Here is a 107,881-nt window from a genome sequence, read left to right as displayed (position 1 = left end):
AAGAAGATAATGAAAGGTGGGGTATGGTGGAAAGGAAATGAGGCCATCTTAATGCCTTTATTCTGGGTTAAAATGTTCTGGCCTCACTGCACCAAGTAGTACGAGCCAATGGGTAAAGTACATAATCTCATACAAACTATCACACTGACATTTTGTGCCTTGCAAAGCTGTTTCCATTTTTTTCCACTTTAGTACATACAGACCAAAATAGAAATACAGGAATTATCAATAATATAGGAAAAAAGTATACTGATTATCCAATGTGGTTTGCAGTTATGAATGTATTGGCCTCTACAACTGCCCTGTAAAACATAATTGTGGACATTAGAAGTTGAGATTAAAGATTCAATGTGGCAATGTGGCAGCAAGGGAACTCAAAACCAGAATTAGCAAATCTATATTTACATTGGTTACCTATGCTGGACGGGATGGCCCATGAGGTCTCTTCCAACTCTGATTCTTTACTCCTAGACTTAGACTAAACACAAGAGGTGTGCTGTAGGCTAAACACTAACACTCTTCCATATTGACTGCAAGAGCAGCATATAGATATATAGGCGTGAGGCTAGGAGGCAGAAATGTTCCACATTCTAACCACAAAATTCTGGCAAAGGCTGCTAGCTGCATTTGTTGGCTGCAGTCAATATAGCAGAGAGAGAGAGTCTTAGTGTTTAGCCTACAGTTTGTGTTCTATCCAAGTCTAGGAGTAAAGAGCATAGGTAACCAAGTGGCTAATTCAGAAATTGTACCTATGCAAAGATGGCATCGTTTGTTGGTAGGAAGAATACAATAATAAAATGACAATACACCTGAAATAATAAATGGATTTCACAATTCATATTTTGCAAGTTTCAAGATATGTTCAACACAAACTTTTGGTAAAATGGAAACAAATAAAGCAATTCTTGCATTAAGAAATTGCTGTGCAAATAACTCCACAAAAAGTGCCCAGAAACACAAGTCAAAAGAGGCAGATTACTAGGACCTAACATACCGTGAGTATTCAAACTATCAAAACCAACGTTTATTCTTTAGCTTTGTTAATTTGGTGATACAAATATTGGCTAAAACATAACATCTTTTAGACAGAATTGTATTAGTTTGTCTTACTATGTAAGGTTTCCACAAGACTGAGAACTCAGTGCCAATTTTATGCCCTTATTTTAATTTTTGTAAAGGTGGTCCTTACTTAGGCATCCACCAAGAAATCTAAGATGTAGGAAAACGCAGTCTGTCTACTCAATACCTAGTTTAATCATTAACCTCCACGAACAGTCAGGTATAACCTTTACACCTTGTACATCTGGTTATGTAAAATAAATAGCAACCATCACCCTGAGTAAGGATTTCTGAATATTGTCTACAGAGGGTCTGAAGTGTTTGGTGTTTTTATAGGGTTAATTGCACAATCCTGTGTGTGGGAAGTAAGGAAACCTCTTACTGATTGCTGGTTAAATTGCATTAAAAAACAATATTGTCAAGTAAGAAAATAATTTTAACAACTTGTTAAATTGTTATTTATGATGATTACTCTGGGTTCTTTTGAGCCATACATTTTTCAGGCGTACAGGAACCATTTGTTGTATTTTTGGCTATAATTCCATGGGAGTATTCAGATGACACCAGCAGGACAATGGTGTAAAGAAACACAGGAAGATTTAACCATCATGTGAATCTCCACAGCATGATTACCAAGAAAAATTGAACTATAAGGCAGTATGCTGCAACGGACTAGAATTGTATCACCCAAATATTTCTTTGTTCTTCCTCTAGTTCAAAACATGCAGTTCATATACCACAGTGCTTCATCAGAACATGAAAATCAGCTTCTGTGGTTATTATTCAAACAGGAAATGAGACTTGTTTTTCAAAGCTCAACTTAGTTTTTAAAGGGTTGGGTGGGGGGAGCTAATTTCCAACAGTAGATGAAGCATTTTCTCTTATGCTGGACTGTATACAGAAAACTTACTTGAAGCATGTGTCAGCCATACCTGCCGGTACTCATGTGTGATCCTGATGCCTCTCTGAATTTCTGCCCTTGACTATATTCCTACTAATCAACCAACCTCTTTTGCCTGAGGACCAGAAGGTTTGGTAGCCCATGTAGAGTACTGACAAATTTCCTTAATTGTCATACAAAGTTTATATAAGACACTTTATTTTGTGGGTTTTATTAAAGATGTTACCCATCTAAAACAGAAATGTAATGACTTTTAAAGGGATTTTTCAATATAATTTCAAATCACTCTGACCAAGAGGTCATGAGTTCGAGGCCAGCTCAGAGCTTGCGTTTGTCTTCTGTCTTTGTTCTATGTTAAGGCATTGAATGTTTGCCTTATATGTGTAATGTGATCCACCCTGAGTCCCCTTCGGGGTGAGAAGGGCGGAATATAAATACTGTAAATAATAATAATAATAATAATAATAATAATAATAATAATAATAATAATAATAATAGTGCGGTTTTCTGGCATTGTGTATTTCTGCCGCTTCTGTGACTGTTCATTTGGGTTTTGATGATTCCGTAGCCCACTTGTCGATGGATGTCCAGAATCAGCAGCATCCACCGCGGTCCTTTTTATCCTGGGCGACGACCGAGCCAGTATAGACTTCGTTTGGGTTTGATTCTCCATAATGCTAATGGGTTAGGTGCTCTTAGTTCCTCAAAGGCGTGGCTACCAAAAAAGGATGCATCAACTGTGGAAACAAGAGTACCCTGACTCACAGATAACAGAACCCCGACTGGCTGACCAACGAAGATTCATAATCAGAAACAAAGTGTTCAGTGAAGTTGAACTTGAAGAAATCCAGAAAATTTGCAAAGTAAATCACCATCAGACCACAGCACAGACAGCAGCAGAGACTCCAGCAACACTTGGAATGGTGGAACAGATTGAACCAGAAGAAAGAGTGGAGCTTTTGCAAGAATTTGAAGAACCAGCACTTGAAACACCCGTTGAACCACCAGGAACCTTGACAGCAAGACAACAAGAGCTCAAGGATAAGATCGTGGCTCATGCTGCAGCAAATGCAATAAGAAAGCGGCTCCCAACTCTAAAAACAGTGCCCAAGAGACAACTGGCACCTCTCATGAAAGATGTGAATACAGTACTCTCCACTGTCCAAATAACATCAATTGAACAAACAAACCAGTATGCCTACAGTGCAGCAGTGATAGTAACAGAAGAGCTTGGGCTCCTACAACCAAGGCAGCCCCAAAGAAAATTGACTGGAAAACCAAAGTGGAAGGTCAGGCTGGAGTTGAAAATCAAAAAGCTTAGATTAGATGCAAGTAACCCGAAAAATATGAAAGAGAAGAAACTGAAGAATCAAGCAATACCTGATCCGAAAGTACTGGCTGAACACCAGAAAAATTGAAGAAGCTTTGGAGATCGTGAAAGAACAAATTACAGCAACAGCCAGAAAAATTGAAAGGTATGAAGCCAGAATCATCCAGTACAGACAAAATCAACTGTTTCAATCAGACCAAAGACGGTTCTACCAGAGTCTGAACCAAACAACAGACACAGTAACCATAAAACCAGAGAAAACTGCAACAACAAAGTTCTGGAAAGAACTTTGGGAAAACAATAAAAACTACAACAAAAACGCTGGGTGGATAAAGGAGTTTGAAGGAAAATTCTCACAGAACAAAATGGAACTGATGGAAATAACAACTGAAATGATCAGCAAACGAGTGCAAAAAGTCAAGAGCTGGACATCGCCTGGTAGTGATCAACTTCATGGATTTTGGCTCAAACATCTGATTAGTTTACATGGAAAAATGGCCCAACAATTCAATGAGATGCTGCAGAAAGGAAGTATCAGTGAATGGCTAACAACTGGAAGAACATACCTGATACAAAAGGATCCAACAAAAGGAGCAGCACCAGGAAACTACAGGCCAATAACGTGTCTGCCCACTATGTTTAAACTACTGACTGGCATCATAGCTGACAGAATTCAAGACTATCTTGAAGAAAAAAACATCTTGCCAGATGAACAGAAAGGCAACAAACGGAAAAGCAGGGGCACAAAAGACCAGTTATTGATTGACAAAATGATCCTGGAGAACTGTAAGAGCCGAAAAGCTAATCTTCACATGACGTGGATTGACTACAAAAAGGCCTTTGACTCACTCCCACACAGCTCGATCATCAAGTGCCTGGACGCCATCGGGATTTGTAAAAACGTTGGCACCTTCATTGAAAACATGATGGAGCACTGGAAAACTGAACTGTTTGTTGGAAATGAAAGCTATGGACTTGTCAACATCAGAAGAGGAATTTTCCAGGGAGATTCATTGTCCCCTCTGCTTTTCATTATTGCCATGATCCCTCTGTCAACAATCTTACAAAAAACAAATCTCGGCTACCAAACATCTAAGAATTCTCACAAAATTTCACATTTGATGTACATGGATGACCTGAAGCTATATGGGAAAACAGAAACTGAAATTCAGTCTCTGACCAACACTGTCCGAATTTTTAGCACTGATATCAACATGGAGTTTGGTTTGGACAAATGTTCGACAGTGGCATTGAAGAAGGGAAAAATCATTGAAAGTGAGGGCATAAATATGCCTAATGGCCAAACAATAAAGTGTCACCAGCCAGAGGCCTATAAATATCTGGGCATATTACAGCTGGACAACATCAAGCATGAACATGTGAAAACTGTGGTCAGCAACGAATACACACAAAGGGTCAGAAAAATTCTCAAAAGCAAGCTCAATGGAGGCAACACCATCAAGGCCATAAACACCTGGGCCATACCTGTCATAAGATATACTGCTGGCATCATAAACTGGACACAGATGGAACTGGACAATTTGGACAGAAAAACAAGAAAACTCATGACCATCCATCATTCCCTGCACCCCCGCAGCGATGTTGACCGGCTCTATCTGCCTAGAAGATCAGGGGGCAGAGGACTCTTACAAGTCAAACAAGCAGTCAAAGAAGAAGAACATGCCCTGGCAGAATATGTAAAGCAAAGTGAAGAACCTGCTTTGATTGAAGTCAAAAATCAGAAACTCCTCAAAGCACAGCAGACAAAAAACCAGTACAAGAAAACCACACTACAAACTAGAGCTGACAACTGGCACAACAAAACATTGCATGGAAAATTCCTTGACAAAATTGAAGGAAAAGCTGATAAGGAGAAGACCTGGCTCTGGCTCACAAATGGGACCCTGAAGAAGGAGACAGAAGGCCTGATCCTTGCAGCCCAGGAGCAAGCCATCAGGACAAATGCAATTAAGGCCAAGATCGAAAAATCAGCTGATGACCCAAAATGCAGACTGTGCAAGGAAACCGATGAAACCATTGATCATATCCTCAGCTGCTGTAAGAAAATTGCACAGACAGACTACAAACAGAGGCACAACTATGTGGCCCAAATGATTCATTGGAACTTATGCCTCAAGTACCACCTGCCAGCAGCAAAGAACTGGTGGGATCACAAACCTGCAAAAGTATTGGAAAATGAGCACGCAAAGATGTGGGACTTCCGAATCCAGACTGACAAAGTTCTGGAACACAACACACCAGACATCACAGTTGTGGAAAAGAACAAGGTTTGGATCATTGATGTTGCCATCCCAGGTGACAGTCGCATTGACGAAAAACAACAGGAAAAACTCAGGACCTCAAGATTGAACTGCAAAGACTCTGGCAGAAACCAGTGCAGGTGGTCCCGGTGGTGATGGGCACACTGGGTGCCGTGCCGAAAGATCTCAGCCGGCATTTGGAAACAATAGGCATTGACAAAATTACGATCTGCCAACTGCAAAAAGCCACCCTGCTGGGATCTGCACGCATCATCCGAAAATACATCACACAGTCCTAGACACTTGGGAAGTGTTCGACTTGTGATTTTGTGAAACGAAACCCAGCATATCTATCTTGTTTGCTGTGTCATACAACGTCGTTGTGTCAATAATAATAATAATAATAATAATAATAATATAATTTAACATATTGTTGGCCCTCCAGATTTGTAAGCTTCATGTTTGTGGATATAATTCTGCCAGAAATTGCCCATAGAGTCATGCTGGAGGACCTAGAGATTCCTAGAGATATTATTTTTCAATGCATTTGTAGATCCTCCAACACAATTCTCTGGACAACTTCTGGCAAAAGTTTATTTATTTCCATCGTTTCTATCCCGCCCTTCTCACCCGAAGGGACTCAGGGCGGCTTACAAAACTGGCAGAATTCGATGCCAATACACAACAATACAAAAGAATAAAAACATAAGCAGTTAAATACAGATTTAACAGTTGACTGCAGAGTCACACTGGAGGACCTTTAAATTGCTAGAGAGGTTTTCAGGTACCCTAACCTCAGCAAATGTGGAAGGCTGATTGTACTTTAAGGGTCAGTTAGCACCACGAAGGTGGAAGAATAGCCAATCAGCTATGAAATCTAACTGAATATATTGCTTAGAGGCCATATACCAGATTGAGGACAAACAAGATGGTGTCTTCATGCCCAGTTTACGATCGTGGATGCATCTCGCTGGCAAGTACTTGAAGGAGGAAATTAGCTTTTAGCTATTATAAAACATGTTCTACACAATTGCAGGTTATTATTAATTTTTATAGGCCCAATCCTTAGAATTGTAGACTAAAATCTAAAATGAAGTTAATAAAATGGCACTCAATTGTAAATCTTTCTGATGGAAAGAAATGCAAATAATGAAGTAAATGTTAACACTGAAATGGCCTGCATGGACACAGAAGAGCCAGTGATCCACCTTTTTGGAAGGGGGAGAATAAGAATAGTAGGGCCTTTGTTAAATCAAAGCCTGGAGGCATTGTTATATTACTCAGTAATCTGCTAATACTGAGATCCATTGCACTGTTTCCCCCTCTATATATACACAGCAATTGTTGTTATTAATAGGACAGAATTACTGTCATATAGCATTTTCCTGACCTAAACACTTCCTAAACTAATGGACTCCACAAATAATCACACAAAATAGTACACAATATATGGCAGTACAATCCTATAAAAGACAATGAAAAAAATTCCCATTTTGATGGTCTAGAATTCACAAAACTGCTTAGTTTCGTCAGTATTTTTATTCTGCCAGGCTATATTTACTTTGGAAATAACAAATGAAAAATGACTGTTAAGCAATAAAATCTTTTATGTTACACAAGATGTTTGCATTCTGCTGTTCTATGGTCCTCCTTTCTAGCCGGCCAAGAATAAATCATTAGCTATGCTATAGTCAGTTCCCACCAGATCAACATGACCCTTACTGAGCTGTGTATTCAGGCAGGAAAAATTCCTTACAAAACAAACAAACAAAGAGTTTGGTTCCCATCAATCTATAGAGAGCAGCTCACAGATGCCCCATTATACACTTTCCCACTGATTTTTTGACATCCAGAAGAGTTTGATGGGGTGGGGAAAGCTCAAACAAAAGACTAGGTCATTATATTTATGGTCCCGTTGTCAAATTTGCAAACATACTGCTAGACACAATTTTAATGCTGATATGTTTGGCTCTTTGTCTCCCGCCACAACACAAATAAGCTTTGTTCTCACTAAGAATGTGAATTTGTTTTCCCTAGAGTAGACTATACAATGTAAGGATGATGTCTGAACAAGTGAATATAAGAAAAGCAGGGGGAAAGACAATACTGTCAAATCTTCATTTTATTTAAGCTTTATAAATAGTAACAAGAGACTGGGGAGTTTCAAGGGTCAATTTTCAGCCACCCCAAGCATTTACTTAGAATTAAGTCCCACTAAGTTTAATGGAACCTACTTCCTTGTAAACTGGGGTCAGGATTACAGTGTATAGGCACAGATCCTGAAGCAGGTTATGAGTCACATCAGCGAACTCCCGTTTTCGGGAGCATAACTGGCAAAGGCAAGGCTATGTCCCTTCACATTCAGGCGGGGTGTTTTTCAGATAGACTGTGAGCTCCCCTCTTTCTGAGCCAAGACATAGGCAAACTGGACTCACAGCCATGATAGATGCTGCAATATTCTAGGAAACTGTTGATCTTCTGTAAGCTTTCTAATCTTCTGTACTAAAAAGGAAAATACCAATTAGGTTTTCGTTACTAATTCACAATAAAATACAACATATTTAAGACTACTTGGCAGGGTAGCTGGTGAGCCTGGCAAAGTGGAAGCTCAGATTTCAGTATGACTCAACAGTGAGTTTTAAAGAAGTTAGCCAAGTGAACAAATCTGAGTGAGCCACAGCTTCCGGTGTATATGTTCTTTCATCAATCTTTCTTTGTTAAACCAGGGAGAGCTAAAGGTTGCTTGATACTGCAGTGTTCATATCAAACTAAGAGAAACAGTATCATGGTACAAAAGAACCAGAAAAAAATGCTTATGTGACAGGAACATGGAATATCGGTGCAGCTGAACTCAAGGGTTTGATAGAGTTGGAAATTAGTAAACAGATAACTGTATAGATACTACTGGAATTAGCTAAAAGGGAAATTTATTTATTTATTTATTTATTACATGCATTTATACCCCGCCCTTCTCCCCGAGGGGACTCAGAGCGGCTTACATTCTGCCACGAGGGCCAGCAACAAATATACTATAAAAACAAAACAATTAAAAGCATGATAAAAACATGATAAAAACATGATAAAAAGTATACAAAAATTAAAACGCTGCAAAGCAGTGATATTGCACCATCCTCAGGAAATGTTGCAGCTTCCTTCGTTACAAGCTAAAAATGCAACTGTAAAAAGATAAAGGTTTCCCCTGACGTTAAGTCCAGTCATGTCTGACTCTGAGGTTGGTGCTCATCTCCATTTCTAAGCCAAAAAGCCAGCGTTGTCCGTAGACACCTCCAAGGTCATGTGGCCAGCATGACTGCATGGAGTGCTGTTACCTTCCTGCCGGAGCAGTACCTATTGATCTACTCACATTGGCATGTTTTCGAACTGCTAGGTTGGCAGAAGCTGGAGCTAACAGCGGGCGCTCACTCCGCTCCCGGGGTTTGAACTTGGGTCTGCAAGTTCAGCAGCTCAGTGCTTTAACACACTTTGCCACCGGGGCTCCTGTACATCTGGCTAATGTAGGACACTCTTTCTTAAATCTAGGAAGATTTCTTGACTCCCAAACATGATCCTAAACAGATGGAAACTTGAAGGATGATTCCCAAGCTATCATCTTTTCAGGGCAATAATCTCCATCATATACCTCCACATCATGAGGCCATCCTTTGAGCAGCAGTTAAAAACTAGGACAAGAGCAGTGGCAAAGGAATTTTACACAGAGACGGAAATGTTTAAGCCTGGTTTATGCAGCTAGGTAGAATTTTTGAACTGGTGCTCTAGAAATATACCACCAGAAGGGTGTATATTTTGTATTCCTGTTCTAAAAGATAAGCATTTGCTGAGTCCTAAGCCTTTTAAATCATTTTATGGCTGTAGTTAAAATATTATACACATCACCATACCTTTGGAATGGTCAGGAGAGATAACAAGTGTAATAAAACACAGCCAATGATTTTTAAAGTGGCAGTACAAAATGTGTTTTGTTTTATTTGAGTAACCGTATATCCAAAACCCTCAGAATTTTAAAAATAAATAAATAAAAGAGGAACAAGGAGGAGAACAACTTTGGTTTTATTGAATAATATCCATGCAATTAAGTGAACATAATTATTTTTGCATTATTCTACAAAGAAGAATATAAGAAATTGCATTATAGCCAGGTTAAACATTAGGCTGTTTCAGGACCAGAAAAGCATTTCCTCTTGATGTGGAGCAGTAAACAGTGCCCCTAACTTTCAAAAGTCTGATTCGTACTACATAAAACCCCACTATGTTATTTTGGCAATGAGGCAGGACACCTTCTGCTATTGTGTCAAATAAACATAGAACGCCTATAAGAAAACTATGGTTAAGTGCAATGATACATCGTGGAACCAAGCCAACATTTTTTTAAAAATCTGACTAGTTTCCACTAAGCATTGTTAAGCTCTCAATAATCTTAATTTAAATTCTGGACAAGGATAGGGAACATATGACCTTCTTGCTAGACTACAATTCTCATTCATCTCACGCTAACTAGGAATAATGGCAATTGCTCATCAATAACATCTGGAAGGTCACTTATTCCCCTCTCCTGCTTTAAGGTTTGTACAAATAATGAAATTTGTGCAATTAGTAAATATGATCTGAATGACAGGTCTTCCAGGTCAGACAAAGATATTTCACATTATGCCTGCTTATCCTGTTTGACTGTAGATTATGTGTGCAAGGGAAACACTCCTCCACTGAGCTATAGCACTCTTCATTGGGAATGTTAGTTGTGTTTTTATTCACATATTAAACTACTTTAACTATTTCACTAGATGTGGTCAAAATTCAGCAGTTCTTACTGTAATGTGAATGTCATATTCTGAGAACGAGTCAGGCACTGTTTCAGAACTCTCAATGAATAGACTTTCTTTGTTCACTACCTCCTGGTTTTGTCACAAGCACTTTATTGACTTAAATAAGAATAATAATTTTCAGGATAAAAGCCTTAGGAAAGCTTACCTTTTAAATAAAAAATTGATTATTTTATTTCATTGCTTTTTCTTCTTGTACTTTCACCATTTTGTTACTCTCTGCATCAACCTTAAAGATAACACAGACTGGCATTATTTGGATGCAAAAGTCAGATAACAACCTGCACAGAAATTATACCATGATTTTGGCATATACAAAATACTGTAACATAATTTTGAATGTTCTGAAAGTAATAAATAAATAAATAAATAAATCTAATAATGAGTCTCCCCAAAGGGACTCAGGACGGATTCCAACATACAACAGCAAACATTCAATGCCTTCGTAAACCAAACAGAGGAAACACTGGAAAGAAACAGACTCTAATTTCTTAGCTTAGTCTTTGAATGAAAGAGATCTCTTGAGTTAGTGATATATTTTTTGAGTGAACAAGATACCTAGAGATCATATGACAGGATTACTCAGGCCAAGTTACACAGCAGTAAAAGAGGTTCCACCTAAATGTTAGGGAGAAATTCCTGACGGTAAGAGTTGTTCAACAGTGAAAAATGAAAATGTGGTGGAGTTTCCTTCTCTGAAGGATTTTAAACAGAGGTTGGATGGACATCTATTGGGAGTGCTTTGCTATTGTATTCCTGTGTGGCATGGGGTTGGACTGAATAGCCCTTGTAGTCTCTTCCAACTCTTATGATTCTAGTTAAGAAAATTAGTTTATTTTTGCTGTTATTTATTGAAACATGGGAGCCCCTGGTGGCGCAGTGCATTAAAATGCTGAGCCGCTGAACTTGCTGACCAAAAGGTCAGCGGTTCGAACCCGGGTGAGCTCCCGCTGTTAGCCTCAGCTTCTGTGAACCTAGCAGTTTGAAAACATGCAAATGTGAGTAGATCAATAGGAACTGCTCCGGTGGGAAGGTAACAGCACTCCATGCAGTCATGCCAACCACATGACCTTGGAGGTGTCTACAGACAATGCCAGCTCTTCAGCTTAAAAATGGAGATGAGCACCACCTTCCAGAGTTGGACACAACTAGACTTAATGTCAAGTACTGAAACATTTATGTCCCCTCTATATTGACAGGATACAAGTAAAACAATAAACAGACAGGCATAAATACATCATGCCTAGGCCCAGAAACAGATGAAAGGTCTTCCTCCATCCCAAATGCCACTGCCCTGGCCTCAGAGAGAGAGAGAGAAACGAGTAGGATTCATTAAACTCAACACTCTTCCCCCTAAATACCATGCCCTTTTTTAAAATGTTTATTGATTGGCAAACTAGTGATTAACAAACACAGAAATTAAAACTGAAACTACAGGGTAGGTTGTGACTGGGTGTGTTGTGTCTTTGTAGATTGTACCGAGGGCAAGAGCTGTCAAATTGACAATTGTAAATACAGTAGAGTTTCACTTATCCAACATAAACGGGCTGGCAGAATGTTGGATAAGCAAATATGTTGGATAATAAGGAGACATTAAGGAAAAGCCTATTAAACATCAAATTAGGTTATGATTTTACCAATTAAGCACCAAAACATCAGGTTATACAACAAATTTGGTAGAAAAAGTAGTTCAATATGCAGTAATGCTATGTAGTAATTACTGTATTTACGAATTTAGCACCAAAATATCATGATGTATTGCAAACATTGACTACAAAAATGCGTTGGATAATCCAGAACGTTGGATAAGCGAGTACTGGATAAGTGAGACTCTACTGTATTGGAGTTCTAAGCAATTTATATGCGTCTTAGGATTCTATACACATTTAGGATGGATTCTCATTGTTCCTTTGGTGCTTTTTATTTAAGGTCTATGTGTTCACTATTTCAAAGACTGCTTAACCAATCAGATTGCCTATCACATTGTGAGCAACATCTGAACAATGACTCAAAATAACCTCAGACTTCAACATTGTTTCTCTCTTTTTTCTCTCTGCATGACAGAATCAGTCATGCTTAATTCCTGGGCATACTAAATGGGGGTGCTGGGATTGTAGTCCATGTAAGTCGATGGAGAACTGTACCTTAACTCTTATCAAAAATAGGAATCATGCCCCTGTCTGAGTAGTCCATCCTGGGAAAACTTAAAAGAAGCATTAACCCATTTTACACCCTCTCTTTGCCATGGTACAATTTTCAGACTTTTTGAAAGCCTGGGTGGGAAAATGGCCAGTGATGGCTGACACCCTAAGATAGCACTAGCTGTTAACCCCTAAGCTCCCTTGCCCACAAAATCTGCATTCTTTGCCAAAGTCTTAAGTTCCCTTGTTTATTACGGCCGCAGTGGCCCCTTGGGCTCTTTTCTCAGGCCCTCCTCTCTCTCACCATCCTATCCTTCCTTCTCTCTTTCCTTTCTCCTTCCCTCCCACCCTTCCTTCCTTACCTCCCTCTTTCTCCCTCCCTCGCTCCCTCCTTCCCTTCCACCCTTTCGTCCTTCTTCCCTCTCTTTCTCCTTTCTTCCTTTCCTTTTGTCTGTCCTTCCTTCTTTCTCTTTCCTCCTGGGGGATGTTTGGCTGGGAGAAGAGGAGATAGGGAACATGAGAACCATGCTTCAAGATTAAAAGGGGTTTCCCATTGAGGTCTCTAGAGCAGGGGAAAACTTACTTTCTGCTTCTCTAGAGACCAGGGCAGAAGGGAGCAATGGGTTCAAACAATAGGGAAAGAGATTCAACTGAAAAGATTAGGAAGTGACATAGGCTGCCTGGGAGTGTGGTGGAGTCTCCTTCTCTGGAGGCTTTTCTGCAGAGGCTATCAGGAGTGCTTTCATTGTGCCTTCCTGCATGGCAGGGGGTTGGACTGGATGGCCTTTTGGGGTCTCTTCCAGCTCTAGGATTCTATATCAAGAGTAGAGAATACGGGGGTCTTATGGATACACTTTTTCTCTCCCATCCACCATCTCATCCAACTAAGGCTAACCCTTTTGGGATCCAAACATTTCTCATTTTTTCTTCACTTTCTGCCTCCGAAAGAGAAGAGGAAGGAGAGGAAAGGGCGGGGGGGGGGGGGGACGACTTGGGGAGAACCCCCTCCCTCTTGGCCCACCCACCCTGCTCTGGCCCTCCATACGGCCCCCAAGTTAGAAAGTTTGCCCATGCCTGTTGTATAGGGACACTGATGTTTGACATATAGTAGTCCTAAAGTGGAAAAGCTCAAAGAAACATGAGGGTGGCACACAAGGGTGGTGAAAATCGATCCATCAGCAGTCTAGTGGTGAAAAGTCAACACAGGACACAACCCATTAAGATTAAACATTAACAATTATGATCAACATACTGTACACAGAGAGTTCAATTGGCATATCATACTGCAACTCGTTTCAGTAATTTTAGTTAAGAGAAACAATGAGGGATATTCCAAATCAAAACAACAAATGCAAAGACATATATATAGGATAAAGTTTAGATGCCATACCTTGTCACTTGCTTTTGCAGATTTCTTCTTTTTTGGAGTATCTTTCCAAAGAGATTCTATATTTATGTATGCCTGCAAACTCCAGTCATACAGCCGAGAACTAGTTACCTTGTAAAGGACAGAGATGCAATACAATCAGCCAATTATACAGTCAGGTTTCTGGGTTTTTAACTTTATTTCAGGCTTTAAGAACTTTCAACTGAGAAGTTTTATCAGGATTGCTAGCTGAGTCACTTGCAGCATTTAACATCAAGGCACTCCAACAAAACTGATCCTTCTAAACAATTGAAAAGGAAAACTCTTTATTAGACAATTAAGCATTATACTAATAAGCTATGTGTATAGCTGCACTGCTGTCAAAATATTTCCCTTAAAGATCGGTTGCCACAGCACAAATAACAACCTATATATGGAATTTTTATTTCCCTCTGACAGAAAAAGGTGCTAAGAATAACAGTTCGATATGTAATTATATATGCAAGGACAGAAACGGGTCAAAAATGTCTCTCTCGGTTTAATTTTTAAAAGGAACTACAACAGAAATAATAAACAACGTCTTCAACTTAGCCAGTACCACTATCAAAGTGACTTTATCAAATATTTACATCTGTCAATAGCGGTGACAGCAACAGAACATGAAGAAATAAGACCCAATAGAACAAAAACAAAACCTTGTCCAAAGCAAACAAAGCATACTCTAAAACATGCTGTTCAATGATAATTCATATAGCACTTTTAACTATTCAAAATGCCACAAATACAATAAGAGCTGGATAAGATAAATGCTGTGGAAAAGTCAAGTCTTGCCACACAAGTCCTCCTATCACTGTTAGGTACTTTTATCTCAGTTTATTATCAAGCATAATTCCAGCATCACCAACTCCAGACAGTGTTTTTAAATATTTCTAAGGCTCTGCCACTATACATTCTTTCCTCTTTCCCCTTCACCATTTATTTGGTTACACATCCTACTTCAATTCTACTGATTTTGACCCTAATCCCAAGAAAGCGACAGGAAATTAATGGAGGAGAGTCACTCATATCCCCCACCAATCCCCATCTTCATCTCACAAGGTTCAGGAAGGACTCTAGGCCCACCAGAGAAGGTTTCTTGGGGTCTCCGGTGGTTGCTGAGGATGGGTGTAGTGGAGGAAACTTTGGACTTCTATGAGTTATCTTTGGTACCAAGACAATAAAAAATATACCATAGCCTTATACCAATGTATAAATAAAAGTGTATCACCAAAAGGTAGTCAAATAGAGCATAAAATGGCTTTAGCAATAAAAAAATAGTTTTCCATAAGGAGAGTGGAAAAATACAGTTAAATCTAAAAGAACAGCTCAAAGCCTCAGCAAAAACCAATATGCAACAACTCCAATAAATCATTAACAACACTATCAGACATCAACCTGTAAACACTATGTGTTTCGTACATAATGTCTTTGCATTTCATTTACTTTTAATACACCCTCAAAACAACCATTTGTTTTATGTTCAGCAATTAATGTATTTGAATGTATTGTGTTATAACAAAGGATACTCAGTAAGCAACGTATTTAAGCCATAAACACATGATGGGAGAGTTGCAACTGCTTACCTAGTTTACAAAGCAAATATATAATTTTTACAGGCGTTTAAAAAGCATGTCATATCAAATGTTTTTGAGAAGTGTTCCACAAGTTAAAACAAAGAAGCACGAAACTTCGAATAACAAAAATACTGGTTTTTAAAATGACACTATTATAGATTATGCAATCAAGCTTTCTGACAGGAAAGGAAAAAAACAATTTGCTGGGTCAGGTGATCTAGTGCAACTGGTTTTTCAACATTATCTATGGCAAGGAAAATAAACTCAGCTCCATTGGGCAAACAAGCAAGCACAGCAGCAAAGAAGAGCTCTATCTTGAATGGAAGTTCAGAGAACAACTGCCTAATTGTGCAAAGAGATACATTCCACATGCCAGACTTTTAAAAAGTCCAACATGTTTGAGAAAACTAGTATGAGAAAAAACCTCATGTTGGCTTTTCATCATGTAAGCTTTACAGATAATTCACACAGAAGCACTCATTTGCAAAAACTTAAAGTCTGCCTCTCTGACATCATAGCAGAAAATGATAGAAGTAGGTTGCCCTATATTGTGGCATTCCAAAATTCTAGGTTAAACTATTTGCAAAAGCAAGCTGCAAGAAAAGCAGACAAGAGCCTCTGCTTTTGTTGTACCAAAAAGTAGAGAAATAGAAAGAGTTACCAACCCATAGTTACTAACCTTTCCAATAGTAATGGCTTGTTGTGGATAGTAGAGAGAGGCACAAATCCCTATGAAGCTTACTGGATACACAAACCTCTTGACTTTGGAACCTATTTCACAGAAGATGCAAAATAATAATAACAACAACAATAACAACTTTATTCTTATAACCCACCTCCATCTCCCCGAAGGGACTTGGGGTGGTTTACATGGGGACCAAGCCCAGAAAGCAAAGAATTCAAAATACAAAAATTAAAACACAGATGGAACAATAGTTAAAACAATTAAACCAGAGAAATAAACATCTTAAAAACATCACAGAACTGAAAGTGGGACTATTAAAAATTGCAAAGGAAGTGCAGGGCTTGTGCAAACACAGGACAATAAGACCAGGATGTTACCTTTCACAGTACCTGCAGCCTTCATTTGAAACCTGATGTACTAAGTAAGATGACCCATGTATTAAAGAACAAATGATTTGATTAGAGTGACCTATGCATATTTACACAGTAATTCATGATAGAAATTATTTTGAAAGCAGATTGAGAAGAAAATGGCATAACAATGGGATTCAATCAAATATAAAGGGAAGGTGACAAAGAAAAACAGTATTCTAAATGCAAGGGCACTCCACCCTGGCTTCTCAACCTATAACAGATCCTACCTACATGACTCCAAATTGTTCTCTAAATAATTAAGTTATAATATTTCAATGTGAAACCTAAGTGTGCCATGAGTCAAAAAAAGTTATCATGTTCTTGATTAGAAGAAAAATAATATGGACTCATACAGTTTTTGCTTACTAAACATAGAAATTAGACTAAGAATTTAAGAACTTCTAGCACTATTTTATTTAGCAATTTCCAGGGATAAACAGAACAAGATAATTAATGTGGTCTATTTTTTGTGTTATGTGATAAACATGGAGCAACAGTCCTCCAGGAACAGGTCCTTTCCAAGAATTTATCATTTCTGTCATAACCAGACCCAATTGTAAAGACAGACTGTATATTTATTTACCTTATTTCTACCCCGCCTTTCTCTACTCCGAAGGGGACTCAAGGTGGCTTGAAAATCCAGAAATCATAGTCCAAGGCCGTTCTGTCAGCAATCATCCATAATTCCAAGACTATTATTGCACTGTACTAATAACTGAAAGCCTGATCCCAGAGCCAGGTTTTTACTTTCTTTCTGAAGGCTAGAAGGGAGGGGGCTGATCTAGCGTCACTGGGGAGGGAGTTCCACAGCCAAGGGGCTGCCACTGAGAAGGCCCTGTCTCTCGTCCCTGCCAGCAACCTGGCTGCCGCCCGTTGGAACAGCTGGAGCTTCCGAGCAGTCTTTAAAGGCAACCCCACGTAGAGTGCACTGCAGTAGTCTATTTCAGATGTAACAAGAGTGTGGACCACCGTGGCCAAGTCAGGTTTCCCAAGGTACGGGTGCAACTGGAACACAAGTTTTAATTGTGCAAAAGCTCCCCTAGGCATTGCCAAGACTTGGGGTTCCAAGCTCAGCAATGAGTCCAGGAGAACTCCCAAGCTGTGAACCCTTCAGGGGGAGTGTAACCCCATCTAGCACAGGCTGTAACCTGTTTGGCCTTACGACTGACCAGGAGGACCTGTCTTGTCTGGATTCAATTTCAATTTGTTCGCTCTCATCCAGTTTGACACAGCTACCAAGCACCGGTTCAGGACCTACACAACCTCCTTAGTGACAGGTGGAAAGGAGGGACAGAGTTGGACATCACCTGCATGCAAATGACACCGTACTCCAAAACTCCATATGATCTCTCCCAACAGCTTCATGTAGATGTCAAACAACATTGGGGACAGTACTGAGCCCTACAGGACCCCAGAAGACAATGGTTGCGGGGCCCAGCAGGTGTCCCCCAGCAACACCTTCTGGGCCGACCCTCCAGGAAAGACTGGTGTCACTGCAAAACAGCACCTCCGAGCCCCATTCCTGTGAGGCGTCTGTGAGGATACCGTGGTCAACACTATTGAAGGCCGCTGAGAGGTCCAGCAGAACTAACAGGGACAACTCCCCCTGTCCAGTTCCTGGCGTAGATCATCTACTAAGGCAGGGGTCCCCAAACTAAGTCCCGGGGGCCGGATGCGGCCCTTCAAGGTCATTTACCTGGCCCCCGCCCTCAGTTTTATAATATTATATTTTTATATCAGTTTTAATAATATAACATATTAATAATATATTTAACACACTGGTGGCACAGTGTGTTAAGGCACTGAGCTGCTGAACTTGCGGACCAAAAGGTCCTAGGTTCAAATCCCGGGAGCAGAGTGAGCGCCCACTGTTAGCCCCAGCTCCTGCCAACCTAGCAGCTCGAAAACATGCAAATGTGAGTAGATCAATAGGTACTGCTCTGGCGGGAAGGTAACAGCGTTCCATGCAGTCATGCCGGCCACATGACCTTGGAGATGTCTATGGACAACACAGGCTCTTCGGCTTAGAAATGGAGATGAGCACCAACCCCCAGAGTCGGTCATGACTGGACTTAACTTCAGGGGAAACCTTTACCTTTTTATAGACATATTATATTGATAATATTATCACGTTATACAATATAATACTAATAATAATATCATATAATAATATTAATTATATGTTATATATTACATATAATATTACAGTATAGTGGTATAGTTCAGTATAGTAATATATAATGCTAATATTGTACTATGCTAATAATATAATATATTGTATGTATGTACAGTTGCTCTGAGTCCCCTTCAGGGTGAGAAGGGTGGGATATAAATGTAATAAATAAATGTAGTAAATGAATAAATAAATAATTTTAGACCTAGGCTCACCCAAAGTCTGAAATGACTTGAAGGCACACAACAACAATCCTAATTAACTTGACTATCTCATTGGTCAGAAGCAGGCCCACACTTCCCATTGAAATCCTGATAGGTTTATGTTGGTTAAAATTGTTTTCATTTTTAAATATTGTATTGTTCTTTCATTATTGTTGTTGTTTTGCATTACAAATAAGACATGTGCAGTGTGCATAGGAATTTGTTCGTTTTTTTTCAAATGATAATTCGGCCCCTCAACAGTCTGAAGGATTGTGGACCGGCCCTCTGCTTTAAAAGTTTGAGGACCCCTGTACTAAGGCAACCAAGGCTGTTTTGGTTCCATGTCCCAGCCTGAAGCCAGACTGTGCCGAATCTAGAAAATCGGTGTCTACCAAGAATCCCTGGAGCTGCGAGGCAACCAGACGTTCCATGACTTTGCACAAGTAGGGAAGATTGGAAACTGGTCGATAGCTGACTAATTGAGTGGGATGCAGTATAAACTATCACATACCTCTAGCCAGAAACAACCCAATAACACCAGCAAAACCGATGACGCCAAGCCTTGGGTAAAATCCTGGAGGTGGGTTTTGGAGGAGTTCACAGCCTTCTAAAATAAAATGTAGGCCACAGGATATTACAGGATATTATATGAAGGAAATATCTATCATAACATCAATGAAAAATATTATTTGTATTTCTCTTTCTTACTGCAGAATACTGGTATATCTATTTATGTCCCAATTTCCCTCCAAGAAGTTTAAAGTAGCACAAATAATTATCATTCCTATTTTATCCTCATAATCCATCTCATGAGGGAGGGCAGTGTCAGTGGCAGTGACTAGTCCACAATCATCCATCAGCTCCTTAATCAAATAGGGATTTGAAACTGAATCTCCATGTACTAGTACAGTATGACTCCCTTATCCACAGATTCAATATGTATGATTTTACTGACCCATGCTCCAAAAGATATTCCCCTCTCCGGAAGTGAACCATGCCCTTCTCTGAGTAGAGTAGTGAAAGGCAAGAGCTTAGTTATACCACGAGAACATAAAAGAAGCACCAATCCCTTCTATTGTCTCCAATATGGTGAAGTTTCCAGGCCTTTTTTTTAGTGTTTGTGAAGAGAAATGCCAATGGTAGCTAGGGGCAGCTGTCCCCTGAGGCGGCATTGGTGCTTTCCCTTTTTCACAGAATGACACATGACTTATCCATGGGTAACATCAAAATTCCTAATTTTGATTCCAAAACATCTAATAATATGGTGCCTATCTCTTATCACCATTACCATATTTCTATTTTGGATCTAATAGGTTTAATTGGTTTTAAATCCAATATGTTCCAATAAAGCCCAATTCATGCTTGAAATAAATATGCCCTGCAATAGGCACCTCATCTCTCTTTTGACCAGTGTTTCTCAAACTGTGCTCCTCCAGGTGTTGTTTTTTTAATAATAATCTTTATTAAAGTTTTATTTACAATAATTAAAATCAAATCCATTAAAATCATGAAAGTTTGAAGAAAAAAAGAGGGGGGAGACATCTCCAAAGGAACAGAGAAGAAACAAAATCTGGGAACGAAAAGGGCAGGGGGAGGGAGACAGAATGGGCTCAATTGTAAGAAAAGAAGAGAGGAGTGAGAATAAAAGGCAAAGAAGTGAGTAAACTTAGATTTGGATTGGTGTTGACTTCTTGAAACATCTTCTATGAGGTTTTATTCCTTTTCAATCTTCCATATCTATCTCTCGTCCTTTTTTTTCTCCTTCTTTTCTTCCCGTGTCTCTGATTTCTTGCGTATTTTCCTTCACCATCATTTTCCTTGTTGATTTATTTGTTTAGTTTTCATTTTTGTTGCCTTGTTTTCCTCTCAGTTATAATTGCTTGTGTGTACCTATTTATATCAGTGTCTTATTTTTTTTTTGTTTTAAGTAATCTGTTTCTGTCACTGGGATTCCCTTACTTTTTGATAGTAAGAGAGTAAGCCTATCCATATTCCTTATATTTTAGACTTTTTTCAGCCATACATCCTCTTTCGGGATATCCTTTTTTTCCATAGCCTAACATAACAAATCCTTGTGGATGTTGTTAGCAGGAAAAGCAGTTTATCTTTATTTATTTTTTTGATTTTCAAATCATAAATGCCTAATAAAAATAATTCTGATTTCATTGGGATTTTTATTTGTCACATTATTTGTAATATAATGTTATAATCCTCCAGGTTGTTGTTATTATTATTATTATTATTATTATTATTATTATTATTATTATTATTATTTTCGTGTCAGGAGCAACCGGAGTTGCTTCTGGAGTGAGAGAATTGGCTGTCTGCAAGGATGTTGCCCAGGGGACGCCCGGATGTTTTGATGTTTTACCATCCTTGTGGGAGGCTTCTTTCATGTCCCCACATGGAGCTGGAGCTGATAGAGGGAGCTCATCCGCGTTCTCCCCGGCTGGGATTCAAACCTGGCAGCCTTCATGTTAGCAACCCAACCTTCAAGTCACAAGGCTTTTATCCCCTAGGCCACCGGAGGCTCCATTATTATTATTATTATTATTAACTGCATTTCTATACCGCATTTCTCACCCCTCAGGGGACTCAAAGCGGTTTACAACATAAAAAATGGCAAAATGCAATGCCTCACATATGTATAAAAATATATAACATATCTAAATCAAAAACATATAACTGTATATTAAACCATTAAAACAATAAAAAATCAAACATAGATATACACATGAAACATGTTATTGCAAGAAATTAACACAGACCCCTTCTCTTCCCCCCCCCACCCCCCATCTACCCCCCATCTCACTCTCCATAGAGTTTCAGCCATTATTGTTATACCCTTCTTGCTCCTCCAGGGAGCAAGATTTCAGAGGCCCTCTATCAGCTAGTTTACCAGCTGTTAGGAATTGTGGGAGCTGTAGTCCAAAACATCTGGAGGAAGACAGTTTGAGAAACTCTGCTCTAGATTATATCAGATATATCTGATGAAATGGACTGCAATGCACAAAATATTATGCCAACAAATTATTTTTCCCAATCTCAATAGTGCTACAGGATTTTTAAAAAGTACATGTATATATTTTATAATATACCAATAAAAGTATACTCCTATAATATTCCATTAAAATGATAAAAGTACAAATAGCCTGCCATATTTATGAATAGAATTAAACTATGTTTGGTGTGTTGGGAATATTTTTTAATCCCTTAATTCCTTGTCCTTGTGCCATTAGATGGGTGGCATACTTCTGTTCAAGATGAATTTTATTAAATTGCAATTTGCTTGATGATATAAAGCATCCTGCCTTCATTTTGATTTGAATGGGCAGAATCCAGTTATTTGACAGGTCCAATTATATTAAATGGTACCCACATGACCCTTTTATGCAGTAAAATTTATGTTAACTTCCACTGTTATTTGAAGGAGGACATATGATTACAGTCATAATGGTAAAACAATGATTGCAAACATAAATCGGAATATTCAATGTCATTGTACAACAGACTACAAAACATGATTCTTACGGAGTTGACAATTCTGGTTTAGTTACACAACTATGTACAGAACTTACCTCTACCATATTCAGCCACTTTCTCTAGTTTGGGTTTGGCTTTGCCAGAAAAATCCTAATGAGAAAGGGGAAAACAATGAAAAAGCTGTTGTGGCATTGTAAGCACTTTACATGTACTATCAAGCTGTTTATGCAGAAATTTTGCAAAAAATTAATGCATAACTAATCTGCAGAACTACTAACTATGCATTGGGTCCAACCGTCCAATAAAATGTCAATAGCACATGGAAAGGAATTTAGTAAGTCCCATCAGGTAGATTTTCTAAATTTCCCTGCTATTTTGCACAAACACTACATTGGATGTAAGATCCCATTGCCTGCCATATCTATTTTTTCCATGTTATTTCTACCTCTGGTACCAAATGTCCAAATACAAAAATAGTGGTCAGTAATATATTTTCTACATTAACTGAAATATATATCTGCAATTTGCATGGTTTTTTTCCTTCTCCCCGACTTGGTTTGCTGTTCTTCCTTTGAATAATGAATTCTAGTTCAAAGACAACCGCTTGATATTCTGCAACTATAAAACAGACAGCTTATGAAAACAGTCTGAACACTGACGTATTTGTCTAGGATAAAACATACAAAACAATGATAACTAATAAAATTGATTTATAGTAATTTTACAGCCTTTTACAACAATTGAACAATTCTCCCTATGTCTAACTTCAGGCCTAGGCTTCTATCCAGACACAAAAGGAAAATACCAGTAAACACAGCACAAGTGTGAAGTTCAAGAGCGCCCTCTCATCCACTTTTGCAGTAGGGCGGCTGACAGACTAGCCTTGCAATGCTGGATCAAGTCCAGAAGAAGTAAGGAAGAAAGCACTATACATCAATGCAATCATAAACATGATGAAACAAGAATACAAGTGCATGATTTTAAAAGAGGGGTACATTATAAAGAGAAATATAAAGAGAAAGAAAGATAACCTCAACAGAAAGGAGAAGGAAATAAGAAGAAAAGGAGTTAGAATTTAAGGAGAAATTAAGGAAGAAAAGGCAAATTTCCTTGAAGAAACTGCCAAGAAGTCATTTTTATATTCACTTTTTTAAATCCCTCTCTCTCTCTCTCTCTCTCTCTCTCTCTCTCTCTCTCAATCTCTCTCTCTTTTTTTTTTTTGCATTTCCTTCCTGTCTTCTCTTGACCTTTTCTCTCCTTTTCTTTTTTGCTCAATTAGGGGTTTTTGCTTTTTATTATTCTGTTAAAACTAATAAAGATTATTTTGTTAAAAAAAAGAGGGGTACATTATCTTTGCTTTATTGGTTTGGAAGAAGTGCATGATTTTTTAAAGAGGCACGTGTTATCTTTGCCTTATTGGTGTGGAAAAAGAGATGACTCAATGAAACCTCTTCTAAGTTACCAGTTCCGCATACTAAGTATAACTGGATGTTTCCTCCCCTCTCTCTTTTTTAATTTTTTTCTAAGTCAGCATGGGATGATGTCAGCTCCTTCTCCAAAGGCTCCCCTGCACTTGATAGAATCAGAGTTTCTTTCTCCACAAAGAGATAGACAGAGTGATTGCTCTATACCTTTCCTCTCCTTTGACAAAGCGACTACCCTTACCAGTCTAGTGCTAGTGAAAGTTAGCCTTTTCCTAGCACTGCAGAACCCTCGTGAACCTGTTGTTTTCCATATGCATTCCAAATGGGCCAAAGTGACGGTGACAGTAAAATGAAGAGGGAAAAATAAGCAAAGAATGTGTGCAAAGAGGCAGATTACAAAGTCATTGATAAAGGTAAATTGATTCACACCTTGTGACTCTATATGCAGACATCAATATTTAAAATTTTAAAAGATTGATATCCAAGTTTCACATTTCAGGAAGCCACCAAAAAAGAAATGTGATACCAGTGTAAATGGAACTTTCTTTAAATGTCACTAAGTAACATGACTAAATAAATGCTTATTAATACAACAGTTAATAGTTGTTCAGTTCAAACCCCTAGATTATTACACAAGGAAAAATGGCCAGACATGTGCATCAATCAGATCTTTACACTTTTTAGCCGACAGAAAAGTGCCACCTAACAAAATTCCTTCTGGATGCTTTGGTGGCTATATGGGAGGTGAAAATCAAAGTATATTGCCATTAGTCTATTTGGATTGCAACTTGCTTAGATCTCTCTCTCTCTCTCTCTCTCTCTCTCTCTATTTCCACAACATTCAAAATTCTGTATAGAAAAATCCCTTTGACAGAACTTCTCAGCTTACAAACAGAAAAGTCAATTAACCTTGTGCTTCCCACAAAGAATGTTTTCAATCAAAATTGATTTGGAAATAATCTGAACAGTATCTAAGTAGGATGCTAGTTTTCAGTATCGGTAGAAAACAAAACAAAAACTATGTTGGGCAGTTTGCTTGGTCAGTCAGCTATATTTTCAGAAAATGGAAGAATCAGACCAAGACAATACTGAGATGAGTTCAATTAGTATGCAGGGAAGCTAGCTGCACCCGTTAATATTTTTTGGAGTAAAATTATATGCTGATACAAATTCTTCAGATTCCTCTCAAGATTATAAACTACTATACCTGAAACCAGCCTGTATATGGTTCCAAGGAATGTCGTACACGAGAGATACCTTCCTCCAATTGTGTCTGTGGATCTTCTACATACTTTGATTTTGGTGCTGGACTGGTATACAGTGAAAGCTGTAAAAAGCAGAATTATTTACTTTGCAGCAAAACGAAGAACTTTGAAAATTAGTCTAAAATAAAAAGGCATTGTAAAGCACTGTTCACTGAAAAACACTTTGTGTGAGCAGAATCAGGTAACAGAAACTTCTATATTAGGAATCTACACACAGGAAATGACATTCTAAGACTATTAATCATACAGAAGACTGAATCTTACCTCATCAACTCTCAGTAAGCTCTTTTTGGAAGCCTCTTTCTCTGGAGAAGCAGCATATACTTGGACAGTAAGGAAGCTTAAGCTAACAGGAACAGCCACCAACTGCTTTACCTAAATATAATGAAAGTATATGCATTTCATATGGTTAAATGAAATGTAACACACCCACACACCCACACACACATATGATTACACTATACATATCAAATATGCATACAAATTGAGAGGCACAGTCCATTAGATACATGTACATTTTGTTAGTATAAAAGGCCCTATTGTGTACCAATCTATTTTAGTGAAAATACATTCTTGCACAGAAATCAAGAACAAGAACAAAAGGCATTCATGAAAAAAAACAGAGAACCATGCAATCATATTTTCCAAGGAAATATTTAAATGTAATTTTGAAACACATTCACTATGTTGATCCAACTACAATGGAACTGATCAGGTTTAGACTCACTGCGCCCCCTAACCTCTGCAGGAGTGGTAGACCTACTAAAATGGTTCGACCCAGGAGACTTATGGATTCAGAAGGATTCCTGATGGCTCTTGGGGAGTTTCCCGCCTCCTCGGCAGGTGATCATGTTGATGCTCTGGTCTCTCTCTGGAATGGAGAGATGACTAGGGCAATAAACATGATTGCTCCAGAACGTCCCCTCTCGAGTAACCGAGCTAAACCACCTCCTTGGTTCACCGAGGAGCTGGCAGCGATGAAGCGAAAGAAGAGGGAACTAGAGTGCGTGTGGCCATCAGAGTGCAGCGAGTCAGACTGAACACGACTATGTTCCTATCTCAGGACATATGCCGTGGCAATCAAAGCCACAAGGAGAGCTTACCTTGCAGCCAACATTGCGTCCTCAAAGAACTGTCCAGCGGCGCTGTTCCATGTTATCAGAGGTTTGTTAACGCCCACTACTCAAGGTGGGATCCCTGATAACTCGGCAGCTCGCTGTGAAACGTTTGCTCGGTTCTTTGTGGACAAAGTCGCTCTGATCCGCTCCGACTTTGATGCCATATTAACGGCAGTCTCTGAGGATGTAACGAGAGCACCTGCTTGTCCAGTTTTGATGGATTCATTTCAATTGGTTGAGCTCAAGGATGTGGACAAGATCCTTGGAGAGGCGAGACCAACCACATGCATCCTGGACCCCTGCCCATCCTGGCTGGTGAGAGAAGCCAGAGAGGGACTGGCCGAGTGGGTGAAGGTGGTGGTGAATGCCTCCCTTCGGGATGGCAAGTTTCCAGTGAGCCTAAAAATGGCTGTGATCAAGCCGCTGTTGAAGAAGCCATCACTGGATCTCACTCAGTTCAGTAACTTTTGGCCTATTTCCAATCTCCCCTATTTGGGCAAAGTCTTGGAACATGTGGTTGCCTCGCAACTCCAGGGATTCTTGGTTGACACTGATTTTCTGGGTCTGGCACAGTCTGGCTTTAGGCCGGGACATGATACCGAGACAGCCTTGGTCGCCTTAGTCGATGATCTGCATCGGGAGCTGGACAGGGGGAGTGTGTCCCTGCTAGTTCTGCTGGACCTCACAGCGGCCTTTGATACCATTGACTACGGTATCCTTCTGGGACGCCTCGCAGGGATGGGTCTTGGAGGTACTGTCTTACAGTGGTTCCACTTATTCCTGGAGGGTCGGTCACAGATGGTGTCACTGGGGGATGCCTGCTCGGCTCCACAACCATTGACTTGTGGGATCCCGCAGGGTTCTGTATTGTCCCCCATGTTGTTTAATATTTACATGAAGCCACTGGGAGAGATCATCAGGAGTTTTGGGGTGCGGTGTCATCTCTATGCAGATGATGTCCAACTCTGTTCACTCCTTTCCACCTGTCACTATGGAGGCTGTCCAGGTCCTGAACCGGTGCTTGGCCACTGTGTCGGACTGGATGAGGGCCAACAAATTGAAATTGAATCCAGACAAGACAGAGGTCCTCCTGGTCAGTCGGAAGGCCAAACAGGGTATAGGGTTACAGCCTGTGCTGGATGGGGTCACATTCCCCCTGAAGGCGCAGGTTCGCAGTCTGGGGGTGATCCTAGACTCATCGTTGAGCCTGGAGCCCCATGTCTCGGCGGTGGCTAGGGGAGCCTTCGCACAGTTAAAACTCGTGCGCCAGCTGCGCCCGTACCTTGAGAAGCCGGATTTGGTCACAGTGGTCCATGCTCTTGTTACATCTCGATTAGACTACTGCAATGCGCTCTACGTGGGGCTGCCTTTGAAGACTGTTCAGAAGCTTCAATTAGTCCAATGGGAGGCAGCCAGGTTGATAACCGGAGCGGCATACCAGGAGCGTACTACTACTCTGTTACGCCAGCTCCCCTGGCTGCCAATCAGCTACCGAGCACAATTCAAAGTGCTGGCTTTAGCCTATAAAGCTCTAAACGGTTCCGGCCCATCTTACCTATCCAAACGTGTCTCCCGCTATGACCCACCTCGAAGCTTAAGAACCTCAGGTGAGGCCCTGCTGGCGGTCCCGCCAGCCTCACAGGTGTGGCTGGCGGGGATGAGAGACAGGGCCTTTTCAGTAGTGTCTCCCCACCTATGGAGCACCCTCCCAAGTGAAGTCAGGCAGCCTCCCTCCCTTCTATCTTTTCATAGAAAAGTTAAGATCTGGTTGTGGGACCAGGCCTTCAAAAAATAACAGCAGCATTAACTATTACTATGTGTGTTGGAACTCAATGACAGACCCAGTCTTTTAGACTCGGAATGCACCAATGTGTATATTTATAAGTGTATTTTTGAATGGCTAATGTATTTAATTTTAATTTATTTTAATGTAGTGTATTATTTTTCTATATGTGCTTTTATTGTAAGCCACCCTGAGTCCCCTATTGGGTGAGAAGGGCGGGATACAAATACTGTAATAAATATAAATAAATAAATAAACATACTCACTCCCCCACCATACTCTCAAATGGACAGGATGGCCCAATTATACCAACAAAATAATGACGTGCTATTCTAAGGCTCTTTTTGAGAACCGAATGGATTTGTTCCATAAACTATTGAAAAAGGCAAGTTAAAGGCTTGTAACAAAGCAAAAAACATCACTGGCAAAACTTGAACCTGAGCATCTTTTCTTTAATGATGTTAAAGGCAATGCTTGATATGTGATCTTGAGAGTAATATAATCAAATATGCACAACAGCTTAGTTGCAAAATTGTGCTAGTTATAAGAGAGAATGCCATTTCATTACCAACTAGCCGCTGATCTGATCTGTAAAGGAAAGCATTTATGGCCTTAACAGACATCTCCTATTATGTATTTTTTGTAGTCTTTTTATTTCTTTATATTGATTAGTTATTTTTGTCCTTATTCACAATTCATTGAATGGTTGCTTTCAGGATCCAAACTCTATTTCTGTTACCTTTTATTTTAGTTTCCCATCTGTTCTTAACTGCTTGAAGAGTTTCCTCTGTCATCCAATAGGCTTTCTTTCTTCTTAGCTACAGTATGACTATTTTTAATTCTCATCTGACAATATGGTCCAGAGGTCTTCTGTTTCCATCTTTAGCTTTAATAGTGCCAATCTGCCCTTTACATGGTATTAATGTATTATTTATCAATTTACTACTTTTTGATTTTGTATTCTGAAAACATGTAGATTGGCAAAATAATAAATAAATGATCTATTCAATCCAAAAAGGATATTCAAACCCAAATAAAATAAATCATATCATAAATATAAACAGCCAATATACTAAAGCAACTTAAGAACTTAAATGAAGCCAAGACTGTTGACCAGCAGCTTAATGGCATTATATTTAAAAAAAGTGATCAGACAACACTATTTTCACTTAAGTAGAAGTTTATTACTATCTACTAGACTGTGTTTCCTTGTTGCATTGCTGTCTCATTTCTCCTAATGCTGTCTCAGCACAAGAAAAATACCGTAGCACAAGAAAACAACTATCTGAAAGCCAGAATTCATATCCATATAGTATTTCAAGGCCAAGTAACTGAGAAACTCAAAATGATATACTCTCCTCTACAGCCAATAATCATGAAGCAGGACTGAATGGGGAGGGGGTGGACCTTATTTCAGCAAACAGCTTGCAAAAATGCTGATTAACAATTGTAAGGATATGTATAAAGAAATTGTAAGGAAATTGTAAAAAAAAAGTGTAAGGATACATGATTTTAATACTGAATGTAATGTTTTAAATGTTAATATGTATTAATTTCAATCCAATTTATTTTAAGTTTAATGTTTCATATGTGTTTAAGGCATTGAATAATTGCCATATGTAAGCCATTTTGAGTCCCCTTCAGGGTAGAGAAAGGGAGGGTATAAATAGGGTAAATAAATTAACAAATAAATACATAACACCTACTGTTAGGGCTATTTAGACATTGTTTGTAAAATATTCCATTTAAACAAACTGACAAGAGTTCTTCTCTCACCCTAGACTTTCCACAGATATAAACCTTCCTTGCTTAGTTTCTCCATACCTCACAACCTCTGAGGATGCCTGCCATAGATGTGGGCGAAACATCAGGAGAGAATACTTCTAGAAAATGGCCATACAGCCTGGAAATCATACAACAACCCAAACAAGCTTTGTTTGAAATACCAGCTTATCAATAATAAGAACTCAGGAAACAAATATATAACCATTATATGTAACACTGGATTGGGATATGGTGGGATACAGCAGCTCATAGAGAAATACCAGTACAGTTAGACCTTGATTTACAAGATATGTTTGACCACATCAACATTTTTCACTTTTTCACATTATGTTATTATATGTGGAAATGGCAGGCAGGACCAATAATTTGTCACATAAAAGGTGGTCTGCATTGAACCAAAATATTCAGTTATTCCATAATTATTCATTACTCATCAAAGCAGTATATTTAGACATTTTGTTTGTAGTCAGCTTGACCACTTATATTTTAAAGCCATTTTAAAATGACTACTTTTTATATTTCATTTGTTTACCTCAACCCACAAATACTGACATATCTTGTAATAATGCATCCAAATCCTATATATAAAATGTAATGTAAGAAATTGCTTTTAGACAGACAGTACAGCGCAAAAAATAGTAAAACATAGAGATGTTATTCATATTAATAAGACAGCAGTATATAACATTATTTTTTTTTAAAAACAACACTTGCTTTTATTTAGTTATATAATATTCAAAGTAGTCAACCATTTAAATCAATTTCTAAACTTTTAAACACAGGGAACCCTTGCTATCCTTATTCCTCTGTCACTGAATTACATTCAGTAACAGAGGGATTCATACATTACACAGGATTCTGTAACATGTTTTTATAGATTTTTCGAAGGCATATTAGGACCTATTGTTGCTCTGTACAAACCCAGGAACCATCTTTGAAAACATATATGGCTACATAGTAGAAGGCAGAAGTTGGCCAAACCATCTTTCAGAGAAATTTGTTGACCGTTACTGAACTTCAGTTTGATCAGTGCTGTAGTTTATCTTTGTTTGCATTGTTGGAGGTTAGTATGTCAATCACACTGGTGTATGCAGCTAAGTCTGGAAAGAAGAGGCAAATGAATAAACCCCGATAAGCTTCCAAGAAAGCACAGATTGAAAAACATTGCTTTCCATTCTTAGCAGATTTAGCCATCCTTTCTTTCAAAATAAATAAACTGAAAGAGACTTACTCCTGTGGAAGTATGCACAGATTGTAAAATTATGATCCCAAATAAGTCTCTCAATGCACCAACTCAGTTCAAGGTTGTATATCCGTTACTTTTTATATTATGGCCACACAATGTAATCCTTTACACTGATCAACCTTCTTTAAGAGAATAGGAAAATTATGTGTGGTACAGAAAATTGATGCACAAAATCATTAATAAGTGACATATTTAAAAGCGGAAAAAGTCTGACCAGTAACAGAAACAAAAGAATTACTACATTTAAAAAAGTATAATGATGGATGTACAGTTGGTTTCACTAAAGTCATGTTAAGAACACATTCGTTTTTCCAGAAATTGGTCAGAAATTTGTAGGAAAGCAAGAAGGCCAGGATGTTCAAAACACGAACATCACTTGCCTCTAACAGACAAGATTTCTTTCTCCCACCCTGGACCTTCCACAGGTCCACATAAATCCCACTTGCCTAGTTGAGCGTGAACGTTACTATACAAAACATCCGACTTACAGAATTTGATCCTATAGCTCCCCCTGTAGAAAAGCAGAAGAATATTCAGAGAGTAGAGAAGCAACTACAGTAACTGTAAACACATTCAACTAACCAAAGTCCTCTTATCAGCCACTAAAGAATAGTTAATTAATTCAATAAATAATCTATACAGCCCAATATGTGGCTCAATATTGGAAGCAAAACCACTCTCAATTAACATTAGTCACCTTCCTCAAGACTGGAGCGAGATTAAACATTGTATTGTGGAAGGCTTTTACAGCTGGAATCACTGGGGGTTGTGTGGTTTCCAGGCTGTATGGTCCGGATCCTCTGACGATGCCAGCCACAGCCCCTGATGGCATAGTGGACTAAAACCTCGTGACTTGAAGGTTGGGTTGCTGACCTGAAAGCTGCCAGGTTTGAATCCCACCCGGGGAGAGTGCAGGTGAGCTCCCTCTATCAGCTCCAGATCCATGCGAGGACATGAAAGAAGCCTCCCACAAGGATGGTAAAAACATCAAAACATCCGGCCGTCCCCTGGGCAACATCCTTGCAGACGGCCAATTCTCTCACTCCAGAAGCGACTCAAGTTGCTCCTGACATGAAAAAAAAAAGATGCAGGCGAAACATCATGAGGAAATGCTGTTAGAACACAGCCATACAGCACCCCATATTAAACATTTTTTCTTCGAAGGCAGGAAGTAGTTTGTTTGCATCTACAATATTTGTTGCAAGGGAGCAAAATTGATTATTTATTCCCCTCTATTTAAATTTGATTGCTACATCACAGCCACACTATTATTTCCGTCCTTGTTAAAGGAAGACAACAGAAACTGAATGACAAGAGGATTGAGAGACCTGAGCTAATCACTATAGCGACACTTGAAGCTAATACTAAGACTTGGGGGGTGAGAACAGTTTCCCATGCACACAATTCTAGCTTCATACATAGAAATTCTCCTTACATTTACTCTTTCCCTATTGAAGAACTCACATAGCTCTCTCAAGACTTGAGACAGATCTGGCGCATAGATTACTTTTTAGGATTTCAAAAATGGGAACATCTTTACCTCACAACCTTGTGTGTAAATCAACTCCTTCACTATCAAGCAATACCAATACATGCAGTCATGCATTTGCCATGTGAACACTATATCTAAAACACAGGCCTCACAGTCACAATATCTGTCATTGTTTTGTAGTTGTTATTTCAACCTGTGTGTCCTCTGCTGTTTCTATCATACAGACCCATCTCCTTTCCACTGGGGAATCTCCAGATGTCCAGTATAACAATTTGCATCAAACTTTGGAAGCCTGGCCAATATTCAGGAAATGCAAAGTTTGCAGTCCCAAACATATGAAGACTAGTATGTCAAAGAAGGTTGATCTAGCCCAATGAAGAATTCTGCAGATCTCAAAAGCTTATTTACTGTTGTAAAATTGACAAAACATATTAAGGTGTCACTTTTATTAGGGCAACATTTCTTCCTCTAAAATGACTACTAACATCCAAGCATAATGAAGAAAAGTGTGAGCCTCAACATCTTGTGCAATCTATTTTGTATCCTTTGGATGACCCAATATATATATTTCCATGATATATATTTTAGAATATACTAGATTCTGATGCATGGTCAACCCATAGACACACACACACACACGCTTTACAAGGGCCAACCCTCTATTCCGAATTCCCTGGCCTCAAAAGAAAGAAGGGGCTGGATTTCCATACTGCAAGTCTTTCCCCCTTTTTGTCATGCCTTATTAGATTGTAAGATAAAGTACAGGGGACTATTTTGTTATTCTTCTACTTATAAAGCACCATGTATAACTATGTTACTACGTACAAAGGGTTTCAAAAAGATGGACCCAATTTGAAATTGTTGTATTTCTGCAGCCACAAACCACCCCTGAATGAAACTCTTACCACTTGAAGGGGTGGGCATAGAGTTTCCAATTACCACTACAATGTTCCCTCACTTATTACGGAGGTTAGGTTCTAGGACCACCCGCAATAAGTGAAAATCCACGAAGTAGGGACGCTATCTGTACTTTAATATTTATACATTATTTTAGTAGTTATACACTATTTTAAGTCTTTATCAACAAATTGTGTGTTGATAAATCACCTCCTTCTGCTCCCGTTGCCACTTGGGCTCCTTTTCTCTCCCTTTGGCTTCTCCTTCCTCCCTTCCTTAGGCTGTAAATTGTAATTTTTATGATTTATAATAGTCTTTTAGAGTTTACTGAAAAACCGCAAAACAGCGAATCCACGAAAAGTGAACCGCAAAGTAGTGAGGGAACACTGTATATGCCTTTCCCAGTACACAAATGGCCACTAGCCTGTCATTTGCAAGATGGCGATTCCACAACCTAAGTCCTAATAAGATAATCTCCATTTGTAGAATTATTTTTAGATTTGTTTCTAGTTCAAAATGGTTAATAAAACTTGCAATTGTGAAATATACTGCTTTGAAATTGGGCCCATCATTTTGAAACAGTCTGTAAATAACTGATTACCACAGCTAAACCAAAAAATGTGTGGTGTATTAGTTTTTAGGCTTGCACCTGGAGTTATTTTGGGTGCTGATTCAGAAAATTACATTTAATAGACTGCATCATGTCTAATTTCTTGGATATGGTTTTCATGGTTTTCTATGGGTAAGAAAATGACGACTGGTAGGTGGCATATGTTCTGTATCTCAAAAACAAGAGCTCATAAGAGGAAACTGGTGTCATGTTCGGAATTAGAAGGTCAAATATACCCAGAACTAGAGATAACAACTGAGGCAGCAAAATGTGTGTTGCCCAATATTATATGTGTGCGTGTGTGTTTGGACGCATTTGTCTGTATGCATATATATACAAATCATATGACATTCAGATATAGCCTTTAAAAGGTATTACTGGTTGAACATCCCTTATCCAGAAACCCAGCTACTATATAATATATAAGGGCCAGTCTTTTGTCCCAAAGGCCACTTCACTGGCCCCTATTCCCCACCCAGACTGCCGCCCCCTTTTCTTTTTGTATCGTGTCTGAATAAGATTGTAAGCCTGCGAGCCGAGAACGGCCTTTGAGTTCTGATGGCTCCATGTACACACACTGTTTCATACACCAAAATTATTTTTAAAGCATTGTATATGAGTCATATCATAGGCTATCACTTGTGATTGATATGACAGTATGATGAGACAAATGACTTTCGAGTTTAGACTTGGGCTCTATCTCAGAGATATTTAATCTATGTCTATATCTATATCCCTATCTATAATCAAAGTGAAAATATGTGTTTGCTTAAACAACTGAAGGGGGAAAAGAAAGGGACTGAGGATGTTAGGAATGGTGGAAGCTGAAGTCCAAAACTCCTGGAGGGCCCAAGTTTGCCCATGCCTGGCTTAGAGTATTTCTTTCTCCCGCCAAATGAGCTATTTTAGCGCTTTCAAAACAATGGCAGCTCCTTTACACGCGCTTTCCTTAAACTCAATTCCGCTGTTTCCATGACAACACTACAAAGAAAAGAGAGAAAGCCGACCGCGATCTCTTATCCAAGGCGGCCAGAACTCCCCCGCGGGGAAGCCAGCCCTGCCACTCCCGCTCCCGCTCTCTCCCTCACCAGAACGACGGGGAAAACTCTCTCACCTTGAACATAGCGCCGCTCGTGAATGACAGCACCACTTGTGAATGACGGCGCAGCGGCGATGACGTCAAACACGGGCGCCCTTTGAAACATCCCGCGGGGAGAGCGCAGGCGGAAGTGGCCTGGCGTCATTTCCGGCCCAGTGGCGCATCCTGGTGTCTAGGCAACCAGGGGAAGACGCTGCTGCAGCCCAAGGCCTGGCATCCAGGAGGCGGGGCGCGAAGGCATGTTCAGCAATGTTCGGATCGTGTTGCCTGACGAAGACGACGACGAAGACGAACTAGGCAAACGGAGGCGGAGGTAAACATGGCCCTTGATTCCGGAAGCCTGGTCTCGAGCTGAGCAGAGGGACTCTCGCTTCTCCGTGTGAATGAGAGAGCAAGAGGAAGCGTCCCAAGCTGGATCTATACTGTAGAATAAATGCAGCTTAACTCCACTGTACAGCTTCCTCAGGTGACAGACAAGGTGACTTGGTATCCCCATACCACCAACAACTTGCCACAATTTATTGTGATCCACACAGTCGAAGGCTTTAGAATAGTCAATAAAACAGAATTACAGTAGAGTCTCGCTTATCCAACGTTTTGTATTATCCAACGCAGTCAGTGTTTTTGTAGTCAAATGTTTTCAATACATTGTGATGTCTTGGTGCTAAATTCATAAATACAGTAGTTACTACAAAACATTACCATGTATTGAACTGCTTTTTCTGTTGATTTGTTGTAGAACATGATGTTTTGATGCTTAATTTGTAAAAGTAGAAAATAATTTGATGTTCAATAGGCTTTTCCTTAATTCCTCCTTAATATCCAACATTTTTGCTTATCCAACGTTCTGCTGGCCCATAAACATTGGATATGCGAGACTCTACTGCAGATGTTTTTCTGAAACTCCCTACCTTTTTCCATTTTCCAGGGAATTTCAGAAAAACGTCTATTTCTGTTTTATTGACTATTCTAAAGCCTTTGACTGTGTGGATCAAAATTAATTGTGACAAGTTTCTGGTGGTATGGGGATTCCAAGCCACCTTGTCTGTCTCTTGAGGAATCTGTATAACAACCAAGTAGCAAGACCATGGAACAACAGAATGGTTCAAGATTGGGAAAGGAGTAGGGCAGGGCTGTATACTCTCACCCAACGTATTTAACTTGTACGCAGAACACATCATGCGACGTGCGGGGCTTGATGAATCCAAGGCTGGAGTTAAAATTGCTGGAAGAAACATTAACAACCTTAGATATGCAGATGATACCACTTTGATGGCTGAAAGCAGGTAGGAACTAAGGAGCCTTATAACCAAGGTGAAAGAAGAAACTGCAAAAGCTGGGTTGCAGTTAAACATCAAAAGAAACCAAGATTATGGCAACCAGACTGATTGATAACTGGCAAATAGAGGGGGGAAACGTGGAGGCAGCGACAGACTTTGTATTTGTCAGCACAAAGATTACTGCAGATGCAGACTACGGCCAGGAAATTAGTAGATGTTTACTTCTTGCGAGGAGAGCAATGACCAACCTCAATAAAATAGTGAAGAATAGAGACATCACACTGGCAATGAAGACCTGCATAATTAAAGCAGTGGTATTCCTCATAGTAACCTATAGATGTGAAAGCTGGACCATAAAGAAGGCTGAGCGAAGGAAGAATGACGCTTTTAAACTGTGGTGTTGAAGGAAAATTCTAAGAGTGCCTTGGATCGCAAGATCAAACCAGTCCATACTCCAGGAAATAATGCCCGGCTGCTCACTGGAAGGATATTAGAGGCAAACATGAAGTACTTTGGCCACATAATGAGAAGACAGGAAAGCTTGGAGAAGAGAATGATGCTGGGGAAAATGGAAGGAAAAAGGAAAAGGGGCCGACCAAGGGCAAGATGGATAGATGGTAACCTTGAAGTGACTGGCTTGATCTTGAAGGAGCTGGGGATAGGGACGGCTGACAGAGAGCTCTGGCATGGGCTGGTCCATCAGGTCACGAAGAGTCAGAAGCGACTGAACGAATGAACAACAACAAAATAGATGAGACCAAAGAGGATTTTTTTTAAAATAAAGACCGTACATATAAATCAAAATTTACAACAAACAAAAAAAACAAAAAACCATTGCCTGAGATGCATAGAATGATTTCGGACCGTGTAAGTACAATCTCCACATCTTATGTAGCAATATAAATGCGGGTGGAAAAGTCTCTATGTCAGCTATCTTCTAACAAAAAGGATGAAATCACAGAAATCTGCCATGGAGCTTGAAGGGCGCATCTCCCTGGGCTATCTACCCTGCCGAGTCTCTATTCCACTGCAAGTAGCAGGAGGCTGTCCACAGCATCCAGATGCGCCCGGTTCAGTGCTGCCAGATATTAACTCTTGTAGTTGCCATTTTGTCACTGTCATAGCAGTGGCGATGAAGTTCCAAAGTTCCTTCAAATAGTTGCACAGTGGATGGGATATTTGCTACTGCTTCTCGCCATATATATAAGCGGAACAATGATTTCTTTGAAGCACCTTCCCATATTCTTCCTATTTATGAAAGGGAAGTATTAAAAAGCCTATCAAACAAGTCCCAAATGTCAGGGCCAGCCCACTTTGACTAGGACAACTTTGAATCTGTCATCTTGGCTTAGAGACTGTCCACATATCTATTGAAATAGAGATAATCAGCTTACAGCCATACTTTTAGGGCTGGTTCTACACTACAGTTTGGAACTGGTCAACGTAGAATTGCATAATATATGTGTCTACATTGAACATATAATGCAGTTCAAAATTTTATTATATGGAAGTGTAGATCCAGTCTTAGGCAGCAGGACTCTACAAGATGGATATGCCAAGCTTGTGAATAGATTGCTGATTCTGTAGTGACTAGAGTACAGTCTACAAGTCTCCGTGAGCATAAATGTTTTTGTTCAGGTAATTGTTATGTATGTGTTTTTTCAACTAGAAACCTAACACAACACCAATATAATGTATGTATTGCTTTCCCCTCATCAGGATTGCAGAAGAGCAAGCAGTTAAACTTATTCAGAGATTCTGGTGGACTCACATAAGGAAAAGACTGTTTAAACTTCTGAAACACACCATTCGTGCGGCAGTAGGTTCTTATACTTCGTGATGTCTGACTAGATCTGACTTTTTCTTATCACTCTCACTGTTTTCAAAGTCGGCCTTCTGTTTTGCAGATGCACTGAGTATGAAAATTAGGCTGGGGACTGAGAACAGGAATACCTCCTATACTAAGCAGAAAATGGTGTTTGGGTTTTTGTTGCTTTCAATGTCTGATAATATATGTATGAATACTATAAAACTAGCTGGAACTTAGGACTGTGCATGTGTGTTGCCCTCAGTTTGTGGCTGTTCTTTGGCAGCAAAAAACAATAACCCAGAGAGTTTGCCAGGCGTCGACTGCATCCTGAATTTTTTGAGAAGCAATAGAATTGTTGTGCCAGAAATAGATATTACTGCCAGAAAGATGAATTTCTGTGGAAGGCAGAGAAGCACATGATGAAAAACGCAATACCAATATTATATCATAGTTCACTCAAACTCCAAACTTCGGTGCCCTAGGTTTTTTTTAACTTTCTTATAGTTTTTTTGTAGTTACCCGATTAATTTCAAATATTAGTATTCTACTTTTTAAAATAAAAACTATAATTGAAATAGATAACTGAAACCAAGATCAGTAAGAGTGCGATGTAATCAACATGACTATACTAATCTGAAGAAGAAATCAAAAACAGTAGCAGGTAATCATGATTTGAAAGCAGTATACAAGGCCCTGAGATTACCAATATTAGGGCTAGAAAGGCTGGTTCAGTGAAACGTTGAGGCCCACTACCAAAAAGATGCTATTTTCTGGGCTTTTTTTTTTCATGTCAGGAACGACTTGGGAAACTGCAAGTCGCTTCTGGTGTGAGAGAATTGCCCGTCTGCAAGGACGTTGCCCACGGGACGGCCAGATGTTTTTGATGTTTTTACCATCCTTGTGGGAGGCTTCTCTCATGTCCCAGCATGGAGCTGGAGCTGATAGAAGGAGCTCATCTGTGCTCTCCCCGGGTTGGATTCGAACCTGGCAGCCTTCAGGTCAGCAACCCCAACCTTCAAGTCACAAGGCTTTAACCCACTATGCAACCAGGGGCTTACTTGACATGTGGAAATTGAACTCAGAAATGAAGCATAGTACCAAGTTAATTCATCTGGGTGGGATGATTTAATATTGAGGTACTGTACTTGAAAAATAGGACAGCTTTAAACATGAAAATTAGCTTCTTAAATTGAAGCTGAAAAATAAAATATCAGATAATAAAGGATGAGATGTATTTTGCACCAACTGAAGTTTCCAAGCCATCTTCAAAGACAATCCCACATAGTATGTATTTTACCAAACTACCCTGAACATGTGTATTGCAGGAATGACTTGGGCATAGATGTTGTGCCAATGAAAGCAGCTAAAAAGTATTCCACTACCTGTTGCTATTATTTCATATTTCATCATTCCCAGGCCCAACACCCGCAAGGGATTGTGATTTTCATAATCTTCCTTTCCTGACAAAAGTGAAACTTCCAACCCTCAAGAGAGTAGTAGTGGGTTGGAACTGTCTGAAGATAGCAGGATTTGTTTGGTTTAAAACCTGTTCTTTCTACCCTGAACATTATTTCTATTTTTTTTTTTTGCAAATTTGAAGTTAACCTGAACATGCTGATATCTTTCTCCTGTAACCCAATAGCTTCATTTTGCTATAAAGCTATACAAACTCAGCATTCGGATTTCCTAGTAATACAACAATAAAAATTATGATAAAAACAAAACATACTACATTTTAATTGAGCAAAAACTATTTATTTCAGGAGCACTGCATTAGCCATGAGATTTTGAAAAGAGTGAGTCCTTTAGAGGCCGAACTTCTTAAAGAACCTACTATTCAGTATAAAGTCCGATTCAGGTAACATTGATATTCAAGGTGATTTTTGTTCAGTATTGTCTTATCTTCATTCATTATTGATCTGTCATATAGCTTGAATTTGCATATTCATTCTGGACTGAAGTTATAATATAGAAATCCAACACATTTAATGCCTGGGGACGTATTTTTACACTGCATTTGGATTTTAGGATGTAATTGTTTTGGTTGTCTTTTTTACTTTAGACTTCAATTGAATATTTAAGACAGTTGCAAAACACATTTTTTAAATTCAAAAGAAATGAAAATGGTCTTACCCATGGCTGAATATGAAAAATAAGCTGTTCTGTCATCTTACCTCTTGGTGTTTTTCCTCCCTTCAGATTTGCTGGGTCTGTTTTCCCCCCTTTTATTGTGTTCAAGATATTTTGCACTCCAGGAAATCAAGGCAGTCAGTACATGAGTGGGAAAACAGTAATAACATCAACAACCAAGGTGATTTACTGGCTGTTTATCTTGGTTATTTCCAGTATAGTGAGCTGGTATTGTCACTCTCTTCAATCCAATGCTTTTGGACTCAGCCGAATGAAGGTTGTTGCTGAAAGGTTGGCAAAGCTGTTAATAATAATAATAATTATTATTATTATTATTATTATTATTATTATTATTATTATTATTATTATACTTTATTGCCCAATGCCCAAAACAAAAGCAGAATAAAACAATTACAATGGATATAAAAACAAAAACAATGATAACATCAATCAAATAAAATAAATAATTTAACATTTTAAATAAAGTAAAACCCATAAAACCAGAAAAAATGGGTAATGATACAACATCAACCACTAAAAATAAAAAGAGTCGAGCATATAAAAAAAATATCAAAAGTTTTTAATAAAGTGCCTTATCAAGTGTCAGAGAGTTAACGGGGTAATATGGGATAGGGTAAGGTAGGAAGGAAGTAAAGTGTTAAGAAGTAATGTCTCGGTAAATGGGTCTATCATGTTGGTGATTGTTCAAATGCACACTGAAATAGCCATGTCTTCAGCTGTTTGATAAAGGCAGACAGGGTTGGGGCCAATCTAATCTCCCTAGGGAGGGAATTCCAAAGCTGGGGGGCCACTACAGAGAAGGCCCTCTTCCTCGTTCCAGCAAGCCGAGCCTGCGATAGTGAAGGGAATGAGAGGAGGGCCTCCCCTGAGGATCTAAGAGATTGTGCAGGCTCATAGGGGGAAAGGCGGTCGCAAAGGTAGACGGGTCCCAAGCCATTCAGGGCTTTGTAAGTGAGTACCTGGAAAGGAACTGGAAAGTGAACAGCAGCCAATGGAGCTCCTTAAACAGGGGTTGACTGCTCCCTGTAAGTTGCTCCAGTTAGCAGTCTGGCTGCCGATCGTTGGACTAGTTGTAATTTCCGGGCCATCTTCAAGGGCAGCCCATGTAGAGAGCATTGCAGTAATCCATCCTGGAGGTAACTAAGGCATGGACCACCATGGCCAAGTCAGACTTCACAAGGTATGGTCGCAGCTGGCGCACAAGGCCCTCCCGGCCACTGCCAACACCTGAGCATCAAGCATCAGCAATGAGTCCAGGCAGACCCCCAAACTGCGGACCTGCGCTTTCAGGGGGAATGCGACCCCGTCAGGCACAGGTTGCCACCCTATGCCCCGATCGTCCGAGCGACTGACCTGGAGGACCTCTGTCTTGTCAGGATTAAGCTTCAGCTTGTTCTTTTTCATCCAGCCCAGCACAGCAGCCAGGCACTGGTCCAGAATCCGAGGGGCTTCCTTGGATTTTGGTGGAAAAGAGTAGTAGAGTTGAGTGTCATCTGCGTAGAAATGGCACTGAACTCCAAAACTCCAGATGACCTCACCCAGTGGTTTCATGTAGATGTTAAAAAGCATGCGGGACAGAATAGAACCTTGTGGGTCCCCACAGGACAATGGCCAGGGGTCCAAGCAGGTGTCCCCCAGCTTCACCATCTGGGAGCGGCCCTCCAGGAAGGACTAGAGCCACTGCAAAGCAGTACCCCCAAGGCCCATCCTGGAGAGCCGTCCCAGAAGGATACCATGGTTGATGGTAACGAAAGACGCTGAGATGTCCAAGAGAACCAGCAGGGTCACTCTCCCCCTGTCCAGTTCCCTGCTGAGGTCATCCACCAAGGCGACCAAAGCCGTCTCGGTACTGTGCCCAGGCCTGAAGCCAGACTGTGACTGGTCAAAGAAGTTGGTGTCCTCTAGATATCCCTGGAGCTGGGAGGCGACCATCTGCTCTAGTACCTTGCCCAAAAACAGGAGGTTAGAAATTGGTCTGTAGTTACCCAAAACTGAAGAGTCAAGGGAGGTCCTTTTCAGTATCGGTCTTACTATAGCCTGTTTAAAGCATATTGGGAATATCCCTTGGATCAGCAAGGTATTTATGATAGCCACAAACCAATCAACCAGCCCGCCATTGGCCAGTTTGACCAACCAGGAAGGGCGAGGGTCCAGAGCACAAATGGTCATCCTCACAGCCCCAAGGATCCCGTCTACGTCTTCAGGGCAAACAAGCTGGAACGAATCCCACAAAATCTGACAGACAGGTGCCTCGGTTACCTCCCCTGGCATTGCATTTAAACTGGAATCCAAGTCGGAACGTATCCAAGTGACTTTGTTGGCAAAATGGTGCACGAACTCGCTGCACCGAGTTGCCGAGTCCTCAGAGAGGTCCCCCACCTCAGGGGGGTGCAGGAGCTCCCCGACAACCCAGAACAACTTTGACCATCTAATAGTTGCAGACGCTATGCGGGCAGTCGTGAAAGTCTTCCTGGCTGCCCGCAAAGCCATGGAGTAGGCCTTAATAGGCCTCTACCCTGTGCTCAGTCGGAGACGTCACGAGTTCTCCTCCAGTGGCACTCTAGTCCTCTTCTCTTGGGTTTCATCACAGCCAGCTCCTCAGAGAACCAAGGAGCTGACGTAACTCTACGCAACGAAAGTGGACGCTCAGGGGCGATCGTGTCTAATGCCCTGAGCATCTTGCCATTATAGCGATCCATCAGGGCGTCGACAGGAACATCAGCCTCCATGACAGGAAGATCCCCAAGAGACCTCGAAGCCATCCGGATCCATTAGTCCCCTGGGGCGGACCATCTTAATCGGTCCACCACCCCTGCGAAGGTTGGAAGTCACGGTTAGTCTTAAACTGATCAGATGATGGTCAGACTATGACAATGGAAGAATGTTTTGGACTTCCACTCCAACCAAACCACCGTCTGCCACAAAGACTAGATCGAGTGTGTGCCCCGCCTGATGAGCGGGCCCCGATCCTACTTACAATCCTCCTTACGATCCTACCCACCAGAATTCTGAAAATTTATTCTACTATGATTGAGCATCCCTTATCTGAAAATTTGAAATCCTCCTAACTATGGAATTGTTCACATGCGTGGCTAAGATAGTGGCACCTTTACTTTCTGATGGTTAAAAGGTAAAGGTTTTCCCTGACGTTAAGTCCAGTCATGTCTGACTCTGGGGGTTGGTGCTCATCTCCATTTCTAAGCCGAAGAGCCGGCGTTGTCCATAGACACCTCCAAGGTCATGTGGCCGGCATGACTGCATGGAGTGCCGTTACCTTCTGCCGGAGCGGTACCTATTGATCTACTCACATTGGCATGTTTTCGAACTGCTAGGTTGGCAGAAGCTGGAGCTAACAGTGGGCGCTCACTCTGCTCCCGGGATTTGAACCTGGGGCTTTTCAGTCTGCAAGTTCAGCAGCTCAGTGATTTAACACACTTCGCCACCGGGGCTCCTCTGATGGTTAAAGGCATACACAAAATCATTAATTGTATTATGTATAAAATTACTTTCAGCGCAATGTGTATAAAGTGTATATGGAACATAAATGAATTTGGTGTTTGGACTAGTGTTCCATCTCTAAAATATCTCAATAAGTATGTATATGTTGAATACAGGTATTCCAAAATCTGAAAAAAATCCAAACCACTCCCAAGCATTTTGGATAAAAGAGACTCAGCCATTATTAAAACCTTCCATTTAAATCAAGCTTTGAAATAGTCAAAGAATACAACATAATTTTCTGCTTTTCTTCTTCTTTCTTGCAACTCTCCATGCTGCCCAAAAATGTGATCCAGAAATATTCTAGAACTGATTTGATGTTGTAGGGGGAAAGGAATCATTTCCATTCTGGCCATTCTTATAAAAGTGCTTTGGTCAGGTGGATCCAGCTCTTCAACAGATTAAACAACTCTTACACATTAGTACGTCATCGTCTCACTCTTTCAGTCATTTTCGACTCTTCGTGACCTCATGGACCAGTCCACGCCAGAGCTCCCTGTCGGCCGTTGCCGCCCCCAGCTCCTTCAAGGACATTAGTACACATTGAAGCAAACACATTCTTCAGTTTGTTTGCTACTTTTGGGTTTCATTTTGGGATATAGATGGGGTATAATTAAATAAAGTTAATAAATAAAGCTATAGTGTAACCTTTGGGGAGTTGTTTTTAGTTTATACAGTAGTTTACAAACACAGCCTTAAACAGTTAAAATGTTTGGCCCAGAACTCTCCTATCATAATGGCTACTGGTGATACTAGTGTTTTCCCCCACATGCTCATGAGAGGGTTTTTTAAGTTATCTTCTCACGCTTCTACCTGAGAACTCAAAAGTGCAATCTGAAACTCTATTGAGCTGAAGTAATTGTTCTGTGTTTTTTTTTTAAAAAAAAACAAAAACAAAAAAAAACAACTGCTTCTATATAGACCTGTGATAAGAAAAATTGTGGGAATAGCAAGTATTTCCCGGTTGCAGTTTTATTTTTGGTAGATATTGCACTGCCTCTTCAAAATGATTTTTATTAGTATTTTATTATTATTACTATTATTAGCTGCAAAAATTATAAACAGCATAGCAGTGCTGCCAAGCAGAAATTTGTTCATGATTGAAGTGGCTCTGAGAAGATAAATGCTATCTTTGGAATGCAGCCTAATGAATTAATTATCCATTTTCCATCCAAAAAGCAAATGTGTGGATTAATTTCAGTTCTTATTGGCTCCCTGTCACAGGTAGTTTTCACATTGTGCTTTTTCCTGTCAGACCAAGACTTGTGTGTTTACTGGGCATTTTCTGATTCTGAAGGATGAAGTATGTCCCCTCCATTGCTCTTTAAATGTCATTTGTATTTTTTTTTGTTATTGATATTTCTTGCCCATCATATATACATTACCTTCTAAAACACAAGATCATGTTTAATACATGCACACATTCTGTCTAGAGAATGTATTCACACACTTTTTGAGAGAATAAATCAGGTTTAAGGATGTTTGACTTCCTCGTGAAGATTATTTTTAGCATCTTACATTAGGTTTGTGATGGAATAAAGCAACATTGACACCTTTCAAGTATTGACTATGGTGGCTTGCAAATAATTATCCAAACTGCTTTAGAGAATGCATCTTCAAATGATATTAGCATTTTTAGATTATTAATGGATGCAGGATTTTCTTTACTGTAATTTTTAAGTCAGAAAGGTAAAAAGGGAAAGGATTCCAGAATACAGTGAAGCTGATACTATTTTGCTCTATTTTTTTCTAATTTTTAATAGGCAGCTGTTGATGCTTGCAAGTTAATGGGATATCGGAAGTATTACAATCAGATGGTGTGGGATGAGCTGCAGTACAAGAAATATGGAATAATAGATGAGATTGATATTGCTACAATAAGAGACCATGTTCAAGTAAGCATCACTTATATAGTTTCCACATCTTTTGGGGAATCAGGTAATGAAAAAAGCAGGTCAGTTCCATTTTATTTTCTAAAAAGATAAATAACAACATAAATTATGAAGACATACAGACGACAAGGAGAGATGGAGCGAATGGATGAATCTGAGAGCTGTTCTCAATCTCAGATCAAGGAAGGGTTAGAGGAAGATGAACCAGATTAAACTCATAGTGCAAAAGAGCTGGATTTCAGCAATTACACTGTTCTGAAAATAATGTTTTCAGGATTCAGTTAAATGCATAAACTCAAATAACATATCCTAGAAAAAAGATTATTGAAGAAGTAAGCATTTACAGTGCAGTCCTATTCATATTTACTATACATTAATTTTCACTCTACTGAAGGGGTTTACTCATCAGTAAATGGATACAGAATTCTCACTTTGTGTAATTAACAATAGCTGATTAAAGTGAATGTTTACACCAAAATCAGTTAAGGATTTCTGTATAAATTCTCATAAACGTTTTTCTCCTATGACTCTCTAGTATATCAGCCGCCTGGATGAGACCCCTGCAAACTTTGGGGGTAGGCATAACTATTGGAGAAAACTATCATTAGAACATTTTCCTAGGACAATGATCATGTATGACATCATGGACTATGCACAGTCTGGGAAGCTGTCTGAAAGACTAAGGCGAGAGCTGCCTTTTCTGCTGTTGAGGCCACAGAATGAAGAAGTGTCTCGTACTCAGTTCCTGGCCGTTTGTCAAATCAGGTAAATATCAGTGGTTATCTTTGCTTTGCAATATCTATTTTTCTACTCATGCATTTTAAAATATTTTTAACATAAAAAGGAAGCCTGTAAAATTAGTTTCCATATTTTTGTGGCCAAGTAGGTGCTGCTTTTGAATAGGCCAGTTAACATCAGCCTGGATCAAATGGAGCCATTCTTACTTCATCTGCAAAGTACAGTAATCCCAATTTTGGAGCGGTCAGTGGTGTATGGTATACTTATTTATGTTTTTATGTAATATGCCATGGATTTTAAACCCACTGTCATTTGTATGCTTTATTTTCCATTTCCAGGAAACTAATTTTCTGTCTTGTCTGATCCCTTTCCCAGTTGGTTAGAGTGAGTTTGGTGACCCTATGAGTTATTTTACCCATTCCTTCCTCTGAAATATAGCCTACAGCATCTACGTATATTCACTGGCAGTTTCCCATTCAAGTCCTAATCAGGACTGACTCTGCTTAGCTTCCAAGATAGATGGGATCTGGTGCCTTTAGGAATTTTAGGCCACGGTTCATGTGTACTAACCAAATATACACTGACCATGAATTTGCACCAGAATAAGAACTCACAAAAACTATTACCAGGAGAATACTACAGCAGCATGTAACCAAAGTAACAGACAGATAAAACAAAGTGTGGGAGAGTAGAATTGAGAAAGTGCATCACATCATTCCCAACTCATTCTTATCTCTTGATACAGTACATTGTCACACCAATAAAAAGATGCCATTAAGTTAAAGCATCTGTATGAAATCAGTGGAGAACACTGATGACTCATTCTCAAAGCTACAACAGGGAATTAATTCTGCAGCCAAAAATGGCATATTATCAAAACTAAATTAGTTTCAGGAAGGAAGCATATCTCAAATATCTAGTGGGATACCATGTGAGTAGAGTAAAGTAATATCCCTTATTGTTGTAAAGGGGACCTCAGTAATTAAACATTTTGCATAAGGGCCCAGGTATTGCAAAATGTTCCATAGTGCAAACAAAACCCCATAGCAAAAGTTACCGTAAAAAGTTGGATCATTTTTCTCAGAGGGTTTGTATAAGTACTCTCTTTGAAGAATCCAGACATTAGACATCTCAACAATACTTGTGTTTGCACCCCATCCAAGTAAGCCAAAAGTGGGAGCAATAGTGGGCTGCAAAGTAGATCTTAACACATCCTTTCCACACAATTAATGGGTACACTGAACACTTAAGCACTCATGGCCATAAAGTGCCTTCATCTGTTGGCTATTCTGTAGGTTAGGAAAAAGGTTACAACTCTCTCACATAGGAAAGTCCCTGTTGGTTTTAGACCGAGTACTTAAAGGCAATGGGAGGCATAATTATCTTTATTAAGAAACATTAGCCCAGGCATGAGCAAACTTTGGCCCTCCAGGTGTTTTGGACTTCAACTTTATAATTCCTAATTTATAAATACCGGACCCGGAACTGCAGTAACATCAACTCAGATCATTTTCCAATTCCTGACATTAGAAAAGCCGCTAATAGAAAAGCTGGTAGGCTTGTAGGAATTGTGGGAGTTAAAGTCCAAAACACCTGGAGAGCCAAAGTTTGTCCATGCCTGCGTTAGCCTAATCCTACTATTGTCAAAATACCAATGACCCATCTTTCCATGCTGGATGAGAACTGGAATGTGTGGAGAAGAACAAAATATTGTAGTGAGAGCTCTATTACAGATCCTTATAATAGATGAAGAAATACCGGACCCGGAACTGCAGTAACATCAATTCAGATCATTTTCCAATTCCTGACATTAGAAAAGCCGCGAATAGAAAAGTGTGCCTGATGTATGCAGAACACAGAAAGACCTAGGTTCCAATACCTTTTTTCTTCCACTCAGCAAATCCTAAGTGAGATAGTAACATTTCTCCATTACAGTTGCCCCATACCATATTTTTTATCTCCCCAAATCATAGTTGTAATTTGCAGCACCTACCAAGGACTAATACATTAAGTCTTACTTTGAAAGAGAATCTAAAATTGCAAACCACATGCCCGCAACAACTTGGGTAATTTTTAGATCTGTTAGCTGACACATTAACATGATTTTAAGCATTCCGCATCTTTTCTGTGTTCTTTTTTATTTAGATTAAGAGATGGATTAAGAGAGGGGCCCTTTCAGTGCTGTTCTGCACCATTTTTTCTTCTACCAAAATATCTTTTTCTTCCTATTGTTATTCAAATAGAAGTGCATACAAGAGAGAAAGAAATTATTTGCAAAGCTATTGTGTGTCTCTAAATGGTGTTATTTGCATGAAACCAAAAACAGACGGAAATCCTTACAAGTTATTACAAAGCATATTGGAAAACAACATGGAAAGGATTTTCTGGAATAAGGACTGATGAAACCAGAAAAACATTTAACAGAGGGTCACAGAATTAGACTGTGGCACCTATACTCATTCTGTATCGGTGCCACAGTCAAATTCTGTGGCTATCTGTTAAATATTTTGCTGGATTTATTTTACAATTTTTACAAGCTGGACTAAAAGAATACCTGGCTATTCAAAGTGTGCAGTTTATAAAAAGGGGTTTCAGCTTTTGTGCATCTATGTATACATTACTTGAGCCTTGTCTATTCATTATTATTATTAATATATTATTATGATCCAGACAATTTCATACTGTGTCTAGCAGCTATTCTTTTATGGAATGCTAAGCATCATTGTTTCATTGCTGTAAGGCAGAAATATAGAAACATGTGTCCTCCAGTTGTTGTTAGACTGGAACTCCCATCATAGCTGTACTAGCCAGGGCTGATGGGACTTGCTGTCCAAAATCATCTGGGAGATCACATGTGCACGTACCTTGGGAAGTTTGACTTGGCCATGGTGGTCCACACTCTGGTTGCATCTTGTTTGGATTACTGCAATGTGCTCTACGTGTGGTTGCCTTTGAAGATGGCCCAGAAGCTCCAATTAGTACAACGGGCGGCAGCCAGACCAATAACTGGGGCAGCGTACAGGGAGCATACTACTCATTTGTTATGCCAGCTCCACTGGTTGCCAATATGCTACCAAGCTCAATTCAAAGTACTGGTTCTGACCTATAAAGCCCTAAACGGTTCTGGTCCAACTTACCTGTCCGAACGGATCTCCCCCTATAAGCCATCAAGAACCCTGAGATCGCCTGGGGAGGCCCTGCTCTCGGTCCCACCTGCTTCACAGGTGCGGCTGGTGGGGACGAGGGACAGGGCCTTCTCGGTGGTGGCCCCTCGGCTGTGGAACACCCTTCCTAGTAACATTTGGCAGGCCCCGACCCTCTTGAGCTTTAGGAAAAATGTAAAGACGTGGCTCTGTGCGTAAGAATTCAACGAATAAGTATTATGTTCTAACATGGCCCGAACTAAGGTTTATGTACGAGGTATTTGGATGAATGGACTGAATTATTTATGTGTTTTAAACTTTTTATAATGTTTTTAATTAAGTATTAAATTGATGTAATTGTGTTGTTTGATTTTATTGAATTCATTTTTTGGGCACTGAATTTTGCCAACCATGTAAAACCGCCTTGAGTCCCTACAGGTGAGAAAGGCGGGGTAAAAATGTTGTAAATAAATAAATAAATGTGCTGCATCTATGTTGGTAGATATTTGCAGTGACTTGAGTATGTTCATGATGTGACAGAAGTGTGCTTTCACAGTGCTTTGCTTTCACCGATTCTCATGTTGCAACAATGTAGTGAAAAATGTGTTCATTTAATAGAGATAGCACAGTATTTTGTCTAATAATAATGTTGGCCTGCCTTTGCAAGACTTGTCTTGAACCATTAGGATTAATATTCTCTTTCAGTGTATTTATCCTAACATTAAGACTGAAGATGCAGTGATAAAGCAGAAATTAAAGCAGTGATGCCCCCATTTCCATGTGAAGATTGTTGAATGTTATTCAAATTTAAGAAACAAAACATAAATGCTTTTCTAGATCCCCCACGCCGTGTCCCACAACTGCTTGTCTTTCAAAAAGAGACCGCACATCACTCCGCAGAATTTCTGAACGTCGCTCATTTCAGGCTCGGCAGAAGGTTTCAAAAATGAGGAAGGTCTACAAGACCAAGAAAGGGGAGGTGAGTGTGTGCAAAGAAGGATAAATGTTCTAAGTACTCATCCATCTCACCAGTTAGGATGCTACCAGTGTGTTTTCTTCCTTGAAAATGTATATTTTGTTGTTAGGATATTCTGAGACCTTTCAGACATTTTAACAGTGGCAGCATTTTGTTCTACATAAAGGCACATCAGAAAAGTGAAGGGATCAATGGCTACTATACTCAGCTACTTTTTAAAATTTGTATTTCTAATTTTGCAAATTATTTTTTGAGTAGATGTCTGAGACAACAGATAATGGTATCCACTTAGGGCGGCTGGGAGATAATAGACCAGTTGTACAGTCTTATATAGCCTTATGGGAGGGATAGAGGTTCTGAGGGTCATGGCAGAACTAGCATTTGAAGTCAAAGACGTATCTATCAGATCATGCATTCACAAAATAAAAGATTGGTTTTTAGGGAATGGGGATGACAGAATAGTATCCACAACTTGAAAAATGGTTTAATTAAACCAGTGCAATTGTATTTTCATTTTAGACTGCTGACTTTGCACTGACATACCCTTATCAGTGGCAAAAACAAGGATTTTAATTGGGAGATATTATATTAACAATTACAAAACTAATTCCTTCTTTAAGTAATATATCCTTTTGTTACTCAGGAGGAGTTAAATCACCCAACTTCAAGTTATCATTTAAGAAGTTTTCATTCACCGACTGATAACGAAAGCCTATTTTCAGATGAAGACTGGGAGCAAGAGGCAGTGAGACTCTATGACTGGGCCAGATCACTACGGAGTGAAGATATTGAAGAAGGCTAACTCACGAGAAATCTGTATGCTTTTTAAAAAGCAGATAAAGTTGTTCTCCATAGCTAGGATTTGGCTGTAGTGCTGTGCAAACAGAGCCTTGGCAGACCATGAACATAATATGAACATTTTCTCTCTGAATTTAAGAAATTCATAATAAACCACCAGAAACTGCAAAGTGTTCTGTCATTTTGTACAATAACCAATTTGTTATAGTTGTCTTTGTCAAATGCATGCAGGTGGACTACATAGACAATAGTTCATGCTATAATAAAGTTGTTTAAGTGCCACAGCACTCAACTGCTTTTGCTGAAGCAACCTGACATCCCTTTGAAAATAATGAAGGTGATTATTGTGAACAAAATAATTAAGTTAGTAAATATAAAGAGAAATAAAAGCAGAAGCTATAAAATCAGAGTTATTCAACATTTTGAAAATGATAAGACCACAATGTTTTTAGTCAGGTTATGGATAAGATAAAGTCAGTAAATATTAGGAGAAAGTAATACTCCCTTTGACTATTATTGCTGTGAAAAATAAAGACACGGAAATATAATTTGATGCAGAAAAATTTAGCTGCTGAACTTAGTGCGCCAATATCTACCTACAGTATACAGAAAACATTCAAGAGTTGGGGTTTTTATTTTAAAGTAATAAAAAAGTATTTTGCTTCACTCATGTACTAATTTCAAAGTGATTAGATAAGCTACAAATCTCTAGTCTCAGAATAACAGCAGAAAAAGTACAATTATTTCGCAATGGATGAACTAAACATATTCAAACAAATTTCTGTAAAATGTCAATAAGATATCACAGTATTTTATTTTTGTTTATTTTAACAAAATAGAAGTGGGGAAATAATGTATGTTAGAATTTCAGTGAAGTCATTTCACAGTATTATTTCAAACATCAATCTCCATGACCTCAGAGAGGGCAGGGTTTTGGAGCTTAAGGCATATAGAGAGCAAAACACTCTAAAGAACAAGAAGATGAACATAAAGATTAAAAATATTTTATTTACATTTTACTTTATATACAATTTTACATCCTTTCTTTTAAAAACAATAGAATTCATAAAACATGTCTGAACATAATGCATTCACAGCATGAACAAAATTAAAGTCTGCAAACCAGTGGAAAGGAAAACTATATCTAGAAAGTTTTTTTTTTTAAAGAGTTTTATAGCAGCTCCGGAAGTTACTAGAAAAGTCTCCTGGTAGTGCACTTTGGAGTCTGTGTTTGGTTGATGAGTGCTGTTTTAATTGAATTTTAGTTGTTTTATATTTCTGTTTTATTTAATTGTATTTTAAATTGTGTTTCATTTTATGTTGTTTTTAGGCATCTTGTGTCATGCGTAAGCTGCCACGAGTCCCTTTGGGGAGATGGTGGCGGGATACAATAATAAAGATATTATTATTTAAACAAAATACTTGAATTGCTACAGCACATATCAATTTTTTCTTCAAATTAAGCTGTCAATAACATCATGTATGAAATATTTGCCACCACATCCTCACTGCAAAGCAACACTGGATTATACAGATTTAACTCTTTCTGTCACTGCTGTTCCCAGTAATATTTTTACTAATATTTCTTCCAGACTTTCAGTGGTTTCTAAGATTGACAGTTGAAGAAACCCAGCAAAGAATATTATTCCAGTCACAATTATTTTTCTTCTTCGACTCTTTTCTATACAACCTGAACAAAAAGCTGATAAGACACAACATAACAAAACAGGATTTTTCCCAGTCTGACATTTTAAACATCCAATTACTTTATTCACTTGTATATTGGCTGTCAAATTATCCCACACATGAGCAATCTTGTTGAACCAACTGTTGCTCTGTGCAGAATGAACAGGAGCAATTCCTGGAAAGAAAAACTATTAAGAAAATAGTATTTTTTTCATTTAATAACTAGCAGTGGCAGGACTCTGTAATATTAAGTTTTGAATCAGTATTTTTCTAGCAGTGATTAAACTGGCTTAACACTAATAATGAACATAGCTATATTTTTATTTGATGTGTAGGTGTTTGCAAGCTTTTATAATGTAAAGCTTGTCTAAGGCAGGGATAAGCCACTCCCAGCACAGCAAGTGATGCAACATTCTTGCAGTTTTGATTTTCCATTAAAAAATCTATTTTTCTCATTTTCCAGAGCTGGGAAGGAGGGGATCTTAGACTGGCTGCACTTTTTGTACCTCTGGTCTGGGGAAAATATAGAATCAAGCTGCATTGATGTGAGAAGCTGAACTTTTAAAGGTTTTTTAGACTACAGAGATAACTGGAAAACCTTTGCACTCCTACCACTAAAAATCAAGTTTCAGCTTTTGTGTTAGTATACAGAATATAGAAATATTTCTAGATCCAAGACACCAAGTTCTTCAGAGAGCCTTAGACCTTAAGTGGAACATGAGCAGCAGCATTTTCTAGCTAGAAAACCAAAGCTTTCTATCAAGGTAAAACATGTTCCTCCATAACTACTAAACTCTATATATAGCCATCATGAGTGAAGTAGTGGTCTTACAATACAGTGCAGATTAAACAGCTATTAAAATCTGGATTGTGGTTGCTGTCCATATTGAAGCTTGTAGTTTGACTATTTGTTTTGGCACTACTTAAGAATCCCAGCTGTCATCACAATTCAAATGTAAACCACTGAACTCATTGTTAGCTACCTCAGTACTGCTCCTACTGACTGCAGCAGCTCTTTAGGTTTTTAACGTTTCCAGATGCCAAAAATTAAACTTGGAAACAGCAACCACACCATGTCCTTAACCACTAAAACTATGAATGCACATCTGACAAATTCTAGTGCTTCTTAATAATATATGCCAGTATTCAGTGTTAGCTTTTTAGTTGAGTAAACTCCCCTGGCCCAATCATTCAAACTGATAGAAATTTCATCCATGCTCTGATCCCTGGCAGATTGGGCCTTCTGCTAATGCAAATAATGGTTGGCACTGTAGGTGCCATGGAGTTTACAACCATGGCAAGTGTCACAGTTATGGCTAAGTAGTGGTTGTGAATACATAACAATTACAGATGAGTACACCTAGGTAACTGTTCCGTAGTCATGACTGCTACTTAGTCATGGTTGTGACACTATTGGCACAATTATAAACATACTGACCCACATCTACAGTGCAAGGCATTACCCGCATGAGAAGGATGCTCATTTGCTGCTAATAGGAGCACAGATGAATGACATTCCTACCTGGTTAGAGGAGGGTCAGACCAGAAGAGGTTAGCTAAATATATTTGACTGAAGATGCATATAAAATGTAGATTTAATGCCGTTTGACACTTTAATTGCCATGGTCCAATGTAATAGCATTCAGAAATTTGTACTTTGGTGAGGGACCAGCACTCTGGCATAGAAGACAAAAGACCTTCTAAAACTAGAACTCCCATGATTCCATAGCATTGAGCCATGGCAGTTAATGTAATGTTGAACTGCATTAATTCTACAGTATAGATACACCCTAAGTAGGTGATAGAAGATACTGACAGCAGTGCAGAAAAATGACTACCTTGAAGTAGAACAGGTTCTTCCATACCACTCCTCCACACACTTCTCCATTAAGAACAGGCCTACTTAGGCAATATAAAGAATGTTTAAACCAGTAACATGGTAATTTGAACAATAGGAAATACGTTGTATATCAATGATAGCCACCATGTTAACAAGTAAAAGAAATATTTGGGCAGATATGAAATCGGAGCCTCTGGTGGCCTAAGGGATAAAAGCCTTGTGACTTGAAGGTTGGGTTGCTGACCTGAAAGCTGCCAGGTTCGAATCCCACCCGGGGAGAGCGCAGGTGAGCTCCCTCTATCAGCTCCAGCTCCATGCGGGGACATGAGAGAAGCCTCCCACAAGGATGGTAAAACATCAAAACATCCGGGCGTCCCCTGGGCAACATCCTTGCAGACGGCCAATTCTCTCACTTCAGAAGCAACTCTGGTTGCTCCTGACATGAAAAAAAAAGATATGAAATTGCTCATGGTCCCATGCAGCATAGTTTGAAGTTAAGCTACAGTGAACACACTGGGTTTGTTTGCATATAAACATGTAGGTTGCCAGTAGGCAGCCAGTCTTCAACTATTATGGTGGAATGGAGCACAGGAGTCAGGTACAATCACTGAAGTTCCACATAACTGGTGAAAATGTGTTTTATGTCTACACCAAATACTTCATTTCTGATCATGCTTTTGTAATACTGAAAGTAGTCCATAAAACCAGAACTTGTAAAATGTCTAAACTTTGCTCCTACTTGTGCATATAGTGCTAAACCCAAGATCTATGTTATATGCCAAACAGGCTTTTAAAGACATTTAAAATCAGTCTTGTTCCTTTAAGCCACATTATATTTCTATGGCACCCTGTCTGAAATTTTACCATGTCATTATAGACCATTAACAAATAAATTATGTTTCTCTGTGGCAAGGTGAACAAAATTTTAAGCAGCCAGTGAAGAATTGTTTGAACTAGTCTTAAAATTAACTTGGGAACCAGTAATGTCTTAAGTGGCCAAAAGCAGTATCTTGTAAAACTGAAATTCCCTGACTATCCTGCACACAGAAGAGTAAATACCACTGAGACTGTCACAAAAAGGTAAAGCACATTCCATCAAAGGGACATGGGCAAAAAGTATCTAAATCTCTGGTCCATCTTCTTCTAGCTGTTCAACCACTGAATTGACATTTTAAGCAATGTTACACAAGTATCACCCTTTTTGTCTAGCTCTATTTTATCATTCCCCTTTTCTCTTTTACATGATTGCCTCGCCTCTCTTTATATGGGTATAGATACAAATGGACTTTCATAACAGTTAAATCATCAGTGTGGTATGTGGGCAGGGTGACTGGAGGGGAGCTGTAGGCAAAGGGAGGAGGTGTAAGTGACAATTTCAATGATTTACATGTTTGTCATTTAAAAACAATTTAGAATTCAGAAAATCAGTGTACAGAGAGCCACCATTATATCTGCACAAAATACAATGATGCAATATAGAATCAGAAGGAGTGAGAAGGGCGGGATAGAAATATTGGAAATAAATACAAAGACATTTTAGTTTTATTTACTCAAAATTGTCCCCACGCACGCACACACATTAATCTGAGAAAGAGGGTCCAAGCTTTCAAGTTCCTGATGAAGACCTTTGGAGAACCTGACATGTTGAACACTTGAGACATTTCAGTTGGCCTTAATATTGCTCAGTTGGGTTTTCCCCCCTCACTGACCAATGTAATGATTTTAATAAATAGGTCTGCAGTTGCACACAGGAGGTTATCAAGAACCTCGTAGTGTCTTCTGATTCTTAAGTATTACTGAACTCTAAATATGAGAAATTAAAATTCTGAAACAGCAGTGGCTTTCTACATCATGAACTGGTATGTAGGTTATATATTTTGGGTTCGAATGAGTTGTGCTATGCAAAGCTCCTTCAAAGTGTCAAAAATAATGAGGAAATATGTTACTTATATGGTGCTGTTGTGATAAAAGTTAAACAATGCAATAGAATTAATGGAGGGTGTTTTTTTAGAGTTCAAATGTACAGCACAAGCTAGTTGTTGCTCAACTGTGCTGCTTTGGACAACAGGCTGAGTAAATGAATGCCCTCTAACCCTTTTTAAAAAATCCTTGAGCTTGTAACATTAGCATAGTGTGATAGGCAGAAAAAGTGTGAGTAGAACTTTCTCAATCCCGTGTCATTTTTGTTTGAATTCAATTTCATTTGAAGATACAGGTTGCCTACTTTATATTTTTGCCCATTTCTCAATAAAAGATAGTTAATCCAAAACAGATGAAAACATCATTTTATATACGCTGGTTATAGAATAATATCATTTTAGGAACAGTACATGCATATTTGGTCTGTGCCATAAACGTCGTACAGTAGTTGCTTCTGCTTAGGACATGTAATTTCATATTTCTGAACACACAACTATTGGTTGACAAGTGTCAATAAACTGGCTTGCTATTGGAAGGCAATGAGAAAGTTAGATCAAGTAATTATTTAAAATATTCTAGCACCTTAGTCAATAGAAATATAGATTATCTCTATAATAATCCTCTGTAATGGACAGAATTATAACATTTCAGTTGCTCATTTATTGTCTTTAGTCAAATGTTTTTTTCTATTTAATACAGTAGGGGTTTTGAGAACTTCTAACATGCATACTTTTGGACTCCAATACATATAGTGATTTCCAACTCGGAAATGCTGTAACGAAATTGTAGTGTTTCTGCCTCAATGGTTTGGGTGAGCTACCATTATGCCTTCGCAACAGTTTGCACAGTATAAGTAACCCTGAAATCACCAAAGCAAGTTTTGAAAAACATTTTTACACGTGACAGCTACTGAAATGACAGGATTTCAGCTCAGTACTAGATATATTTTTAGTGATATAATCCACTAATTTACAGATATATCTGTAATCTTAAAAAGTGCTTATAACAGGCAGTTGCTCAGACACCCCAGGCATCCCTAAAAGAACTGTGAAGTCAGCAGTTATGTTTCAAATTAAGTTGAAAATAAAATATGTTTTCTCAAATCAACAGTTTTTTAAAAGATCTCAATCAGTGCAAAGAACTATTTCATTTTAATTTTTATAACTATAATGTCTAAGGGAGAGCGCAGCCACCCTTCACGCAGAAAAGTTAGGGATCATTATACACATCTTGGATACGTACTTCAAGAAGAAAAGACCAAATGAGTTGGGATCTCTGGCTTGTTTTCAAAAAGATGAAAAAGTGCAGCCTCAACATCATATAATTAGCTTTAAAAGGATTTCAAGTGTTACTGAATCAATCAGTATATATATATATATATCAAGTATAAAAGTTTATATTGATAGAATGAGGCCTCCAATCACCCAACGAGTTTAAATATATGAATGGGTGCTATTACAGCTAAAATTCAACAGATATGACTGATATCCATGTATTAGGTAAAAATAGACTTTTAGAACTGCACATAAAATATGCATTGCATCTTGTTCCTAATACTGTATTCCTGTATGTGTTCGTAGGTATATTTTATTCACAAACCACAATGCAGACAAAAGGCAGCCTAGAATTTATTTTAGTAGAAAACGTTCAGTGTTATTTTTAAGAAATGTATATTTTTCAGCAGACTTACTGGAACTCCACAAAACGAAGGGGAACATCATGCAAAAAATTGAAAATGTTTGAATTGTCACGAGAGCCAAAGTGAGGAGTGTCAAACTTCATACGGAGGCATATAAACCAAAAGAAAAAGATTGAAAGAGTGGGCAATGTACAGGAACAAATTAAAAGGCCTCTTTCACTTCTACATGTGAAGTCAGGCTATTCTAGTAAGACTGCTGATTTTTTTCCTGACACAGTTTAAAAAGTTAAAACGCACAATACAATATATATGCTCTTGACCCACCTTGCAAATACAGTATATTCCAGTGTTTCCTGAAGCATGTGTTGTCTTCACTCACACAGAATGAATATATTAAATGGAATTAAAGCACATGAAATGGAAGAACTTCTACTTTCTTCCCTCTCAGAACACACAGTAAGGGCATGTCAAAAAACAAAAAACAAAACCACAGTTATTGGCATTCCTAATTAACTTGGTAGATGCATTCCCTGTACACTCTTTTCTTCTCTTTATTAATATGAGGTGTATTACACAGGATAATTTCTTCAGTGGGTTTAAATCTGTTTCCCGCCCCCCTTTCCTACCCCTTTGTCCTATTCCACATATAAACAGCTTTTTGGTTCTTCTTCTTTTAGCTGCATCGCCTAACATGTTCCAGTACATACTCAGGAAAGTGCAGGCTACAAACTTGTAAGCCATCTAGCTTGCAAGGCATTCTTGGATATTCATCTTCTTTCCATTTATTGTCTTCAGGATCAAAAGTGAGAATTGAATCACTGTAGTGACCATTGTAACAAAGTCCCCCAAGAACCATTATCTGTTTGTCCAGGACAGCTACACCATGACCACTTCTTCCAATTGGCATAGAAGCCAAAATAGTCCACTGATCAGAATCTGGATCATAAACCTCTGTGGAAGGGCACCCTTGAGACTCAAAAGAGGCCCTTAGGATTACACAGACGCCTCCAAAAACATAAAGTTTGCCATTATAAGAAATCATCTTGTGAAAACATCTTGCATAATTCATTTTACATTTGTTTTCCCAACAATTGGTGACCACTTGAGTCCTCCTTGTTCGCTGCTCCACAGTCCCTTCCTTGCTGGGATCAAACACACAGACCTGCTTGGAGGTGGAAGAGGATGTTATTCCGCCAGTGATATATAACTTGTTGCCAAGAACAGTTCCTTCATGTCCATATTTATTCACCGGATAGGGGTCCACAAATTCCCATTTATCTTCTGTTATATCATAACGTTCAGTTGAGTAAAATGTTTCATCTCTTGTCCTTCCAGCCACTGCATAGATGTACCTTCCAATAACACCAACAGCAAATTCTGAACGTGGCACAGACATGTCTGCCATCCGCAACCAAGAGTTTTGCCTCGGATCATATCTGAACACTTTTGAAGAAGCATGAAATTCGCCATCTGGTCCCAATTCTTCCCCACCCAATAAAAATACAAAGTTATTGACAATAGCAAGGCAGTCTGGTCGTAAAGGTACTTGTGGGCCTTCTAGCTCCCACCAGACCCTTGGCTTGTGTAAGAGAAGGATCTTATTATTTACCATGCTGTGTCCTATCATTCCTCTAAATACTGCAGTCTGGGGTTTGGCAGAACGGATGCGATTTGATTTCATTTCCATCAAAGGCTGCTGGTGCACACTGTGGAAGTAATTCATAGCTTGTTCCACCTCATGCCGCAATTGCCGGGAGTAACGATAAAATTCAGATGTTTTCACCTAAGGACAGAGCAAAACATGTGTGTGTTGACCAAGATGGTATGGAGGAGAAATGTCTCTGAAACAATACTGCCTGATTTTACATAATTAAACTATGATGTATAATCATGGCGCATGTACAGCAAAGAGTTACTAACTGAAGGCCTAGTTCTTTTTCTCACTTTTCTAATAGTTGCCCTGCTTTATCATTACAGAACCGATAATTACTGGACTAACAATTATTGGATGCAATTACTCCCCACAGACCTTTCTGCCAATGCATCTAAAATGTGCCACAGAAGATACCTAACCAGCTTTCCTCAAAACTCCCATAACCCCACATAGTCTAAAGGGCACTTAATTACAGAACCCTAGATTAAATAGGCCATCACTTTTCAAAGACATTTTAAAATGTTTAGAATGTAGTGATAGTTTAAATAGCATCCAAAATAATTCAACTACTTTCTGAGAGTTCTAATGCTTGCAAATTAATCCCTTAAAGCAGTGGTTTTTCAAATGTTTTGGACTTCAACTCCCAGAAGCATTTGTAATCATGGCTAATGGTCTGGGGTTGTAGAAGAAATTATTTAGAGGACTAAAGATTAATAAGATTAATAGCCACTGCTTTAAAGGCTACCCTGTTTGTTTTGGTATTTCAGTGACCCAGCAGGCCCTCCCATGTAATTGTGGGTTTTTGCTCCTCAGGCCTTCAGGCCAATCTTACCATGCCTCTTGGTTACCACTGAATCCAACAGTGCAAGGATCTACACAAGGTTCAACAATTTGACTGCTCTGAAGCTCAAGGACAACCTCTAGTTGTACCTTCCCATGTCCACTTGCAACAGTAATTAAATAGAAAAAAGTTAAATAGTTTTTAATGGCTTCTTTTAAAATTAAGATGGTTTTTATCATATTCTCTGATATAGAATGAACAAGTGGGATAAAATCATTTTACAGTTGCAGGATTGCGAATATCCACTTTTGACCACCAAAACCTGAGGCTGTGATATTACATTCTTTAAAGCGACCACCTCAATGATCTGAGCACAGGTTCAAGCTATCTCATCATTTAGGCTCTGAGAGATTTCAGAACAAGCTGGTTCTTTAAATGTGTTGTTAAATTGGTATATATCTGTGTGTATGGCTGAAATGTACATGATTACAAGGAGCTGAAAATATTTCAGCCATAGATAGATATAGATCTATTTATTTGCCTTATTTCTGCTCCGCCTTTCTCCGCCCCGAAGAGGACTCAAGGCAGCTTATAACATCAAGTTAACAAAACACATTAAGACAAAGACCTTTTCAGAAATTCATTTCCTAAGTCTAAACACTTTCCACACTTACCACCTATTAGCAGATTACATATTAAAATTAAATTTTAATTTTTCAACTTAAGCTTTCCCACAAATTCTGTAAAGACATATTAGCCATTGAGAGTATTTCCTATTGCTGCTGCATATGTGGGAACAAGTTAAAAGGTAAAATAAAGATCCTGACATTTTAATTCTTTGTCATTTGCATGGCAATCACAGTAATTAACTGAATATGAGAAAGTGTCTAATTTTTAGTAGCGCTTACACCATCCCAGTTTATATTCTCAGATAGCCTGTTTCTACAGATCTAAAAATAACTATTCTGGAACATCACAGGTTTGCCACATAAATTTTATTGTCTGTTTCCCTGACCACCATTTTATAAAAATAACACCAAGGTTCAAAATGCATATATTACATTACCGTAAATAAAAATAAATGAAATGTTTTAACATTACAAAATTACTGAAACAATTTTTGTCAAACCTCTTTAAGCACTGGAATCTAACCAAAGTGGCACAGCATGTAAGAAAGCTTTCTCTACATAAACTTTATATGATATTTCTTTTTACCTCAAACAAAATTAACATTTTAAAATGACCTTTTATTAGCACAGTACTGTGTATAAAAACTAATAAACTGTAAACTAACCTCATTTTACCATTAAGAGTACATTATTGTTCTACATTACTGGACCTGACAGCAGGCAAGGACAACTAATAACTGGCTACTAAATCCAGCCAGACACAATTTGACAATCCCTCAAAATACGGCATCTTTTGTATTAAATTGATTATTTGTTTAAATTCAAAAATCACTGCATCACAAGAAACCAGTTAGTTTCTCAATAATAAAAATGGTATAACATACAGGATCAATTTATTCTTTAACTGTTAGTCATCAAAATATTTTTAAATATTTGTGAAAATCATACATAATTTTCAAAACAATGTTGTCAAATATGTATGAACATTATTGCATTACACTAATATTCTGTCTCTTTTCTAGTCTAACTTCCACAGGTGCAGACTGTTCTCTCTCAACAAAACAAAGAAACCACATTCACTCAAGCACAAGTTCATCAAAATTTCCCTGACCAATTTTCATTTCCTCAGTTTCCCATAATGTAGCAACCCTGAACATATGTTTAATTAAATGAAATACTTCTATAGCTACAAAATCCATGAAATCTCTTTCCTAATTAGATGAATGGAAGCGATAGATTCTCCCTCATTTTCAGCCTAGCTGAACAGCCCACCTTCACATCGAAGTCCTCTTCTACTATATATTTTATTGCCGGCTCGGTTTAGTAATACTGCCAATTGTTTGTTGCAGCAGATTATTTCATTTAATCTAGCACATTTTACATAACAAAAGCTAGCTCAAAATGTAGATTTAATTATTTTCAGTTTTCTAAATGTCTGTTACCAAAAATATCACACCTTGCACCAAAGTAGCCTTAAAATATATATAATGTCTTACTTCAGTTGTAACATTTAGTTTCTCCTAAAAAATGAAATTAGTTATTACTTATTAAAGTAATACCATTTGTCTGATTTTTAATAATGCATGGCTACTAAAGGTCTGCCACATCCCATTGAAAGCTGTAAATTATAATATGTGTAACAGATTTATTTGTTTATTTATTGCATTAACATACAGTAGAGTCTCACTTATCCAAGCCTTGCTTATCCAATCCTCTGGATAATCCAAGCCATTTTTGTAGTCAATGTTTTCAATATATCGTGATATTTTGGTGCTAAATTAGTAAATACAGTAATTACAACATAACATTACTGCGTATTGAACTACTTTTTCTGTCAAATTTGTTGTATAATATGAAGTTTTGGTGCTTAATTTGTAAAATCATAACCTAATTTGATGTTTGATAGGCTTTTCCTTAATCCCTCCTTATTATCCAAGATATTTGCTTATCCAAGCTTCTGCCGGCCCGTTTAGCTTGGATAAGTGAGACTCTACTGTACCACTTTTCTCACCCCTGGGGGAACTCAAAGCAGTTCACATCAAATAAAAGGCAAAAATTTAGTGCCTCACATACAATAAAAACAGTACATCACACATCTAAAACAATAACATAACTATAAATTAAACCATTAAAAACTATAAACCATCAAACATAAACATAAAACATTTTAACATTGCACCAATCCCAAGGTTGTCCGTAACCGAATTCCTTTTTTATCAAACAAGCAAATAAAGGCCACAGTAGTGAAGCTCCTGGAAACAACAGTGACTCTGAAACTGAATCCATAGGGCTAACCATGGTTAAAAGAGCAGTCTTACAAACTCAACTGTGGAAATAGTTCTCATCTCCTGTGACAAACACCGTTGCTCCTACCTACAAGAAGAAATTAAACTTGAATAGCAATTGCTTGTTATGTGCACACCCAACCCATCTTGAAAATTGCACAGAATTAGGTTATGAATGGAGACTCTTAATTTCAAATACTGAACTATATATATGAGACATATTCTGCAAGAAGTCTGCAAACTACAGCAATCCTAAAGTGAACCTATCATAGGGTTTACTTGGCAAGCTCTATTCAGATTTGCCATGGCCCCCCTCTATGACTGAGAGCGTATGACATAGTCAAAGTCACCCAACTGATAGACGTGATTGAATAGTGATTCAAGTCCTGGTTTCTGGGAGTCCTAGTCCAACACTAAAAATCACTGGACTAACTCCTGTTTTACAAATTACCTCATCACCTTGGGGCTTTAACGTGGGCAGCTCGTTTTCTGAAACAGAGTTCTGGGAAATGTAGTTTAAGGCGGGGCCTTTTGAATTCTCTGCCACAGGGGTCCTCGCCTTCCCAAGCTATGTTTCCCAGAATTCTGTTCGCTCAAGAAGAATGGGACTGTTCGCATTATAATGTGACCTTTACCAGCCTTTCAATAACCCTCAGCTTGGTCACGAACAAAAAACTTTGCTCTCTCTAGAAGAAGTGTCTCCCTCAAAAATACAATGTAGATTTCAGTGTTTCTAGAGCTCTTTTACCACTCAGGTGATACTTCCTTAGGAATCCACTACTCTCATTTCATCTTTTTAAGTATCTGGCTTCACCACTCATCAAGTCCAGATTCAGCCTGCATCCGCACTCACTTGAAACCTCTGGAAACCAATACTGTGAGAACAAAGAAAGCATTGTAAACAAGGATTTGGGATGACAGCAAGACCTGGAACCATGTATAGAGTTAAGTCACTCTTCACAGGAAACAAAAAGAACACACAAATGAGCATTGCCTGATTGACACTTAAGAGAAAAGAGAGCTATCTTTTCTTTTGGAAGCCAGTACAGATCCACAGAGATATTTTTAATAGATTACTGCAAATGTTTTGGACTTCAACCCTTAGTTCCTGATGACGGGTAATACTAGCTAAAACTTCTTGGAGGACCAAAGACTTTGAGCCACTGGATTAGTGAATATAAACCAAGACAGGACTACTTTGGATACAGACACAAGACTTTGACAAACAAATTATAAAAAATGGAAACAGCAAATAAAAAACATACAAAAACGAATTACTAAAACTTGGAACAGAAAAACATACCAGCAAAAAAGTGCAGTGAGTCCACAAAACAGCAAGGTATAATGTAGAAAAACCAAAAGAAATGTTAAGAACAATATTAAACCAAATATTAACATCCAATGACTACAGTACGCAACAGACGGAATATAAAATATTTATTTTTTAAGAACTGGCTTAGCATGAAGATATAAATGTAAAGAACTGTTTCTGCCATGAAACCTAATGTTAATATTAATCACAAAAGCGAAGTCCCTCCTAAATCATAAAATATACGGAGACATAAAGAAAATAGTCAAACTGGGGTGAATTTTACCCTGATTTAACACTGTTACAAAATTGTACAGAACCTAATCTTTCTAAGGAAGGTTATATACTATTGACAACTGAATAGCAACTGCAGAATTACATCTGATTACACAAAGGCACTGAATTCATGCTCTTGTGCCTATGACAAGTTTTATACAACTAGAAAAATGAAAGAGAGACTTTTCTGTAAAGCAAGAAATGCTACAAAATGAATCACTGCTTTTAATATAGTCAATGCTTATTTAGTCCCCACTTTTCCTATCCCAGCCTTCCATATGTATTAGTCAAATCAAATCTTGTCAGACTTGAAATAACAACGTATCTAGTCCTATAGGCAAGCTTCTTTTATTTGAATAGGGTTCCTAGATCACAACATTGGGCCTAACTCTAGACAGTACTAAAAGCAGCTCTTCCAAATTGTCAGGCTCCAAGGGTCTGCGGGTATGCAGGCAGAGATTAACCAAAACAACACCCAGCTTCATCAAGGTACAAGGTTCACAAAAGTTCACGATACAGGTCAGAATACTACAAACCATGCAACCTGGGAGAAAAACCACCAGTATCCACAGCCAAGCATGACACAGAGTTCTCCCAAAGAGCAGTTAAGTCTTCTAGCCAGGTTCTTTTTATGCAGTTGATCACCTCTGCATCCTATCTCTGCAGGCGTCCTCCCTTAATTGCTACCACCTGTAAGTTCTTATAGACAGATTAGTCTGACCATTAGAACCAGGAGGGAGATTAACTCCTTCCATACCTTTTGCAGCATCACCACCCTGGAAGTCATGATCCTATATTAGCCATCACCAAACCGCCAAGCATTCCATATATATTAATCTCCACCAACTGCTAGGAATGCTACTATACCAACCACATTAACTGTGGAACATGTTCCTCCTCCCCAGGCTTGGATCCTGGAACTCTCTTCCATGCAACGAGAGGGATGATGCATTGTGTAGCTACATAATTTGCAGAAAAGGCCCATGTTCTCCAGTAGTCAGTCTCCACAGGATCATGAGATGGTGAATGTCTTGGGGGCCAGTACTGGCTTCTGTTCCTCTTTTCCCTTCGACCCAAACACTAAACAAGAGACAAACCTATGCTCGGATACTGAACGTCATCCCTTCCTATCTCCTGGATGGCTGCTTCACACCTAGATGTCATAGAGTTACTTGCCTGCAAACATTTCTGGATTTCACAGGTGTCATTCTGACAGGGATCCTTCTGGGCCATGGCCAGGGAGACAATGTCCCCATCTCCCAGGTTGAGGTTTCATCTTCACCTTTGGCCCACACCAAACTGACGGTGCCCAGAAAACTCCTGCAATCTGTCCCTAGATTCAGGTGCAGATCCCCACCAAATATATCTCCATGGTCCTGGAATTTGGGCAAAAGAATCTGGACGACTTCTTCTGGAAGAAAACTCAAAGATGCTATCTGCAAGGGAAACCATAGTCCTGCTCTGCCCAGCAGGAAGCGAATACTTCCATCTTCCTAGTAAAAAGCTTGCCCTTAGTTTTATGGAAGAGGTTCCAACTATGGGTTTTTTACATCGAGTTCAGGAATGGCAGTGGATCCATTGCAACCAAGGCCTGGACTTAAACCAGCCTTGTCTTGACAACTTGTGTGAACATGGGTCCCTTATAAAAGGTAGGGTTCTAGAGCAGCCGCACAACCATGGCCTCAGAGAATAGACCTTTTTCGCACAGAAATCTACAACCTGGCCCCCGTGTACTGACCAACAGATGAAGATCTTCCTTGCTTCCCAGGATGTCGAAAACTTGATCTTCCTCTGCTAGCAGCAAGTATTGAGGCATTAAGGTGGTCTGAGTCTGATCCTTGAACTGGTATTCCTGGAAGGTATACCAGTTGCACTTTATGGAACCGAACTTTAATGCACTACCTCTTATGTTATATCACGAGACCCCCCTATTAATTTGAACTGGCTCGATGAACTATTCCCGGATTGAGTAAAGAACACTACAGCATCTATTGCTTGGAATAATAAGCACTAATGCACTTTAGAGATAAACTGTATAGTTGCTATTATAATTAACATCAGCTGTGGGGTTAGTACACAATTAGGGTAATAGTGGGGAGCAGGGAGGGGTCAGTTAGGGGACGGGAAGGTTTGGTGGGTAATTGGTGCAAAAAGTGACCTTAAAAACAACACAAGTAGTACAAAGTACAGTAGAGTCTCACTTATCCAACATAAACGGGCCGGCAGAATGTTGGATAAGCGAATATGTTGGATAATAAGGAGGGATTAAGGAAAAGCCTATTAAACATCAAATTAGGTTATGATTTTACAAATTAAGCACCAAAACATCATTTTAGACAACAAATTTGGCAGAAAAAGTAGTTCAATATGCAGTAATGCTATGTAGTAATTACTGTATTTACGAATTTAGCACCAAAATATCACAATGCATTGAAAACATTGACTACAAAAATGCGTTGGATAATCCAGAACATTGGATAAGCGAGTGTTGGATAAGTGAGACTCTACTGTACAGATTATGGTGATGCATTCGGGCACTGTTCTAGATGCTGCGATCATTTTAACAGTAAGCTTGTTACTTCTTAACCTCCAGTCGAGCCTCTGTTACCCCAATGATTTTAATTTAGCTCCCACTACCTTAGCACATAGCACTTTAACATTTGGGAGACTAGAAGGGAGAAAATTACAAAGCTTTCTGGCATATAAGACCTGCGCTGCTCCCAAGGTGAAGGAGACGGGGAAGGAGAGAATTTTAATTAACTTGAAGGGAGGGAGAAGTACGACGCAGCAAAAACAAGATATGTGCCCTTATTTAAAAGCTGACGTTAACATAATGATGGACCATGTGGCGAGAGGGTGGCCATCTAACAGCCGAGGAGTCCCCATAGAAGTAATTCAGGAGAGGGGGAGATACGGGAAAGGGAGGCATAATATAATTCAGCCTAGGGGGAAAAAAGAGTTCTTATAGATTTAAAACGGCCTCTTGATATGGTAAACTTGGGTGCCCAGGCTGGCGGTCCCTCCAGGTTAAAGGTGGTACTGTTGAACGCCAGGTCTGTCAATGGAAAAATTGCTATCATCCAGGATCTTATCTTGGATGAACAGGCAGACCTGGCGTGCATAACGGAGACCTGGCTGGACGAGGCTGGGGGGGTTAACCTCACCCAGCTTTGTCCGCCAGGTTACACCATGCAGCACCAACCAAGATCTGGAGGGAGGGGAGGTGGTATCGCAGTAATCTATAAGGAGTCAATCCCCCTGACCAGGTGCCCCATCCCACAGTCAACCTTGTTCAAATGTGTCCACCTGAGGGTAGGTAACCGGGACAGACTGCTAGTGTACCGACCACCCTGCTGCACTACAGTCTCCCTGCCAGAGCTAGGGGGTGTGGTCTCTGGCCTGGAATTGGAGTCTCAACAGCTCATTGTGCTCGGGGACTTCAATGTCCATGCCGAGACCAACCTTTCAGGTGTGGCTCAGGACTTCATGGCCTCCATGGCAACCATGGGGCTGTCCCAACGAGTATCTGGTCCCACCCACAGAGCTGGGCACACGCTTGACTTGGTTTTCTGTCAGGGGTGGGAGGAAAATGGCGGTGTGGAGGAGCTTACCATCGCTCCGTTGCCATGGACCGACCATCACCTGATCAGGTTTAGACTTGCTGCGCTCCCTAACCTCCGCAGGGGTGGAGGACCCATTAAAATGGTCCGCCCCAGGAGGCTCATGGATCCGGACGGCTTCCTGATGGCTCTTGAGGAGTTTCCCGCCACCTCGGCTGGTGATTCTGTCGATGCCCTTGTCGCTCTGTGGAATCGGGAGATGACTAGGGCAATAAACACGATCGCTCCGGAACGTCCCCTCTCGAGTACCCGAGCTAAACCATCTCCTTGGTTTACTGAGGAGTTGGCAGTGATGAAGCAAAAGAAGAGGGGGGGACTAGAGCGCGTGTGGTGTTCAAAACCGAACGAGTCAAACCGAACACAGCTGGGCTCTTACCTTAAGGCTTATGCCGCGGCAATAGATGCTGCAAAGAACTCTTTCTTTGCAGCTAATATTGCGTCCACACAGAACCGTCCGGCGGAGCTGTTCCAAGTTGTCAGAGGTTTGTTATATCCCGTCCTTTGGGACGGGATCCCTGACAACTCGGCAGCCCGCTGTGAAGCATTTGCTCGGTTCTTTGCAGACAAAGTCGCTTTGATCTGCTCTGGATTTGACACCATATTAACGGCAGTCTCCGAGGATGTAACAAGTGCACCTGCTTGTCCTATTTTGATGGATTTGTTTCAATTGGTTCAGCCTGAGGATGTGGACAAGGTGCTTGGAGAGGTGAGGGCTACCACATGCATCCTAGACCCCTGCCCATCCTGGCTGGTGAGAGAAGCCAGAGGGGGATTGGCTGAGTGGGTGAAGGTGGTGGTGAATGCCTCCCTTCGGGAAAGCGTATTTCCAGCGAGCCTTAAATTGGCTGTTATCAAACCACCGTTGAAGAAGCCATCACTGGACCCCACTCAATTGGAGAACTATCTGCCTATTTCCAATCTCCCCTTTTTGGGCAAGGTTGTGGAACGTGTGGTGGCCGCACAACTCCAGGCATTCTTGGTAGATACTGATTTTCTGGATCCGGCACAGTCTGGCTTCAGGCAGGGGCATGGTACCAAGACAGCCTTGGTTGCCTTAGTCGATGATCTACGCCGGGAACTGGACAGGGGGAGTGTGTCCCTGCTGGTTCTGCTGGACATCTCAGCAGCCTTCGATACCGTCAATCACGGTATCCTTCTGGGACGCCTTGCTGGGATGGGTCTCGGGGGTACTGTTCTGCAGTGGCTCCAGACCTTCCTGGAGGGTTGTTCCCAGATGGTGTCACTGGGGGACACCTGCTCGGCCCCACAACCATTGACTTGTGGGGTCCCGCAGGGGTCAATACTGTCCCCCATGTTGTTCAACATATACATGAAGCTGCTGGGAGAGATCATCAGGAGTTTCGGGGTGCAGTGTCATCTGTACACAGATGATGTCCAGCTCTGTCACTCCTTCCCACCTCTCACTAAGGAGGCTGTTCAGGTCCTGAACCGGTGTCTGGCCGCTGTATCGGACTGGATGAGAGCGAACAAATTGAAACTTAATCCAGACAAGACAGAGGTCCTCCTGGTCAGTCGCAGGGCTGAACAGGGTATAGGGTTACAGCCTGTGTTGGACGGGGTCGCACTTCCCCTGAAGACACAGGTTCGCAGTCTGGGGGTTCTCCTGGACTCATCGCTGAGCCTGGAGCCCCAGGTCTCGGTGGTGGCCAGGGGAGCCTTCGCAGAACTAAGACTTGTGCGCCAGCTGCGCCCGTACCTTGGGAGGTCTGACTTGGCCACGGTGGTCCACGCTCTGGTTACATCCCGTTTGGACTACGGCAATGCGCTCTATGTGGGGCTGCCTTTGAAGACGGCTCGGAAGCTCCAACTAGTACAACGGGCAGCAGCCAGACTAACAACAGGAGCGGCTTACAGGGTGCGTACTACTCCCATGTTGAGTCAGCTCCACTGGCTGCCAATATGCTACCGAGCCCAATTCAAAGTGCTGGTTTTGACCTACAAAGCCCTAAATGGTTCTGGCCCACCTTACCTGTCCGAACGTATCTCCCCCTATGAGCCTTCTAGAACTCTTAAATCATCGGGGGAGGCCCTGCTCTAGGTCCCACCAGCCTCGCAGGTAAGGCTGGTGGGAACGAGGGACAGGTCCTTCTCGGTGGTGGCTCCTTGGCTATGGAAAACCCTCCCCAGCAACATAAGACAGATACCAACTCTCCTAGGCTTCAGGAAAGCCTTAAAGACATGGTTGTGCACGCAAGCTTTTAATGAATGAGAACATGGACTTTACATGACCTGTACGAAGACTTGAGGATTCTGGATGAATGGATTTTAATCTTGGACAATCTTAAAATTTTATATAATGTGACTTTATTTTGTAATGGTATCTGTTTTATATGAACTGTTGTTTTGTGGATTGTTTTATATGAATTGTTGTTTTTAGGCATTGAATTTTTGCCTATTTACTGTAAGCCGCTTTGAGTCTCCTTGGAGAGAAAGGCGGGGTAAAAGTGATGTAAATAAATAAATAAATAAATAAGGTAATAAGCCTGACAAATTACCTTGTACTGTAGGCTTAGAACAGTGGTCAAACCCCCCAGTGAAACCCTTAGAGGTTTAGACATAGAGGCTTTTACTCTCTTTGCCCCTTGAAAATCCTCTGGCGAAGAGATACACAAAACTGAGGCTGGTTTTGGTTCTCGGGAATCTGGAATCTTGCCTACAGATTCTTGGTTCTCAACATAGTTTGCTTTACAGATGTCCAGGTTCATTTGTATTTTGCTTTCTTTAACAAAGCCCTCACTTTTTAAATCTATGTCAGCTACTGCCACCGACTGAATATCCTCATATGCAGGCAGCACTTTCACAGGCAGAGAAATCTCTTAAATCTCTTTTCCAACCTGTGTAGCAGGCATTTTCTCTGATGCAGGATGGGAATGCTGAAATACTGATTTATCAGAAACAGTCTTCCTAGACATGATCTCCAGAGAACTAGACAAAGAAATGGGCAACTCTGACTTTAAAGCATGTTTTGAGACATCAGGAGAACTCATGGGCCCTTCAGGATGCCCAGAGTTGTTGCCACTCCACAGCAACAGATTTGCCCAATTCCAACAGTACAGCCTGCTCTTGGTCCAAAGGTAACAAATGTAAGATGAGGGGGTTCACCATAACCAACAAAAACAAAACAGTGAGTCTCTATACAGGGACTAGGCTCAGCAATGTCTTTCCTAACATTATTAGCCACAAAAGGAGCCGGCTGATACTGCACAGGCAACACATCTGATTCAAAACTCCCGTTGAATTAGCAGGTTTGACCTGCTGAACCTCAGCAGAAACAGGAGGCTTCGGCAAGTTAGCAAGAACTTCCCATGGTGCACAAACCACCACTGGAACAGGTTGGCACAATGCAGGATTTGGAGACATAAAAGCACAAGACTTTGGACACTCAGCCACAATAAGAGGTGAACCAGGTGTCACAGAATCTGAACACAAGATTTCTTGGATTCAACCCTCAGCAGCAAGGAAACTGGAGTGCAAACTGAGTTCCAGCCTGCAGGAACTGCTGGAGAACTATACTTTCCAGGTACAGAGTGAGGGTAACTAGAATTTTCAGTCTCCATTCCTTGGGAAGGCTTCTCAGACTCAGCATAACAAACCGAAGCACTGGGTTCAGCAATACACATGAAATTCAAGGCTGTGAGGCACAGACTGTCCAAATGTTTTTGTTTTTTTCTGCAAGAACAGCAGCAGGATTTTGCTGCTCAAGGAAACTACTCATAGCAGGATTCAAAGGCACTGAAGGACAGCTAAAGTTAAACTTTACACATTATTGGAATTTAAGTAGCCCCAACTTACATAGCTGAACCCACAAGACTAGGGCTCCTCCCTGATGTCTGGAGTTAGCTGCAGATAAGTGGGGTTTCTTGGTTGCAAGAGGCAGACGTGAAGCTGGGTTCCCTGGTACAAGAGAAGGTGTCAATCATCTGGAAAACGACACAGGAGTACTTTTTTGTGGCTCAGGCAATAGGGGAGCTTCCCTTTACACCCACTGAAACACAGGTGCAGCTCCATGCTCCTCCACTGCTGACCCTTATCACCATTTTGGCTTTGAAGCTGGAGTTTGCAATCCTTCACCCCAGTTGTTACTTCCCACAAATCTTCGAGTATTCTTTGCAGCCTCTTCTCCATTACATCTTCAGGAATACTCCTCCCTCACAATTTATCTTCTATGCCAGTCAAAACAGACATAAGCATAGCTGGATTTGTTTGGTTCCATGGGAGAGAAAAGTATGATGTCAGGCTCCAGCGCTGTCGCTATGCAGGCAGAGATTAACTAAGGCAACACTCAGTTTGTACCAACTATTTTACTTAAAGCAGTAAACTAAAATCACATGGCTTTCAAAATAAAAATTCATATAAAGATAGCACACAGCTGAAATACAAAGTCTCCAGAACAAGAAGTATTACAAACGCGGGTTTTAAGAGCAAGAGTACACTGTAGTTAAGGTTGCAGTCCAAGAGTTATATGCTGAAGGTTCACTAATTAATGTTCCCTGGTGCACGAGTACAAAGCATAGTCGTAGTTCCAAAGGTCAAGTCAGATAATCCAGAGTTCAAGGATAATCCAAAATCTGTAGTCAAGAGTCAGTCCAGAGATTCAAGGTATATCAAGTTCCACAACAAGGTACAGTAGCAACAACTCTCACAACAAGATCCTCACAAGGGTTCATGGTTCAACAAGGTACATGGTTCACAAAGAGTTTACAATATAGGTCAAGATACCACAATCCCCACAAACCTGGGGAAAAACCACCAGCATCCACAGCCAAGCATGATGAATACTTTTCTCTCAAAGAGTAGTCTCTAGCCAGGTTCTTTTTATGCAGCTAATCATCTCTGCAAGCCTCCTCCCTTAATCGCTGCCACTTGTAAATTCTTACAGGCATATTACTCTGACCTTTAGAACCGGGAGGGAGATTAACCCCTTCCATACCTTTTGCAACATCACTACCCTGCTAGTTATGATCCTATATTACCCATCACCAAGCCACCAAGCATTCTGTATATACTAATCACAACCAACTGCTAGGTAGGCCACTATACCAACCACCATTAACTGTGGGGCATGACACAAATACTCAGGTTTACCCTTGAGGAACCCTGTCCCTGAAAGATTATCATTCTCAATTCATCCTCAATTGGCAGCTACTACCACTGAAGGTCAATACTGCAAGAGCAAAATTAAACTGTTACTCCCTAGGTAAACTGAGAACTCAACCTCCTTTTACAGTGTTTATTCCTGTGAAATAATATAAACACAAAAGTAGACTAAGCCTCCTCATCATCAGTCCTCAGTAGCTCTCTCCACTTTCTTGTTACAAACGGAGTGCTAATTTAATTTGTATTTTGTGAAATTCAAGCCTAAGAAGCCTGAATATTGCAGATTTAAGAGTGGCTGCTGAGAACATGGGCAGATAATTGTAGAACAGTAGGAAGATGCATTAGTCTCTCAGGAGACCTTGGGTGTTGGCACTACTCCACTGCATCTGCTCCCACAAAAAAAGACAAACATATTTATTCCTCCAAATGTCCCCTAACATCCTCAAGGAGAATAAGGGTGATTTTCATGTCATTTTGAGGGCTTCCTGAGCCGTTTAAGCCCAAGGGTGTCAACAATATGAAATTAGCAGAAGTCACCTCCTCTTTCAAAAAGGTACTTTCAGCCCTTTCCCAGTGTGGTAGAAATACCCCTTGAGGGCCTCTAATTGTAGTGGAAACATTCTCTACATCACCTATAAAATGGTATTCTGAAGCCCAAAATATTTGTTTGGAAATTTTGCAAAACAGCATTTGCTCTTCTGAGGGGCCTGCAGGCAACACTTTGTCAATCCCTGGTTTAGTACAAAAAGCAAAATGTGTGTGTAAAAAATACCAGCTTGCCAGGTAGTTCTGAGCATGAAACAATTTAACTTCAAAGAAAGAATTACAGAAGAAAAAGTTCGATCAAAATTATTACATGTATGATTAGTGCATAATAAAACAATCTAAACAGGGTACTGCTTTCTTAAGAAAGGGCTATTTACATTTGATGGCTTGTGCAATCTGTTGGCAGATAGTCGGTAAAACAGTAGATAGTGAGACTCCCAACTAATTGGTTCTGTGGTGGCCTTGTATAAATATTACATCATAATGAAGGGGGACATAATTTTTGGCATTAGAGGGGACTAGTTAGATCTGTTTCTGGACAAAGAGAGGCTGGCAATTGGAAAAAAGGGCCGTATTTATGCAAGTCTAATGTGCACCTTTTTGCCTACATTACACAGCCAAAATAAGGTGTGCATGGCATTAAATGGCATCATTCATGAGGCCTTCAAAACCTCCCCCTTGATTTTGAAGGCCTCGCAAAGCCTCTATGACCACCTCATTCCGTTCCCAACGGTTGGGAATTGTGAAGCCTGGCAAAGGGGCTTGGTTTCTTGTCTTCTCAGCCCTTCAACTGCCTGCCTGATCCCTTGGTCAGGGCTACCTGCCTTGGGGGGGGGGGGCATGCTGAAGGGGCAGACAGCAAAATAGCTGACAAGCAAGGACAGCAGTTGGAAATCGCATGACTGGCAAAGGGACTTGGATTCCCCTTGTTTGTCAGTCTTTCCAGTGCTTGCCTCAGTTAGGCAGGCAGAGGACAGGCCAAAAAGCAAGGGGAAGCAAAGCCCCATCATCTGAATTACATATGGCAGCAAAAAAAAATTGTAATGCACATCTCAAAGATGAGTGTATAATAAAACAATTATTTAAAGTTGAGGTGCGCATTACATTTGATGGCACACTACAATCAAGTAAAAAGCAGGCAGTAGACCAGTATCCAATGAGGAATGTCATAGCTGTCTTCAGTTCCAATGCTATGAATACCCTTCTTTGCTGACAACTACTCATAAAATGCTGGAAAATGAGAGGGAGATAACATTTTCCTTCTGACATAGGCTCTATTTCTTACCCGTAAATATAAATGCCTATGGAAGAATATTGTTTCCATGGATGCTATAATAAATAGCAATACCTGTGCTTCTACACAGTATTTACCCAGCTATGTCTACACAAAGTAGACATATAAAATTTCCAACTACTCAGCTGCCTCTTAGTGAATGTTTGCTACGACAAAAATATGAAGTGTGATGCCTTACAAATAATACAAAGGAAACTATAGCTAAGCACCTAGACCACTGGTTTCAAACCTTTGGTTGTCCAGTCGTTTTGACTTCAACTCCCAGAAATCCCAGCTCTTAAGAACTGTGGGAGCTGAAGTCCAAAACACACAGAGGACCCAAGGTTGGGAACTACTGGCCTAGAGAATGAAAAGTCAATGTTCGTCCCCAGGGTGTTTATAAATGTATATTTACTATTTTGTCCATTTTAACAAAAGTCTAAAACCTGCTCATTCTCCCATGTAAAAATCCTGAGAATGCAATACCTTAAGAGTATTTAAATAGAATGTTGATGTTAAATTTGCTTGTGTGGATGGACCTGATCACAAACTGGAAGCCTGAGCAACTGGAAGCCAATGAGAGGGTCCTCCAAAAAGATATGGATTAGTCGGCAAATGACAAAGAATCCTCAATCCCACACTCTAAACATATAGGGGTTTGAAAACATGTGTGTTTCACCCTCCTGCATGGAACAATATGAGCAAAAAGAAAAGCATTGTTCCTAATTCTTGAGACAAGATCATTCACTCTAAGCAAGTGTGATAATGGGGTGTGGGGGACAATAAGACTTATCGGAGTTCAGTATATTATCTCTTTGAACCTAAAAAATGAGACTTCTACTTATTTTGGTTTTCGGAACTGATAGCATAGATCTTGCACTAATTTTGTTGGATTCAAGTGAACAAGGGCAAGGACCCATTAATATTTCAGTTATTTTCCAGTAAAATGAGTTCAATTATACAGAATCTAGAAGCATCTAAGGTGTGTGGTTTTCATTTAAATACAACATCTGCACACCCCTGCAGTAATACCACAATGGCAGGCAGTGTGTCCAAGTTTAATTTCATTGTTAAAATAAACATAGCTCGGACTGCAATTATTTGAGGTTTCACCTATTACTGACAATCAGAAAAAGCCGCAAACCTACCTGTTTCCTGGCTGTAAATCCTGCTAGATTGTAAATGGGGTTTTATTGTATTGTTTATATATAAGTTATATTTAAGTGCCAGGTGGCAATTATTTCAAACACTGATGATTTCAATGTTCGATTTTCTAGACCAGTATTTTGTTTTCCCCTTCTACTATTACTACTACTGGGAACTTTACATACAAACAGCATGCTGCCCTAAATGCAATGATGAATTCTATCTATTGCTTTCAAACACACCAACCTTTTCAAAAACACTGGATGGTGTCATCAAACAAAACCTGATGTTCTGAATAATGGTGTCGGTATGCCTCCAGCGTCTTCTATCATGTCGTAGCCAAGCCTGAACAGCCTCGTAGAGCTCTATCTCTGGGAACCTGCTCAGACGATCATTATCCAAATAATTCATAAGCTTTTCAAAGCTCAGATAGGACAAGAAGTCTGGTCTAGCCATGAGAGGCACAAAATTTTCTAACAAAAAGGAATCCAGTTTTTCTCTGACTCCCTCGATGTTTACACCAAAGTCATCTAAAAGTCTCATAATTTCTGCACAGTTTTCCAAGCAGATCTTTGCTAAGAGAAAAGAACAGCAGAACTTCACCACTTCAATAAGCTGGACATACATGGCAGCTTGCAGGATCTCATGAACGGTGGTCATACTCAGTTCAATGGTTCCATAGTACATAAACTGTAGAACATGACTGAAGCCAGTAGCAGTCAGACCTTTCAAGTGGATTTTGTCCTGATCTCGTTCCCTCATATCAGCAGTGAACATAATCCGGAAGTAATCGCTTTGGGTGGCAAGCAATGCTTTATGAGCCTGAAACTGGTGATCCTCAATAACAAGAGTGACGTCAAGAAGCAATCCTTCCTCATACAGTGTTCTGAACCCAGCAGAGACACTGGTGTCATGGATGGAGGAACTAAATCCTTCCACGTCCCCTGCCATGAATCACCTGAAAAATGTAAATAAAAAATGTTACAATTCAAAGTAACTGTAACAATAACCTTATGAGGATTCTTGCTGTGGAAAGAAACTTATTTGTGAAAATAACTTACAGCATTTAAAACAACATTTAAAACCCTTTATTCCCAATCTCTTGCATTACACATATTAACTAAAATCAGGCTTAAACTACGGCAGTAGTTCTCAATCTATGGGTCCCCAGGTGTTTTGGCCTACAACTCCCAGAAATCCCAGCCAGATGAAGACCAAAACATCTGGGGACCCATAAGTTGAGAACCACTGAGCTAGGGAGACTGGAGGGGGGAGGGAAGGTGTTGTAAACAATTTACTTTACACAAAAAACTAGGTTGACTTATCCATAGGTCAATGCAAGTACTGTACCAAAACTTGTATTTAAAAAAGGAACCCTTCTCTGGGTAGAGTAGCAAAAGGTGAGACTAGATGTTGACTAGAATATCACTGTCAAGACCTCTGACATTTTCAGGAGTTAGAAAAAAAATGCCTGAACACAGAATAGACAAATCTTGATGCATAACCATTTTAAATGTACATTGTATAATTCCAGTTTCACAATGTATGATGCTATCAGATTTGGGAATGTCTAGACAAATGCTACCAAGATATGATAATCCTATAAAAATACACAAGAAGCAACAAACCAATATAAAGCAGTTGATATGGATCTTCTGCCAAGCATCAAGTATATAAGAGTCAGCACATCAATTCTTTCTGTAGCAAAGCATACTGTTACACAGGAACAGAACACTACAAGAAAAACATGAAGTCAGCCATCTCCTGTTCACCTATGACAAATACGGATCACTTGCTGTTTTGCTGTTTTTTATGTTGTCTCTGTGCCATGAATGACTAATACAGGCTCAACTGAGCAGATAAATGGGTTTAAAAAACCACACACACTTTATGGACATATCCATAAAACTTATTATGTCTCATTCCTCAGAAAGCATTTCTAAATTAAGTGTCTTATGACAGCATTTGAAGGGATTTTAATGAATGTATTAAAAAGTCTAGAGAAACAATATATTAGCACAGACTGATTTGAAAGTATCTTTGATGTTGTCACCAAGTCTCAAAAGGATTCCTCTCAGAAACTAGATGATTTCATGTATACATTTAATAAAATGAATCACAGATAGGACAAAAGTGAAGTCATGCTTTAACCTGTATTAAATTAAATTAAATAGTGGGTGCATTTATGTTTTTGGCAATTACATTTGTTCTATTTTTGAACTGCTATTATTATGACATCTGTTTGACCTATTTTCAAGAAGACAACATTTATCAAAGAAATATGTTCTAATTGATTTAAAACCATAACAATTCCTTTTAAAGCATAGCAAAATCAATCACAGAGGAATGATAAAGGATTTTTAAAAACTGTTTACCTATAGCAACATCTCTAGACTTGTATCTTTGCCACAGCTGTTCCTGAAAACAGCCAAAGCAAAAAAAAAGGTCAGTTGTGTCATACTGACTTTGAAAATATGTGTCGTCAGAGATCAAATAAGGCAGGATAAAATAGTGAATAATACTATGTTCTGTCAAAGAAACAAATGTTTGCAAATAATGAAAATCCAATTCAAGATTACAGGTTAAGACCAACAACCACTTATCAGCTAAAAGGAATACAGAATTAGGCTACTAAATTGTTATTACAAAATATTTTGCTTATTAAAGTGACAATGACTGTAAGCGCATTGAATGATCTACTGCTGAACGCCCTGGACAGAAGCCCCTAATAAAATGAGGCAAAGTTTACAGTAATAAGAGAAAGTATGGGTGTGCAGATGTAATTTCTGCAGTTATCAGTCTTTCAGAAGGGCTGTAGTTTCACATGGCCTGTAAAAAAGCCATGTAAGGCACTGGGACATATAACCACTGCTGAATGTGAATTAGGAATGTCAAATTGGGCTAGGAAGACCTAAATAACCACCTACACTGCTTTTAAATAGCCACCTACACTTCCTCTGAAAATCCAATATCTTATATCTGATGTGTGTACCTGAAGACAATGTTTACTGGAGAAAAATACAAAAGAGAACTATATCTAAAGTTCATGTTGACAATCATCTGTAGTGTTGCTAATATTAATTAGTGTTGTTTATTAAGCAGATTTAAAAACCAGGATTTAAGACTGATTTTGGAAACATGGCTAATATAAAACCTTTGACCAAAAAAAATCATACCTACAGGATGGTAAGAAATTTATGACAGAGTAATTACATTTGCCAGCAAATACTTTTTTGGTTTCAGGGTCTTGAAAACTGAGGTGCGCATTAAATTCAATGGTGCACTAGACTCGAGTAAATACACTAATTGCTTATGTTTCTGTAAACATATTACTATTAGGTCTGTGAACCATTTTACATTTTTTAAACATTGACAATGTTTGCAGATGTTCAGTTTAGGGAAGTTAAATCAACAATGTTTTAAAATAAAAGTTCTCAAATTCTTGAAGTGCCATAGGGTTGACAGCACTTAAAATACTAACAACAGAGTAACCCTTTATCAATAGAAAGGGGGACCTTTAAATTCAAACTCAGAAAAAAAAACTAATTACAGTTGGAGAGGAATCTTACAAATGTTTCCTTAATGTTATTACACACAGCAGTATAGTAAAAGTCATTACTACCCTGTTTCCCCTAAAATAAGACATCCCCAGAAAATAAGACCTACTAGAGGTTTTGCTGAATTGCTAAATATAAGGCCTCCCCCGAAAGTAAGACCTAGCAAAGTTTTTGTTTGGAAGCATGCCCAACGAACAGAACACCAGAGCATGCAGGATCAGTAAATGTACGTACCATAGAGTGTTGTACATGGAAATATTAGTAGTAACAAGAAATTCTTGATAGGATTCACAGTTTGTCTGGTTATGCTGGTTTGTGATGACAACTACTGTACAGTAGATAATAAATGTTCAAATTTTTTGCTCAACAATAAATGTGAATTCTTCTTCATGGAAAAATAAGACATCCCCTGAAAATAAGACCTAGTGCATCTTTGGGAGCAAAAATTAATATAAGACACTGTCTTATTTTCGGGGAAACGCGGTATGACATAGTGCTGTTATCACTATGTCATTCCTCCAGAAAATCATTCCTCCAGAAAATCTTTCCTTATGGGTGATGAAGAGTGAGCTCATGCTCAGTTCTTGACTGTTCCTACTTTGTTCCTGTTTGTTCAACATGACATCCAAGACGAAAGATTGTGGCTAGCTTTTCTCCTAAAAGAAGAAGCCATGGTTTCTACTCTTCTCAGTGAACAATATCTTGGAATCTCTAGGTGCTGCATAATCAAATCACAGACAAAAAGCTTGTACCATTTATCCATCTAATGTGCTAAAATTAGACTGTAATAATATCTGGATTTTTCAATTCAGAGTAAAAAACATGAAACCTGAGTCCAAGGTAGAGTGTGCCATTCTTCTTTTTTTAAAAAGCTATATGGTCAATTTGAATTTATTCCATTTTAATTTTCTAAAATTACTTCTCAGTCTACTGGTCATTTGAAGACATTTGAAGGCTAAATTTTAAATGGCCTTTGAGAATGAGACAATAAAAGAAAAGTTCTATTGACACTAATAACATTTTATAACCAAAAGGGACTCAAGAACAATGCACCATACAAGATGCTATCACTGTTTCATCAACTTCTACTACAACACTGATCAGGACAATAGGTTTGCTGTTGGGGATGTTTTTCTGAATATTTTCAAACCATAGCTGGTTGAATTTATGATGCAGAACCATGGACATAGAGGGCGTACTGTATTTTATTGACATATATGCCTTCAAGTCATTTCTGACTTATGATCTGTTATAGGCCTTCCTTGGCCAGACTGAGAGAAAACTCATCCATATTCACCCAGTGGGTTTCCATGGCTAAACAGGGATTCAAACTCCAGTCTCCCAGTAGCATAGTCCAACACTCAAACCACTACACCATGCTGACTCTCCAATGTGGTATTATGTATCACAAGAACTAAAGCAAAGGATCTTTCAAAGTAAACAATTCTTAATTTGTATATGACCGAGAGAGAGGTTTGCAACAATCTTGTCCAAACTATGTGCCTTGTAAGTACCGTATGGTGGTTCTCAATCCTTGATCTTCCAGATGTTTTCAACTTTAACCACCAGAGGTCCCAGCCACCATGGACAATTGTAAGGGTGGAAGATTTCTGAAGTACAAAAATCAACTGGGCAATTAGATATGCTATATTTCTAGAGACATCACTATAGTGCTCACATCACCATAGTGCCCATCTTTTCCCCAGCCTCTTTATCAAGTGAGGAATTAGAAAGAAGAAGACAGGATCATCACAATACCCTTAAAGACATCAGAACAGCAGAGAGGGAAAGATACCTGCCAGCCAGAGATTTTACAAAATATTAAGTAGGAGTAGCAGAACCACCCCCCCGCAACACATAAAATACATCACTACCCTTCAATTCTGTAACAGTGTTGTCCTCTCAGACTCCTCAATCAAACTGTCCCTATTTCTCCAAAATATAGGGGATGAATGTGAGAAGAGTAAACTGACTCAGCATGAATGTTCATTTTAGGGATTAAAACTGTAGAATGGATACAGTGTGACACCACTTGAGCTACTATAGCTCAATGCTATGGAATGATGGGGGTTGCAGTTTTACATGCTCAGTGCTATGGAATGATGGGAGTTGCAGTTTCCGAATGAAGCAGAGAGTGTTTGAGGATTGGGACATTTGTAGGGATACCAAGGTGTTTGTTTATAAAGTTATTGTCCTCCCAATCCTGTTATATGTCTGCAAAATGTGGACTGTCTACAAACATCACTCAACTCCTGGGATGATTCCATCAGCATTGCGGACAAATGTCAGCATGCTGGAAGAAGCAAAGACCACCAACATTGAAGCGATGCTCCTATGCCATCAACTCCACTGGACTGAAAGGCCACGTTGTCCGAATGCCCGATCACCGTCTCCCAAAGCAGTTAGTATACTACCAACTCAAGAATGGAAAACAGAATGTTGGTGGACAGGAAGAGATTTAAATATGGTCTTAAAGCTAACCTTATAAACTGTGGCATAGACAACAAGAACTGGGCAGTCCTGGCCCTTGAGCACTCTAGCTGGAGGTCAGCTGTGACCAGCAGTGCTGTGCAATTTGAAGAGGCACAAATGGACGGCAAAAGGGAGAAGCGTGCCAAGAGGAAGGCATGTCAAGCCAACCCTGGTCGGCTGAAAACTGATTCCTCACTGTGGAAGAACATGTAGATCAAGAATAGGGCTCTATAGTCACCTACGTACCCTGTTTCCCCGAAAATAAGACAGGTCTTATATTATTTTTTGCTCCCAAAGGTGTGCTAGGTCTTATTTTCAGGGATGTCTTATTTTTTCGTGAAGAATTCACGTTTATTGTTGAACAAAAAAAATGAACATTTTGTAAAGAGTTGTCATCACAATCCAGCATAACCATATATCTGCTTTGAAGTGGATGATATGAATCTAAACTCTCATAGAAAACAGGTTTCTGAATCCAGATTATCTGTTTTGAAGCATATGATATGGTATCTGCCTTAAAGTGCATGAGTCTAAACTGTCATAGAATCCAGGTTTCTGGATCTAGATTATCTGCTTTGATGTGGATGGTATGAGTCTAAACCAGGCCTGGGCCAACTTCGGCCCTCTAGGTGTTTTGGACTTCAACTCCCACTGTTAGGAATTGTGAGAGTTGGAGTCCAAAACACCTGGAGGACCCAAGGTGGACCAGGCCTGGTCTAAACTGTCACAGAATTCAGGTTTCTGACTCCAGATGATCTGCTTTGGCCTGGATGGTATGAGTCTACACTGCAAGATAATTTGGTTTGAAGCAGACAAACTGGATCTGGAGACTGGCAGGGGAGATAGGGCTGAGGTCTGGCATGAGAGAGAAACCCGACCCATGGCATTCCTCGCCAGGTAGATGTCCCTGCCACCAAGGGGCTCAAAGACCCGACCATCCAGCCCCTTCCCTCCCTCCCCTGCTCCCCGGGAGGCCCTGCCCCACACTAATTACTCGCCCTCGCCGGATTTCTCCCAAGTCTTCATCCACTCAGCAGGTAGCACCCTTCCATGTTGCCGCCACTATCTTCCCCATCTGGTGCTGGAAGTGCCGGATGTACAAGCAGCAGGCAAGCAGGCAAGCAAGCAAGGGGCCCACCGCGCCTTCCTTGGCGGTGGCGCTTCCATCAAGGAAGATGCAGTGGGCCCCTTCTTGCTTGCCTGGCTGCTGCTCATACATCCGGACGCTTCCAGCACCAGACAGGGAAGATGGTGGCGGCAACAGGGACGGCGCTCTTTGCTGAGTGGATGAAGACTTGGGAGAAATCTGGCAAAGGCTAGTTATGAGTGCGCGGCAGGGCCTCCCAGGGAGCGGGGGAATGAGGGAAGGGGCTGGACAGTCGGGTCTTTCTCTGCCTAGTCCCTCGGTGGCAGGGACATCTACCTGGCGAGGAACGCCATGGGTCGGGCTTCTCTCTCATGCCAGGCCTCAGCCCCATCTCCCCTTCTTCGCGCAGCACCCACTGAGGAAGGCGGAGGAGGAGGGAGCTGTTGCCACTGCCGTGGAAGGCAAAGGAGAAGGACGGTAAGGCAGGTGCCTTTCCTTCCTCTTTCGCGCCACAGGCGCTGACGGCAGTGGCTTCCTCCTCCTAGGTCTTACTTTCGGGGGATGTCTAATATTTTGCATTTCCACAAAATCTCTACTAGGTCTTATTTTTTGAGGATGTCTTATTTTCGGAGAAACACAGTATTAACCACCAAGACACTACACTTGGAAGGCCATCATACTCAGACAACTAGAGATCGCCTAAGTATAAGTACGTTTTACATGGCCTTTAGCTTTCTCCGCTAAAGAGTGATGATGCCTCAACAAACTATAGGGTGTTTCAAAAAGATGGACCTGATTTGAAATCACTGTATCTCTCAGTTAACCACCCAAGAATGAAATTCTTACCACTTGAAAGGGTGTGGCATACAGTTTCAAGTGATTACTGCTAGACAAGGGCCTTCTTGGTGGTGGCCCCCTGGCTTTGGAATGCCCTCCCCAAGGATATTAGGCTTGCCCCCACATTACAATGTTTTCGCAAGGAGCTAAAGACATGGCTCGCAAGGAGCTAAAGACAATCATTTGGATATGATTAAGACATCTGCTAATCTAAGAATCAAACAATTTAATATTGTCACTAGCACTTTAATGGTTGAATTGGGCCATGGCTGGGAAGCTGTATTATTTGTTTTAGGCAATTTGTCCTGTGTTTTATTGATTTTTAAATTGGATTTTTGTAATATGTAGTTTTTATATTAACTGCTGTTATCATTGTTTAATATGTGATGTAATTTTACCTCTATTTTTGGAGCCTGGTGGTGCAATGGGTTAAACTCTTGTGCTTGCAGGACTGCTGACCGAAAGGTCGGGGATTCAAACCCGGGAAGCGGGTGAGCTCTCGTCTGTCAGCTCCAGCTCCTTGTGCGGGTATGTGAGAGAAGCCTCCCACAAGGGTGGTAAAACATCAAACATCCGGGCGTCTGCTGGGCAACGTCCTTGCAGACGGCCAATTCTCTCACACCGGAAGCGACTTGCAGTTTCTCAAGTTGCTCCTGACACGGGAAAAAAACCTGTGTTATTATGTGTTATGGTGCTGTATATGCTTCTGTAACCTGCCCCGAGTCCTTCTGGGAGATGGTGGCGGGGAATAAATAAAACTATTATTATTATTATTATTATTATTATTATTATTATTATTATTATTATTATTAAGATGCCTCTCCCAGCACACAAACAGCTCCTGGACCCAATTTCTAAGGGGGCAATCCCACAACACAAGGCTTGATAATATATTTTCCAATGGCAACCGTTTGCAACCCCGTGTGCAGTTGAAACATGTTGCCATGACGAAAGTATACTGCTTTGAAATTGGGTCCGTCTTTTTGAAACACTGTACTGCTCCCTTGATGCCACAGCAGTCCAAGTGGTCTCGAGTGCGTGAATTTTACGATGGTACTTGCACTCTTTTAGAAAGGAGAAAGTAAAAAAAAAAAAAGGCAAGGCGCCTGATAAGGGATCGGGCAGGGATGAGCTACCTGAGGGGACACGGGCACGACAACAAAGGAGGGGGCGAAGAGCGGCACCTACCTCTCAGCATCGCCGGAGACGCTGGCCGTGAGGAGAGGGGCCTCTCTGGGAAACATAAAGGCGGGGGAGAGAGGAGGCGGGAGCCTGGCGGAAGGGCGGCCTCTCGGCCCCGGACCCGCTCCTCCCTGCCTCAGCCTCCCTTCCCGCTCCGTTGTTTACCTCCGTCTCTGCCTAGCACAGCCTCCGCCACCGCCGCCATCTTCCCCCAACGGCAAGCATCCCACACTGACCGTCACTTCCGCCGCCACCTGTAGGCAAGGCCGGAGGAGGAGGAGCCTCCATGAACACGACGGGCAGCTCCGAGCGCTGCTGCTGTTGCTGTTGCTGCTGCTTCTGAGGAGAACGCCACCGACGACGGCGCCGCCTCACACAGGCCAGCCGCCCCATTCGCTGGCGCTGCCGTTGCCTCGTAAAAGCCGCTGGCCCGCCTCCCTCGCGCCGCCCAATCTGCGCCCTCTGCAAAGGGCCCCTTCCCGCATCCTGCCCCTATTGGCCGCCGCGCCTGCCGCTCAGCGCGCAAACACTTCCTCCTCGGCCAATCCGCGGCGGGCTTCCCTCAGACACCCATTGTCATCATGTTTCCCGCCCTATTTTTCTTTTTTCTGTTCCTTGTGGGTCATATATTAAATCAGGTGGGGAAAGGCTCCGAAATAGTCCACATTAACAACCTTAGATATGCAGATGATACCACTTCGATGGCTGAAAGCGAGGAGGAGCTGAGGAGCCTTATAAACAAGGTGAAAAAAAGGTGCAAAACCAAGATTATGGCAACTGATTGATAACTGGCAGGTAGAAGGAGAAAATGTGGAGGTAGTGACAGACTTTCTAGGCACGAAAATTACCGCAGACGCAGACTGCAGCCAGAAAATCAGAAGACATTAAATTCTTGGGAGGAGAGCAATGACCAACCTCGATAAAATAGTGAAGAGTAGAGACATCACACTGGCAACAAAGGTCTGCATAGTTGAAGCAATGGTATTCCCCGTAGTAACCTATGGGTGCGAGAGCTGGAACACAAGGAAGACTGAGCGAAGGAAGATAGACACTTTTGAACTCTGGTGCTGGAGGAAAATCCTGAGAGTGCCTTGGCCCACAAGAAGATCCAACCAGTCCATTCTTCAGGAAATAATACCCGACTGTTCACTGGAGGAAAGAACATTAGAGGCCAAGATGAAGTACTTTGGCCACATAATGAGAAAACAGGAAAGCTTAGAGAAGATGATGCTGTGGAAAATGGAAGGAAAAAGGAAGAGGGGCCAACCAAGGGCAAGATAGATGGATGGTATCCTTGAAGTGTCTGGCTTATCTTTGAAGGAGCTGTGGGTGGCAATGGCCGAAGGAGCTCTGGTGTGGGCTGATCCATGAGGTCACGAAGAGTTGGAAGCAACTGAACAAATAAACAACAACAGACCACATGAATGGCTGAGGATGCATCTAGGACTGTGGAATTAATGCCATTTTTAAAAAATCAGCATTATCAAAATGCACTGTGTAAATTCATCTCAAAATATACAAGATAGTGATACATTAACATAAAATTTGTGCAAACATTTCTATGTAAATTAAGCTCTTTCACCTAGATAATGTGTTTTTCCACCTTTCTGGCCTGCATCTAAGTTTTACATTACCTTTTACTTGCCTTGGAAAGAAATGTGAATATCTACTTTTTTTTCTATAGTTTTTGTCTTAGCTGTTAGTTTTTCTATTTCTTGGACTTAACTGAATTTCCGTGTTTCCCCGAAAATAAGACAGCCTTATTTTAATTTTTGCTCCCAAAGATACGCTAGATCTTATTTTCAGGTGATGTCTTATTCTTCCATGAAGAAGAATTCAAATTTATTGTTGAACAGTAGTTGTCATCACAAACCAGCATAACCAGACAAACTGTGAATCCTATTAAGAATTTCTTGTTACTACCATTATTTCCATGTTCAACAATCTATGATACGTACATTTACAGATCCTGCATGCTCTGGTGTTCTGTTTGGGAGGCATGCTTCCAAACAAAATTTTTGCTAGGTCTTATTTTTGGGGGAGGCCTTATATTTAGCAATTCAGCAAAATCTCTACTAGGTCTTATTTTCAGGGGATGTCTTATTTTTCGGGAAACTGGGTGAGTCATATAGCAATTTGCCTCCGTGTTCTCTAAAGTATTCTCTTTTTTCTCTAAGCCATTCCTAAGAGGGATCCCAAGGGATCATCTAGTCCACCCCCCTTTTTACCAAGCAGAAATGCAAAACTGCAACATTATCATGCCATCATGTGACTTAGACTTGTGACTATATGAAATGAGAGATCTCCAAAAGTCCTGCCCAGTTATTGACAACTCGGGACTGTACTGCTTTCTGGGCATGTATACAATACAAAAAGTGACATATATCTATGGGTGACTACTAGTATTAGAGCTTGTTCTGCATTTTAAACCTGACTTGGGCTGTTGTGTGTCGTCATGTTATTGCAATGCTAAAGCAAATCTATAATTGGGTTTTCTTTTTGTTCACACAGAGGTTTGCCATTGTCTTTCTCTGAGGCAGGACCATTAAGAAAGGCTTATTTGGATCTAATCAACTCGGCATGCATATAGTCAAAAACATTATCTTCACCTGCAGTTTGATTTCCAAAATCATGCAGAAGTCCTGAAGTTACTTGAGTTTTACTACACATGTAAATATGTTCAGCATTTAAGCCATCTTTTTGATCCCAAAGAGAGAATTTGTTCATTGATCCTTAGTCACCTTTTTAACCAATTAAGCTAAGGGTACAGTAAAAGCTCACATTTATTTAATTTCCATTATTTGTTTAAACTCCTCCACTCCTCCAAAGAGATCAGAGCAACTTAAATATGGACACAGGCAGTTTAGATAGAGACATTTGCTTAGCACGTCCCCCCCCCCCTCGCGCTTTTCAAATTTTTCTCTAGACCATTCAGTTCTTCATATAGAAAAAATAGTTTTGCATCAGCAGAATGTAATCTCACCTGCTACAGGCACTCTACACTCTCATGCAAAAAGTATAAGGGAGTGTATGGCTCATACAGTAGAGTCTCGCTTATCCAACGTAAACGGGCCGGCAGAAGGTTGGATAAGCGAATATGTTGGATAATAAGGAGAGATTAAGGAAAAGCCTAATAAACATCAAATTAGGTTATGATTTTACAAATTAAGCACCAAAACATCATGTTATACAACAAATTTGACAAAAAAGTAGTTCAATACACAGTAATGTTATGTAGTAATTACTGTATTTACGAATTTAGCACCAAAATATCACAATGTATTCAAAACATTGACTACAAAAACATTGACTATTAAAAGGCAGACTGCGTTGGATAATCCAGAACGTTGGATAAGTGAGACTCTACTGTACTTGGTTGCATACGTAATTATCTATTGCAAGCACATAACCAATATATACCAATATATACACTCAGTATGTGTACTACTAATAATTAGTCTGATCATCAAGAGTCCCTCCTGCATAAACAATTCAGAGCTGAGAACTGGATGAAACTTTTCCAGTTAACACTGCATTTGATTTAGGCCGTCTAGATCCTGCCAGATATCACAAGTCTTTGCCAAGTCTTCTTGCTGATCCAGTGCCAATGGCAATGAGCCTAGAATGTGAGTCCAACCTATAATTCATTCTGCAGTATGGAGCTTACAGAAAGGTGGTACAACTAGATCATACAATACTCCCAGAAAATATAAAAATATATGTCTTGACTATAGGTGAAGCTGGCTAGAACCTTAAAATATTTACTTTTTTCTCATATTGATTACACATTACAACAATTAATGACAAAGGCTTTTTTTCATCGTGTCAGAAGTGACTTGAGAACATACTGCAAGTTGTTTCTGGTGCGAGAAAACTGGCCGTCTACAGAGACGTTGCCCAATTATGTTACCATCCTGTTGGGAGGCTTTTCTCATGTCCCCTCAAGTTAGAGCTGACAGATGGGAGCTCACCCTGTCTCGCGGATTCAAACCAGTAATGTTCAGGTCAGCAATCCAACCTTCAGGTCAACCATCCAGCCTGCACAAGGGTTTAACCCATTGTGCCACCGCAGCTCTGACAACGTCTCTTACTGAGAAAGGACACTTAGGAAGCAGAAAGGTTTGCAGATGCTCAGAGGCACTCCCTTCACTGTCTTTTATTGAGAAAGGGCACTTACGAAGCAGGAAGGCATTCTGTTGATTCTCAGAGGCACTCCCTCCACTGTCTCAAAGAAAGGCTGAAATGTATTTTAACCAAAGCAGATCACGATTCAGGCTGAAGGGTGCATAGACCTAGTTACATAGTTCCTTATTCTAGGCATACATCCAATATTATGTATGTTTACTATTAATGACAGGATAACCATAACACGAGTTTGAAAAGAGTCCCACCTGTGCAAACAAGAGTTCAGCAAAGGAATAACAATATTCTCAAAAGCAGGCTAGTCAACAAAATGTGATTGCCTAGAACCGTGAACAAAATTCAGACCTCTGACTCATCTTTAAAATATGGAGCATGGCTATAAATGCCAGCCAGCCCAATGCTTTGAGTGCAATCCCTCTGACCGGGTTGCTACAGGTTTTCTGGGTTGTATGGCCATGTTCCAGAAATATACTTTCCTGACATTTCGCCCACATTTATGGCAGGCATCCTCAGAGGTAGTGAGGTCTGTTGGAAACTAAGTCAATGACGTTTATATATCTGTGGAAGGTTCAGGGTGGGAGTTCCAGACATGAAACTATCAGGGCCATCTAACACCTCCCAACAATGGATTTCCCCCAAGTAGCAATCAGCCAGGCTTTGATGCTGCAAGGCTTTTCAATGCTAATCAAGGGGATTAATTGCAACATTCACACTTGCCTCAAACAGACAAGAGTTCTTTCTCCCACACGACCTTCCACAGATATATAAACTCCACTTGCCTAGTTTCCAACAGACCTCACAAGCTCTGAGGATGCTTGCCATAGAAGAAGGCGAAAGTCAGGAGAGACTGCTTCTGGAACATGGCCATACAGCCCGGAAAACTGACAGCCATCCAGTGATTCTGGCCATGAAAGCTTGCGACAACACAATCTCTGACTGCTGTGAAAACATAATGCTCTTCCCTGCAGAAATTGAGATGCTATAAGAGGCGGGGCTTCTGAGGGCACCGCCCACATCGAATAATACGTTCTATGATATCACAGCTCGCGAGGCACGCCTCTTCCCCAGGTCACGCCCCCTCCCCCTGTGATCATTGCTCCTCCTCACACACGCCAGTCACGCCTTTCTTCACAAGTGCCGGTTGCATCAGCCAAGCCCGGGGGCCTCGCGGAGTTGTCTAGCTCACTGCCTGATCCAAAACTGAACTCTCCCAAGCCGCTCTCCAGACCCGGAAAGCGCCCACGCGTAAATTCCCCTTCCTAGGGGACCCTCTGACATCTTCTGGGACTAGGAGCCGGTGTTGGCGGTTCCGCTGGGACCTGCTTGGCAGAGGGGTCAGGCAGGCTCTCCGGGCTCCTAACTTCCTTTTCAACCAAGATGGCGGGGGACGAGGCGGGAGTGACTCTGGGGCAGCCGCACCTTTCCCGGCAGGATCTGAGTAGCTTGGTGAGGAGGCGATCCTGAGGCGGATCCTGTGGGCCGAAGGGGAAGGGAGGGCAGGCTGAAGACCTCGCGCTCCTGAGGAGGCCTAGTCTCTGTGGAATGGGCTCCAGGGCGCGAAAGAGGGGCGGCTTGGGTCGCCTTCGGAGGGAAAGGGGGAAGGGGAGGCTCTTGGTAGGCCGAGGCAGCCGTGTCAGGACAAGGCCGGGAAATGCCCGCTTCATTCCTGCCCACCTCTCTCAGTCAGTTTTATATTACTTTGGGTTCATCCACACCGCAGAATTAATGTAGTGTGATACCACTTTAACTGCAATGCCTCAGTGCTACGGGATTCTGGAATTTGCAGTCTATTGAGGCACCAGCACTCTTTCGTACTGAAGACTAAAGACCTTGTTCAATTACAACTATGATACCATAGCCGTGGGCCCTGGAAATTAAAGTGGTGTCAAACTGCATTAGTTCTACAGTATGTAAGTGTGGATCCTGAACTGAAATTGTGTGCTCCAATGTGTGTGATGTTGCAATGATATAGCTATATACTGAGCTTGCTGTGAGGTTACTGAGGCTGTATGGCCATGTTGCAGAAGCATTCTCTCCTGACCTATAGCAGGCATCCGCAGAGGTTGTGAGGCTTGTTGGAAACTACACAAGTGGGGTTTATATATCTGTGGAAGGTCCAGGGTGGGAGAAAGAACTCTTATCTTGTTGGAGGCAAGTGTGAATGTTGCAATTGATCACTTTGATTAGCATTGAACAGCCTTGCAGCTTCAAAGCTTGGCTTTGTTGGGAGGTGATTAGCTGACCCTGATTGATTCATGTTTGGAATTTCGCTGTTTTATGAGTGATGTTCTTTATTTGCTGCCCCGATTTTAAAGTTTTTTTAACACCACTCATAAAACAGAGAGGGAGGTGTTAAATACGCACTTACACAAGTGAGCTTTACATTTCTTTTTACTGGAAAAAAATAAAAATTGCATCTCATTCCTCAAATAATTGTATTGTAATTTATCTGCTAAAAGAATTCCTTTAAATTTTGAGGAGTCACTGTGCATCTTTTCTCTGCAGGATGTTTCTAAGTTGACACCTCTGTCACCAGAAGTTATCAGCAGACAAGCTACGATAAATATAGGTATGTTACCCCCTAAAAAACCTATTTGCAGTTGGAGTATCCTGATTGTATGCCAGCTGAATTCATGGGTTCATTATGAGCTGAAGTGGTTTTGGAAAGAACTGTGGTATCCTCTCAACATCTGCACAGCTCCAGATGTCCCAATCTTCAGCAAATATGCACCCAATTGTGGGCTTTGATATTTTTCTTAAAATAGCAGATCTGTGCCAAATTATGCTTTTGGGAGTTTTTACGTGTCCAAAAATAGTTTCCTAGGAATGGTGTAATGATGCTGTTTCACAAATTGATCTCCAAAATCATTTGCGGACTAACAGTACAGAATTGTCCACGTTTGTAATTGTGAAGTAAGCCCTTTCAAAATTGATCACACAGCTGTTTTCTGTTTTTCCTCTGACATGTTAAAAAAGAACCTTTCATTTATCATATTTCTGCGAGTATAAAATAGAAAGAAGTATTGTATGGCACACAGAATGTTGTTGAAATGCAGAGTATTGGCTACGGTGGACAGTGATGCTGTAAGCTGCAGTCAAACATCAGAGGGGTTGGAAAACCTCCATGGTTTTCTTGTAAATCATATTAATAGAGCAATTTCATTATGATTAGTGAAAATAGAAATGACTTTGATTGCAATGTATTCAGGATGATTTCAGCTGAACGGGTTTATTCTCTCAGATTCATTGAGAGATCATTTCAGTTTCACTCATTCATTGGAAGAAGTCTTCTGGTGTAATTAATATACCTGGATTATGGGACTGAGGCTGAAAAATAATTGCTTAAAATAGTTGTGGGAATAAAACTGTTTTTAAAGATTTTGAATGAACACATGAAGGTAAGTTTCATCTTATTTTGATTTCTTGATAATATAAGATCTCTGTAAAATTGACAAACCTTTATTTTTAAAATCTAGGTACAATTGGCCATGTGGCTCACGGAAAGTCAACTGTAGTAAAAGCTATTTCTGGAGTTCATACTGTCAGATTCAAAAATGAACTGGAAAGAAATATCACCATCAAGCTGGGCTATGCTAATGCTAAGGTTTGTCACTACCCTACATCTAGCAAACTTACTATAATTATATTTTTATTTAGTCATTATTTTACTTTTACTGTTCTTTTAGTGAACGGTCTATTGCGTTATGGTAAATTGTATCTTTATTGTGGCTTTTCTCTGCAGATATACAAACTTGATGATCCAAGTTGCTCGCGACCAGAATGTTACCGATCCTGCGGGAGCAGTACACCTGATGAATTCCCTACAGATATTCCTGGGACCAAAGGGAATTTCAAACTAGTCAGGTGACGACTAGTTCAGCATGGATGGTCTAGTTTCTGTCCATAATTTACTTTTGTCTGCAGTAGACTATTCATTACTACTGTAGAATAGATTGACATACTTGCTTCTGATTAATTCTGCTCTAATCCTTTTGAAAGTCTTTTGTTAAACAACTTTATGAGGGAGAAAGAACTATTGAACACAGACTTGCCTCTGGGTGAAAATAAGGTTATACAGTTGATACAAATAGTATATAAGGCAGCACATGTACTGGATAGTTTAAACCAGGAGTGTCAAACTTTTTTTTACCTAGGGCCACTTCAGCTTTATGGTTGCCTTCAAAGGGCCATTTGTAATTGTAAAACTGTATAAATGTAACTATGTTAACCTAGAATCATAGAATAGTAGAGTTGGAAGAGACCTCATGGGCCATCCAGTCCAACCCCCCGCTAAGAAGCAGGAAATCGCATTCAAAGCACCCCCGACAGATGGCCATCCAGCCTCTTCTTAAAAGCCTCCAAAGAAGGAGCCTCCACCACAGCCCGGGGGAGGGAGTTCCACTGTCGAACAGCTCTCACAGTGAGGAAGTTCTTCCTGATGTTCAGGTGGAATCTCCTTTCCTGTAGTTTGAAGCCATTGTTCCGTGTCCTAGTCTGCAGGGCAACAGAAAACAAGCTTTCTCCCTCCTCCCTATGACTTCCCCTCACATATTTGTACATGGCTATCATGTCTCCTTTCAGCCTTCTCTTCTGCAGGCTAAACATGCCCAGTTCTTTAAGCCGCTCCTCCTAGGGCTTGTTCTCCAGACCTTTGATCATTTTAGTTGCCCTCCTCTGGACGCTTTCCAGCTTGTCAACATCTCCCTTCAACTGCGGTGCCCAAAATTGGACATAGTATTCCAGGTGTGGCCTGATCAAAGTCTGACATTGAAAGCCTTGCGGGCCATACAAAATGACAAGGCGGGCTGGATTTGGGCCACGGACCTTGCATTTCACACATGGGGTTGTACATTAAGTCTGTTTAAATTCTGCATTTTTGGGAAATGATGAGATGAAAAGAGTGATTGTAAAAGCACATTTTTCTGTATATTTGCTTTAATGTATGGTTGCTTCTAATTAGTAAAACTGGGCTTGCCACTTTGCTTGTGACTGCAACTTACATTTCTTCTGCTGCTCTGCATTTCAGGCATGTCTCCTTTGTGGATTGTCCTGGCCACGATATCTTGATGGCTACTATGTTGAACGGAGCAGCGGTCATGGACGCAGCTCTGCTGTTAATAGGTACTTATTAACATGTCAAACTGATACCTGGTATAACACTGTGGCGTTAAGAGCTGGCCAGCATTTTTACAGTTCATGAATCTTGTTATGTAAGGAAATAAAAGGTGCGTTATACTGACTTCAGCTGGAATAACTAATATTTTAGTAGATGTTGATCTATGAGTTATAATTATATAAACGTAACTGAAAAGGAATGTAAGTTGTGTGTGTACAATTGCTTAGTCACTAAACGCAAAGCCACTATTATGTTTTTGTTACGGATTTGCTGTCGCATTCTGGCAGACCTGAAATAGGTGAAATAAACCCTAATTTACAATGTATGTAGTGATTGTGTAATGTCTTCTTAAGAAAAGGGGCAGATCCAGATTAGGATGGCAATGCTTTTATCCTTTGCCTCCTGTCGTTTTAATATGGATTGTGGCTGTATTGTGCAAGCTGTATTTATTAGGAAGATTATGAGTAGGTCATAATGGCAGCCTTTCTTCCAGTAAAAATAGGGGAATTTGGGCAGATGGGGGCAGAATTCCAGATTGACACTGCAGCAGGAGTTAAAAGATTACCGCTCTTTCTTCTCTGTCTTGGTCCTACCCCATATTATCTTCTCTACTATTTGCGCTGCTGTTTCCTTAAAACAAGCCATTCATGTATAGCTAAAATCCTGCACCTAGAGCACCATGTTTATTTTAATTCTTGATATTTGAAACGATATTAGCCTGTATTTTTTTGTTAGTGAAAAGTTTTAGAATTTAATTTTGCCTCTCTTCTTGGATTGTAAGCATTTTGTCAAAAGCTTTATCCTTGTACCATACATATCTGCATTTAACCATGTCAGAGAGGGAGAGAAACCATGCCTTATGTAAGCTTTTAAAAATAAATCCAGATGTAGGTTTGTGCCTCTATTGCATTTCCAGTAAAGATTACTTTTCACGATAATGCCACTTTCTGTTGGTGCTGTATTTGCTTCTGTTTAAAAATTAACAGCCCAGTTTGTAATAAAAAGCAATTTAAATCCATTCTGGAAGTCTCAAAATAATTCTTCTCTTTCTAATGCACATAATTATAAAATAGGTTTAGATGTTTTGTATTAACTTCATCGGTAAACAGTGACCACTTCTTAGTAATTAAATGGTAAAGTGCAGCACTGAGTGGTTGGAATATTCTTGTTTAGAAATAACAGAGATTCAAAGTGGCGACCATTCTGCTTCTTGGTGTTTATTAAGGAAATTGGATCAGACTTCTGCATTTTGCTGTATTTAATTACTTGCATTTCTGTCTTCCAGCTGGCAATGAGTCATGTCCTCAGCCACAGACCTCAGAACACTTAGCTGCTATAGAAATTATGAAACTGAAACACATTCTAATTCTACAGAACAAGATTGATTTGGTAAAAGAGAGCCAAGCCAAAGAGCAGTATGAGCAAATTCTAGCATTTGTGCAAGGTGAGTTTGCAGACAAAATCAGTCTTAATAAAAATCCTGAGTTAAACAACTGAATTTCAAAACATGGTTTGGTGTGTTATTTTTATAGGATATATGTGATGATTTATTATTCATTTCAGAATTTTCAAGAGCACTGTAATAACCTTCTGAGGGCTAACATTTAATAGAGGGACTTAAGCCTTGAGCTCTGAAGTTCAAGGAATACTTTCCTAATGCTAAGTAAGGGTTAGCAAATACTTAATATCAATGTGCTTGGCATTAAGCAGTACAGCTTTTCTTGAGTGACTTGGCTCCCCATTGGCTTTGTACAGATATGCAGTCAGGTGATCTTTAGCAGCACTCCCTTGCAGGTCAGCTGCACAACTCTTATCAGGGATACCAGCTGGGAAGCTTTGATTACACTATGTAACAACATTTGGAAAAAAAATCTGTTCCTGGTTTGAAAGTGTTATTCCTGTTTAATTTTCAGTACTTACTTTGCAAGTAATTGTTATACTCCAGAAACTTTGTTTTTGTGGCTGTCACAAACTGTTGAATTGGTTGAGACTCTGAGATACCATTAAAAAACTAGCAAAATGTGCTGTCCCACAAGGTTTTTGCCATTTAATACACTTTCCCCCCATGTTTTATGATAGAACCAATTAGGAAATGACTTTTATGACCCAGGAACAAAATAGTGTTACATAGGGTTATAGCTGTGGTTTCCATGTTGCATATGGCAATAGTGTTGGTAGAAGCACTATTTGCTGTGCTATTCGTATTTACAGCCGTTAAGTCTTTTATGTTGGAGTGAAATATATACTTCATAGCCATAGGCTCTTGTGTTGTATGGTTACTTTAGAAACTCTTCATATTATAATTTCTTATAATCCAACCTTTCCTATCAAGTGTTTGATGAATACTTAATTGTTGAGTCCCAGTAAAATTTGTTTAACACTTGTGCAGGTTTGATTTTCTTATCAATTTTAGTTCCATGTTGTAATAAAAAAGTATGGAAAAGTCAGAGGGGGTGAATACTTCTGCAACACAGTGAATATGGCATAGGTATTGGATAGCTAGGAGCCTTGCAACTGGTATGCAGTTGGTTCAGTAATTTCCTTGGTGCTTAGATGACGTTTCCTGACATAATCTTTTTGTCTCCTTTAATCCTGTTATATCCTTATTTGTTCTAGTCTATCCATGTCTACTACTTGCACTATGCTCCCATCACCACAAGATAGCAGACCTTCAAATGCTTTCATACCACTATGGTATCTCTCCATTTGTGACTTTATAGATTTGCAACCCTTTGTCTCAGATAGATGACTATCTTTTTTTTCCTTTGTCATGCATTCCTTGTACCACCCCACAGCAATCTCACAACAGTAACTTTTTGGTGAGTTGCAAGTTGATGAAAATTGTATCAAGTCATGATTCCATTTACAAGTATCAGACTTAGATTCATAACTGTTCAGGGATTATATTTCAAGTTAAAAGGAGAAAAAAACAGGTCTCCTCATTGTTTATCTCCTTGTGAAACAGGAAGACTAATTAACCATGAAGATGTTTAAAGATTAACTGAATTAATCAGGAGTCAGGATTTGGTATGAACTGCTTGTTTATTTGTTTGAACTGAGGAAGTTTAATGCTCCAGTTTTCTCCATTGCAGATTTGGCCTGTCTGTGATCTTAAATATTTATCAATATAGTTATAAATTTCATTGATTTCTTTGGGGTCTATATCCAAGTAATATTATTAAGGATCAGAACTTTATGGTCTCGGCCTACACCTGGGCATAACTTAGTTTGGATTCCACTGCTCAATTTTACATGGCATAGCCATGAAATAACATGTGTTTGAAGGACTTGTAATTTTTTATCTCCCCCCCCCCCCCCCCCTTTATAATGGTCTCACCAAGCAAATATTTCTCGGTGATCCAGAAAGATATATAGCTGGTATAATTTATTCACTTTTCTTAGTGGGTTTTTCAAAATCATTTCTTCTTGAACCAGCATCTTAGCCATGCTTTTTCAGACATTTGCTTCCAATGATTGGCACTAATGTATTGCAGTTCATGATTATTTCATTGTGAGCCATTTTTTTGTTCCTAACAGCCATTGTCCTTTTACAGACTCAAATCTGTAAGGACTATTAAATAATGAAGATGGAAAGAAAGAGAGAGAGAGAGAAAGAAAGAAAGAAAGGGAGAGAAAGAAAGAAAGAAAGGAAGGAAGAAAGGGGGGGGGAGAGAGAGAGAGAAGAAAAGAAAAGAAAGAACTTGCTTTTCTTTCTGTTCTGGAGAGTGAGAAGGGAATATGCCTCCAACAGTTGGGCATTGTTTATAGAGAAAATAGGAACAATTGATGCAATGCAGCTTCCTCCTATCATGGATTCTTTCAAGGTATTATAATCTGTAATTTTCTGCCCAAACAGGTACAGTTGCAGAAGGAGCTCCAATTATTCCAATCTCAGCACAGCTGAAATACAATATTGAAGTCGTTTGTGAATATATAGTAAAGAAAATCCCAGTGCCCTTAAGAGATTTCACATCAGAGCCAAGGCTTATAGGTATGTAGGCCTAAAACTACATCACTTTCTATTGATACAGACTAAAAGTTATATGCTTAGCTTAGAGTTGCGTAAATACATTGACTCAGTAACTGTTACACTGAACAACACACATTTTAGTGCCTCAAATGTTAACCCTGATTCTGGTACATATGACCTGTTGATTTTAAAAAATGGCACTAGTTTTCCTTTATTAGCTCTCGTTTTTGAGATACAGAACATATGCCATTTACCAGTCATTATCTACTTGCCCATAAGGAATCATGACAATCATATCTAAGAAACTAGAGCTAATGTGGTCTATCCAGTGGTCTATCCCCAGGAAAAGGCCTAAAAATCAAGACGACAATAATTTTTTCCAGGTTGTGTTGTGTTATTGTTGCAGTATTAAATATTTTCACATAGTAAATATTTTCATTTAAATTCAGCTGATTTTGAAGGTGCACACATCATACTTAATAGCATATTTACTTTAAATTCTACCTGTTTCACTGGAGTTATTCTGGGTGAGATTTACAGAAGAGTAGAAGAAGAGTTCTGATATCTCTAGAGGCTATTACTTCTCAATCACCAAACCTGTAAACTACTTATGATAGTTATATTCTACCGGTGACAGTCACATTTCTGAGCATTGGATGTTAGGTCAAAAAAAAGTTGGTCAGGCATTTCTTGCAGTAATCTTCAACACAGGATATATGTGATCTCTGTGTGTATCTGATCACGCATGTCCTTCTCAGTTATTAGATCTTTTGATGTCAACAAACCTGGGTGTGAAGTTGATGACCTAAAGGGAGGTGTAGCTGGTGGTAGCATTCTGAAAGGTGTATTAAAGGTAATGTCTTTCTTTTCATTACTATTTCTCAGGACCTTAGTGACAAAGTAAGGAAAACCACAGAGTTTGTGGTTGGCACCATCCTTGGAGGGAGGTAAACATAGTTTTCCCTGTGCCTTTGATGTGATCACTTGGCCTTTTCATTAAAGCAGTGTCCTTTGGACCTTTTTCGTCTTTTCATGCCACTCTGTACTGCTGACTTGTCAGGTTCCTGGCTTAAGATTTAATTGTCTTTATACAGTATTTTTTAATTTTTAAGTAGAGCTGAGAGGAAAACTGAAAACGTGAGAAACAACTGAGTGCAAAGTGCAGAGTTAAAACTTATAAAACATGTCTTAGTTGTGTGCTGTAAATAGTAATATCGCTAATTTACTCTTAATGCTACTAGGCAGTGTCACGTTGTATAATAAACCACTTTTTTGACCCTTTTTCTAGGTAGGCCAAGAGCTTGAGGTGAGACCTGGCATTGTCTCAAAGGACAGTGAAGGAAAGCTTATGTGCAAGCCCATCTTCTCTAAAATTGTATCACTTTTTGCAGAAAACAATGACCTGCAATATGCTGTACCAGGAGGCCTTATTGGTATGTGTGTTTTTAATTTATTTCTGTCAAGAGTCAGACGCCAGTTAACATACAAAACAAAGTTTATTCCGAAGATAAGCCAAAAAATAACATAAACACAGGAAATATCCTTGAAACACTTCACTTTTCAGTGTTTCGAGAGTAGATTGGACAATAATAACTCAAAAACGAGCCACGCTAATTTCCCATGCTGGCATTCAATAAAAAACTAAATAACGCTTCAGTTCAGCTTTGGGAAACAAATAGAGTTAATTGCTGGAAAATAAACAAACTAGAAAAGCAGTAAATCTGCTTCCACAGTGCAGATAAGCCGAGAGCCTCAAAGGGATGATTAATAGCCGTCGTCAGAAGAATCCAAGGTCAGATCGGGAGGCAGCAGAAATTCCGAAAGACAAACCAATAGTCAGAAGCCGGGAGTAGCAGTCAGTCAGAGGGCGTAGACAGAAGCCAGGTCAAATTCAATCCAAAGTCTGAAGAGGGTGCAGTCATCCAAAACAGGTCCACGATAAGACACAGCGAGAGCCAAGCTAGATGATATCAGCAAATTCAAATCATAGTCCAAGTTCAGTCTTCATGGAAACACAGAGATCCCAATGGCGCCTCAACAACGCCTTGCCACACGCAAAGTGCAGTGGCCAAACATTCCCATTTTATTCCCCTTCCTCCTGGGTGACCAAACACTCACACCCAAACACCAGGTGTCCCAAATCTACTCAGAGTCTGAACTCCACACAGCTAGAGCTCGTGGATCTGGAGTACCTAGCAATTCGTCGGAGTCCCAATCATCCTGCCCACACTTAGCCCCATGAACACTTAAAGAACCATCCTCCCTTCTCCAAGCATCCCAATTGGGATCAGCTCCTGCAGAAACCCCAGGTTCAGAAGTATCCATAAGCCCCAAATCCCCAGACATCTCCGGTGGCTGTGCCCATTCAGTGCCCGCTTCCCCAGCCACCACCTGTTCCTCAGCATCCATCTCCCCATCTGAATCTTCCTCAGAAGATCCCTCATATAGCTCTCTAAGTCGCTTCCTGCGCAACTCCTCCAGTGAACCCTCATCACGAGGGTTTTTTCTTCCTCTTCGAATTCCATCACCATCAACCATAATCCCCGAAGGCGCAGTCACAACACTTTCTTTATTACGAGTTCTAGAAGGCTGCAGAAATAAGTGCATATCTGTGAACAGTTTCTTTTCGAGTCCCAAAAATGTGGGTAGAACATTTTACAAATCATGCAATAGCCAGTGAAGGTTGACAGTGTATTAAATAGACCACCAAATCTTTTCTGCTTTAGAGTAAATACACTTTCATGTACAGTAACATGGCCAAAATTTGGATTTACAAAGAACATCTGGCAGAAGAGGAAGGTGATGGTTGCTTCAGCACATTCACTGATGGCTTTATCTCTTAGCTGCAGGGGGGGAAACTACCACTTCAACGTGTTTGCATTGTAGATTATTTGAGCAGGCTGGTTTCCTGTTAGTCATGCTGTTTTGATGCCAGCTGTGTCCCCTTTGCTGTTTTTCTCTTGAGAAATTAGGTGCTTTCAGTGTAACCATTTGGTGGCCCTGAAATCATTAGAAATTCAGCAGTTTAAGCCATATACAGTAGTCTCACTTATCCAACACCCACTTACCCAACATTCTGCTGGTCCGTTTATGTTGGATAAGTGAGACTACTGTATATAGTATTGAATCATTACAGAACAATGCAAATAAGGTTAAGTAAGAAAGTGATTCAAAGAACATGAGAAAGAAGAGCAGTTATAGGTGTGGTTTAATCAGCTTTCAAAATGTGAGATAATCTGTCAGTTGCACAATTTTCATCAAACATAACATAATGTCTCTGTTCTTCAGGCATTTGCTGCTGTCTTCCCTGCAGCTGCCTAAATTAATCTGGCGCATAAAAATGAGTGCCATATTTGAAATATGCTCAGATTTATTTTGTTTCTAGGTGTTGGTACCAAGATTGATCCAACGTTGTGCAGAGCTGATCGAATGGTCGGACAAGTACTTGGTGCAGTTGGAGCTCTACCAGAGATATTTACAGAACTTGAGATTTCCTACTTCTTGCTGAGGCGACTGCTAGGTGTTCGCACTGAGGGAGACAAGAAAGCTGCAAAGGCTAGTGAGACATCCTCCATTTGGAAATGAGGATGGGGGGGAGTGCTCCTCACCTTTGATGTGTGATTTATAATTTAATTGTAAGAATTTCAGCTGACTTGGATATCTTTTGCTCTGTCAGGTGCAAAAGCTATCCAAAAATGAAGTCCTTATGGTAAACATAGGATCACTCTCAACTGGCGGACGGGTCAGCGCAGTGAAGGCTGATCTGGGGAAGATTATGCTAACGAATCCCGTGTGCACTGAAGTTGGAGAAAAAATCGCCCTTAGCCGAAGAGTTGAGAAACACTGGCGGTAAGTTAATTTGAAATAATATACCAAAATGGCATTTCTTGAACATTTGACCATTACAGTGCTTCTTGTGTAATTTGATGTGGTACATAGTTTTTTCTGCAGTGTGCCAGAAACTATGTTATATTTGTCTCCATGGAATATTCATTTGGTTTATAGGTCTTAGAACTAAATAATCCGTTTTCATTCTTTTCTGTGGTGTAGCCCATGAACTACAGCTGATTTCCTTCTTTCCAGCAATAGCCTGGGGGCCAGCACTAATCCACAAGACCACCACTTTCAGCAGTACTGCTTTAGATTCTTTCCAACTCAATCCTCTGTGCTATAGCACAAATAGCAGAAATATGTAATAACTGAAGGATTTAGAGTAGTGTCAAATCTGGAAGGTATTTAAAGATGGTATTTATCTACAGATGGAACTATGATAGTAACCAAAACAGGGTTAAATATGACATCCCCCTAGTCTGCACAAAGGTGGAGGAGCTCAATGACAGCTCCTCCTTTCAGGAGGAAAAGATCAGCTTTTTTGAGACAAAAATCATGCAGCCTGCATTTTAAAGAGGGAGGGGGGGGGATAATCTGTAAAAAAACAAAAGAAAAAACCTACCCCAGGTTCACATGTAGCCAACATGCTTCACTTTGCTTGCCCATTTACAAGCTAAAAATTTTTACAATACTTACCACTATCAACAATATTGGTGTACAGTAAATACAGTCACCCCTAGCTAGCTGTAATGCAAACGTTTTAGCAACTTGCTATTCTGCTGTGTCTTTTGATTATAGTGCTTTCTAAATCCAGCTTTAAATAACTCTGGACTATTTGCTTATTCCCCAGTTTAATTGGTTGGGGGCAGATCAGAAGAGGAGTGACAATCAAGCCAACAGTGGACGATGACTGAAAAGCAGAAATGAGTGCTTCACTTCATAAAGGATGATTATCTTTCCATATACTTGGGGTGCATTTCATGGTGTGGATGCTGTTGCACAGCTAATATCCACATTATACAGCAAGTCAACCTCCTTAGTAAAGTTCTAGTTTATATCTGCAATAAAGAACTAAACAAATTGGAAAAGATGGATTCAATTATCTACAGTTTTTGCAAACTTAAAGTAATCTCATGTTTAATTTATGTTACTTTGAGACTATTTGGAGCTGGTTTATCTAACTTTAAGCAGTGTGATTCAATACCCCATAATCTGTTTTGAAATAAAAATGGCTTATTTTTTCATTTAATTCTAAGAAGTCCTTGAGTGACAAAAGGTTGTAGAGATCTGATAGATTGTTAGTGAAAAGAAAATAAACTCTCCTTGGAAGATGAGTCCCCTTGTTGCCCAATACCTTATTTTGTTTGGCTTTCAACCTTCTAGCAAACATTTTCTAAGTGCAACCTGCTGCATTATTTTTAGATGGCTAAGAGTCACTCATTTCACTTATGCTGCAATAAATGTTTGGAAAACACTCCTTTTATAATGAAACTCCAGATGTTCACACTGTGGGTGTGTTTAGACATTATGGTAATTCAGGTTTCTTAAATATCACATATATGGCCTGTTTTTAAGTGTTTTTTCAGTGTTCAGAATGATCTGAAATTACTGGCGTTAAGAATTTAAAATAGCTACAGTAGAGTCTCACTTATCCAAGCTAAACGGGCCGGCAGTAGCTTGGATAAGTGAATATGTTGGATAATGAGGGATTAAGAAAAAGCCTATTAAACATCAAATTAGGTTATGATTTTACAAATTAAGCACCAAAACTTCATGCTATATACAACAAATTTGACAGAAAAAGTAGTTCAATACACATTAATGTTAGGATGTAATTACTGTATTTATGAATTTATCACTAAAATATCACGATGAATTGAAAACATGGACTACAAAAATAGCTTGGATAATCCAGAGGCTTGGATTAGTGAGACTCTACTTCTTCTTACATGCTGTCTGTGAAATGCGCACATATGGTTTACCCCAATGCGCCTGCACAGATTTCGGAACCTTCTAGAAGCTTTAGATGAAACTTTTTTGGCGGAGGCCCCGCCCAATCTCACTATAGTATAAATACGCCTCAGTTCGTTTTTCCGCGCGACAGCAGTTAGTAGGACCTTCCTAGCTTTCTCCTCTCCATTTTTAACGGTTTTTTTACTTCGGCTTGCCCACGACTACATCTCCGTCTTCTCCCGACCACTTACCTTGACCTTGCATCGACTACTCTTCCGCTACAACCCTAAATGGCTCCGACGTCTCAGGCAGGCTATGTCTACCTTATATTTTAAAAATTGTGCGGCCTGCGGCGCAAAACTGCCCGACTCCGATGGACACAATAAGTGTCTTATATGCCTGGGGGAGGGCCATGTGCCTCAGACGTGCCAAATTTGCCAAAATTTTACCCCCCAAGCACGCCGCAACAGGGAAGCCCGCCTTAAGGCCGCTCTATATGAACAGGCTCTGGCGCCAGAAGCGGCGCGCGCTTCCAAACGGCCATGCCCTGAAACACTCTCCCGCCCTTCCTCTGCAGAAGAGCAAGATCCCCCTCCCCCCGCTGAGGAGGGATTGGCAGGCCCACTCGAGCCGCCGACCGAGGCGCCGAGGAAAAAAGCCAAGGCCGCCAAACCACAGAAAGGGCTAAAACCCAAGGATGGCTTCAAAAAATATAAAAAAGGGAGGCAACTCATTGGCGAGAAGCCCCTGAGTCCCCCACCACAAGCCTCACCTGAACGCGATTCTTCTCGGGACCGAGATTCCCCGATTCCGCCTTCCATAGAGGAAGCTCCGCCCCATCTATCCCCTGTGGAGCCCTCCCAGACCCCGGGGGCAGCGGCGACGAGCGTGAGCGTGCACACCAACCCTCAGAACGCCAGCTCTTCCCCGCCGCAAACTTTGTGCTATCCCCCGCCCCACCCAACAGCAGAGGCAGGGAGCAGCGCCATGGAGCGCCGAGGCCGGAGTGCCGAGCGACGGCAGCAGACCGCACAGGGAAGACGTCGGTACCGTGAGCGTTCTCCCTCTTCTGAATCCTGGGGCTCGCGTTCGAGGAGCCCTTCCAGGGCCTCCTTTTACCCATGATCTCTATCTCTTGGCCATAGCTCGCTCTATCGTTACCCCAATTTCTTTTATCCCCCCCCCCTCCATTCCCTGCTTACCCTCCTTACCATTATTTTGACTTCCATCGAAACCGAGGGGAACTGCCTCTTCCAGTACAAGGGCAAACTCCTGATGCCCCTCCCATTTCAGCCACTCAAGCCAAAGTTGTTCAACAGCTCCCAGCAGCAATCCCAGAGACCGCAATTTCCTCTCAGGTAGCCAAACCCCAGCCAACATTCCCGGACGGTGAGCAAGCTCAGAGCCAACTGGCTCCATCTCCGGAGGGAATAGATGTGGGAGATATAGATCCATCTGTGGAAGACGATGGACCCTCGTCTACACCCCTAACAGAAACGGAGCAAGATCCTCCGTACTGAGGAATTTCGTAACTTTGCTGCCCTTCTCATAAGACTCTCAAGAGCTCTTAACTTAGAAACACCGAAACCCACCAATGTTGTGAAGGACCCGTGTTTCTCTTCTTCGGAGCAACAATCACCAACACCTACAGCTCTACCAACCCTGCCCTATTTGCTCCAGATTATCAAAACAGTTGGCGTTGCACCATCCTTAGTTCCAGCTACTCCAAAAAGAGCTGAGAATCTTTACAAGTTGGACCTGTTGGCAACCTCCTGGCTTGCCAAGATACCCAACGCTAATTCTGTTGTGAAGGACGCGCAACCTAAACCGGCCCAGAAAGCCCAGCTTACCCCTTCGGACAGGGAAGGCAAAAAATTGGACACTATGGCACGAAAATTTTATTCTTCCGCTTGCCTTTTCGCCAGAATGGCTCACTTCGGAGTATATATGAGTGTATACCAGACCTATCTTTGGAACAAAATTGGTCCCTTCCTTGAATCTCTATCTCCCAATGAGCAAATCTTAGCCAAGGCGTTTAAACAAGAAGCCACACTCCTCGCGAGTCTCCAGAAGGAGCTAGCAAAAAACACCGCCGATGCATCTGGCAAACTTCTAGCAGGAGCGGTCGCCCTACGTAGACACGCTTGGTTGAGGGCTGCTACACTGTCCCCATCAGCTCGTTCCCTCATCGAGGATCTTCCCATGGACGAGGCCGGGTTATTTAACCCTGAAACTGACTCACAATTGGAACATTCCCACAAAATGAAGCAGACCATTAATAAATATGGTCAACATCCTCACCAACCTTATTCTTACCATCAGCGTCAGCGTTGGGGATATCAATCCCAATACTACCGAGGACGTTACAGCCCCTCATTCTCTCGGGGAAGCCAGCGCCAGCAGCCCACCTTCACGGGAAACCGTAAGCCGTCTTTCCCTTCCAGAGGTCAATACAAGGGGCCCAAGCCAGCGGACAATAGGAGACGGCGCTTTTAGCCCAATATCTCCATTGCCCGCGTCGTTGTATCCAGTTCATTCCG

The 107,881-nt window shown here is 40.2% G+C and overlaps 4 protein-coding genes across 11 annotated transcripts; 2 read left to right on the top strand and 2 right to left on the bottom strand.

Annotated features, from left to right (window-relative positions):
- Positions 1-7,655: 7,655 nt before the first annotated feature.
- On the bottom strand, positions 7,656-35,350 carry apoo (apolipoprotein O). Of its 3 annotated transcripts, none has more exons than XM_008107331.3 (9): positions 35,201-35,350; positions 25,420-25,530; positions 25,098-25,217; positions 22,562-22,616; positions 19,495-19,590; positions 16,189-16,280; positions 13,921-14,028; positions 10,538-10,618; positions 7,656-8,048 (listed from the first exon to the last, which is right to left on the bottom strand). In XM_008107331.3, exons 1-8 carry the CDS (start codon positions 35,207-35,209, stop codon positions 10,562-10,564), a joined length of 648 nt encoding a protein of 215 aa, XP_008105538.1. In that variant the 5' UTR covers positions 35,210-35,350; the 3' UTR covers positions 7,656-8,048; positions 10,538-10,561. The 3 variants fall into 3 exon arrangements, with proteins under 3 accessions (XP_008105538.1, XP_062833300.1, XP_062833301.1); XM_062977230.1 differs by lacking the exon at positions 10,538-10,618 and adding an exon at positions 31,961-32,153 and having other exon boundaries at positions 7,656-8,053; positions 35,201-35,295; XM_062977231.1 differs by lacking the exon at positions 10,538-10,618 and having other exon boundaries at positions 7,656-8,053.
- A 16-nt stretch (positions 35,351-35,366) lies between these two features.
- On the top strand, positions 35,367-51,641 carry c3hxorf58 (chromosome 3 CXorf58 homolog). The gene is made up of 8 exons (XM_003218884.4): positions 35,367-35,498; positions 38,185-38,284; positions 40,039-40,133; positions 40,475-40,586; positions 45,688-45,819; positions 46,352-46,581; positions 50,535-50,676; positions 51,317-51,641. Exons 1-8 carry the CDS (start codon positions 35,425-35,427, stop codon positions 51,473-51,475), a joined length of 1,044 nt encoding a protein of 347 aa, XP_003218932.1. The 5' UTR covers positions 35,367-35,424; the 3' UTR covers positions 51,476-51,641.
- Positions 51,642-52,459: 818 nt separating this feature from the next.
- klhl15 (kelch like family member 15) lies at positions 52,460-86,764 on the bottom strand. Of its 6 annotated transcripts, XM_008107322.3 has the most exons (5): positions 86,335-86,764; positions 82,265-82,360; positions 79,569-79,611; positions 77,440-78,151; positions 52,460-60,339 (listed from the first exon to the last, which is right to left on the bottom strand). In XM_008107322.3, exons 4-5 carry the CDS (start codon positions 78,142-78,144, stop codon positions 59,230-59,232), a joined length of 1,815 nt encoding a protein of 604 aa, XP_008105529.1. In that variant the 5' UTR covers positions 78,145-78,151; positions 79,569-79,611; positions 82,265-82,360; positions 86,335-86,764; the 3' UTR covers positions 52,460-59,229. The 6 variants fall into 6 exon arrangements, with proteins under 6 accessions (XP_008105529.1, XP_008105531.1, XP_008105530.1 ...); XM_008107324.3 differs by lacking the exon at positions 79,569-79,611; XM_008107323.3 differs by lacking the exon at positions 82,265-82,360.
- Positions 86,765-91,764: 5,000 nt separating this feature from the next.
- On the top strand, positions 91,765-104,722 carry eif2s3 (eukaryotic translation initiation factor 2 subunit gamma). Its single transcript, XM_003218845.4, has 12 exons — positions 91,765-91,917; positions 92,977-93,040; positions 93,948-94,075; positions 94,214-94,335; positions 95,498-95,592; positions 96,873-97,031; positions 99,444-99,578; positions 100,316-100,410; positions 100,846-100,990; positions 102,943-103,112; positions 103,234-103,406; positions 104,239-104,722. The coding sequence occupies exons 1-12, from the start codon at positions 91,849-91,851 to the stop codon at positions 104,300-104,302; spliced, it is 1,419 nt and encodes a 472-aa protein (XP_003218893.1). The 5' UTR covers positions 91,765-91,848; the 3' UTR covers positions 104,303-104,722.
- Positions 104,723-107,881: the final 3,159 nt, after the last annotated feature.

This window comes from Anolis carolinensis, chromosome 3 (genome assembly GCF_035594765.1).
Source record: "Anolis carolinensis isolate JA03-04 chromosome 3, rAnoCar3.1.pri, whole genome shotgun sequence".
Classification (NCBI taxonomy): Eukaryota; Metazoa; Chordata; class Lepidosauria; order Squamata; family Dactyloidae; genus Anolis; species Anolis carolinensis.
Note: the sequence above shows the minus strand (reverse complement) of the source record. Positions and strands in the feature narration are given on the sequence as shown.

Coding starts and splice junctions, on each gene's coding strand:
- apoo (XM_062977230.1), bottom strand. CDS start 32,032: ATGGATCTGGAGCTGATAGAGGGAGCTCACCTGCACTCTCCCCGGGTG. Junction 25,531..31,960: donor TCAAACCTGGCAGCTTTCAG/GTCAGCAACCCA, acceptor CATTATATTTAG/GTAAAGCAGTTGGTGGCTGT. Junction 22,617..25,097: donor CATATACAGGCTGGTTTCAG/GTATAGTAGTTT, acceptor CTTTCTCATTAG/GATTTTTCTGGCAAAGCCAA.
- c3hxorf58 (XM_003218884.4), top strand. CDS start 35,425: ATGTTCAGCAATGTTCGGATCGTGTTGCCTGACGAAGACGACGACGAA. Junction 38,285..40,038: donor AACACACCATTCGTGCGGCA/GTAGGTTCTTAT, acceptor TATTTATTTCAG/GAGCACTGCATTAGCCATGA. Junction 40,134..40,474: donor CAGTATAAAGTCCGATTCAG/GTAACATTGATA, acceptor TCCTCCCTTCAG/ATTTGCTGGGTCTGTTTTCC.
- klhl15 (XM_008107322.3), bottom strand. CDS start 78,144: ATGGCAGGGGACGTGGAAGGATTTAGTTCCTCCATCCATGACACCAGT. Junction 60,340..77,439: donor CATCCAGTGTTTTTGAAAAG/GTTGGTGTGTTT, acceptor CTCTGTCCTTAG/GTGAAAACATCTGAATTTTA.
- eif2s3 (XM_003218845.4), top strand. CDS start 91,849: ATGGCGGGGGACGAGGCGGGAGTGACTCTGGGGCAGCCGCACCTTTCC. Junction 100,991..102,942: donor TGTACCAGGAGGCCTTATTG/GTATGTGTGTTT, acceptor TTTTGTTTCTAG/GTGTTGGTACCAAGATTGAT. Junction 103,113..103,233: donor GAGACAAGAAAGCTGCAAAG/GCTAGTGAGACA, acceptor TTGCTCTGTCAG/GTGCAAAAGCTATCCAAAAA.